This window comes from Hydra vulgaris, chromosome 14, assembly GCF_038396675.1.
Source record: "Hydra vulgaris chromosome 14, alternate assembly HydraT2T_AEP".
In the NCBI taxonomy this organism is placed as follows: Eukaryota; Metazoa; Cnidaria; class Hydrozoa; order Anthoathecata; family Hydridae; genus Hydra; species Hydra vulgaris.
Genome location: NC_088933.1, coordinates 27,169,386 through 27,313,564, shown reverse-complemented (window position 1 = coordinate 27,313,564; position 144,179 = coordinate 27,169,386). Strand labels below are relative to the sequence as shown.

The 144,179-nt window shown below is 28.3% G+C and overlaps 6 protein-coding genes and 1 long non-coding RNA gene across 10 annotated transcripts in view; 4 read left to right on the top strand and 3 right to left on the bottom strand.

Moving 5' to 3' along the window:
* The window catches only part of LOC101241227 (ceramide kinase), a 65,467-nt gene extending 54,345 nt beyond the window's left edge, over nucleotides 1–11,122 (bottom strand). For all 3 annotated transcript variants that reach the window (XM_065818449.1, XM_065818450.1, XM_065818451.1), the window contains exons 1-2: nucleotides 10,790–11,122; nucleotides 1,318–1,542 (exon numbers count right to left, since the gene is read on the bottom strand). In XM_065818449.1, coding sequence (XP_065674521.1) covers nucleotides 1,318–1,542; nucleotides 10,790–11,009 — 445 coding nt within the window. In that variant the 5' untranslated portion in view covers nucleotides 11,010–11,122. The remainder of the gene's footprint in view (nucleotides 1–1,317; nucleotides 1,543–10,789) is intronic.
* A 154-nt stretch (nucleotides 11,123–11,276) lies between these two features.
* LOC100209508 (uncharacterized) lies at nucleotides 11,277–12,146 on the bottom strand. The gene has a single exon (XM_065818597.1). It carries the CDS (start codon nucleotides 12,119–12,121, stop codon nucleotides 11,387–11,389), a length of 735 nt encoding a protein of 244 aa, XP_065674669.1. The 5' UTR covers nucleotides 12,122–12,146; the 3' UTR covers nucleotides 11,277–11,386.
* A 53,962-nt stretch (nucleotides 12,147–66,108) lies between these two features.
* LOC100197279 (sodium/mannose cotransporter SLC5A10) lies at nucleotides 66,109–97,793 on the top strand. Of its 2 annotated transcripts, none has more exons than XM_065818228.1 (14): nucleotides 66,109–66,156; nucleotides 68,288–68,371; nucleotides 69,892–69,966; nucleotides 82,106–82,375; nucleotides 82,503–82,608; nucleotides 82,692–82,772; nucleotides 82,852–82,986; nucleotides 84,182–84,263; nucleotides 91,078–91,162; nucleotides 91,242–91,459; nucleotides 93,588–93,820; nucleotides 93,992–94,240; nucleotides 94,529–94,714; nucleotides 97,566–97,793. In XM_065818228.1, exons 2-14 carry the CDS (start codon nucleotides 68,291–68,293, stop codon nucleotides 97,721–97,723), a joined length of 1,959 nt encoding a protein of 652 aa, XP_065674300.1. In that variant the 5' UTR covers nucleotides 66,109–66,156; nucleotides 68,288–68,290; the 3' UTR covers nucleotides 97,724–97,793. The 2 variants fall into 2 exon arrangements, with proteins under 2 accessions (XP_065674300.1, XP_065674301.1); XM_065818229.1 differs by lacking the exon at nucleotides 66,109–66,156 and adding an exon at nucleotides 67,645–67,750.
* A 4,937-nt stretch (nucleotides 97,794–102,730) lies between these two features.
* LOC136091007 (zinc finger MYM-type protein 5-like) lies at nucleotides 102,731–103,548 on the top strand. Its single transcript, XM_065817991.1, has 3 exons — nucleotides 102,731–102,913; nucleotides 102,994–103,089; nucleotides 103,171–103,548. The coding sequence occupies exons 1-3, from the start codon at nucleotides 102,731–102,733 to the stop codon at nucleotides 103,546–103,548; spliced, it is 657 nt and encodes a 218-aa protein (XP_065674063.1).
* Nucleotides 103,549–104,106: 558 nt separating this feature from the next.
* LOC136091006 (uncharacterized) lies at nucleotides 104,107–104,466 on the top strand. Its single transcript, XM_065817990.1, has one exon. The coding sequence runs from the start codon at nucleotides 104,107–104,109 to the stop codon at nucleotides 104,464–104,466; it is 360 nt and encodes a 119-aa protein (XP_065674062.1).
* A 10,119-nt stretch (nucleotides 104,467–114,585) lies between these two features.
* LOC136090526 (uncharacterized) lies at nucleotides 114,586–126,335 on the top strand. Its single transcript, XR_010643464.1, has 3 exons — nucleotides 114,586–115,328; nucleotides 122,451–123,531; nucleotides 123,696–126,335. It is a non-coding gene; the product is annotated as an uncharacterized LOC136090526 (long non-coding RNA).
* Nucleotides 126,336–138,556: 12,221 nt separating this feature from the next.
* Nucleotides 138,557–139,960, bottom strand: LOC136091005 (uncharacterized). The gene has a single exon (XM_065817989.1). The coding sequence runs from the start codon at nucleotides 139,958–139,960 to the stop codon at nucleotides 138,557–138,559; it is 1,404 nt and encodes a 467-aa protein (XP_065674061.1).
* Between the last annotated feature and the right edge of the window lie 4,219 nt (nucleotides 139,961–144,179).

Sequence of the window (144,179 nt, the reverse complement as noted above, 5' to 3'; positions counted from 1 at the left end):
ATAAACATGTGAGATATTTTGAGTTATAAACATTTACATTGTTTACTACTTAATTATTTTTTCTTTCTTTTTCTTTTTTCATCAAAAAAAACTATCAGGCTATACAGAGAATTAAAAATACTTTTTAGTTTTAAAATTACGTGCTAACAAATTTATTATCTTTTTTGCCATAAAAAAGTAGGTCTCCACAAAATAATCCGGTTGCACAACTAATAGGCCTGTAGTAGAGAACGCTATGGTCTAGATACAAACAGATTCTACGTATCTAAAGAAGCAATGACCCAATTGGGTATCATCTCTAAATATTTTCCAGAGATAGGCAGTGCACGCAATTAGGTTTATGAACTCAGACCACTAGACTAAAGAGACCAAAACACCCAGTGAAAATAATACCACTCATATGTGCCATTGTCCCAAAAGAAATCTCTTAGGAGATTTCTTTTGGGACAATCAACACATATGTGTGGAATTATTTTCACTGGATAAAAGAGGTACTTTTTTGGTAACATCTAGAGATTCATCTCTGTGAGGAATCTCTACATGTTACTGAAAAGGTACCTCTAGGAGAAATAACATGGTGTTACAGAATGGTTATCACACATAAACGTGACAATGGGCACACATAAACGTGACAATGTCACATTGTTGACCTGTCTCTATTAAACAAATACTGCTTCAGAGAAACTCATGCAATGAAATGGTCATTTCAACTAGCTCATTCATCCCAAGATATTCATGGAAAACTGTAACCAACTAAATTCCTTGTTGATAAAGCTGGAACCATTATAACGAACATTAACACACATGAAACTAAAGTTGCATTGACCACACCACCAAGGACAAGCAACAAACCCACACCATCCCAACCAAAACTAGCACCATTTGCAGTATTACAGTATTGCCACCGCCTCCTACATCAGCACCAAAGGTACTACCACCAACTCTACCAACAACACTAGTTCCCCTACTGTCATCTATGCCAGTGTCTCTATCAACAAACTCGAGATTAAGGATTGATATTTAAAAAAAGTGCAAAATAAAAAGTAACTATGTAACAAAATCTTAATAAAAAAATGTTTTATAATTTGTTTACATGATAACAATGTACATAACATATATTACATTATATATTACATTATATAGTACATATAGTACATTACACAATAACAATGTACATAACAACATAATAACAAAACTTTATCTGCTTCCAATGCAATATTTTGATTAAAATAAAATATAAACAAAAAATTTCGAATGATCAAAATATAGGTTCATTCTAATTATAATATTGACAAAAACAAAAATAATAATATATACCTTTAAGTTTATCTTTCAATATTTTTAACCACCGTTCACAAGTTTTAGTATCAGAAGTATTAAATGTCAATGAACAATTTTTCAGCTTATGTTGTTTTAACTTTATAACATAATGCACAGTAAATTGCTGACTTGGAAATAATTCAATTTCATTGTTATCGCTTTTTTGTTGATCATAATGTATTTGAATAATGTGTGAAATATTTACATAAGATTTTGATTTACCTTTAAAATCATAAAAAAAATAATACAAAAATACACATTAATTATATGCGTGTGTGTATATATATATATATATATATATATATATATATATATATATATATATATATATATATATATATCAGGCCTTGTTAAGAAACGTTACGCTGTTTGCATTTTACGTGCAAAAAAGGTGATTTGCCTATGCGTTCAGCATAGTAAAAACTTTTATCTTTTGGAATATTTAAGTTATCCTTGATGTCATTTATGTGACGTTTTATTCAGAAGATATTTTCGTCGTAAATTGTGAACTAATTGATTTTTAGTTAAAAAAAAAGTTTGTATAACAATTTTTTTTTTTTTTAATTAAAAATGAATTCAAGAGAATAAAGTGTTTTAAGTTTAAACTTTTCATCATATTTAATTAAAGAAATACATAAAAAAGTACTTATGATTAATTTAAATTATTTAAGTTAATCATAAGTACTTTTTTGATTGAAATATTGCCTGATCATCAATTGGCAAGACCCAGGGTCAAATTCACGGGTATGTGAGAAGGGGTTCGTCGCCCTTACCTCTACCCCCTATCCTTCTTAAGAAGAGGGAAGAGTCAACATTAGACTTTACAAATTATGAATTAATGACTTTTTAGTGTCAAAGCGTTGCTTTTTCAAAGTTTTTCCATTATCAATTATTTTTTCAGATTGATCATAGAAATAACGTCGATTAGAAATGTTGAACAAGTTTATGAGTAGTATACAAATATTTTACCAGAGTTCTTTAAAAATAAAATTGTTTATAGTTTTTTTGCTTTGCTTAAGCACTGTTTAAAACTGTAAAGTAGTATGAAATTGTAGTTATAAATAAATGAAACTTGTAACCACTATTAGAAAGAAACAAAATAAAAACAGATCTTTTTATTACTTTTAGTTTCAACCCAAAATGGCGTGGTATGACTGAAAAGTTATATCCGAGTCAGATTGCAAATGATTTACCAGATTTGGTTACTTAAGTATTTAAACTCAAATTACTTCCTCAATGATATTTATAAAAATTTAAAAAAAATATAATATTTATAACAAACACTTGGGAAAAAAACAATACTATTTAGCATAATAAATGTTTCCTTTTTTTCTAAAAATATTTTCCCTCTAATCACAATGATTTTATGGATCTTTCTTTGGAAACAGAAACTGTTACATTGCTCACAACTAAAATGTTACTTAGTTAATAATTATCTGATAAGAAAATTTTATGCAGGTTTATTTGGAAAAAAGATACATGTGGCTACAATAAATATAATTTAAAGTAAAATAATTATTAAACTTAGTAAGCTGGCTATCGTTTAATACGCCTTAAATTAGTTTCTAGACTAGAAACAAATTAAAGGAAAAAAAAGATAACCACAACGTGTTTTTAATAAAGCTGAATAAACTTCTAGCTTATGAAGGTTTGTTGTTATATCCAATGATATTTTCTTTATAAGGGGTTTTATGTTTACTATGACTTTCAACAAATCAAATATTCAATCTTTCTATACTATCATATTATCATTATCATTACTTATCAAATTTTGAATAAAAACATAGTCACTATGAAAACTTTTAAAAAATGGAATCTTTCAGAATTTTTTTTACAGAAACTGCGGAAGAGAACGAAATTGCATATGTTGTAAAAATCTTCTGTAATGTATCTGCGCAAGATAATATCTTGATGAAGAGAATGGAATTACGTTTGTTGTAAAAATTTTCTGTAATGTATCTTATCAAGAGAATATCTTGGCCAATACCAAAGGAGCAATAAGAACATCCGCATTACATTACAATAAATATATATATATATATATATATATATATATATATATATATATATATATATATATATATATATATATATATATATATATATATATATATATATATATATATTAGGGCTGTTCATGTGAACACAGGAAAAAAAAATTTTTCTCGGATTTGAATGCATAGTTGTTTATTTTGTGCCATTTGACATAGTAATTGACTGTAGAAAAAATCTTTCCAATCAGATAATGTTTAGGGGGTGCTCAATGACCATAAAGTTTTACGAAAAACGTCAAAAACGTGTAAAAAGTTCCAAAGTTCCAAAAATTTCTAGAACCTGGTTAGTTAGATTTTTTCCACTGAAATATTGTCTGATTGCGTGCTATATAGATTAATTAAAGTGCAGCAGATTAACTGTCATCAGGGCACCAGACTAAAAAATGTTTGCTAGTGTTTAAAACAACTGTGTTTATATCATTTTGTTAAAATTTGTATTCATAATTTTAATACTATTATTTAACTCAATTTAGAATTTGTTCAAACAGAATAAAAAGGTTTACAAGTATAAATATTATTTTTATTTGGAATTTCAGTTTGACAACAAATGTATTAATATTTTGATAGTGCCTAACCTTAGTAACCTATTACAGAAAACTAGCATGGTAGTCTGGTAGTGTATTGTTTGTTATTAAGTGCAGATAATAATAATTTCTAATTTGAAAATATTTATTTAATTTCTTTAGTAATAATTATTATAATATATTGCTGCAGCTGCATAAACCAACAACTGAATGATAAGTTTGTATAATATGGTATTGAGTTTTGATTTTCTCATAATATTTCAGTTATCATTGAAATGGCAGCATCATCTCGTGTTGCTATCTCTACACGACTTCAAACCAAAATCTTTTTAATTGGACAACCAGAGCCAAATCTTCCAGATAAAGTTCTTCCCTTAACATCTGATGTTTTAAAAACATTTTTTTATCATCTTAATTCAACCAAAAAGTCAGTGCCTGAAAGTCTTAAAACAACTGTTGATGAACTGATTATTATTTGGAATAAAGCCCGTATTCCGACAGCATTTCATCCGAATGTAGTCTTAAAGTTGAAAACTTTAGTCCAGGAATTTAAATTAATAAAAAAAAAAAAATCCAGATTGTCAGATTCTCAGAAATCGAGAGAGAAATCATTTACAGACACCAATGGCCTACTTTTTGAAATTGCCCACAAGGATGCTGAAACCATGATCAGAATTGAAGAAGATAAAGAATTTTTATTGGATCAGAGATGTCAGAGAAAAATGGTGATGTTTGGAGAGGACAAAGAACTTTCAAAATTAGAAGAAAGAAATGAAGCAAGGAAACAAGCAGAGAGAGAACGAAAGCTAAAAGAAGAGCAAAGACAATCTGGTGCGAGTGCGATAGTTCCTGTTATTGAACCTTTACATGACGAAAGTTATAGTGATGACAACGATAACGATGCTGTTGATAATGACAAAATGGTTGATAGAGATTTTGAGATAGAAATCCCTGTTTATTACAGACAACAAGTCAGTAAAGCAAGTTCTTCAGGGTCAGCTGAATCAAGTTTAGCAAGTACTCCAAAACGACAATGTATCTTAGATACAATTCTTGACTCGCCTGATGTTTCATCAACATTAGACAGAATTAATCTATCTGACACAAAATTTACTATACTAGCAGCAGCAATTGCAAGGGCTGGTGGACAGAACCTCGATGATGGATCATTGTCACGTTCTACAGTCCGTAGAAAACGAACCTATCATCGATCAAATATTGAAGCCACTGTTCGAACTGAATTCTGCGATTTGGACAAACCACCATTAATCGTCCACTGGGATGGCAAACTGATGATAGATCGTACAAATTCTGCAGCCCCTAAAGCAAATGTTGACCGGCTATCTGTAGGTGTGACAGGTCACAATGTTGACAAAATACTTGGAATAGCAAAACTATCAGCTGGAACTGGAGAAGCCCAAGCAAAAGCAGTTATTCATCTGCCTAATTTCTGGGACATAATTGGTGATGTTATTGGAATGAGTTTTGATACTACAGCCTCTAACACTGGCTCCAAAAATGGTGCATGTGTAGTTCTAGAGAAACATATAGGTAGAAATTTGTTATATTTCGCTTGCAGACACCATGTTCATGAGATCATAGTAGCAGGAGTGTTTGGATCACTATTTGGACCATCATCTGGTCCCAACATACCTCTTTTCCAGAGATTTCAGCAATATTGGCCCAAAGTTAATCAAGGAAATTTTAAACCTCTGGATGACATTTGAATAAAAATACCCCTGGTGCAAGAACTACAAAATGAAGTGATTGCATTCCTCAAAGAAAACCTGCATGTTAAAATGCCAAGGGATGACTACAAAGAAATCATGGATCTCTGTCTGTTAATACTTGGAAAACTGCCTGATCAAGAAGAGAAAAATTATCATTTCAAGATCCCTGGTGCTTATCACATGGCTCGCTGGATGGCCAAGGTTATTTATTGTTTTAAGATTTATTTATTTCGTGAAGAGTTCAAGTTGACCACAAAAGAGGAAAAAAATCTCTGTGAATTTTGCTTATTTGCTAGTCTGGTTTATGTAAAATCTTGGATATCATGCACAAATGCCAGCGATGCTCCAGTTAATGACTTGTTTCTGTTTCAGCAACTTAAGCAGTTTGCAGTTGTGAATAAAACGATTTCCGAAGCAGCAGTCAAGAACTTTCAAAACCATTTGTGGTACCTTTCACCAGAATTGGTCCCACTAGCTTTGCTTTCAAACAAACTTCAAACGGAAGAGAAGCGAAAAATGATTTCCAACATGAAATTTCACGGTGAGAACAGGTCTGAAAGGTTGATCAAATTAAAGAACATTGAAAGTCTAGAGAAGAAATCTCTGGACATGCTGGTGACATCAGTTTCAGCAAGTGCGTTGCGGTCAATGAAGGTTGATATTGATTTTCTGTTCAACAACGATCCAGCTACCTGGAATGATTCCCCAGAATACCAAGAAGGAAAAAATTTAGTATATTCATTGAAAGTAGTAAATGATGCTGCCGAACGATCTGTGGCTTTAATGTCGATGTTTAATGAATCGATTACAAGGAATGAATCTGAAATGCAGAGGTTAATTCAGGTGGTTGAGGATCACAGAAAGCGAGTGCCAGATGCCAGAAAGTGTACTCTGAAGAGTTATAGTCCTCGCTAGCATTAACATTGCACGAACTATAACATTACGATAATTAAATGTTAATTGCTCATATGTTTTTTTGTTTATAATTCGTATTTTAATCAATGACAAAGAGTCAAAAATCCTAGTGTTTTATTTTGGAAAAATTCTGATATAACAAAAACCGCAGAACTTTAGTCGTATTGCAGTATTTTATTTCATTAATTTCTCTGCTAATAAACCAGTCTAAAGTGGATGTGGATTGTAATTTGTATTCAGAATTTAATATTTAGAGATAATTAAAACTGATCAAATCTGAAAAATCTAATTAACCGGGTTTTAGAAATTTGTGGAACTTTGTTACTTTTTCCATGTTTTTCACATTTTTCGTAAAACTTTATGGTCATTGAGCACCCCCTAAACATTATCTGATTGGAAAGATTTTTTGCACAGTTAATTACTATGTCAAATGGCACAAAATAAACAACTATGCAATCAAATCTGAAAAAAAAAATTTTTTTGGACAGCCCTAATATATATATATATATATATATATATATATATATATATATATATATATATATATATATATATATATATGTATATATATATATATTGTAATGTAATGCGGATGTTCTTATTGCTCTATTGCTTTTGCTTTTGAATATATATATATATATATATATATATATATATATATATATATATATATATATATATATATATATATATATATATATATATATATTTATTTATTTTGAGCCCTGTATATATGTATATATATATATATATATATATATATATATATAAATTTATATATATATATATATATATATATATATATATATATATAAATACAGCGTAGAAAATAACAGCCGGTCAATGGTCAATGACCACCAGAAATGATTAAAAATTCTAATTTGACCTCCAAAAACGAATTCTTGTTAGTCATGGTTGACTGGTTAAAAAAAATTCAGAGATTTAAAAGCAAGGTTTGACAAATAATCAAGGTATTTGAAAAATGCTTGTACTAAAATTTTATAAAATTATTTAAATTTTGAAAAAGCAATCAAAATAGTATTTTTGATAAAGATACACAACTTTAATTGCTAGCGGGTTGTTAAAGCGTAAAGTTTAAAAGAGAAATGAAGCAATTTTTTTAATTCTTTTCTTTTTCAATATTGCCTGGTTTATAACTTTTCAAACTCTTTGTTAAAAAAACATCAAAAATATCTTTTCAAAATCTTTGTTAAAAAAACCTTGCAATAAATTTATTTGTTATCAATATAACTCAATAATTAAAAATTAAAACATTAATAATTTATATCAATATAACTCAATAACTAAAAATTAACTATTTAATAACAACTTTATATTATTAATTTTGCTACTTATAATATATTCGAGTATATATTAAATTCATCGTTGTTAAAACTTTTGTTTATTAACTATTGCATATAAATAGAAACCAGTAATTTTTCTGCTTTAACAACCCTGAACTCATTAAGTCACTTAGTTGACGAATTCGTGTAACATACGTAACGTATGTTACTTGTAACGTATTTTAACTTTCTGACAACACGCAAATGTTGGACGAAAGTTAAAGAAATTAAAGTGACATATTGGCGTAAGAATCATTTTTTTCCTTCCATACTCCCAAATGCAACAATCTGTAGTTATCTCTACATATATATATATATATATATATATATATATATATATATATATATATATATATATATATGCAACAATGCAAAAATGCAACAATGCAAAAATGCAACAATCTGTAGTTATTTATATATATATATATATATATATATATAAATATATATATATATATATATATATATATATATATGTATATATATATATATATATATATATATATGTATATATATATATATATATATATATATATATATATATATATATATATATATATATATATATACAGTGATGGGCACAAACTTTTTTATTATAGTTTAACTAAACTACTAACTAAAACTAAAAAAAAGTAGTTAAACTTTTAGTTACAAACTTTTTATAAAAAGTAGTTAACTTAAACTAATTAGTAATAGTTAACTAAAATTCAACTTTTTTGCGCACGAACCAATTTATTTCAAAAATTAAAAAAAGTTCAGTCACTAGTGATCAAACGCGATCTTAGAAACAGTAAGTGGTCCAAGGTTTCATCAGCCAATTTGCATCTGCGAGATGTCAGCACTTGCGCCGCTGCACTGAATAAGCGCTCAACTGCGGCTGAGCTAGGTAATGTGGAATTGCGTTTTTTGAATGCTTCAGCAACTATTGGAAATGCTAGCAGACTGCTAACTTCATCTGACTTTGACGACAGGTAACCAGTAACTTGATATGAACAGAACCTTTAGATGTTGAATCCATGTTTCTAATAAAGCCATACATATCATCATCATAAGTCCCTGATGTTGTTTCATCAGCACTTGATGTTGATGCAGCTGACATTGAACCAGACATCTTTGTAGCACATGTTCACAAGTAAGCTGTTCATGTTATCAATAACAATAATAGATTATTAGATTAACAGTTTGAATTTATGATATTACCAGACCAAGCAGAAATGATGTTGAAAAGTCCAGTTCATGCACTAAATAAATAAATACATAAAAATAGTAATAACAGAATCCTTGGAGTCCTTGGTCAGGTGAGTGGTGCATAGAAATAGAACGATTTATTTGGCAATATATAAAAAAATTAGTTAATAAAAATTTAGTTAAACTTTTTCAACTAAACTAGGAAAAAAGTTAGTTAAACTAAAAGTTTAACTTAAATAAAAAAATTTAGTTTAACTATTGCATTTAACTAAAAAAAAGTAGTTTAACTAAAAGTTAACTAAAAAATTAGTTAACTATGCCTATCACTGTATATATATATATATACAGCCGTCGGAATTAGGGTTGGCATTCAGCAATGCCGACCTAACTGCCAACCAAAAAGTGTTTGAGGTTGGGAAAAATTGCCGACCTCATTTCTACGTTTTTTAGTAAGACCTTTGTATTAAATTTTATTTGCCGACCTGATGCCGACCTTTAAAAGAATGAGGTCGGCAAATAATTGCCAACCTCATTTTTTCTAATTCCGAGGGTTGATATATATATATATATATATATTTACATATATAAAGATCTATAGTTTGTCGCATTTGGGAAGTACGGAAGGAAAAAAATGATTCTTACGCCAACATATACGTCACTTTTAATTACTTTTGACTTTCTTCCAACATTTGCGTGTTGTCAGAAAGTTAAAACCAATAATTTAATTAAAAATTAATCGTTTTTTAAAAAAACCACTAAAACGCAAATTTAATTGACCAGAATGATTTTAAAAACATTCTGAATATGTTTAACAATATAAACAATGTTTTTATTTTAACTTTTTTTAATAAAATGTTTTTATTTTTTTTCTGTAAATCATGTGCGGAGTGTTGCTACATCTACTACCTTATAGCCTGACTCGCAATGGAGTTATAGCTACCAATTTATGCATTGGTAGCTATAACTCCCTTGCGTTATTTATGACTAACTTACTGCTAATTTAACTTTTTATTAAGAATATAAACTAAATTGATGTTTATACATGTGTTTGTGCTTTTATTAATCATATACTAAAAATATATTTGAATAAAAGAAAACTATTTCAAAACTTATGCCAAAGAAAACTAAAAAATAGCAGTAAAATACCTAACAAAAAAAAGTCAAAACAAAAAACAAAAGAATACATATTGTTGAACATAAAAAAAAAACACGAAAGGAAAACTCTAAATATCTCTACATACACCTTAAGATAACTATATATGTATATATATGTATATATATATATATATATATATATATATATATATATATATATATATATATATATATATATATATATATATATATATATATATATATATATATATATATATATATAATAGTAGTAGAAAATCACTTACAAAAAACTTTTTCCATTTAACACTGTGTTTCATCACTGTGTTAAATGGAAAAAGTTTTTTGTAAGTGATTTTCTACTACTATTATATTTGCTCTGTTCTGTTAAGAACATTGAGCACTCTATTGTGTAGAATACTTTTTAAAGTTGTTTAAATATATATATATATATATATATATATATATATATATATATATATATATATATATATATATATATATATATATATATATATATATATATATATATATATATATATATATATATGTATGTATGTATTGTAACGCAAGTAATAAAAATAAATAACAAAAATTCTTACCTGTCGGACACCAACACAATTGAGATTTAGTTAAATACACATCTGTTATTTGATTATCTACTTTCATATTATTTTGCAAAATTATATCATTTGAATCATCAATATTTTTCATTGTAGTTTCTATGTAAGCTTCAGTTGAATCATCAATATTTTCTTTATTAGTTTCTATATTAGCAGTATATAACCAGTTGTCACAGGAAAATGAAGTGTCTGCATGCATTTTAGAACCACTTTCAAGATAAAATATGATAAATTACTAAATATATGCTTATACAATTTTGTTTTACTCTTGATTTTATTAACATTTTAAAAAGCCTTTTTATTTTTTTTACTAGAAAAATAGAATTAAAAATTCAATAAAAACAATCTGTAACTAAATCATAGAAAGTAAAAAAAAATTCTTTTAGCAATTAGAAGCGCAACACTTCTTTATGTAAATTTAATCCTATATTCAAAAAATGGAATAATTAGCAAAATCATAAATAACTTATTGAAAGACTTGTATTCTTGATTTAAAAAAAAACAATTTAAATTCTTGAATTATGTAACTATAAATAAAGTTTAAGATGTAGCTTCAAGTATAACAAAAAAAAAAGTTTATTGCTTTGACAGCAAGCTTGCAGCTGCAGTATCGATAAACCAATGAACATTTTTGTGAACTGGTTTGACTAAAGAAGCAGGAATACTTCTAGTTGGTGGATTTTCAACTATTTCTTTTACTTTTTCGGCTTTACCCTCACCAGTTACAACAAACAAAATACAGCTAGCATTATTCACAACATTCAAAGTAAATGTTATTCTCTGTGGTGGTGGTTTCGGAGAATCATCAAGGTAGCTTACCCATTTAGATTCCTCATTTAACAGTTCGTGGTTAGGAAATAAGGAACAAATATGCCCGTCAGGACCCATTCCCAGTATAAGAAGATCAAAACAAGGAAATCCATCTGTAACAAACACGGATTTCATCTGTTCTTCATAATCTAATGCTGCTTCCTCTAAACTGTTTAACTTATTCATTTTAAAAACATTTTCTTGCAAAATAGAACTATGTTTAAAAATTAATCCATCATATATAGATTTAAAATTACTATCTGGGTCACTTGAATCTACATAACGTTCATCACAAATAAAGATTTTCCATTTTGACCAATCAACTGACTCTGAAAACTCAGCTTGTTGAAAACACTCACAAACCATTGTTGCAGCACTTCCTCCAGAAAATCCAACAGCAAAATACCCATGATCAGAAATTGCTTTAGAGGAACATTCTATTAAAAAAGTTCCAAAAGCAAAACTTAAATCAGTTGTTGATGATTTAATGTGTAATTTCATTTTTGTTATTAAATTGAATTCACGTTTTCTGTAATAAAATAACATTATTTGAAAACATTATGAACAAATAACATAACTATATCAAAATAATGTTTTAAACATGCTTTAAATAATAATAACAAAACTGTATATATATATATATATATATATATATATATATATATATATATATATATATATATATATATATATATATATATATATATATATATAAATATATATATATACATATATATATATATATATATATATATATATATATATATATATATATATATATATATATATATATATATATATATATATATATATGTAAATATAGATATATATATATACATATATATATATATATATACATATATATATATATATATATATATATATATATATATATATATATATATAATTTTTGTATTTAGTTACATTTTGATTGTATAAGTTACATAAGTTTATTATTGCCAGAAACGCACATTAAAAATTTAAAATAAACATTAAAAATTTAAACGCGCAATACGATCGTATTTTTTGTTTTTGTTTTTTTTTGGTTTTTTTCTTGTCTTTATTTTTATTCAATACCCAATGGCTTTCCAAAACGACATGTCGTTTGGTTCTTGATGTCATTCCTTTGATTCTTGTCGCGACATTAAGAAAAATTATGAAACTATGAAATATATTACCACAACACTTTTTAAAGCAAAATATTGTGGTAAGTATTCGCGTTTATCACTACATAAACTGCCGTAGTAAAGCAGGGGCTGGTGGCGCTACAACCTCAGGTCTTTGGGAAATAATAGCCCCTCCGACCCGAGTTCTTCTTTTTATTTATTTCAGGACACCAGATAACTTTAGTTTCCGATTGCTTTTATTAGTTTTTAATAATCACTTTCTTGGGAGCTTAGGAGGCGTTGCGTATAAATTATTAGAGATATATAGGCCGGCGTCTGTTGCCTCAAATTCCAACACTTTCGTTATACACTTCGCATAACTTAGTTTTGAGTTTACAAACTTGTGTTTTAAGTATTCTAGAATCTAACATAAAATGTTCCCATTCTAAAAGTATCTATCGTGAGACTTCGATTTCATTCGATTTCCAATAACATATTTTGCAGAGCCATTTTTTACTTTAAATTTGCCGTCTAAATTATTCTGTATTATTAGCTAATTATTAAAGGGTTTATCCAAAATAACATGAAATTATACAATATTCTAATTTATAATCAAACTTTATGAACTTTTATTTAAGTTATAATAATATATTTATTAAGATAATTATATAACTTAGTAGAATAAATATAAATTTATTAAGACAAATTCTTGCAAAAACTAATCTTATATATTAAATTTTATATAAATATATATATATATATATATATATATATATATATATATATATATATATATATATATATATATATATATATATATATATATATATATATATGAATGGTCTTGTTAATGTTAATGACGCTGGTTAATGACGACACGTTTTAACACATTAAAAAAATCGCCTAACTTAATTCATTTCCTCGTCGAGTGTACTATTAGCTTTTTTATTTGTCTAGCGCGCCACTGACACAATCTGAGACTGATTTAATTTTTTGTTTTTTTACTATGATTTTAAATTGATTTTTAATCGAATGAATTTTATGATGAATTTTATTATATATATATATATATATATATATATATATATATATATATATATATATATATATATATATATATATATATATATATATATATATATATATATATATATATATATATATATATATATATATGTATATATATATATAAATATATAAATATATATATATATATATATATATATATATATATATATATATATATATATATATATATATATATATATGTATATGTATATATATATATATATATAAATATATATATATATATATATATATATATATATATATATATATATGTATATATATATATATATATATATATATATATATATATATCTATACATATATATATATATATATATATATATATATACATATATATATATATATATATATATATATATATATATATATATATATATATATATATATATATATATATATATATATATATATATATATATATATATATATATATATATATCAGAGACGTGGTGGCCCGATACGAGGGTACGAGAACTTGTACTGGGCCATTATTCTGTCTCAGGAAACTGGGCCCCCAATCCTCAAACAGAAAAAATTTGTTTTAGTTCTATAAGTTTCTAACAGGGTATTTTTTACAACATTTTATTTAAGTTGCTTTCACGTCGGTTTGTTTGTTTGTTTGGTGTCTGCGCAAAACAAATACTAGGTCAGCGGTAATAATAAAAGAAATACGCTTAACTTTAGTTTAGCGTAAATAAAAGAATTCGTTAAGAAAAGTAATTTAAACAAAAAAAGAAAACAACCGACTATTATAATATTATTGATTACATTATTATTAGCTATATAATTGTATATTTTATTATTAAGCGTTAGTCATATTTATAGTATTTATATTTTTATTATAAATTACTACTACTACTTTTGTTATAACTGTCGCTATTTTTATTATTATTGCTACTTATGTGATCGTTCTTATTATTATTATCGTAATTATTATCCATTATTATTATTATATTGTTAATATTTTTATCATAAACTTCATCATTGTTATATTATCGTTATATTGTTTCTGTTGTATTAATCTTACTTAAATCAATATCTTTATTTCTAAACAAATTTCTACTTATTATGTCTAAACTCTGAAAAATTTGTGATAAAATTATTCGTTCTAATCATCATTCACTTCAATGCAATCGCTGCCTAAGTTCAATTCACAAGAAATGAAGTTTTTTAAATAATAATGATTTTAGTTTATTGAAAAACTCTTCCATGAATTATTGGCTCTGTATTACATGTTGCAACAGTATTTTACCTTTTAGTTCTATATCGGATAATGAACTTCGTCTTCAAACTTCAATTGACAACATATTACATCTCAATGATCTGCCAAATGACCTTTGTCTCTTTCCTTGCTCCCGAGAATCTGACTTTTAATCAACTTAATAATTACTTTACCTATCAGCTAAATAACAACGACGATGATGATACGAACATAGTTGAGAATCCAATCAATTGTAAATACATTGATATTGAAAAATTTAACTCTTCAAACATCGATACTAATTGCTTTTCTCTATTTTATTTAAATATCGCTTCATTAGTTAAACATTTTGACGAATTAACCTCACTTTTATCTCTAATAAATTATGAATTTAGTATAATCGGAATTACAGAAACTAAGCTGAAATTTACTCCTAACAACTTTAATTAATCTTAGTGGATATGTTTATTAACATACTCCAACAAAAACTTCGTTTGGAGGTGCTCTACTTTACATTTCTAATAAGCTAGTTTATAAATCTAGAAATGATTTACTTATGTATAAACCCCAATTCTTAAAGTCTGTTTTTGTTGAAATTATTTTCCCTAAAAAGTCTAATATCATAGTAGGCTGTGTCGCCATCCTAACATGGATATTAATGAATTTATTGTTTCATATCTAGCTATTCTATTTGAAAAACTTGCTGTTGAAAAAAATGAAACTATTTTTATAATGGGTGATTTTAATATCGATCTTATAAAAGCAAGCTCAGATAATTCAATCTCGGAGTATTTGAACACAATTGCTTCAAATTACTTTCTTCCTTTTATATCCTTACCAACAAGAATTACCAATCACTCGAATACTTTAATTGATAATATATTTTTTAATTCAACTTCTAAAGATATTTTTTCCGGCAATCAAACTATTACAATATCGGGTCATTTGCCATAGTTTCTAATTTATTCATCTTTTTAAAGAAGAATTATTAATTCTCGAAAAAGCAATATTGTTCTTCGAAACTTCAAAAAATTAAATAGTGAAGAATTCAGGAATGATTACTTGGAAATCAACTGGGATAAAGTAATCAAAGTTTCCAATAGTAATACAAAAAAATCATATGAAGATTTCTTCAGTACCTTTAACTCTCTTCTAGACAAACACGCATCGTTAAAAAAACCAAATCCCCGTGGCTTTACTTGAAGCCTTAAACCATGAATTACTTCAGCAATTTTAACCTCGATAAAAAAACGAAACAATATATTTAAGAAGTTCCTTAAAAAAAAAATCTTCATGACAAACTAATTCTTGAAAAAACTTACAAAAACTATACAAATTTACTTGTAACACTTATTCGAATAAGCAAAAAAAAACCACTTTTCTCACTACTTTACTACCAAACGCAATAGTTTGAGGAAGGGTATTAGAACTCTTTTGAATATACGTTCGAATGATATCTCATATACATCTTGTATATCTTCAAACAACACCATTATCAATGATCCAGGTAAAATCTCTATAAAAAATAAAATTTTCAACTCCTTTTTTATTTCAATCCCTGAAGAACAGCAAAAAAATACTCATTCATCTCATACTGACTTCCATAAATATTTAAAAACATCAAACCCTGACTTTCTTTTCATTAAACCTACTGAAAAAAATGAAATAATATCAGTTATTCTTTTTCTAAATGATGGCAAGGCTTCTGGTCCAAACAGCATTCCAACCTTTATTTTAAAACTTCTTGCTAATGATATTTCCTCAGTACTTTCTAAACTATTTAATCTCTCATTCGCTACTGGTATATTCCCTAATATTTTAATAACTGCATCTGTTAAACCTATCCATAAAAAGGACTCAAAACTTGACTGCAATAACTATAGACCAATATCATTATTATCAAATATTAGCAAAATTCTTGAAAAATTAATGTATTCTCGTATCTACCACTTTCTTGATAATTCTAAGTGTCTCAACGGCCGTCAGTTTGGATTTCGTTGAAAACACTCTACTTCCCATGTACTTATTAGCATTACTGAAATGATTCGTGATGCAATTGATAGTGGTTCTTTTGTCTGCGGCGTCTTTATTGATCTCCAAAAAGCTTTTGATACAGTTGACCATAAGATTTTAACTGAAAAATTGTATTACTATGGTATACGAGGTATCGCTAATGATTGGTTTTCATCCTATATTAACAATCGCACTCAGTTTGTCTCGATTAATGGATTTCAATCGACATGTAAAGTTATTAAGTATGATGTACCACAGGGTTCTGTTCTAGGACCTTTACTGTTTTAATATATATTAACGATCTGCCTCACTCTATAAATAATTCGATTGTTCATCATTTCGCTGACAACACTAATCTTCTATGCATAAATAAATCACTCGCGCAGCTTTGTAAAAAAATTAATTCAGATCTCCATCATTTTTGTCATTGGTTAAATAGTAACCGTCTTTTCCTAAATATCAATAAAACTGAATTTATTATTTTTCACCCTCCAAAAAAAAAGATTGATAGTAATAATGTAAAAATTAGAATTAATGGTAAAAGACTTTTCCCATCTAAATATATAAAATACCTCGGGATATTTCATAACAAAAATCATGGTACTATCAACAAATTCAATTAAGTAAAAAACTCTCACGTGCCAATAATATGCTGTCATTATTACGACACTATGTTCCCCAACATGTTTTAATATCAATTTACTATACCTTGTTCTTCTCACATCTAAGTTATTGTTGCACTGTTTGGGGTCAAAAAGGTGGTTTTCTATTACAACGTATAAACAGTTTACAATGCACTTCCTTAAGAATTATGACATTTTCTTCCTTACGATCTAATATCGAAAATAGGTTTTCTGAATTAAAAATTCTAAAATTTCAAGATCTTGTAAAGCTTTATAATTGTCTCTTTGTCATTGATTTTCTTCAAAATAAACCACCAAATTCGTTCAATAATTTTTTTATTAAAACAAGTGACACACAAAGTGACAAATATTACACTCGAAATACTGAAAATTTTAACTTGCACACTTCCTTTTTCAACACTATCAAATATGGCAAGCTCTCTATTAAACATCAATGTATTTCTCACTGAAACCAAATAATACCAATTATAAAAAAAAAAAAGATTTTAACTAAATACCCTTTTATTACTAACATTCTTCTTCTTAATCAAAACCAAATTAACAAATTTATATTTAAGTATATATTTAATGAATACTAATTTTATCTTTTATTATTATTTCTTTTTTATATTACTGTATTTATAAAACTTTTATTACTTTTATTTCATACTGTCTTTTTTAACTCTACTAATATTACTTTTATCATTAATTTATCTTTGTTTTTTAAATCTTATTAATATTATTTATAATGATAGTGATAGTGATTCAATTGTAGTAATAGTTTTTATGGTTATTGTCCTCATTTTTGCAATTGTTATGTTTATTTTATTAATTTCTGTCGTAGTTATAAACTTTACTATAATTATTTTTACCATTAGTTATAATTTTTAGTAAAGTTATCATGATATAGTAACTATTTGTTTTTTTATTCACATTATTATTAATATTATTATTTTTATTATATTATTATTGCAATTATTAATATCATCTTTATTTATTAGTGCTTTATTTTACTTTCTTTTTTTTTTTTTTTCTTATTTTCTTTTTAACTTTTTTTTCTTATCCTTTTTCTTATTTTCTTATTCATTTTCTTTTTTTTTTTTCTTATTCTTATTTTTTATTCTTTCTGTGTTTTATTTGTTTGTTTGTTATTTTGTTTTTTTTTCAGGTGTTACTCCATTGACAAGTTTTTAACGATGTGAGTTTATAAAAAAAATTATTGTAAACTTTCATATTTTATGGTTAAATTAAATGGAGTAAATAATAAAAAAAAACATTGTTGAACTGAAATTGATAGATTTTATACTGTAAAAAAGTAATGTTTTAATACTTTACTTATAAATAGTAATTAAAAATAATAATTAAAGTTTTTAAAGTAAATAAGTAAAAAAAATAAAATATCTTATCAAGAAATATAAAGAAGAAAGCTAAACATCAAAAAGAAAGCTAGAAACTGAAAATGATCAATTAGCTTGTCTTGCTCGAGAAAGAGAACGGAAATTTCGAGCTAGAGCAAGTGAATCAGCTGAACAATAAGCATCTAGGCTAAAAAAACGAAGATAACGATATGTTAAGGCAATGGCGGCTGAAGCAGAAGAAGGTAGAGGCAGAGGTATTGCTAAACGAAGACAAGCATTGTAGTGACGAACAATTAAACAATGTCTCCTCTTTATCTGAAATTAACCATCCCATCAACAGAAAAAAGAAAAAATTGTTATTGAAAAGTTCAAAACAATAAATATATAAAATGCATGAATTCATTTGCTTTTCATTAATAAATATGGTTAATATATGTTTGATAAATAATATTGTGTGTTTAATGAATTTTTGTTATTACTTTCATTCACGACTACTCAATATGCTTTAGTCCACTCCCTATCGGTCCATGGAATTTATGAACAGTACAACTATGTATAAATTCCATAACCCGATAGTAATTATAACTCAAACGAAAGAAACCAATGCCCTAGTTTCTATCATAGGACTAGTTTTAATTTATATTTATTTATGTTTCAGGTGAAATGAAGGAACAATATAAGAAAGAATGAACATAAAAATACAAATATGGTGCTGAAAAAAATGCTCAAAAACGACAACATGAATTGAAAGCAGCTGGTAATGATCCAAAACAATTAAAGTTAACGGCCGGTCTCGCGTCAGTGCAACTGCCACAAATACAGAGAAAAGCTGGGACATCATTTACAGCAACAGAGAATGTAGAATTGACATCAATTTCCATTGTGAATATCACAAGTAAGCCTATTATTGAAACAGAGCAAATAACAGAAGTGACCAATCATCTGCACAAGAAACAGACAAAAATCAAGATGCCATAATTGCAGCAGATAAAGCTAATGTGTCTGAATTTTGCAAAACTACAATATTCAGACACATTCAGAAAACGAAACATAACTGAAACTGAGAGATACGGTGGACCTAACTCTAGCAGAAAAAATTATTCAAAAGCATCCAGACACCGTTGTAAATGTCAATGAAAATGATCTAGTTAAATTTCTAGAGCTGAAAAATGTAAAGATGATTGATAAAAAGCAATTTAATGTATTAGGACAAAATCAGCCAACAAAACACGCAAGGTTATCTAAGAATTACACTGAATCAGCTAAAGTTAATGACATAAAGTTGTGCAGAAAAGGTCATGGCTAACATACTCTCTACTATTGCTTGTTTATGCTTTGGATCAAGAGAGGACACAATTTCTTTACGTGATGGGTTTGATTATTGGTCAATCTTAAGTCACCTCATAACAAAGCACTGCACCCAAAAAAACAATCAAAATGCTGCTAAAGCTATGGTACAAAAAAACAAGCTAATTCATACTATGACACAGATAGTCAAGAAGGATATTTCAGAAGAGGTAAATAACTCTTATAAAGTATTTTTTTCACCATCAGCTGATGACACCAATGATATGACACTCTGTGAGTAAACTTCTATTGTTTAGAAGAGGTCGTTGTAAAGGAACATCTGATTTCAATGGTTGAAATTGGAACAACTACTGGTGAAGGAATTAGTAAAAAAATCAAAGATGAAATGAAATCAATTATCGTATATATATTTAAAAGTGTGTAGGTATTTCTTTCGATGGTGCGAGCAATATGCAAGGAATAAAGAAAGGAGTTGCAACACACTTGAGGCAGTATTCTCCCATGGCAACCAATATTTATTGTGGATCTCATGGGACAAATCTGGCTATGAAAGCTTGTGCAAAATCTTCTGCTGTTTCTGTTCACTTTTTTGGAACAGAAAACAAGCCTGGTGATGTGCAGAAATTAAAGACTTTTCTATACAAAAACTCAAGGAAACAAAATAATATTTTTGAGAAGTGCAAATCTTGTCTTGGGGATGTGAATCAGTCTATTGAACTGGCTGCTACCCACAGTGTTCGTTTTAGTGCCTTACAAAATGCTACCGACCGACTGCTGATACTATACCGTGCAGTAATCGATTGCCTTGAGCAAATTTGAAATGACATGGAACTTAAAATATATATTTGAAGTGATGCACAAGGTCTTTTATCCCGATTTCAGTCATATGTAACGATTGTGACTTTATGTCTTTTCAAATAAATTTTTACTATCTTGGGTCCCCTAAATAAAATTTTTCGTTTGCTATAATGTCTATCGACGTATCACTGGAAAAGCTTCAAGTATCAAGAAATAGTGCTCGCCAAAATGCTATTTTATATGCTGTTAAAATTGCAGCTGAAGCTCAGTTTGAGCTGCAAACATTTTTTGAGAAAAAAAAAGCTCGCAAAAAGAAACAACTGGACTCCAAAGAAATAAAAGATGAGCGGCTTACTCAGGCTAAAGATCAGTGCCTGGCAGAAGTGATTTATACTGTAGTGAATTCAGCAACTGCAGTTCTTGTTGACAAATTTTCTTCACTGCGGAAATTTTCAGAAAGCATAGATTTCTTTTATTGAAGATTATGAAGGAAGATATTATTCATAATTTTCACAACCCTAATTCACAAGAAAATATTCAATCAGTGCTTGAAAAATTTAAAATTGGTATCAAAACTGAAATGGTTGATTTTGTGGAGATCTACAGAAAGGCTGCTGAGAAGGATAACAAAACTTTGTCTTTTTTCCTCACCATTTATATTTTTATGCTGAAGATTATGTTGATGAATGTTGATGATGCAGTATTCCACTCTGTTGCAGTTCTATACAAGATATTTAGTACAATTTCAACAAATTCAGCAGAGTGTACGAAAGTTTTCAGCAAACTGAAACTTGTCAAAACTCGTCTAACAAATAGAGCATGTTGGGGATCTCTTGTTTAAGAAACATGAAAAAATGTGAATTTGACCCATTCTGACATAATAAAAACTATGCTGATACAAATAAGTTACGTAATATTTTGTATCCATGAAAAACTTTTTTTAGTATAAATATAACTTTCCTTATTCGCTTATTTGTCGTTAAAAGTACTTCACCGGGCCCCTTTTCTGGAAATTCGTACCTGCTTTTCAGGTGCCACCACGTCTCTGATATATATATATATATATATATATATATATATATATATATATATATATATATATATATATATATATATATATATATATATGAATTGGGAATACCACGTTTTACGCGGTGCCATCAGGCTGGCTAACTACCTTTTAATATATATGTATATATAATATGTATACAAATATAATCGAAAAAACATTTTATATATATAAATTTTTAAGGTCATATCTAACAATTTATTAAGTTTTTTTTTTACCTTTTTTAAAGAAAATGAATGAATGTTCTATGCAATGTGATGGCTTTTCTCAAGATTTAATTTTAATTACAAAAAAAAACGAGGCAAAAAATTATGGTTATTGTTTCCGGGATATAAACAACATTCAAGGGGAGCAAGGCAATGAGGGGCATCAAAACAAAATACTTGTTTTTTTTATAACTTACAGAGTGATTTTTATGAAATAGTATGTCAAGTAAATTTTTAAATCTTGCTTAAATAAAAAATATGTTTTTGCAATTCTTGATATAAAAATGTGCTATGTGCAGAATAGCCCCATTGATGGGTTCTCTGAACAGAGGTTAATGTGTGCAAAAAACAGTTTTAATATAGTTTTTTAAATGATATTAGAAATATCATATGATATATGATATTTCTAGGTTGTGTTTTTCATAACATCAATGGACAAATAATAGACATTTTTAAGAAAGTATGTAAAGATAAAGTTATACAGAAGTTTCTATTGTAATTATTTTGTTTCTATTGTGAAAACATTAAAAGACATTTTGAGACAGTAATAAAGGAGAGAAATTTTTCAAAAGATTATATGCTAATGCTTACATAGCCGCCAGTAAAGATTTACATATATATGTATCTTTTGGAAACTATTATTTATTGTAAATAAAAATAAATATAAATGTAAACATTATTTTATGTCGTTTAAACCATTCTCTAATTGAAAAACAATTGAATATATACCAAAAAATTAATTTCAAGATTTTTTATTTTTCAATATAAGTAACTTTCACATAAGTGCTTTCATACTAATACAAATAACATGAATAAAAAAATCACGGTGATCAGAGTTTCGAAACCTTATTATTTTTAAATTAAGGTCCAAATTTTTGGTAGGAAAAGGGGCAATAATAGCACTTGAAAAAAAAAACTCTATCATTATGAGCTCGATTATAATTCATCGGTGAAATTCTCATTTAGTAAAGAAATATTTTAAGGTTCAAAAGTTATAACTTCGTAAAATTGACAACCCCTCAAATATTTTAGGGGGTTTCAAACTTTCCTTGGTCGCCATTTTAAAACGATCAAAATTTTTTTTTAGACGAATTAATTTTTGCGATGAATTTCAATCAATTTTAATATACTACAAAAAATAAGTTATTTATTTCTTCCCTCTAAATTTGGGACAGTGGGTCCTGATTTTTCACGTGTATATTTTTCCCAGACTCCTATCACTGTAATTTTTTGTAAAACATTCTTATTTGATACCAGTAACAATATTAGAAAATTTAAAGTTTGCACCATCTCAAGAAGTTACCTTGAACTCAAAAAATCCATAACCTGCCCGTTTAATCTCCTTTTTTTTTGAAAGACGTCGACAGAATTTTCAAAATTTAGATTATAGTTGTTGAAAGTATCGTGGTTTCAAAAATGCAAACTGTTTCTGGTGAACATTTTTTTTCAAATAAATTATTTTCGTTTTGGTGTGTCAACGGAAGAAAGCAAATCACTTACACGCTTTTAAAAATTTAGGTAATTCAGTACTACCATCTGATGAACTAGTAAATATACTGGAAACATGTCTGTGACTTATTCGGGGCTGAACAAAAAGAATTAGTTAAATCCGCTCGTTATATATTTAAGTCTGGTAAGTTTAGCAAGGAAGCGTTACCACCGATAAAAGATTTGCCTGTTCTACACATTAAAAGAGCTCATTATAAAGCTTTTATCAGAAAACGATCACATGTAGCAGTGAGTAACCTACGAAGTCCAAGCACTCTATGACTCATTTTTTAACAGTTATATAATTTATACAAATACTGTAGGGGGGAGCACAAGCAAAAGTAAGTAAAAACGAATTTACCGCCGTCAGAAACACCTTATCCGGTTAATCTATTTTGCAGATCGGTTTTCATATTCTAGAATATATTTTATAGAAATGAAAATACTCAATGTATATGAACGAAATGAATTTTATTAAAAAAACGATTTATGTCAATTAGTTTTTAAAAATCTATTTACTTTAAAGCCATAAACAAATACAACTTAAGAAATAATAATTTTGTAAATGAACCGTTTTGTAAAACAAGATTTAATAAATTTTGCATTTCATATTGTGCACCATATCTCTGAAATAGAATTTTTTTACATCATTTTGATTTATCTATTACTTTTTTCTTGTTTTCAAGAACAAATTAAAAAACTTCATTCTCTTGAAAGAAAATATTTTTGAATATTTTTGATTGTAACTAACTGTAGGTTCTGGCGATAAGATCATCATGATCTTTTATCAGATTCCTTTGTTTGTATTTATTTTATTTAGATTTTTAATTTATAAGTCTACGAATTTACATGTTGTAAAAATTTTTTATTATGTAATACGAACATAAAGAAAAACAAACAAACAAACAAAAAATTGCTTGCTGCACCAGATTCGGCGCTTGATTTTGTTCACTGTTGTTGCCGTGATTGTTCCACTAGAAAATGTTCTTGTAATAGAGCTTGTGTAGTTTTCACAGACCTTTGCAAATGTAAAGGTTGCAGCAATCATGGTGTTGCCATTACCATCAATGGAGAGCTACGTTTGATTGTACATTTGTATCATGTTCCGGATTTTCAACGCTCTTCATGTATTAGTTGCTGAGAGTGAACGATTGTTTATTAAACTGAAGATTGTAAAAAACTCACCGTTCGACCATGGGCTAGGATCAGCGTAACTGATTTTTTGATTATTTTGATTGAAGAAGATTTGGCTGAAAAGGTGTCAACTTCATCGATATTTGGGCGCCCAGAAAAGCTCAAAAAATTAATTTTTTAGTTCCTTATTTATCCTTCTTAAAGACTTTATTGATTTGACTTTTATATGAATAAAAACCTAATATTTTGATCTAAATGGAAACTTCAAAACGACATGGAAAAAAACCTTGTAAAAAAATTAGCTATTCCAAGTAGGCAAAAACAAGCGACATATTTGAAGTCAGAAGCTAACCAAAATGAAGATGTCCGAAAGATCCAGTGAAGCATTCCCTGACCCCTTGGTGTAGCTTTGTTCCCGCTCGCCATTTTTAAGTGACCGCCACATTAGATCCTCCTATATTTACAGCTCCAGGTTAAAAATGTCTTGATCCGGCCCTGCGTAAATGGAATGTTATTGGAATACCCTTTATAAACTTTAAATTTCCTTCACTTATAAAATCTGGCAAATGTCCGATAAAAGCATAAAACAAAATTTCAGCGTATCATTTAACTTATGCGAGTTGGAAAGCACTAAACAGAATAAGTTAAGAAAACTATTTAACGTTTCTATAAACCTTTAAAGTGATGTTATTCGTCAATCATTGGAATCAATCAAATTTCCTTATGATATGTTTTAAATTATGAATTTGTTAGCATTGTAACTTGTATTTTGCCTTTAAAGTCATGCTCAAAAAGCATGCCATCTCTACTCATTTCAACGTTTTTAACTAAATGGATATTATTCCTTTATGAGTAAGACCTGTTTGCATTGCCGCTAAGTGTAAATGAGAGTTGATGACCGAAATTACGGAAGAAGAGAATTCGGCCTTTCCTGAATGACTCAAAAAGTACAAGATTAAAACTGAAGGCCTCCCCTCTTAGAAATGAAGCGTTGGTTTGATGTTGATTAACGTTGATTTTGGGTTGATATTAGCAACGACAATGTTTACAACAGCAAATCAACGTTTATTTATAAACATTGAGCGTTCGTTGATTTACTGTTGACAAAAAACAAATTTATTGAGCCGTTTACTAGCAGTAATTTGCTGAGCAAACAGCATGTTCTGTTAGGATTTTTTTGTTATTGCTAGTGGTAATAAAATGTTTGTTCAAATTTTAATTATATTACAGTATGAAATGAATATAAACTTTATTGAAAAACTTATCATTTATTAAGTAATTATATTTTTAGTTCTTGAATAAAGATTATCCTAATTAAATTAGGGTAGTTCTTTAACTAATTGAGGATAATAGAACATCGAAATATAAATACTTTAACAATTTACAATGCAAAAGTCACAACTTAGAAGCAACTTGACTTATTAATGCTTATTATAATAACATTACTATTATCATAGCAAATTAGCAATGTTTATGTCTGCAAGTATTTCCCTGATAAATTCTGACTGCAAACTTAAATCATATAGTACAAAACACAATTTAAATTGGTTTTTTCTGTATATGAATAATAATTCGTTTATTTTTTTCTTTTGTGATGCAATAAGATAAAGATAATAATGCCTAAACGTGACAGAAGCCTATACATGAGAGAATTTATGAAAGATAAACGTGACAGAAGCCTATACATGAGAGAATTTGTGAAAGAAAAACCGCGTTTATCCAAAATTATAGATGATGTTATCAGTAAGTTAGGTTATGTATGTGTGTGTATGTGAAACCAAATAAATTATTTTATTTTTATTATTATGAATTTCGCCATAAAGAAAAGTTTACAAAATTATTTATTTTAAAATGTAAATATGCGGCTAGGGCAAGAAGATGACAAACTTAGTCTTATCGCCAAGTCACTTGTACAAAAGCACAAATTGTTAAACATTTTTAATAAAAGTTACTTTTTTAAACTCAACTTTAAAATAAACAATTAAAGAGGTTTTGCAAAAACATTGTATAACTAAAATATGAGAGTAACCATGCACAATACCTAAAAACAAATTTTAAATTTTTTTTTTTTTTTTTTTTTTTTTGTTATTAACCTCCTCAGGGCCTAAAAGGCCACTACAGATGAGAAGGCTACTTAATAGTGGTTATAACCCTCTCTCAACTCTATAACACTGAAACACGAACTTCGACGAACAAGGCCGCTGTGCGGAGAAACAAGTTGAAAAAAAAATACTGTATTATAATTTTGGGAAGCTTTTACAGAGGGCAAAACACGTTCCAGGACTTCCAGACCATAAAAAAGTTGCTTAAGAAGCTTTCCAGACTCGCGTTAGTAATGGTTCGTTTCTAATCTAGCCGCAACGACGTGCGTTGATTCGCCAGAGTTCTGGCCTGGAGTCGTGTGTTGTCTGGGATTGCAGAAAAACCTTACTTCATTTTAATAAGGAATCATGAAAAAAGAAAAACATATATTTAATAATATGTTGGTTTGAAGTAACAATAGGCAGTTATGATGGAGCAGAAGTTTGTGAATTTGTTTGGATTATATGTTTAAGATATATTAAGTAAAACTATCAATATTAATGAATTAGATTTTTATTGTGATGATGGTTTAATAGTAATGCATAAAAAATCTGGTCCACAGCTCAATAAAATTAGAAAAAATATTATTAAAATTTTTTTTAAATATTGGATTTCAAATTGAAATAAGCATTAATTTAAAAATTATAAGATTCCTTGATGTCGCATTAAACCTCTTTAAAAATTCATATTCAAAAAATCATATTGTATATTTATTATAATCATTCACACCCGAGTTCTAAAACAAATCCCAATTTCAATTAATAATAGACTAAACCAAAGCTTCTTTGTAAACACGTTTAAAGAACTTGAATATAATTTAAATGTATTTAATTCCTTAATTTAAAAACATATTTACGAAGATGCCGTTACAAATAGAATTTTTAAATTTATAGCAAAAATTCGACACTGAAAAAAAAGAATGCAAAAAAGCAAAATTGAACTTAAAATATAATTTAGTTCGACCCCCCATGTAGCTAAAATGTTTGCAGTAACATAGGAAAAATGCTTTTAAAATTAGTGGATAAATACTTCCCGCCTTCTAATAAATTACATAAAAGTTTTATTCAAAACAATTAAAGTTAGCTACAGTTGCTCAAAAAATGTGGAAAGAATTATAAAAGGTCATAATAATGCTTTATTAAACTAAAATGAAGTTCTTAATGAAAAATTTAGGTATCGGTATCGTGTAAAATTAGGTAGAGGAAACCAGGGTAACTCGAGGCACTTATGGAAAAAGCTATTCTAGAGTAACAAAAGTTATCAATAAAAAAAAATACAACATTGACAACATTTTAACAAAACAAGATAATCATAGAATGTTAACTTTTTTAATTAATGAACTTTACAAAGCTCACACACAAAGTTTGGATTTTTTTCCTTCCTCAATCCCAGCACATGAGTAGTGAGCCCATCTTTGACACTCACATTAATAAACCTAACTTTTAGCACTCGAGGAATAGTTCACAGTAAAGGCATGCTGGGTCTTCATTCTTCTTTTTTTGAAGGTTTACATTATTTGACCTTTTTTGGCTTTAGATACGTTCTTGTTTTTTCCTTTTGGCCTCCAGTAATGCCTTTTCGTAAGGTGAGGACTTTATACTGACTGGTTTGCCTCTATGCTTTGACATATTGTATATGTCAAAATATACATATAATATATGTATTATTGGGTGTCTGTTTTGGAACTGGCATCAACTCATATATCAAATCAATACAGTCATAGCCTAAAACCTAAAATAATATATTTATAATTTTATTGTTAAATAAAATGTTTTACTTTTTGACAATAAGATATCAGATACAATAAAAGCTTTAGTTGAAAGCTTTTATTATTGAGTACCAGTTTCTTATGTCGTAAGTCATAAATAACTGGTACTCAATAATAAAAAATGCGTGAAAAGTGGATTATTGCGTTACTTCAAATCCAATCATTTTGAATAGTTTTTGAGGCTCTAAAAGGGGTGTATCCCTTTTTTATCCTAATACCCTGTTTTACCCTAAAACTCCATTTTACCCCAATACCCCCAGTAAAAATTTTCTTTGATAAATTTTCTTTGGGACACCTCTAATTGCAGAAGTATGAAAAAACAACAGTATTAAAAAACTCAAACACTGAGAAAGCTTTTTCAATACAATCCGATTACTTTTATTGCATAAAGTTTCAAAAAAGGAAATTATTAAAACGGAGATATTTAATATATCTCTTTTTTATATTGAACAAGGAGAGGTATTTTGTAGAGAAGAAGAAAAATATATTTAAAAATCACTATATTAGAGGTGTTTAAAATTTAGACTATTGCAGGAAAGTTTTATATATTTGTAGGAAAATATTTTATATATATTGCAGGAAGAGTAATTTTTTAATCAGTTATAAGATTCATCTTAATACTTTTTTACTTACACAAAATCTACTTAATTCTGCAATGTCTGGAAGACTAAACCCAACGATATGACAATATTGGATTAGTAAAAGCAAAAACGAAAAATTTCGAGACTTAAATACAGGCCAAAAGTACATTACAAGCAAAATTCTTTAATAATCAAATGCACTACCTTCTAGTAATTTCAAAACGAAAATTGTTAGGCCCATCTTTTAGAAAACATATGTGTTTTCAAGGAAAATCATTACCAGATAAAGTTATTAAAACTATTGTTAAATAAATACTACAATAAATTTCAAAATAAATTTCAATTTTAAAAATTTTAATTTTTTGGAAATTTCAAAAAGTTTCATTAAGTATTAGTAAAGATATTATATAAACGGTATAACTAAAACAACAAAAAACACGTTCTGTGAAAAAAACAGTTTTAAACAGAACTAACTTAATGGGATCCAGAATTATAGGGTTGGCATCCTTTAATGTCATCATAGGGTTAATATCCTTTAACGTCATTTTTTTTGAATATAAATTCTTTTCTTAGACCTCTTTACTTTCCTCTGTGTTATTAGAATCTTAGATGACTATTTACAATAAATTAAAACATTAGATGACTATTTACAATAAATTAAAATACTAGATAACTATTTACAATAAACTAAAATCTTAGATGACTATTTACAATAAATTAAAATATTAGATGACTATTTACAATGATTTAAAGCTCTATTATGGCCACATTTTCATGCTTTTTTTTTCAAAAAAACTCTCACGTGGAATATTAAACCAATCAAGAACAGTTTCAATACAATTAATACCATCATTGAAACTTATGATGGCAAAACACAAGACAATTGTAAGTACTTTTCTGCTACAATAAGTAGATTTGAAACAGCGTGTTCAAATAATGCCATTTAAACACTCATTCAAGTTTTGCATTTGGACTTGGAGGCATTATTTTAGCGCGAGTTGACTCATATTCTTCAAGAACTACCTCTTTTGAATCTTTTCTACATTTTAATCTCAGAGGCCTACAGTAACTAGTTGACGATAATTTCGGATTTCTCTAAGCAACTTGTTTTTTCTCATCTTTGAAACAATATAGTTCTAGAGGAACAAAGCAAGTTATAAAAAGCAATTCGTCAGTATTAAGTTCACTTGAATCATCTGACTGTTGTTTATAAACAGATTGCCCTGTTGCAACATCAAAGCCAGCTTTGTATATTATAATTAGTGTATTACAATCTTTAAGCAATGGCGAATTTTACACAACACTATAAGCTAAACATAATCTTGATACAGTATGAAAAAGAAGATCTTGTAATGGTACCTCTGCAGAGTATTCACTGACCTGAATGTTTTCAGGGAAGCATTTGTTTTTAGCCTCTTTTATTATATGATATGATTGGTATGGAGATTTAAATTGAAGAGTATTGTTACTTAAATGCTGATAAGTTTCTTTGAATAAATTAGCATCTAAGACTAACGCTAAGACTAACGCTAATGGTTGTCGTCGCGTTTTTTATCGAATACGTTTAATTTTGTTGTTTTTGGAAATTTAAAATAAATTATATCGGTAATGTCTCAAACTTGTGCAAGGTACAAGTTCATAATTTCGTATTTTATTTAGTTTTTATTATTTTTTAAATGATAGCATAAAAAATGACAAATAGTGGTTTCAATGCAATCTAAATGTTTATTAAGTGAATACTATGCAGTAACTAGAAATCAAAATAATAAAAAGTATGTTTTTTAAAACTTAAGTTTATTAAAAAAATTATTATGAAGTCAAACTGCAGTTATTTTGTTTTAATTCCACTTAAATTTACTTTTTTTTTTTTTTTTTTTTTTGTTCTTTTTATTTATTCAAAATAAGTTTTACTATATAAGAATGAATAAAATACGTATAGTCAGAATTACAATTTTGTTAACGTTACAACAAGAACGCGGATACTCGCAGAAGATCATAAGACCTTGTCATCGAGAACCGCCTAAACAGATTTTAAATAATAAATAATCCTTTAATAATTCATAGACAAATATTCACACATAAATACAAATATAATTATTTATACATATTTAAACATACAAACATGTAAATAAATATACTTACACCTCAATATATATATATACACATACAAATAATACGCACAAATACACATACATATATACGCATATATATATATATATATATATATATATATATATATATATATATATATATATATATATATATATATATATAAGTTAAGATAAAAGATTTCGTATATATAAATTACGATAAAATATTTCCTAAGAGTATTAATAAAAAACAAAACAAACTTAAAAATATATCAGAATGTTTTCAACTGAGAAAAGAATTTCTTTCAATTTTCTTTTAAATAAGGAAAAGTTCCATTCATGAGAGAAATCAAAAAGTTTTAACACTATTTTGTTCCATAAAAATGCTCCTCTAAATGAAATACAAAATTTACCAAAATTAGTTTTGAAAACTGGTTGAAGAATAACATTTTCATTACGCAAATTGTATTTATTTTTAACTTTTAAAGAATAAATTGTGAAAAGAAATTGGAGATGTGCGAGACTTACATTTAAACATAAAACACAATACATTAAAAATATTAAGTTGATATATATTAAGAATATTCATTTCGTTTAAAAGAGGCTTAGCATGATAAAATCGATGTTTAAAATTAATAAGTCCTGCAACATGTTTCTGTTGGCGATAAAGTGGTTCTAATTTAGTTTTACTTACACTACCCCAAGCCGCATTAGCATAGTTTAGATGGCAATGAATAAAAGAGTGGTAAAGCTGAATTAAAGTATGTTTATTTAGCATGCTTCTTATTTTAAATAGTATTCCTATACTTTTGGAAATTTTAGAGGGTAAGTTTTCAATGTGTTTTTTCCATGTCAGATTTTCATCAATAAAAACCCCTAAAAAATTTGTAGCCGTTACTCTTTTAATTTGAATGTCATCTATAAAAAGAGCAGGCAATTCACTTGGTAGAAGATGTTTTTTGTAGTATGGATGAAAAAGAGACCATTTTGTTTTTTCAATGTTAAGAGAAAGCTTATTTAATTTAAACCATTCGGAAATTTTAATTAATTCTATGTTCATACTTTGAAATAGGGTAATTATGTTACTATGAGATAGAAAAAAATTCGTGTCGTCAGCAAACATAATTGTCATTAAATTAGATGCTTCATAAAGATCGTTTATGTAAATGAGAAATAGGAGAGGTCTTAGGACAGACCCTTGAGGAACTCCGCATGTTACATCTAACAAGTTTGATTTCGATGATACGTCATAGTGAACAAATTGCTTTCTATTACTTAAATAACTTTTTAAAAGCTTCAAAACATTGCCAGAGATTCCATAATATTTAAGTTTTTTAAAAAGAATTTTATGATCTATCGTATCAAAGGCTTTAGACAAGTCAATAAAAATGCCTAAAGTAAATTTGGAACTTTCAAATGATTCAGTAATATATTGTGTTATTTGGAGTATAGCGTGTTCAGTGGAGTTATTTTTTTTTAACCCATATTGATTTTTATATAGGATATTATTTTGAGAAAGATAATTAAAAATTTTATTATAAAGAATTCTCTTTATAATCTTTGAGAAAACAGAGAGAACAGATATTGGACGGTAATTACTAACATTAAGTAAGTCTCCACCTTTAAATATTGGTGAAACTCTAGCTATTTTTAATTCATCAGGAAAAATTTCTTGTTGAATTGAACATTTAAATATTTTAAAAAGGATATTTTTTATGATATCATATGAATCAATGACAATGTTTCCATTGATATCATCAGGACCGACAGCTCTATTTAACTTTAGCATTTTAAAAGCTCTATCAAATTCATCAAAAGACAATTCAAAAGAATTTAGATAAGATATTAAAGGAAAACTACATCTGTTTATTGTTTTGTTTATGTTTGAAATTTTTTTGCTAAATTTGGTCCAACTGAAGTAAAGAATTCATTCATTTTATTAGCTACCACTCCTGGATCATCAAATATTTTATTATCAATTTTAATAGCTTTAGGTAAAGAGCTAGCTTTCAATTTCTTACTGCCTGTAATTTCTCTTAAAAATTGCCATGTTTGCTTTGAATTATCTTTATATTTTTCTAGTAAATTTATGTAGTATCTTTTTTTTAAATTTTTTCTTTGCATTTCAAATTTTTTAGCGTAATTCTTATGAATTGTTTTACTTTCTAATGTTCTCGTTTTTAAATACTTTATATACAACTTTTGCTTAACTTTAGAACTTTTTCTGAGATCTTTTGTAATCCATGGGGACGTGAAATATTTTTTTTTAGTATTTTATGTTTAGGAAAATTAATATCATAAATTTCAAAAAATGTTTTTAAAAACGAATTATAAGCTAAATTAGCATCATTAGAATCTATATGTTTCCAATGAAGTTAAGATAATTGCTCCTTAAAAGCAGAGCAATTCGCTTCCGTAAAAAAACGTTTGATGAAAGGTTTTTATGGTGGAGAATTTTTTTGATGTTTGTGTTTATGGAGAAAAAAATGGGAAAGTGATCAGAGACGTCACTTTTAATAATACCTTTTTTTAAAGATAAGTTAAAAACGTCAGTTGTAATTATATTATCTAATATAGAGGCTGATGTTGATGATATTCTGGTAGGCTTATTTGTTAACGGTATCGCTCCAATTTCGAAAATGTCATTGTAAAACTTTTTAATGTTAGTATTAGTGTGGTATTCAAAACAGTTTAAATTAAAATCACCAATTATGTAGTTTAATTTCTTTTCATGTGAACTTTTTTTAATTATATCATTATGTAAAAAAGGCATTAAAATCCTCAATTACGCCATTTGGTGGGCGATAACAACAACTTAAAATTATATTTTTGGCATTTTTAGTTAAAATTTCAATACTTAAAACCTCTTTATCGCCATCAGAAATGCTTAAGTCTGGCCTGTTAATAAACCGCAAGTATTCATTCACGTAAAAAAGAATACCACCACCTTGCTTTTTATTTTTACGCGCTAAAGAAATTAAATTAAAACCTGGAAGGGGGAGATTTGAGTTTTTAACATCATCAAAACTGCACCATGTCTCTGTAATGCATATTATGTTAAAAATATTAGAAGTTTCTTCTATATTACTATGAAAAGTATCAAAGTTTTTTTTTAAACTTCTTATATTAAAATGAATAACATTAAGAAAATCCCTATTAAGATAATCTTTCAATTCATTGTTATAAAAATAAGAGCAGTTTTGCAGAGCACTTGCTTCACTAAAATAATTTATGTCAGGATCGGATTCATTATCTAGTAAAAAATCATTAATTTGAAAAAAGTTAAATGAAATCAAATGAAATTAAATGACTCAAAATTTAGTTGGTTTGAATCCATTTCAGAATTTAAATAATTTTATAACTATGAATTAAAAAAAAAAAAAAATTTACTTAAAATCGCGTGTGAATAATTTGTTATAAGTAACCTTAGCATACTTTCCTTTACTTCGTTGCTCCTTTGCTTCCGCGAATAACTTTCTTCTTATTTCCATAGTACGTTCGCTAAAATCTTCATTTATAAACAAATTTTCATTCCAGAGTTTTGCCTTTACGAACTTATCCAAAATCGCGTTCTTGTCTTTATAGTTTAAAAATTTTACAACAATAGTTCTATTTATTCTTTTAACACCCGTCACCTTTTTTCCAACTCTATGGGCTCTCTCAATTTCGATATTACCATTTAAACCCAATTTAGTTTTTAAAAATTCTCTTATTTTACTTTCAGTTTCTTGCCAGGTTTCAATTTCTTTTTCTTCTATACCATTAAATCTCAAATTATTTCTGCGACTCCTATCTTCAAGTTGAGCCAACTTATCTTTAATAACGTTATCATTTTCTATATTTATTTTTGTGTCGTTCAGTTGATATACTGATGACATTGCTGTTTTTTTAGAAACATCTATTTCCAATAGTAAATTTTCATATTTGTCACTGACAAATTCAACACTTTTTTTCAGGTCACTTACTTCATTTTTTAAATTTTTATTTTCTTCTTGCATAACTGATATTTTACTTTCTAGTTTATCAATCCTGTCGCTAAATAGCTTCATTATTGTGTTTTCATGAATATCCATAATTTCTTTTAAATGAGTGATTGAAATACTTTTATTAGCCATTTTTAAGTTTAATAATAAACACGTCCGTTCACTAAAATGTTCACGGCCGTGTAATACTTTTATCCGTATATACTTTTATCGTTAATAATCGATAAAAATCGCGAAACGAGAAACGTGGACGTAGTTATTTGAATTTAGAAGTGTATTCGTTTAGGCAGCTATAGGCAGGCAGTTTTTGAACCATGAGATCAATACGATAGTGGTGTTTAATGATATATAACTTTTAACGGTTGGTACAGGTTGATCCGTTGGTTTTAAATGATATGTTTGAAAGTTTTTTTCTTTTTTCACTCAAAATGAAAGACGTTTTCTTTGTTAAAAATATTTATATAAAGTGAAAACAAAATTATTTTTTTATTTTTTTTAAAATGTTAAGATATATCTTAACAATTATACACAATTTACTTATATACAATTATAATTGTATATAAGTTATTTATATGGTAAAAAAATAAACTTAAAGTTCTTTAAAATAAGAAATCAAAGTTTTAAAAATATGTAAAAAAAGAAAATTTTCGCACTTTTTTATTTTTTTAATGAAAAATTTTTAAGGCGATATTTAAATAACAAATTTGAAATTTTATTGCAAAAATATTTTCTTATAAAATATAATTTCTGGCTCAATAATGTGTTGAACGATTCTTGCTATCTTTTAAATTTCAAAATTTCAAAAATTTTTTGTATGGTTATCTTTAGCGACACTTTGACTCAAAATATAAAAATACTATGATTGATTCAAAAATTAAATGTACTAATTATTTTATAATTAACATTTTTCTTTTACTATTTAAAATGTTTTTGCAATAACTTTAATATAAATATGATGAAAACTAATGAAAGAACTTTTAGAAAATTATATAGATCATATCAAATAGCCCTCTATAATAGTTTATCGTTTAAAGGGCTATCTAATCTTACCAAATAGACCTTCCACAGCTTTTAGTTTGTAGTTTTAAGGGCAATAAGATAATAACCAGTGTGTAAATCATAGTTATTTTCATTTTTTTATTATAAGGCAGTATTAAATAATCAGTACTTTTAATGTTGTTGTTTTATTCAGATGCCGGTAAAGCTTCTTGTACGCCATAAATAATTAATTGTTATTTAACTTCTGGGTCGCGTACTTGAAATTGTGATAAAACAGGTTTTTTCGGTGATCAAGGCAAAGCAACCGTAGTGTGTCGAAAAGGGGCAAGACGTGCATTTAAACTTACAGTAGCGGCATAAAGTCTTTGCCACACTCAGGAAAAACAAGAAAAAAGTCATTTATTCTTATTATGCAAAAGTTAAAGCACCACCAAACAGCACCAAACATGACTTAAATGATATAAATGCATAGCACTTGTAAAAAAACAACACAAATTTAAAAAGATGTCAATATTTTGTGTGTCCACCACGCGCATCAATAACTGCCTGTATGCGTCTACGCATTGACTGTACCAGCTTTTGGACAGTGGCAATTGGGATTGCATGCCAAGCAGACTTCAACTGTTGCAACAACTCATCCAAATTGCTGGGCTTGCTTTTCTGCACCATTCTGAACAGTTCCTCCCACAAATTTTCAATGGGGTTTAAGTCGGGACTTTGTGGTGGTCATTCAATCACATTGATGCGTGCGGTTGAAAGTATTCAGTAACCTTTTTGGCTTTGTGGCAGGGAGCATTGTCTTGTTGGAAAACAAATATCTTATTCCTGCCAAAAAGCTTGGTGGCAGTTGGTTTAACTTGTGCTTTGAGATTTCTATGTACTTGTCTTGGTTAACAGTGCCTGTACAACGATACAGCCGGCCAACACCAAATCCCGACATGCAACCCCAAATCATAAGGGAACCTCCGCATTAACAACACATTGAGAACTAAATCTCTCACCAACTTTCCTTCTAACATACGCTCTTTTTTCTCCACAGAATACAGTAAAACAACTCTCATCGCTCCACAAAACTTTATTCCACTGTTCAACAGTCCAATTCTTGTGTTGCCTTGCAAATGAGATATTATTGATTATAATAATGAGATATTATTGATTATGTATAATTATGTCTACTCCGTTACTGTCAACTCCGTGATTACATCTTAATAATGGAGTTGACAACAATATAACGGAGCTGACATCACGAAGATAATAAAAATCAAAAGCTTTAAACTAAGCTATTTTCTGCATTAAATAAACACGTCAACCAAATAAAATATGATTACCTTGCAGCGTTAAATATGATTACCTTATGTACGCTGAGTTCTTTTACTCTCAAGTTATTGTAAGAGTAATTTGTAAGTATTTTAGTATTAGGATTTCATTTATTGTTTGGTTTTTATTTACATTTGACTCTAATACGCTTGGCTTTTAAAATAAATGTAAATCTTGAAATATATTTTAATAATAAATAAATAAATAAACTTTTGGTGTATTAACAATTACAGTTATTATACTATTTTTCCAAAAGAAATACATATAACATGAAAACTTCAAAGAAATCTTGTGCTGAAATTCAGAAAGCGTTTCGGGACAGACAATTAGAAAAAAATGCAGACTTATTTCGTGAAAAAGAACGCAAACGTTGGCATATGCGGCGTGAGCAGAAGAAGGTTAAAGTGATATCAGAATTATCAGAAAGAAAAAAAGGAATTGTTCGTCGTTGTTGGCGCGTCCAGAAAGCAAAATTTAGAGCTGCAAAAAGAAAGATTGAAACATCGTTACCAGAGTCACCGGAACGCGAGTTGAGTAGGAATAACGAACGCAAACAAAGAGGTAGAGCAAAGGTTGCATCCGAAAAACAAAGGCTTATAGAAAAATACAAACATTAACGGACGAGTTGGAAACGGCTAATTGTTCAGCCCAAAAATACAAAAAACGTTGGTTAAGGCTCAAAAGTTCCCTGCCTGGTTTACAAGCAAATTTACATACTACCACTAATAGATCATCTACTTCTTCTGTAGAAAACGGTTTTCTTACAAATGAAACAAGCAGGATGTCAAATTTATTAGCAGGTAATAAAACCCCAAACTCTTCTTTTTCATCAAAAAGTACAACTCCAAACAGCGAATGCCATCGTGGTAATGCATCGCTTGATGCTGAAACACAGGATTTGATCAGAGAGTTTCTTACACGTGATGACAATTCTAGAATAACAAATGGAAAGAAACAGACTGTAACAAAAAATAAAGATAAAAAACAAAAGCGACTACTACTCGATTCATTAATAAACCTTTATGAAAAATTTAGCGCGGAATATACGAGAAACAACATTTCATATACAACTTTACTCGTTATCGCCCATTTTTGTCCGCAAACCGACGGCTAAAGATAGAGATACATGTCTGTGTAAAAAACACGAGAACATACAATTATTTTGTGATAAACTTATTCACCTGCGTGTTTTGAAAGAAAAAAATATTGAAGAAGTAGTGAAACAAGTTTGTTGTAGTACTGATAGAAGAGAATGCATGTTCATAGAATGTAACATTTGTTTTAAGTCTCATGTTCAGTTTCAAGCAAAAGGATTGCTAAAAGATGAAAGTATTATAGTTTGGTTCCAGTGGGAAAAAGAAAAACAGGAATACGAAAAGATTGGAGAAAAGAAAACAAATGTTATCAGGAAAAGTGTGAAGCGTGGAACACTTAAAGATCTTAAATTAAAATTCTGTGAATCAATTCGAAACGAGCTATGCAAGCATGTTTTTATAATAAGACACCAGTTCAGAATGTACAAACAATTAAAAGAAACAGTAAATGTGAACGAAGCTGTTAGATTAGCAAGACGATTTTTAGAACATATAGATTTTTCTGAGAACTATGTGTGCAAGAATTTTGCTGCAACTCAATCTTCACATTTTGGAGCAAGTAACAAACAAGCTACACTGCATACAGGAGTAATTTATAAAATGGATGGACATCAGTCATTTACAACTATATCCGACTCTTTGAGGCACGATCCTCCTTCTATATGGGCACATCTGAAACCTGTGCTAATTGAACTCAAGATAGATAACCCACAAATTACAGATCTTCATTTTTTTCTGATGGACCAACCACACAATATAGGAAAAAGCAAAACTTCTTCTTATTCTCTACATTGATATACGAATTAAAATTTAATTTAGCCAGTTGGAATTTTTTTGAAATTGGGCATGGCAAGGGTGCACCAGATGCGATAGGAGGATCTGTGAAACGTCAGGCAGATCAATTGCTTAATATGGGTTGTGACCTTCCAGATGCAGAAAGTTTATATAATTTTCTTAACAATGGACATTCATTAATAAAGTTTTACTATATTGAGGGATCCAAAATTACTTCTTTTGACTCAAAATGTTTCAAAACATTAAAGGCTATTACAGGCACTATGAAATTGCATCAGCTGCACACAGACAGAAAATTTAATGTTTTGTATCGAGATTTAAGCTGCTTAAAAGGGCTACAGTTTGCAAATATATATGTTTTACAAAAACACTAGGACGGTAAAAAAATATTTATGTATTTTATTATTTTGCTAATTTATTTGTTTCTATCAGGGTTTCTTATTTATTATTTTGCTAATTTATTTGTTTCTATTCTATTTCTTGTTTTTGGCATCAGGGAGATATTCATACTGGCACATTTCGCTCAAAATAGGATTCAGTTCAGATGTTGGCTCTTGTGTTTCAAGTTTGACGTTTAACTTGCGCTTCAGTTTTGAATGAGGGGACAAATCTGCTGAAAGGACTCTGGCAACAGGTTGGCACTCAACATTATTCTTAACCTGTGAGGCTAACCATTCTTTTGTTGTTTGAAATTTATTGAAGAGCTTCAAGTGAAGTCCCTTTAAAGCAGGATTTAAGTAGTTTGCTGCAGCACTCAATAAGTTTCCAGTGTGACAAAGAGGAAATCTTTTTTCAATGCAGCTTTTCAAGTTTTTTGCATACCGTAGCCATTTTTTCCATCCGTCTCAATAAATTGATCAATTTTGTTATGTATTAAATAAAGAGAATCGGCGACAGTGTTAATTGTTGTAATAGACTCAGCCGACCACGTTTCTGTAGCTTCTTTAAGTGGTGCTGAAATTTCTACTGATCCCTCGATTGATTTCCATTGTGATGCACTGATGGTCTTTGAAGAAAAATATCTTCACATAAGCTGATGATTGCACTCTTTAGATGTAGGACAGAAGCCATGCAATCCAGTTCATTATTCCATCTTGTGTCAACAGGTTGGCGTCTAAAATTGATTCATTGAGCGTCTGATTCTGATTCAAGCAACTCAGCTGCAACTGTTGACTGGTGAGTTAGAGAAGCCAAATCTTTGCATGTTTGCAACGCATCATCCATTCCAGCAGTCATTCCAAATAAGTCTCGAACTGCACATTGTAAAATATGATTGTTGCACAAGTATTGGTCAAGGTGCTTTGACAATTTGACTGCAAGTTTCATGTTTCTTGCCTGGTCGTTCACGCAGTACATTGGCAAATCAGCAGGCAAATTTAGTTCTTCTAAGAATAAATCCAGCTTTCCTTCAATTAAGATACCTGTGTGTCTGCCTGGGAACTGTTGGACATGGGGTGTCCAGTGATGTAGTCTCCAATTTTGTTCAATAGCATGAAAAGTCCAAGAGATGTAGCTGTCCTGAGCTCTAAAAGTCCGAAGGTCTGAAGTTAATGCAGCACTTTTTAGATTTGGCGTAATCTCCATTATTATGCTCTTCATTCCAGCTTGAACTTCTCTTGACCGAATTGAAAGCTTTCTTGAATATGTTGTTCTGTGATGAAGGCTCAGTTTAGGGTTTGCAATGTCAAACAATTTCTTGAAACCTCTTCCTTCGACTGCTGAAAAAGATGCCAGACCTGTGCAAAAGTAATCCAGCATTGCAGAGTCAAACTGTTTTTGAATGGAATTGTCTTTGTCATATTTGGACTTTGTTTCAAGCATTTTGACCATGGTTCGTTGTTTCTTCTTAGGAGGAAGAAGAAGAGAGTCGTCAGTTTTTTCAAAATACTCAACGTAATCTTGGCTGTGTTTTTTTTCGAGGTGACGATGAAGTCCGCTTGTGTTTCCATCTTTTGTTTTCAAATACTTTTTGCACGCCTTGCATTCAGCACCGTCACTTGTTTTTTGAAAATATCTCTAGATTTTTGTTTTTTCTTGGTGACATTTTTGATCGTTGAAATGAGGCAAGAATATTTCTTTTCAATATGAACAATATCTGTCAAGTTGAATTCCACTGGTAAACTAATGAAATTAAGTCGAAAATGCACCATTTTATACAAAAAGTTTTAAAATCTATGTATTTAAAATCTAATTAAAAATTATGTATTTAAAATCTAATTAAAAATATTTAAAATCTAATTAAAATTTTTTAATTAGATTTAAAAAAAAATCAAATTAAAAAATCTAATTAAAAATCTAGTTAAAATCACAGAGTCAAAATATTAATTAATTTAAAAAACAGATTATTAAGCATTTTGTAAAGTATAATAATTTTTAATTTGGAAAATAATATAATATTTAAGTCTCGTTCTACTTCTCGCAAGAATTTTCTATTTCTTCTTTCTCACGAGAAGTCCCATTTCTCACAAGAAACGAGAACGAGACGAGATCTCGCTATTGGTTAACTTCCGTGAATTTCTTTTTAATATTGCAGAATTTTAACAGTGATGAAAGTATTTCTTCGGCCAATGCATTGGATGTCAATGATTACCAATTTCAACATTTAAGCAACAATATGATCTGGTTAATTTCGATGAAAATTTGAATATCTTGTTGATTGAAGCAATGATGTTGTGAGCGACCACGACTTTCTTCACATTAATGATGTATGGTAATGATCCAGTTACGGAGCCGACAGTATTTGTACAATTTAAATCCGAAAAAGCTTTTTGTCGAGTTAGTTTCTTTTTTTAAAGACGCTTTATCTTTTTTAAAAAGACAATGTACTGAATTTTTTTGTATACTAAGATTTTCCCTTGAATTTAAAATGTAACTTACACTGTTTTGCTTTTAAATAATAAATAATTAGCAAATGTCAGTAACGGAGCAGACATTGTCACATAAATTAAATATTTTATGTCATTAAATTTGGCTAATATACTTAACATGTAGGCTGTAGTTATAGTACCCAGTATATTTCATTACAAAAATATAATTTGTTACAAATATAATAATAATTCACAGATGTAGTTACATTTATGTTACGGTAACGGAGTGGAAAAAATTATTGGGCCTCATTACTTGATGATATCCAAAAACATTTAAAAAGCAGACTTGTGCAAAACCAAATCTATTTTGTACATCCCTAATGATGAAATTTAACGTACTTGTTAAAATTTTATATATAATGTTGCAACATTAGTTGCGACAAAACCGTCTAATGAGAAATTGACTCAAATATGAATTTAATCATTAGGGACTTTCACAGCGTGCGGTTTTAGTATATGACTTTTTAATAGGGGATAAATAAACAAAATGGCGGTTTTTTTTAATTGAATATAAAACGTTTTTCGTTGTTTTAGCTTTTGTAAACAACAAAGACGAATATTGGATATTTTTTGTTGAAATATCTAGTATTACAAAGATATTAACACTATAAAGTGGTTTTGTTCTTCATATTTATGTTAAAAGAACGTTAATACAAAAAAAAGGAGATAGGACTTAAAAAAAGTAATATGGAATAATACTTTATTTTAGTCAAATCTTCTTAATTTCCATATATTGGACAAACGGATACATTTTTTGTAAAAATTGGAACTCAGAAAAAGATAACACTTCAACTCATTAACTCATGTTAGCCCACAGTCTCAGTAAATCAGTAAAGTATTCATAAAATTTAATGCAAAAAGTGGTAAGTTAGATTTAAATAGAATAAAGAACCTAAAACTTTCAATAGATAGAAAATAATATAAAACAACAGTGTTTATTAACGATCTAAAGTGTCAAGAAACTCCTCCTATTATTTCATGTCATCTTAAAAGTTTCCAAAAGAATAATTTCAAAATATGTTATCCTAATATAATAGATAAAAAAATATGTTATTTATTTAATTTATTTATTAATTATTATTGTTGTTTTCTTCATTATAAAACAATAAACCATTAAATAAAAGACTTAAAAAAGCTAACGCAGAAATACAATAGAAATATAAAATATAATTCTACATATACAATATAATATAATATACAATAGAAATATAAAATATAATTCTACATATAAAAGTAAAAGTTCTCGAAACTTGAAAATCAATTATTATTACAAAGTTACCGAAACCTAATACACTAATCAATAATAAAATAATCTTTCATCATTAAAATACTTTTTATCTATTGGAATGTGCAATGTATTATTTGATATTACAAGTCCATATTTACTATTGTGTATTAAAATTTTAAAGACACTGGTAATTGAGTTTTAGATAAAATAACTAAATAATTTTTTTTTAAATAATTCTGGGTTTGTAAAACGTTCTTTACAGAAGAATGTTTAGAAAACGTTTAAAAGACGTTTAAAATACATTTAGAACGTAACTTTTAAAAACAAATGCTCGCTGGGGTGGTATAAAATGTATTTATATATGGTGTACCTGAAGAAAAAAGTTAATAATATTTCAGAGAGCATTACCTTAAAATGTTTTTTCTCAAATAATATATTTTTTAGACCTTTGCAATCGTGATATAGAGGCCCCAACAAATCCCCCAATTAAAGTAGCATATATATTTAAAAAATTGGAGGCCTCTGCAGGGGCTCCATTTATTTAGGGGCCGGGTGCGGCTGCTTCTATACGTCCGGGTTAATCCGGCAATAACTATGATATGTATTTGTCGATATATTGTAACAACATCGCTAGGTAAAAAGTTACAATATGTAGCCATAAACTACCTATTGATATGTCATTATGCTGAAGCTAGCTACAATACTATGATATGTAGTAAAAGATTTATTGTGTTAATATTATTAGCCATAAAACTTAATAAAAAAAAATATTTATGGTGATAAAAAATTTATATGCTTAAACGCCGCTATCTTTATTCGCTATCATGTTGCTATCTCATTTTTTAACCAAATTTTAACGTAAATCTTGTAAAGTCTCAAATTTTAACGTAAATCTTGTAAAGTCTCAAATTTTAACGTAATTTCTCAAATTTTAACGTATTTTTTAACCAAGTTTTAACGTAAATCTTGTAAAGTCTCAAATTTCAACGTAAAATCTTGGAATAAATTACCTCTTCACCTTAAATCCCTAAACTCTATTACACAATTTAAAATCCGTCTTTATGCTTTTTTTTTGGAGAGATACTGTTTGTAAAATGTTGGAATTATTGTGGTCATTATAGTTATTGCTTTTGTATTGTTATATGTGATATAAATACTATTATAACATTATTCTATATGTGTGTATGTATGTGTGTATGTATATATATGGGCGTGTATATGTGTGTGTACATATGTATGTAGGTATGTGTCTATTTGTATATATATATATATATATATATACATATATATATATATATATATATATATATATATATATATATATATATATATATATATATATATATATATATATGTATATATATATATATATATATACATATATATATATGTATATATATGTATATATATATATAGTGCGTGTGTATGTGTGTATATGTATGTATGTATATATGTGTTTATGCGTATGTATTTATGTATGTGTATATGGGTATGTATGCTGTATGTATATGTGTGTTTATATGTATATGTGTATGTGCGTGTGTTTATGTGTATGTGTGTGTGTATATGCATGTATGTATATGTGTATATTTGTATATGTATACGTGTGTGTGTGTGTACGTGTGCGTATGTATGTGTGTATTTATATATTTTTATAAGAATATATATATATATATATATATATATATATATATATATATATATATGTATGTATGTATGTGTATGTATATATATATATATATATATATATATATATATATATATATATATATATATATATATATATATATATATATATATATGTGTGTGTGTGTGTATATGTGTGTGTGTTTTTTTTGTGTATGTGTGTGTGTATATATATATATATATATATATATATATATATATATATATATATGTATATGAATATGTTTGTATGCATGTATGTGTGTATGTATGTGTCTATATGTATATGTTTGTGTGTGTGCATGTATATATATGTATGTGTACATGTGTATGTGTATATGTGTGCGTGTAAGTATGTATATATATGTGTATATATATATATATATGTGTGTGTGTGTTTGTGTATATATATATATATATATATATATATATATGTATGTGTATATGCATATATATATATATATATATATATATATATATATATATATATGTGTGGATATAAATATGTGTGTATGTATGTATGTGTATGTGTATATATGTATATGTGTGTGTATATATATGTATGTGTATGTATGTATGTGTATGTGTGTATGTGTATGTATATATGTATATGCGTATATATGTATATATGTATATGTGTATGTGTGTATGTGTGTATATATATATATATATATATATATATATATATATATATATATATATATATATATATATATATATATATATATATAAATGTGTGAGCGTATGTGTGTATGTATTTATATATGTATGTGTCTATGTGTGCGTATGCATATATATATATATATATTTATATATGTTATATATTTTTTGTAACAATAACTTTTATTATTATTATTATTATTATTATTGTTTAATTTTGATAAATACTAGTGTTGTTCCTTATTATTATTGTTTTATATGATTATATAAATATATTCCTAATAATTACTACTGTCATTCATATTTTATTATTATTAATATCAATTTAATTTGTATTTACTTTATATTATTATAACATCTGTTATTATTAATGTTATTTTTATATTGTTACTAATATTATTATTATTCTGTTATTATTACTGATATTATTTTATTTTATAGTTATTATTCATACTATTGTTGTTGGTATTATTTTTGTGGTTAATATCGTTATATAGGTTTTACAGTTTCTATTATTTCTTCCTTTTCTTAAAATTATCACCTTTTATCTGACTTTACTTTTCTTTTTATTATTACTAGTTATTATAATTAAATTTGATAGGTGTTTACTTGAGATTAGTATCATTACTATTTGTAAATACCCTTCATGTAAGATCTTTATTCAGAATAAATTTGATTTGATTTGATTTGATCGGAAGTTAAGTGCTTGCGTATTTTTTTAATCGGAAGTTAAATGCATGCGTTTTTTTAATAAATCACATAAAAGAGCTTGATAGATTTAATAGATTTTTTTTAGTTTTTCTTGAGCACTTTACATTAAAACAATTTATCACATATTATTGTAAAAATAAAAATAAATGGACAGCATCTTAAAATTGTTAGCATTTTCAAAGAAATTAGGCAAAGTTGCTATTTATCGATGACTTAATGCATCATTCAGCCTAAAATATTTTCAGCATATATTAGACAAAAAACAAATTTTTAAAAGTTCAGCAGTATGCTGACAATACTATTTTTTTTTTTTTTAAATGCGGTATAGCTTCATAAAAAGCTTTGAAGCTCAATTAACAGGCAGCATAGTCAAAAATTAGCTGAGCCAAATGGCAAAGTGTTTGATTAAAAAAAAATTATTTTAATAATGCCAACTAAATTCAACTTCGAAGATCTTTTAAAAAAATCTCGAAAACTTTATCTAATAACGGACATTTCCCACACTTTTCCCAGAATTTTCCCAGAATTTCACACGAGACTCATTGGAAAAAAAATTTATAAATAAAAAGAATATGTTTAAACTCTATCTTAAAGGCAAAAAAATTTATAACAAATATTTTTTCAATTCCACAAATTTTACTCTTGATCTTTGTTGTATCCCATTTTCGATTGAATGCTGATATAAAATCCTAGAAGACAGACAAAAATTTGACTTTAAAAATTTAAATTTTATAAACTTTTTTTATAGTAGAAGATAAATATAAAAGTCATACAGTTTTATAAAATTCTGAACAAACAAAAACAAAAAACATACAATATACGTTTTATAAAATTCTGAACAAACAAAAACAAAAAACATACAATATACGTTTTATAAAATTCTGAACAAACAAAAACAAAAAACATACAATATACGTTTTATAAAATTCTGAACAAACAAAACAAAAAACATACAATATAGATTTAAACACTTAGTACCAATCTATTGAAAAAGTATGCACAAATTTAGTAAAAAGAATTGCGCAAAACTTTTCTGTTGAAATTCACAAATGAAACTTGCATAATAAAGCAAATGATATACATTTCTTATTAGCTACAAATGTTAATAAAAGATTTGGAAACGATAAAACATGCTCGCAATTTAATAAACATGTTGAAAAAACTTCTTAGCCAATCTTGAACATCCTAAGGGCAAAAGTTGAATTTTTTTAGGTTGGTGTTAAATATGATTCATTATAAGACTTAACACCTGAAAAAAAATCAAGAAAGCTTTATATAAAGGATAATTGATACTAAAATCAAACGGAACATCATAACATATTTGCACATTAGCCGATTATTAAACATCTTTCTGCAGTTATGGTATTCTTGATTGGCAGGGCAAAACATCTCTCATATTCGAGAAAATGCCGTCTTTAATATTTTTTATTTTATATTTTTGATCAACTTTATCCTGTAAATTATCCTCATTTTAACACTTTAAATTTATTTTATTTGGGTACGGCGCGAACGCAGGCTATTTTTAAATATTTTTAGAGATTTTAATGACAATATTTTGTCACAAAATGAAGTTTCCTTTTTAAGAATCGAAACTTTTATTGTTAAATATTTATTGAGAAATCTTAAATGTAAAGTTAAATATTTGCTTAAGAATGAATTAATAATGATTAAAAATGAAAATAAATAAAATAAATATAACGAATAAATAAAAGATATTTTTTAATCGAGGAATTCTCTTCTTTTTTTTTCACGATTGCCAGACGCTTTGAACACTAAAAAATTTCTGATATATTACTTCATAGTTTGGTTTTTGCTTTTTTGTTTATTTATTTTTTAATTTTTCGTTTTAATGTTTTATTTTTCTTTTATACGAATTTGCTTTTTATTAATTTAATATTTTTTTTTTCCTTTTCTCCGAAATATTTCTGAGTTTTACATTTTAACTGGGAATCTATGTAAATCAGAGTATTTTTTAGAATTATTTTTTATTTTTTATTTTATGTTTACCTTGTTATGAAATAAGGGGTCGTCCATAAAGTACGTACGCTCATAGGGGGGAGGTCTTCAAAAAGCGTACGAAAGCGTAAGGGAGGGGGGGGGGAGGGTTCAATTTAAAAGTACGTACTTCGATTTTCTAATTTATCACAATTAAACAGCTAATCAATAGAAAATTTATATTCTGACTAAAGATTCTAGTTTGCCAACATAAAAATATGTATGGTATATGGAGTAGAGGGTATAGTTTTCCTCTATGCACACACATGTATGGGCGCCCTCAGAACTTTTTGATGTTCCAGATAGGACACTTTCATACATCGTGCAAACTCATAACTTAAGTTTGTTTATACCTATGCCAAATAAGGAGGCCTTGCAAAATATTGGGATGGCGGAGGCCTGTGAACAAAAAGCCTTAAAACGCTTACCCTCTCGACCCCCAAAATGAGAGGGGTGTAAATTTTGCATGGTCATAACTTTTTTGTAAATTACAATATTTTTCTACAAAAATTAAAATCTGTCGATAAATTTAAATTTAGTTTTAGATGTTAAAGTTAAAAATTTTTCTACTTATTTCCCTCACGTTTGGGCAGGGAAGGGGGGAGGAAACGCTTTAGGGCTTTTTGTTCCCAGGCCTCCGCCATCCAAGTTGTTTGCAAGGCCACCTCATTTGGCATATTAACAAACTTAAGTTTGCATGATGCGTAAAAGTGTTCTATCTGGAACATCAAAAAATCCTGAAGGGGCCCATGCACACATGCCACTCCTTATATACTGGCCCTGAGTAAGACCTGAGGGCCGTGGTTGATGGGACGGAGTCACCCCAAAAAAAAAGTGTCAATGGCGTCTCAAAATCTTTCAAATTTGACCGCTAGGTTTTGCTAAAATAAAAAGCAAAAGGGCACAAAATTTGCGGTTGCCCCCTCCCACTGGGTTTTACCCTTTGTTTTCAATATTACTGATCTCACGTAAGACTCGTTTTATTACTTACTAAAGAGGGGTGCCTGAAAAAAACGTCCATCTTAAGTATAGTTTATTTACATTTGATTCGTTATTAAAACAAAAAAAAAGTTTGCATGGATTTCACCGCGAATCGAACCTAGATATCCGACGTCAATTTCCGCCGCATTAACCTCTCGCCCAAATACACAATTACTTTGAGGTATTTTAAATTTATTTAAATTATTATTTACATATATACTTAAAGACGTTTTTAAAATGCGCAAACAAAGAGCTTTGGGGTCGTATAAAGTATCTAAGGTACCCTCCGGCTTTTTTTTATTAAATAATATTTTTTATTGAGAAAAAGAAATAAAGGAGGGATGGGGGGGGGGATATTTGAGGGGGGGGTATTTGAGAAACGTACGTACTTTTAAGGGGGGGGGGGGTAGGGACATAAAAGTACGCATGGCAACAGGGGGGAGGAGGGGTAGTCAAATTTCAAAATTTTTGGCGTACGTACTTTATGGACGACCCCTAAACATGAAATAAAATAAAACAACTGGGTGATGTAATAAACTACTAACTAAGCATAAAAAAATGTAAACATTTTATCAATGTTAAGAAACACATCTAAGCTTGGTGATAAGATTTTAATTTGCCTTCTTCTAACCCCGGTCATGTTACTATTTATTATAAGTTACGACAGTAAATTTTTTTTCTCTTATTGGCAAAGTGTAAAATAAATAACTAAGAGTGCATTTCTAAAATGGAATTTTGGCTTACTGAATTTTACTCTAGGGCATCTAGTACTTTAGCTTCTGACTAGTTATTTAGTCTCTCCTTTGAGTTTATCTTATTTTACTAACTGTCTATTTTATATGTTTCACTCTTTATTTTTGTATTTATAAATTGATTTACTTCTAACCCGTATACGGGTTAGAAGTAAATCAATTTGGTGGTGACCAATTTCCACCAGATGGTGGAAAAAAGTATTTAAAAAACATTCTCAAAAATGACATTATTATATACCATTTTATAGCTTAAACATCTGGCTTTTATAAAATGTATATATTTCTGCATAACTATCATGTCGTTTGCATTTTTAACTATTTTTAAAAAAGGTATTTTTTAATTTTTTAATTTTTTTAATTTGTTTAATAATATTTTTCGTGTTACTAATAAGCAAAAAAAATTTATTAATATTTAGAGCGTCATTTTTTTATTGCATAATTTAATAAAACTAAGTATTATCTATCAAATGGTTTATTGCAAAGTTATTTTGCACGTAATTTATATCAAATAAATTGATTTCTAATGATTGCGTATTTAAAGTACTTTTCTTAGTGAAAACTTCACTTAAATAATAAAATACTTTTGCGCTCCAAGGTCCTCCAGAAATTTGAGACTTGAAATATCTTGTCTAATATGTACATAATCGATATATATTTTACCTATTGTCGACGGATTTCGACTGCGTCTCTATACATAATTTATATGAGTTGCATGTTTGGGACAGGGGGGCCAACATTCTGGTTTTTTTTTGTGTTCCTAGGCTCCAATCATTGTAATTTTTCAGCAAAACGTCTTTTTTATCACATTAAAATGAACATGTAAATATGTGGAGCTTGTTTCATGTCTGGTTGTTCAAATGTCTCATGAATAATATATTTTTTGTATTTGTAGGATGAAAATGAAATATTTTGATATCTATGAATTCTTAGTGCACAAGCGTAATAATCTACAAATATCTGACTGTGGTATTGAGGGAACACTTATTGAGGCAATGAATTTGGATTGTAACAAGAAGCAATTAGGAACTATACTAGCACATCTAAGAGATAGGTGGCGCAAGTCAGATAGCAACATGGCTCGATTTGAAAAAAAGAATGAAAAATGGCTGCAAAGCCATGTTCCTGAAGATAAAAATATAACACCAATACCTATTGGAAGGCCAATTAAGGCAAACTTTGATGACTACTCTACTAAAACCAAAAAACATAAAGTTAGTCACTTAACTGAAATGTATTCTGCTTCTGCGTTGCAATTTGCTTCAGAAATTAAAAGGAGAAAAGAAAATCCAATTGAAAAAACCTCAAAAAAAGATTTTAGAATGTCTAAAGATGAAGCTCTTTGTCTTCTTTTAGATGCTAAATTAACAAAAGCTTCCTACCAAATTATTAGAAATCAAGCAGTTGAAAAGGGATTTGATATATATCCGCCATATAATGATGTTCGAGATGCAAAGTTGTTATGCTATCCTGCAGATATATCTGTCTCAGATTTTTCAGCTGAAATAAAACTGCAAGCTTTGGTGGATCATACATCAAATATATAATATATATTTATATATTATATATTTGATGTATATGCCAGGCACAGTATGATGTCCTTAGCACTGAAGGCACTCCAGATAGTCTTTCTCTGAGATACAAAATAGGCTTTGATGGTGCCACAGGACAGTCCATATATAAACAAATATCGCAAGAAACAGTAACAAGAAATTTAAACGATGAGCAGGCACTTTTTATTACTTGCCTAGTACCATTAGACTTGTGTGGCTTTTCAAATGGAAAACGTTACCCAGCTTGGCGAAACCCACGACCATCATAAACAATGTACTGTTGACCTCTGCGTTTTAAATTTGAAAAAGAAACGGCAGCAGTTTCTAAATCAGAGGAGGATCTCATTAGGCTTGAGATTTCAAACTTGAAAGATACTGAAGTTGATATAAATAACAAAAAAATCAAAATACATCATATAATACAAATTACTATGATTGATGGAAAAGTTCACAATGCTCTTTCAGATGTTACAAATTCTAGTCAATGCTGTACTATATGTGGTGCAAGTCCCAAAGTTATGAATGATATTGAAAAAATGATTTTGAAAAACGATATGACAGGCAGTTATTCATATGGTTTATCATCCTTACATGCTTGGATACGTTTTTTTGAATGTTTATTACATATTGGATATAAAATGACTTTGAAAAAGTGGCAGGTAAGAACAGTAGAAGATAAATCTAAAGTAAAGGCTCTGAAACAACAAATTCAAAATAGATTTAAAGATGAAATGAGCTTGATAGTTGATGTTCCGAAATCTAGTGGTAGTGGAACATTAAATGATGGAAATACGGCTCGAAGAGCATTTCAAAATGCAGAAAAGTTTGCAGAAATTTTAAATATTGATGTTGAACTGGTTCTAAATTTGCATATTATATTGGCAACAATTTTATGTGGTTTAGACATTGACACTGAAAAATTTGAGGCTTTCTGTTTAAAAACAGCTCGTCTTTACGTTCATCATTTTCCTTGGTACTATATGCCACAATCTCTGCACAAAATTTTAATTCATGGTTCTGAAATTATTAAAACTTTAGCATTACCCATTGGTATGTATTCTGAAGAATTTCAAGAAGCGCGCAATAAAGACTTTCAAATCTATCGTGAACATTTTGCAAGAAAATCATCGTGTGAAAACGAACCAAGATTTGTTAAATCGACTACTGTGTACATCCGATCCATTTATTGCATCTCTGAGAAAGACAGCAGGAAGTAACACCAAAACGAAAAACTTACCACGAGGAGTTATTGACTTATTGATGTCATCCACAGATTATATTAGTTTATAGATGTGTCTTTTGTGTTTTTTGTATTTAATCTTAATAATTTTGGAAATGTGTGTACTAATATTAAAGTGTGACTGTAAATTAAAACAAATAGTTATGCTCAATTATATTAGAATCATCAAATTGTTTTAATTTGCAAAACAAGAAAAGAAACAGTTAGAAACATTTGGCTAAAAATAACACTTTGGAACTAAGCATAAATATGTGTTTCTATGCAATCGGGGTTGCTATGGCAACCACCTAAAAACCATGCTTACTTAAATTATAATCATCCAATTACTTTATATACAAATTTTTGAGGCCTATGGATGAAAGGAAAAAAAGTTAGTAGTCTCTGTAAGATAATTAGCTCGAGGAGAATAAACTAGTATGTTATTAGACAGAAACACCAGTAATTAGTTGTTGTTGAAAAGTTTATATTTTTAATTGATTTATATTTTTACTTTATAAAATAATAATTTTAACTAACGTATATTATCATAATTCATATCAAAATATCGAGATGTAATTGAGAAGATGAAAGTTGTAATTGAGAAACGTAAGATGTAATTAGAACATGAAAGTTGTAAATAAGAAATCGTAAGATGTAATTGACAACATAGTAGTTGTAGTTAAGATATTGTAATATGTAGTTAAGAAACACAACATGTAATTAAGAAATCGTGAAATGTAATTGAGAAACACAATATGTAAATAAAAAATCGCAATATATAATTAGAAAAACAAAATTAAATTTAAGAAATTGTTATATGTAAATAAGAATACATAATTTGTTACTGTGAATTCACGATGTAAGCTTAAAGGTTATTATAAAAGGTTTTCTGGAACATAAATTTGAATAAGTTAATAATATCAAATTAAGCATTTGTATGCATTTGCATTAATAATAGAATAGAACGATCGTTGTGTTATTTGTCAATACACTATGACCCGAAAGTCTGTTATTAAATTGAATCCGTGACAGCATTTATTTCACAAAATTAGCTTACATCCGAATTTGGAACAACCAGAACCAACTTGTTCAAATTGTCGCCATGAAATACATACAACCGAACAAGTTGAAAGAAAACATTACGTTTTATCTTCACCGAACAGAAGACAAAAAAGAAGTTGCTGATTTTGTTGAGCGAAATGAAGATTGAGTGACTCTGGCGCAAAGCTTAGGTCAAATAAAAGTTAGCTTTCAATTGCGTTCGTAGTGGAAATTCAGATTTTATCGGATGAGGTAGTTTTAAACGAAAAAATTGACTGAGGATCGAAACAAAAATATTATGACAATTTAATGTTAGCGTCAGCACAACAACAACTCAGCGGCGGATCTAGAGGACGTCTGGTACGTCTGTGGACGTACCCAAAAATCAGAAATATAATTTTGGTCTAAGAAAAAAAGGGTAATGCTCAAATAATAAGTTACTAATAAAAAATACTGCATTTCAAATTATATATTTTTTTATATTATAAATAATATTGCAGTTTTGTTGAATCGGGTTAAAATTATAGTCAGTTATATTTATAGCGTAACGGGTTCTTGTTTAAAGCGAGTTCTTGTTTAAGCGGTTCTTGTTTAAGCGAGATTTAAAGTTTACATAAAAATAGTTATGAACCGGAAGTCAAAACAATTTTTCATAAATATAAGATTTGTTGAAAAACATTAACTGACGCTCCCAATTTTATTTCTATAAAATGAAAAATGTTGTTAATTTTGGATTTAATTTGTTAAAAAAATTATTAATAGAACTCTTTACTTAAAATAAATTTTGGACGTCCCTTTCGACATACACCCTAAGTTAAATATTTATTAAAATCTTTTGTTATACGGTTATCAGGAGGTGAAAAAAATTATAATAACAAATACACATCTTTTTTTGAATTTTAGTCTTCGCAATTTATTTTTTATATATATGATTTATTTGATAAAAAAATTGTCGGACGTCGCCTTTGACATACGCCCTGAAATATATAAAATTTACAAAATTAATAAATGGAATCATAAACTTATAAAATTATCAAATTACCAAATATTCAAAATGTCGCTCAAAATTGAAATCACGAAGCTTAATAACGAAGTCAAAACAGCTATGCTGCAAAATGACAAAATAAAATTAATCTCCTGGAAAAAAAAGTTGGAAACAATGTCAGTTCTTTTAAAGATGCCAATATTGTTGACTCTTTTAAAGATGAGACGTTATGAAATCTTTATTCCAAAGATTTACAAAGAAAAACATAATGGCAATTTTCTTGTTTTAAGGTACTGATATTTTTATTATATTGTTTTGTTATTGATACAATGTATTGATTTTTTTAAGTAATAAATATAAAACTAATAAATATAAAACTTAAAAATACACATAATAAATTTAATGAAAATTATTTAACTGTTATATTTTACGTATATCTTAGGTCTCAAACAGCTGGAAACTGTCTATACAGTTCTATCTCCTTATGTCTATCTGGGAATAACTGTATAGTTAATGATGTAAGATTATTGACCTCAATTGAACTTTTCCTAAACGCTGATTTTTATTATAACTACCTAACTTTTCAATATGTTTTTAATAATAATCCAAGCTCTTTTTTATGTTTTGATAACATTCTTCCTTTGTCAGTCTCTCTAAGTTCTTTGGATACAGGAATAAATGTGAAGAATTGGTTCAAGAGGAAGCTGTTAATAATTGTAATGAAAAAAACTGGTCTTCTTTCCTTTGTATTCTTGCATTGTCAAGTGTTTGCAGCAAAAAAATAGAATGTTTATACCCAGATTTTGGTCTACCAAAGTATAAAAGTTTATTTAGCCATACTATTTTACCTCGTATAAATTCATCAAACAATATTAAATCTTTTTATCTCCTTTTTTGATACGAAGGTATTTTAAATTTTTTTTCTCCTTTTCAACTCAACCATTATACTCCTTTATTAATGAAAAAGAATTTAAAACGCAAAATTTGCGACGGAATTGGGAAAAAGTTACAGACTAAAATAAATTTCTATGTTAAATCTAAACATCAAGATTGTAATCTTTTGCAAGAAAAAATAAAAAATAAATCTATGCTAGTTTCTAGTCAATCATCTACATCTTTATCCAATTTTAGTAAAATTACTTTTTGTGAACCATTTTCTTTACCCTCCAATAATTACGATATTGGTTATTTGGTTTCTAACTATACTAGTTATTAAAATGTTGCAAAAACCTTAAATAATTCTGAACTTCAAAATTTAGTTCAATCTGTTTTTGTTCCTAGTAAGAAATTTATTTTTCCTAAAAATAAAAATGGACGAAGTTTTCAATTTATATGGATAGAAAAATTTCCATGGCTTACATACTCAAATATATTTGATGGAGCTTTCTGTTTACCATGTGTACTTTTTGGGTACAGTTTTCCATCTGAATGTAGTTTAGCTGAAAGATTATTTAGTAAGCCTTATGATCGCTGGAATGATGCTTCTCGTTACTTTCAGAAACATGTGTTTGGCAAAAACAATAAGTCTGTCTGCAGAAATAAAGGTTTACATGTAAAAACTGCTCAAGTTTTATTTTCATTATCATCGATTTGGTCTTGTAAAACAGAATCAATAGACATTATATCTCAAAAAATAGTTCAATTACAGATTTCCAAAAATCGACAGTTATTGCAACCTATTGTTGAAACAATTATTCTTTGTGGGCGTCTTGGGTTTTCTTTAGGTGGGCATAGAGACGACTTTAAGTTTCATCCTGAAAATGGTGAATTTTCTAATCACACTGCAGGAAATTTTATTGAATGGCTACATTTCCGTGTTCAAGCTGGTGATAAACTTCTAGAAAATTATCTCAAGTACCATCAACAAAATGCTTCCTACATATCTAAGACATCACAAAATCAACTAATAAAGTGTTGTGGAGAAGTTGTTACTGACGCAATAATTGGAGAAAATAAAAACTCAGCCATAATAGAAAAAAAGTATTTTTCTATTATGGCTGATGAAGCCTCAGACAGTAATAATAAAGAACAACTATCATAGTAATACGATTTGTTGTTTCCAAGTTCAATATAAGAGAAGAATTTATTAGTTTTTTACATTGCACTAACGGTGTTATTTAGTGTTTTGTTAAAAAGTATTTCAGATTTTTTGTTGGATATCATGAATTGTAGAGGACAGTCATATGATGGTGCTGGGGCAATGTCTGGACACACCAAAGGGTTTTTATCTCGTTTTTTAAATCTTAATGAAAAAGCTATATATGTTCATTGTTACAGTCATAGACTTAATTTAGCCATTTGTGCATGATGCAATGTTCAATATGTCAAAAATCTTCTGGCGCATGTTAAAGATGTATCACAATTTTTTAATCTTTCACCTACAAGGCAACAAAATTTAGAGGAGCACATTGAAAAATCTGCTCCAGTTGCTGGTAAAAAAAAATTGAAAGATGTTTGCAGAACACGTTGGGTAGAAAAAGTTAATGGTATGGATACTTTTCAAGAACTTTTTATTCCTTTGGTTTCTTGTCTTGAAGAAATGTCTGTAAATGTTAATAAGAGTTTTAATCACTCAACGTCTTCCAGTGCATCCTCGCTTCTGAAGTTAATAACAGGTTTTGACTTTATTGTTGCTTTATGTATAACAAGAAATGTCTTTGACATTACTCTTCCAGTAACACAAATGTTGCACTCAAAGAGTAATGATATTTATGATAGTTTAAATCTTATTCGGGCATTAAATAATGTTATATCATCGCTTAGAAGTATAGCTGATCAACACCATCAAATGTGCTATGAACAATCTCTAAAAATAGCCCATGAGCTAAATGTTACTGAAGCTAAGCCAAGAACTTCATTTATTTCAAAAAACAGAAATAATGCTCCTTCGGAATGTGTTTCTGATTATTTTAAAATAGCAATCACAATTCCTTTGTTAGATTATCTGAGTACTGAACTAGGCACAAGGTTTGACAACACTACCATAAAACTTTATAAAGCGCTTGTCCTAGTTCCTACTAAAATGATTTTAGAAGTTTGAAGTTCTCGTGACACTAGTTGGAAAGAATGTATAGTACCTTTTAGTGAATTTTACAGGGCAGATTTACCAAATCTACTAGCTTTTCCTGGTGAGCTTGACCTATGGGAAGCTTATTGGTTAAATTTTGAAGGTAGTGCCCCTTCTAATATTACTGAGACTTTAAAAGCAATAAATTTTCTTGGTTTTGAGAACATAAAAATTATTCTACAGTTACTTGCTACCTTTCCTTTAACTTCATGTGATTGTGAGCGCATATTTTCTTCGCTTCGGCGCCTGAAAAATTATACGCGAAGCAAAATGGTAGAGGAACGCTTAAATGGTTTAGCTTTGATGAATATTCATACAGAGTCAGTAATAGATATCGAAAAATTTATTGATAAATTTGCAATTAATAATCGTAGATTAAGTTTTAAATAAATATTAAAAAATAAAAATAGAAAATTAATATATAAATAACAAAAAGTAAAAAAATTAAAAAAAAAAAAAAATTCATTACCGCTAGGTAAAAAGGCTATTTTCATAGCCACACATTCTTATAAAACATAATTTGGCATGAACTAATTATTGGCATACAATGTTTTTTGCTGTTACCTTCAGGTGTATCGATTTTGTTGCGGTTCATTCTTTTAAAGTTTTGTGTTATGATTACAAATGTTATGATTTTATTTTTTTTAGATTTGTTTATCAGCAAGGTTGAAAAGAATGAAGATGGGTTTACAATTTTTTTACTGGAATACTAGAATGTGACACTAAACATATTGATTGACACTCCATATTGATTGTTTTTTTGTTTTGTTTTTAGGTGCCCTTAGTTGTAACAGTCTTATCACAGAGCGTAGCTGAAGAGGATTTACTAGGAAATTCGTGCCTCCTTCTTTACCAAAGCTTTCTTTGAACCAGGGATATCTTGCTTCTGAAATATGCAGCTATTACATCACGGCTGTTCATTATAATATTATAATACCTAATGTAAAAAATTTTTTAAATAATAAATTTGAAACATTAATGTGTAATCGTATAACTTTATAATGGGGTATCAGCCAGGATCCAGGGGGGATGGCCCCCTACACCATAATCTTAAAGTCCTAAATGTTCTTAGAATTCAGAACATTTAGAATTAGAGGACTTTTTTTTTTTTTTGGATGTACCCAAATAATTTTCTGCATCCGCCCCTGACAACGACCAATTACCTCGAAGGCAGATTGTTTTCATTTAAAAAAAAGCACAAGGCTTACTACAATGAATAGTAATGAGAGCAAACAAAAAAGAGCTGAATATGTTAGGAATATCATTTCCTAACATATTCAGATAGTTTGGTTGGATGAAATAAATTTTAATCTTTTTTGTAGAAAAACACAAGGACGTGCCAAACAGGAAAAAACAGCAATAATGAAAATACCTTCTTCAAAAGGTGCAAACATACATTTGATTGTAGCTATATCAAAAATAAATGTCGTCATGATAGAAACTCGCAGAGGATCATTTAATGTCACCCTCGTTTGGAAAGGGTGTTTAAAAATTCTCCAGTTCAGTTGTATCGTTTTGTACCCTGCCGTCCAATGTTAAAGCCGATGGAAACAATCTGGTCTAAAATTAAAAGTAACGTTAAAAATGTGATTCGCATTCCATCGGTATTTGATGCTGGGATTGTGGAACAACGAATGCAGTATTTGGAAAGAATTGGTTCTGCGGCAAAAAATATAATAATAAGAGGTGATTGCACACGTGCTGCTCAACATGCTACGAAGAATTACGCAATGATTTAAAATATGGAAGTTGCTCAAGTTGGTTTTTTACTGAATATTACAATGATTTTTAATGACGCAGTTTAGATTCAATTTAAATCTTAAAATTTTTTTGTAAATAAATTGTTTGTGTTTAATTTGTTATTCATCTTATTTCTCGAACGATTTTTTTACAACAAAAAAAAAAAATTAAGTTTTAACTAACATCCGAAAGGATTTTAGTTAAAACTGCAAATGCCATATCGCTACATTTTTAATTTATTGGTATTATATAATTTTTAATTAAAAACCAACACATATGCGCACCTTGGCCAAATTAGAAACCTACCTTTAACTATAAAGTAAATTAAGACAACAAAATTAAAAATACAATATGCTTTTCTTAAATACACTTACCATGTTCTCAATTACATCTTACGATTTCTTATTTAGAACTTTCATGATCTAAATTACATCTTATGTTTCTTAATTACAACTTTCATGTTCTAAATTATAGTTACGTTTCTCAATTACAACTTTCATCTTCTCAATTCATCTTATGTTTCTTAATTACAACTTTCAAGTTCTCTTCTTAATTACAACTTTCAGGTTTTTGAAAAGATGTAGATTCTCAGAACAAAGTTCCTTGTATTTTTAATTTTGTTGCCTTAATTTACCTTGTAATTTAAGTTTGGATCCTAATATTGCCAAGTTGACCTAACTTACCATGGTGACAATACGGAATAATTTTCAATAAGTAATAATATATTATCAATAAAATAAAAAATCATGAAAAAGATATTTGCAGTACGTGGAAAAATTCTATAGGGTGTCAGTTAGAACTTTTTTTATTTGTTTGTTTGTGAAAAATTCTATAATTTAAATGAATAGTAAGTAAAAAAACACAAATATTTTATTTACAAAAATATACAAAATCTAAATTAAATTTATGCAACGTTATTTAAAAACCATTGTTATATTCAGTTAAACACCAACTTGGACGTCTTCAATATTTAAAATCTTTGCGTAATGAGTGGTCGTATATTGTACAGCACGTGTGCAATCACCTTCCATTATTAATCACCGAATACAGGTGGAATGCGAATTGCATTTTTAACGTTAATTTTTTACATTGGACTGAGGGGTCCTAATCGTAACAACCGAGCTGGTGAATTTTTAAACACCCTTTCCAAACGAGCGTGACATGGACCACTGTCTGTACGATGAACAAATCCTCTAAACGATTCTCGGATGTAACCCACTGGTCAAACACAGCCAACATCCACGCGTTACAAGATTCTGCATTAAATGATCCTCAGCGAGTTTCTTTTGTGACGACATTTGTTGTTGATATAGCTGCAATCAAATGTATTTTTGCACCTTTTTGAACCAGGTATTTTGATTATTGATCTTTTCCCCTGTTTGGCACGTTAAAAGTTAAAATTTGTTTCATCCAACCAAACTAACTGGTGACCATTTGTGATGTGTTCGTTGATGTTCCTAACATACTCAGCTCCTTTTTTTTTTCTTTTCTCGTTACTAATCAATGTAGTAGGCTCCTTGTGCAATTTTTAAAATACAAAATAGCCTGCCTTTGTGGTAATTTGCAATTTTCGTTGTGCTGATGCTAATATTAATTTGTCTTAACATCCTTGCTTTGATGGCCACCAATGTCAATTGACATTCGCTTTCAATCCATGTTAGCGTTTCTTTGATTTGATCATCGGTTAATTTTTTTTTTTTTTCTTTCAACTTGTTCCGTATATATTTCATGTCAACAAATTGGATAAGTTGGTTCTGGTTGTTCCAAAAGTAGATTTTTAAGTAGAAGTTTAAGTTTGGTAAAATAAATGCAGACACGGATTCAATTGAATAAAAGACTTTCTGTTCATAGTGCATTGACAAATAACACAGCGATTTTTCAATTCCATTATCATTGTTGGTGCATACAAATGCTAAATTTGATATTATTAACTTATTCAAGTGCATGTCCAAGAAGATCTTTTATGATGATCTTCAAGCTTACATTGTGAATTCGCAGTTACAAATTATTATTCTCATTTACATATAATGATTTCTTAATTACAATTTTGTTTTTCTAATTACATATTGCGATTTCTGAATTACATTTTGGGTTTCTCAAATACATTTTACGAATTCTTAATTACACGTTGTATCTATTAATTACACATTAAGGTTTCTAAGTTACATGTTGCACTTCTAAGTTAAATATTACGATTTCATAATTTTAACTTTCATCTTTTCAATTACGTCTTGAAAAGGTGTAGCTTAACTCTTGGGCTAATTACATTTCTTAGCCAACAATTTTTTTCGTTGGGTAAGCAATAAACTTCTTAAAGATAGAATTGCATAAATTTCTAAGTTAAAATAACAGTAACCCAGCCTAATCCCAACCCAATCATACATGCACGGTGCTAACGTTGTCCTTATAAGCAGCTACATCTTTTTTTTTAACTATATTTTTAAATATACATTTTTAGCTATTTAGATGGTCCAAGAAGTCCTAACAATCTATCACAGAGCACCGTGGAATAGCATTTAACTTAGAAGTTCACGCTTCCTTTTTTACCAATGATGCATATAATACCAAAGCAGGCTTCTAACTACGATACTTTACTTCTAAAGTGAAAACATTAACCACTAGACCACAGCTGCACTACTCGCATGCCAATCTAAAACCAACGGTTTTAGGTTGGCATATGCGGTCAACTATAATGCTTTTTTAACCCACGTAACTAAAAATAACAAATTTAGTTAGAAAAAGTTGATTTATTTTGGCAAGAAAGCAATTCTCTATGTTTGTTGGGATCCAAAAGGTTTAGTCTAAAGCACTAGGCTGGGAACTGCTACTCCACCTGCCTACTCACCTTGGCCTTATTGACCTCCATTTATTTCAATTGATGGGAAACGCATTGGCTAAGCAGCACTTTGATTCCTACAAAGGAGTTGAATTTGGGTGTCTGATTGGTTTGCTTCAAAATACGAGCATCTATTGGCATGTTAAAGTTCCAAAAACTGCTCAAAAGATGGTCAAAATGTGTAGAAAGCAGAGGTCAATACTTTAAACAAATAATTTTAACTTTTTCATTCAAAAGTAAGTTTTCATTTTTGTACAATAAGCTCTCACTTCATTCGGGTACACCAAGTAGTTCTGACACTTTTGAAATCGTTTTAAACAGATCACAGACACACTATTAAATTTATTTTAAAATTTATTACGTCAATTTTCTTGAAATTTAGAAACCTCTGATTGTCTCTGGTTGTAAGCAGAGCCAAAAATAAGATTTAAAGCTGCAGTTGTTGATACTGATTTCCTAAATCATTTTTATAAACTGACAGCAATGCTGTGACGGAAGTTATTACTTAACATTATAAAATCTTTTTAAAAAATAATACAAAATCTTTTTTGTTTTCCATCCTTGAAAAAACAACGCAATTTGAAAAAAAGACCTGTATGATGCTGGAAAGTTTTTAATCTAGCAGCAACTCAAAAGAATTTTTTCTCAACAGATAACTCATCTCATAGACCAGGATCATTTTCTCGGTTGGCAGTATTCACATTGACGGTAGACTTACTTTACTTGATTTAAAAATCTTCATTTTCTGTACCAATTTTCACCGCATCATTACTGAATGAAAACTTGTCTACATCTGTTACACTCAATCTAAAATTTTCTGTTCATTTTCTATTCTTGATGTTGATGCCAGTGATGAATATTGGTATTGATTTTTTAATATTAAATTTATAACATTAACCGTACGTTTTGAATAATTTCTTAACTTTTATTTTGTATTTTTTCCAAAACCTTGATTTGATTTTTTAACCGTTCTATTTGTCTTTTTCGATTACCTGAGCCTCTTGGTTGACAGTGCTTTGTTTCGCTTGGTTGACGACGCCTTGCATCAATTTTCCTACATTTAATTAAATTTCAGTTAAGGGCAATAAGTGCATTAAGAATTTGGTGATCAAGGTCAATACCAGTAATAGATATACAATTGAACCTGTCATTTCGAAAAGGACATAAGTCCAAAACTTTTAACAGTTTGTTTATAAGTTTGAATTAAAAATTTCTGTATGATTTATGTTTTTTTTAAAAAAAATAAAAAATACATAAGTTATATACGTTCTTTATTTATCTACTTCTATGTTTAATTTCTTTAGCAACATAGACATTATTTTTAAATAAATCATATTTTTGTTGATTTTGAAAAGTTTTAGTAAATGGACTTGTGCCCTTTTCGAAATGACAGGTTCAATTAAGGTATCATGTTTTTTTTTATGACAACAGTTCTTTCAAGGTCGTAATGTAAATGAAACCTTACATAGTTTAAATTATACCCTGAATTAAATGGTAAGGTTTAAAGCAGTATTTAATATTTCATATATTATTATACAAGATTTTGACCTATATGGTGTAAAAAAAAAAAGGAGCAAAAAACAAAAAAAATTCTTTCATACCCCTTTTGGTTTGCTGTCTTATGCTTGTGCTTATTTTGTTTATAGTTTAATGCAGCGCTGGTTGCAATGTGGATATAGTTTTAAATAAGTTATTGACTTGGTTTTATTTTAAATGCCATTTGGGTACTTCAAAGAATGCGCTGTTTTTTGAAATTATTCCAAAAGATGCACTTTTTTAAAAGTTTATAAAATTTGTTTTTATTAATTTCAAAAAATCTCAAAAACACTTTATAAAGTGATTATGAGATTTTTAATAATACTTTATATAGTTTTTAATGTAAGAATTTTAAGGTTTTATCTATTAATAGACCCCATTAAAGCGCTGACAAATTTGGGCTCATTTTATGACATTCTTAATCACATCACGCAAGTTCTATGATATGCTTGCAAATTCTTCTTTGATTTTCTTTATTTGATCTAAATTTGCCTTTTGCAAGCATATTTTAGACTTAAAATAGTGCTGCAGGAAATTGTCCGGACTTTTTAAGCCTGTTAGGCAGCAAAATTAATTATTTCTTATTATCATCTTGAAAGCCTAAATGTTTCATACGCACACTCAGGGCCGACGACATGGGTTTTGAAGTAAAAGGGAGGGGAGGGTACAATCGGAAATTTTTTTAAAAAGTCTTGAAAAAAAGTGGGGAGGCACGTACCTCTGCCCCCCTACCCCAGATGTTGTTGACCCTTACACTATTGTTGTTTTTATCCAATTCTGGATTTAGAGATGTGGAGGCCTGGGCCAACAAAGGCTCAAAACTAAATGGTCCGAGATTTAACGCCGGCTTTAGCCCAATAAGCGACATAGGTAAGGATGAAGGTGTGAACTAGTTTAAAGTGAATTAGTTTAAAATCAAGAATAAAAGCACGTTTTGAAGTGACTTTCGTAACGTCTTGCGTGAAAATAGCGTTTTGCGAATTTACTAATCGCCGACATTTTAACATTAATTTTAGTTTTTAATTAGTTTTCCGAGAACCTAAAAGCGTGTCTATAAACAAGTTTATTTTAAATAAAATAAAAAAGTCGATGCGTTAAAAAATAAACTTAATAATATTATTAAACATAATTAAAATATCAAATAATATCTTTGTTATAGAAAAATCTAGCAAAATGAAATTTTAAAGTTTCTTAAAGCACCTGAATTTTTAAATCCAATAACAAAATTTAGACTAGAATTTTGTTATTTGAAAAAAGACCAATATTATAAAGACTGTACCCTTAAAAAAAAGATAGAGATCTTTATTTCCTAAAAAATTAAAAAAAAGTTCAGACCAGTTAGTAAAGAAAACCTTTTATAAAAAAGTTAGTAAAGAAGACCTCATAAGAAACAGCTAATAGTGTTTCTGAATTAAATTCGTAAACATTAAATGGATTAACAAATATTTTTTTTTAAGAAAATAATAATAAAGCTTAATAATAAAAAAATGAAAAGAAGCTGAAAACCGATATGATTATTAAAATTAATTTATGTTGCTTTAAATATTTAGCTGTGTTAATATTAACTATGTTAAAGGAATGGTTTAGACTCTGCTTTTGAGGTAGTGTTTTTAATTGCTTTTTAAATATTTCGTGTTTTTTACTATTTACTCTCATTGAAATACTTAAAATAATGTTTACATGGAGTTGACAGTTTTATTATAAATGTAATATTTTTTAATATAAAAAGTGCATTTTAATATAATAAGCAAAAGTGGGTTTAGACAAAGAAATTTGATCCTCTTTTTTAGCATTTATTTTAATTATAGTATTTAAGTTTGTAAATTAAAATATAAATTAACAGGAGAACTATTCATTGTTTCAAACTAGTCAAAAGTGTTGAAAAATTATGTATTAATATTCATAAAAAAAAGATAATATTAGAAGTAGTTAAAAAAAAATATGTAAAAAAATTTTGATAAGTTTTATTAATAAGAATCAACTAAAACAAATAACTCTAATAATAACATAATAGTTTAATAATAATTTATTTTATATATTTACATTATTCATATTTAAATTATTTATTATTAATAGTCTCTATAATAATTATAAAAAAGTAAAATGTATGATAAAAAATAAAACAGAAAATGATGAAAATAGTTATATAAAACAAAGAAAAATAAAGTAAACATTATAGTTTAAAATAGTTATTGCAAATATTGTAAAATTATTATAAACTGAAATGAGAAATAGTTTTATTTTTATTAAAGTATTAATTATTAACATCACAACAATAACTATGAAAGAAAAAATAATGATAATAGTAATAATTAGAAAGGCTAACAATTCTTTTTAACTTTAATATAAATTGTTCATTAAATTGTAATATTTTTATGATGTTACCTTGAGTAACATTACCAAATAATCTTTAACTATTAAGATTGAACCACAATTGTAAGATATTGAAAATACCATAAATAAATTTACAAAAAAATGTGTGTTATAAAGTTAAAGAAGCATTGTTTATAAAATTGTAAAATTATAAGTTTGTTATTAATATCTATATTATTATATCAATATAAATTTTTATACTAATATTTTATTGAAATTTTATTCATATAAGATACTATTATAAAAAGATAATTATAATAAAATAATGTTGTTTACAAAAATAAAAGAATTTATAATTGTAATTATAAATTAAGATATTTTTCAACAAACTTTATTTTGTAAAAAAACAATAACAAAGCACATGTTGCAATCAATAAGTTAATTTTATTTACTTTTGTTTTATTTTAGTTTTATTTACATTTGCAACAAGTTCATTTTATTTACTATTTAGTATTGTCATTTGTAAACACTGTTGACAATCTGCAATCTGCTCATTAATACAAAACCTCTATCACTTTTTTTTTTTAGTTTGTGAAAAAAAAAAAAAAAAAAATATTTGCATATGTAGTTAAGTATTATTAAGTATAAGTAAATTTTTTTTAAATGAGCATATAATAACTTTTATTATTTTATAGTTTTAGGTTGTGGTGTATTTTAATTATTGTTTATTTTAGCAACTTTAATTTATATTTGTTAAAATTTTTAAAAACATAATAAGAAACCAAATAAATTGTATTTGTTACTAGTACTGGTAATATAGTGCTTTTTATTTATATGATATATGTATAAACAACATATGAATGTTTGTAATGTTTTCAAAAGGTATGGATTTTTTTTGAAACAATTTTTTTTTTAATAATAATGCATCTTTTATAACAATTTATTGTAATCTTTTAAATTTATTATTTAGTGTCATTGTGTCATAAATTTGTAATATCTTAAAAAATAATATTTACTCTTGACACATATATTTCAAGTTTCAATTGCAAAAGAGTTCAATCTAAATTTTAGGCAATAAAACTTTTATGTAAATTTATATTTGTATATGATTATAAATTAATATTTAAGTTTGTATATGAATATAAATTAAGATTGTACAATTATTAATTTCTTTCTATTTATTTTTGAATCAGACCTAATTTTAGTTAGCTGATTGCTAAGTTAAAAAATAAATAATACTAACTGTTGTTTTAAAAGTACAAAAAAAGTTATTAAATAATGTTGAAAATGAAACTTTTAACTATAAATTTAAATAAAATAACTTTTTATTAAAGTATAAAAAAAATTTAACAATTATAGTTTTAAGGTTAAATTTTTTTTTTCCAAAAAATGAATAAATAAGTTTATACTTTATTTTAGTAAATGGAAAAAGTGAAATTAGCAGTATGGGATTGGGTAGTTGTTGGACTTTACTTTGGTGTGTGTCTTAGTCTAGGTATTTATGTAAGTAGGTATTTAATCATTTGTTAACATTCTACAATTAAATGGTATCTCATTTACTTTCATGAAGCTGCCTTTATATATATTGTTAATTAAAATAGGGTTACATAGTGGTACTAGGGTTACATAGTGTTCACTTATTTACAAAGTTGGTTATAATCAACCTTCTAAATTTTAAAAATGTTTCAGTTTTATTATTATGAAATTTTACTGTTATGTGATAATATTATAAAGAGTTGAAATAATAAGTTAAAATGAAACCGTAATATATAAACACACAGGTAAGTCATGCATTTTAAATTTTATGGTTATTTTCTATTAATTAGAATCAAAGCATCAGAAAAAAGTTATAGGTTAGTTCAAAATAAATATTAAAGAGTTCTATTGCTAATTTTACTTAAAAAGCAAAAACTCCTTTATCTTTTTCTTCCACAAAAATGAAAATGATGATGATTATGATGCATAATAACCTGCAGAGGTATGAGTAAAAAAGTTTAGAAATGCTAGAGTAAAAATGATTTTTTAAGTTAATTCAAATCATTTTGTGTCAGAAATAATTATCTTATATTTTGATTAGAAATGAAGTAAAACTTCCATGTTAGCTTTTAGATAAGTTAACTAACATTGTTCTTTTTTTTTTTAAAGAAATTATATAATACAAATTTACAGATTTATTAAAGACAGTAACATCTAAAACAGAATTACTTTAGACCAATAAGATGTAAAATTTATATTTTTTGTTTAAACAATGCAAAAGTGAACAGTCAGAAAATATGAGTTGATTGACAATAAGCAAATTAAATTAAATATAAACTATGTACAATATATTTAGTTTATATCTAGTTACACTATATAAAATAATTTTAAAATGTATAAAATAAAATTCAAATATTACAACACTAAAAAACTTATGCACAACACAAATTTATCAAAAAAAAAATATTTCTCTATGAGTTGAAAATATGAATCAACAAACAATAGTAAATATTGTTATTCAAATTTATCTCAGTAGAATAGTAGATAGACTAATGCTTTTTTAAGTTTTTTGTTTTAAAAAGAAACTTATTAGGAACAATGATTTGTACCACAAACACAGAATTTAAAAAGCAAAAAGTTTCCATTGTTTTTATTTTATCTTTGGTTTGAATAATTTTTAGATTTTTTATTTAGTTTCTCTTGTCATTTTATGCAGTTTTTTCCTTTTCAAAGGATAAAATAATTTTTTAACTTTATTTGTTATTTTTGCTCAACTTATATTTTGTTTTGATTTTTTAGTCATTTTTATTTCTTTTAGTCATCATTGTTTACCTTTGTTTTGTTACTGAAGTTGCTTTTTGGGCTAGAGCCAACATCAAACCTTAAGTCTCATTTTCCTGAGCCAGAACTCAAACCACTGTGCCACAACTCCACTATATTTAAATAGTGCAGCGGTTTATATAATAAACATATATTTATATAGTTTATGTTTTAATTATATTTATATTACTATCTTTTGCCTCAATGAATTTAATTTTCTATTTCAGTCAAAGTTTGCCAAAAACAAAAATGACACAGCAGAAGAATATTTTTTGGCAGGCCGGTCAATGTTATGGTGGGCAGTAAGTAAATTTTGTAATTGAGTAGTTACATTAATCAAGTAATTAGATTGTCTTTTTTTAATTTTTAAGTTGCTTAGCGCTGCCAAAGGTTAGCATATCTTTAAGTAGCTGAATAGCAATCTAAAGCAGGCACATAGCTTTTAACATACCCACAACTAGAAATTTATTTACAGGTAGGTACACCAGAATCGCCTGTAGACCAAGTAATACAATAAATAAAAGTTAAATAAGTAAATATATTTGGGATTCAGACTATTGTAATTATAGTTGTAAAAATTAAATTTAATAACACAATGCACTACAATAATATTGTATTGTAATACCAGAAAAGTTGAAAAAATTATTTTTTGGTAATGCATTGCTGTGATAAAAAACAATTACAATAATTTTTATAATATTTTTGTTCTAACAATACATTAAAGTCCCAAAACTATTGCATCGTATTGCTGTAATGAAAAACTATTAGAATAATTATTGCAGTGTATTGTATTACCATCTCAAAGTCTAGAAGCTATAAAATTCCAAAACTTTTGCATCGTATTGCTGTGATGAAATACTATTAGATTTATTATTGTACTGTCTTGTATTAATATCTCAAAGTCTACAAGCTATGCATTTACTATCATTTGGGTATTGTCCAAACACGTGAACTTTTTTTTTTTACTAATGGACTAATTTAGATATGCAATTTTTTTTTTTTTTGCTAAGTTTTTTAACATATTTAGATTTCCATTGCCTATCTTGGTTTGTATTTTTAAGCTATAAATATTTTTAAAATATTACGTGTCTGATGTTAGCCTCACTAGTATGAAAAATAATTTTTTCACCCCTTTTATTTTTCCTGTTGATTTTAATGCTGCAAAGAAACTTGAAATTTTCTTGAAAATTTACCTTAGTAACTCATACTGTTAAGTATATTAATTCTTCTTAAATAAAAATTTACAAACATAATGATACTAATGATGATGAAACAAAGAATCAAAGGAGATTTTTCTTGATTCATTGAAAGCCTTATAGTAAAATAAAATGTTAACCCCACTATTTTAAACAATATCTTTATTTTCACTATTTGTCAAATATTTTAGACTCTTTCTTACCAAGATTTTTAAAAGTTATACTGGATTATAAATACAACTGTATTTATAAGATTTTGGCATAAGGATAAGACAATTAGATATTTAAATATGCCCGACAAATAAATATCTGTACCTTAAAGTTGTCTTTGTTTGAATTCAAGGGATGTGTAGTCATCATTATCAAAACTGACTTGAATCACTGAAATTTCCTCAAAAACTTTTTTGCGTGTTGCAGAGGCCCATTCTTCATAGGAAGAATATTCATTAATGATTTCTCTCTTAACCTTTTCAAATAATGTTGGGTAGAATTAACATAGAGCCACACCATAGTAATGATAGTAATGTGAATCTAAAAAATAGGCTTCTGCAAAAGCTTTCTCGTCACAGCCCTGATTCTTAAACTTTCCTTTAAGCTTGAACAAAACAGCTTTACAGTAGTTTTTTACATCTTTCGTGAATTCCATGAAAATCGTAACCTTAACTTGATTTTATAAACTAATTTTTTACAGTAAATTTATGAGGTAATTAGCTTTAATATGTATCTAATCACAAGAAAATATTACATAAATGAATAAATAAGTTTGCTAATTAATGTTTATGGTAATTAGTGAAACCAAGGTATGTTTACAAATTGCATGGGAATTTTTTGTGGAAAATGCAACTACAATATATCTTTAACTATTTAATGTTATAAAATGCATAAACAGGTAAGAATGGTATCATTTTAAAGAAGAAATGTTGTACACTAAATATGTAAAATTAGTTTTTAGAAACTATTAGGTAAATTTAATAATTATATTGAATTTAAATTGATATTGTATTTCATTGTTTTTCTGTGATTCCGTCATGAAATAATTACAAAACTTTATTTTATTATTGTTTCTGGCAAACATCAAAGTAAATAACTACATATTATCTTAACATTTAAAATTCGGAATAAATTGTATGAATATTGGATATATTGTTTATCTGAATGAATGTTTAATGTGCGTGACGGAATCACACAATATCGTGACAGAATCACACACTTTTAACTTCAATTTTACATGCTTAATTTGTAGGGAGTTTTCTAATGTTTTACCTTTATATTATTTGCCAATAAATATATCTACTATTAGGATTGTTCTTTACAGCTATGCTGCATCAATTTTCTATTGTAGATATAACTTATTAATTATTGATTTAAATATTATGCCACCAAAGAGAGCTGCCGAAAGACAGCGAATGAACCGTGCAAAAGTTAAAGAAAATTCTGCAATATAAATGTTACTTGGACCAAGTAGTCAGTACAAAAGTAAATTTGTATTTATTCTGTCTATAAAATTGAAGGAAGTTTCTGATCTACAGCTACAGTGGAATTAATTTGCAACCAGTCATGGCAAAGGGCCAAATGATGCGCTAGGTGGCAATGCAAACCGAATTGCCCATTGTCAAGTGTTATCCAGAAAGTTTGTAATATGAGATGCTTTATCATTTGCTGCTGCTGTTAAATCTGTACAGAGCAATATAAATGTTACTGTCATTTCACCTAATGAAATTGAAACCAAATGCAATGAGCTGAATGCTGATCTTTTGTGGAGTTCTGTACCGGCTGTTTCAGGTACACAAACTGTTCATTGTGTTATTCTGCAACAGAACAGCGTTAAGTGTAAGATGTACACAAGTGCTGTGAATGTAAAACAGAATGTTATGATTAAAACTACAACAGAAACATCACTCCAGCTTCAACTTCTATAACACCTAGCATGGATTTTATTTCTACGCCACTGATTGTGGATGCTGGTTCTAAGCCACTGACTGTGGATGCTGTCAGTATTATTCCTCAAGTTTCGATTTCAAGACAATATTTCCGGTAATTTACTAAGTAGTAATATAGTAAAATCTAGTTATATTTTTTGGTAATTTCATCGCCTTAATTTAAAGTCGCACTAATAAGTACTCATAGATATAAAAAACACAAATTTATATCTGGAAAGAACTTTGTAGATTGTGTGTTCCAAGGCAGATTTTATAATTATTAAATAATTATTTAACATAAAGGTTGTTTTTGATTTGTAATAAACATGGTATGTGCAATAGGTATAAATAAGGCATATTTCTTAAATAAAGATTCCCTATTTTTTTATTTTTGTTGGTGTATCTTTAACTTTAAGATTACATTTCTCCTATCCATAACACTATGTAACTATAATTAGTGTGTTATATTATTAGTGGGAAGATGACTGCTACAGAAGTTGCGGCAGTTCTTGAGAAAGACAGTGAACCAATGGATAATCCTATTGTTAGCAGTTGTGGTTTAAAGTGTACAAGACGAATTCCATCAAGATTTAATTAATTGTATATTTACAATAAAATAGTTAATTAATTAATTGAATGAATGCTAATTGTATAATTTGATTAAGATTGGTTAACTGTTCTGTAGCCAAGTTATTGACTTGCCTTTTGAAATATTACTGTGAGTAGACAGTAGGTGTTTTTTAGTATGGCTAATAGTATGTATGACGGAATCACACCATTTATGTGATTCCGTCATACATACTTTAATATAAATATAGTATTATCTACTAAATAATTTATTAATTGTAATAATATAGTATTATCTACTAAATAATAAATAAATTGTTTCTATTTATTTGCAAATGATATGTATTTTAACACACACATACACTTGTGAAGTTAAGTAAATTTAACTAGGAGAGCAGAAATTTGTTACTATAATAATATATCATAAAATGCTTGTCCATAAATTGGTGAATATTATATTAATATTATATGATTATTATGTATTTATAGTTTTTTGGTATTAGAAGTATTTCAGGCTAATGTATGACAAACACATATATCATATAGAATAACAATATGCACATTACAGTTTTTTTATTTTTATAACATAATTGTGGAAAATAAGCTCAAATTCTGTCACGATAGAATTCATGCTTTGGTGTTTTCTTCTGTCATACTGTCAGAGTAGATTTTGTGCAAGTTGAACACTTCAGGAATGACTTCATGAAATGATGGCATGTCTTCAGCAAACAAAGTGTTAATTGAATTATTGAGCCTTTTCATCAAAAGCAAAACTTTCTGCTAGATTTCAAAAATATATTCATCAGAAATCTCTCTCTACCAGGTATTCTGCGTGTCAGGAAAAATATTTTTTTTTCCTTTGCTTTGGATGTAGAGAAGAATAGTCTTCATATTTAAATAGACTTAAAGCAAAAAAACAATTTTTTTTCCAGTGTCTCTTGACAAAGCTTTGAATTTTATAGAGTGTTCCTTTAAACAAATTCTTTTGTCTCAAGTACGCTGCAGCGGTCTTTATTTGGTGGGCAGTCTTGAGTAAATTTTGAAGCAAAGAGAAAAATGCTTTTAGTTTTTTGAAGTAATGACTGGCTATAAGTCCAGCCAAGCAGACCAGGTTCAACCAATATTTGACACAAAAAACTAATGAGACTGGTGATGGGTTTTGGAAAATGCCTTCACATTGGGGGTAGCAGCATCATGAGTGGAAATTGGAATTTGCCAGAAAAATTACTAATACTGTATACTATATCATTATGTACTTGAAAGAAGACAGATAATAAAATAAAATAAAATATTTCTTTTGTTAATATAACTAACATTATTCAAATTTTGCTCAAATCAATTTATTAGGAATAGAGTAAGTACTCTGACAAGATGTGCTTTTGCAAGTTTTCAGCAAGATGTATTATTTTAAGTTTTCAGCAGTCTGTGGGACATCAGTTATTACACAATGGCAATTATTGCTGATGTCAAAGATTGTGATGGAGTTATACTTGTCACATACCGGAGAGGATAAACATTTTGATCTCAAAGAAAACGATGTCTTTCTCAGCTTTTTTGACAGCCTTATATAGGATATCATATATTTTGACACCCTCAGTAGGAAAGTTTGTGCTAAGTATAGGTTCTTGCACTTTATTCTTGTAGTTCTTAGAGTAAGTATTGGAATAAAACTCTCATATGCCTTTTGGCAAATTGCTTGAAAATTCTTTTGAATCAATGGGAGTTCCAGAATTTGAAATAAAATATTTGAGTTTGAAAGTCCAAGGTACACTTTGTTGTCAAATCTTAATTGCATTGGATCTTGCAACTTCAGCTTCAAAAGTAATGGCTTTTTGAATTTTTTATGTCGTTAAATACTTACTACCAGTTCTAGTTCCTAGAAATATTTTTAAATGCTGTTATTGCAAGAGCTTCAATTCCTAAAAGTTATTTTGCAAGTTTTCAGAATTGATAAGTATTAAAAATTATTTATATTTGATACAGAGAACTCATTTTTCTCCCAGAAAGAGGCTTGTTGAGCTTTTTTATTTTTTCCTCCTGACTTCTTTATACACAATTTTGTGCTTGTGTTTGAGGTGTGACTTGATGCCAGTTGCAGAAGGATTTGGTTTAGCAATTCTGTTACAGACCACATCTGGGCGTAACTTTTCAGTTGAACATTTTTAACGTTATTACACCAAAGAATTTGCCTCTTGTTACCAGGTAAGAGTCTAATTTTTGCAAATTTAAAAGAAATCATTTACAAGCTTATAAACTAACAATATCAACTTTATAGTAAGTATTACTTAATCCCCATTTTACCAGCTTATAACATAACTGAAAGAAAGTCCAATTTTAAGTAAAAAAAGTTTAAGATTGTAACAAAGATAAGTTTTACAAAGTAGTATTCAACTTTAAATTAATTGATCAAACTTCAGATTATTCAAAATTTTCACCAGCCATGTATTAAAAAAATAATTTAACTACTGTTTTGGCACCGATGTAAATGTCTTCATTTCCTTTTTTTCAATGTTTGAATGCTGTTTTATTCTCTCTAGTTTCATATAGCTTTATTTTGCTGCAAATTCTAAAAAACGCTTACTATATAAAAACGTTATTAAATTGTTTAAAAAAATTACTTTAAGAGTGAACGAATGAGGCGCATGACCGCACACGCTTTTCGGGAAGGCTTGAATATGCGTGAAAATTCATCGAAAGGTTGTGGTTCCACTTTCATATTATCTAAAGAGTCTGATAAAGAGCTGCCTCATAAGACCCCATGTTAGTTTTTTATTTATGTTTCATGATTTTCACACTCTTCAACTGATTATAGTCTTTTTGTTGCGCTCATATAAAAGCAGAATTATAAATAGCAGATAAATAAATTTATTCATAAAGTATAAACAACTCTCTTTTATTTTCACCATGACATCCTAAACAGAAATATTAATTTATTCAGAAATATATACAATATTCTTTTATCTTCACCTTGCTTCACTCGTTTCTTGTTTTTTTACAGTTTTTTTTTTTATTAAAGGAGTTTTGCTATAGGCATTCTAAATGAAAATTTTTTCATTGTCTACAAACTGCTTAGATGATAAGTGCTAGGTTTCTGCTGTATTAATTATTCAACAGATTTATCCCACATTTTACTTGTTCTTGCATCTTTTTTTTATTTTTTTACTTTGTGGTTATTAAGGTGCTCCCAGTAGTCCTTACGATCTTAGCAAATTTAGCTAGGAAGTTCACACCTCATTCATTATCAATAAGGCGTTCCGTAATTCAATGGAGAAATTTTTTTTTTCGATTTTTTCTTCTCCCTGGCAATTTTCCCATTTCTGTTGTTTATATAAACATATTGTTAAATTTTTTTAAGTCTGAATTAACGTTTAAGGTTGCCAGCGTGCGGTAGAATTAATAGAATTTATGTATTTTTATGGTTTTTTACCATATAAAAGCCTATATTTAATGTAATTTTTTATACCATACATTTTAAGTTGGTAAACACTAAACAAACATATATATCAACAGAATTAGTGGTACGTTGAATATATATATTATATTGTTAGTGAATTGTATAGTAATTAACAGGATTGTATGGCAAAATCGTGTTATAACATGAATTGACATCTTAACTCAATCCCCTCGTGCTACACTCCATTGACAAGTTGACTGTTGTTAAGTGTGGGTGTTTTATTACATTTTTCAGGTTTTTGATGTACCCTTTTAAATTATAGTTGGCAGCCTTTTGTTAACAAATACTTTTACATTGTTGAATCCAAAAATTGGTTTAATGTTACATTTGTTTCCTTTGGATGGGTTTAGTTTTATCTTAATATAGTTACAACTACCTAATATGAATACAATTTATACAACTACCTAATATGAATACAATTTATATGTATAATATAAATATTATAATATAAATGAATAAAACATATATAAACCTTAACTATACTGTTAGTATATGATTGGTGATTGCTTTAGACATGGCTGAATCAACAATATCGAAAAGAAGAAAACAGTCACAAAATATTTGGTTGATAGGAAATTCTATTGATGCTCTGAGCCAAACAATTATTCCTACTATTAGGGATATTTTGAAATTGATTTTTCACCTTAAGAACTGTGAATTTAAAACTGAGAAATCAATAAAATCAAATTCAATTGTTGCTGATGCAGTATGTGAAGCAGTTCTAGAAGTCTGGCATAAGACTGGTATTGAAACCCAAAGGAAAGATAAAATCAAAGAAAAATAACTAAATTGCACAATGAATACAGGAACGTTCAAAAAAGAAAAGGCCAATAATCAAATGAAACTAAATAAAATAATTTTGTAGCAATACTTGAAAACTATTTTTTTATTGCCCACATTAGCGCTGAAAAAACCATTCAGAAAGACAGACTACGGAACAATAAACAAAAAAGTGAAGACATTAAGTTTTTAATCGCGATCAAAGATAACAAAAGAGTAAAACTGGTAATACCAGATAATCAATATGCAAAGAAACTAAAAATGAAAGATGAACGAACTAAAACAGAGCAAGAGAGGGGAACATTAGTAAAAAAAGGCCTAAAGAATTCAAATATTAAACATTTAAGTTCGTCAGAAAGTGAAACAAATCAAGATTGTGATTCATCCACAAGTGAAGCAAGCATCAGTGAAATACTTGTGAAAAAAATGCAAAGTGATCAAATAAAAACCTTGAAAAATAATCAAACAACCAATACTGAAAATAAGGTTCAGCTATTGCCAAAAAATCCATTCTTGAATCCAAACATTTACCAAACCGCTGATAGGCTGAACTTGTCCTTGGCACAAAGAACAGCACTTTAAAGAGCTATTGCGAAGGAAGGAGGTGCTTCGTGTAGTAGTGTTACACTATCAAAGACAAGTTCCTATAATGCCAGTAAATATAATTGCCAAGAAATTGCGAAAAACATCAAATAATACTTTAACAAGCCGGATTTTCTAACAATTCATTGGGATGGAAAAATTATTGGAGGGATTGGGGAATGATTGGCAGTTTTAGTTGCAGGTGCACCAAATTATGTAGAAGGAAAGTTGCTGAGCATTCCAAAAACCATGAATGGGACAGGATTAGTCCAAGCAGAGACAAGCTTTGATCTTATTAGAGACTAGGAGTTGAACAAATCTATCATCGGTATGGTATTTGATACCAGAGCTTCCAACTCAGGATGGAAAAATGGAGCTTCTGTCATTCTAGAAAAAAAGTTGAATTCTAAGCTGTTTTATTTACCATGTCGCCACCATATCTTTGAAATTATTTTGTTGTCCGTATGGAAACACCTGTTTGGCCCAATGATATTGGGCCAAACAGGTGTTTCCATAAAAATAAATTAAAATTGTCATTCTTTTGAGGGATTGTGTCCCAAGAATTCTTTAATTTTAGAAATTCTATATTGGTTGGGCCGACTAATATAGAATTTCTAAAATTAAAGAACTCTTGGGACACAATCCCTCAAAAGAATGACAATTTTAAATTGCTGGACGTAATTGAACGTTTGTTGAAATCCACAAAAGAAGATATGATTAATTTTCTTAAACTGTCCCTCCAAGAACATACATTTATAAGAGATGATTATAAGGAATGCATTTATGTCATGTTGTTACTCCTTGGTGAGAAAAATGTTAAAAAGGGAGACCAATGGCTTAAGCCAGGAGCTTTCCATCACGCTGGATGGATGGCAAATATTCTATATGCAGCTAAAATGTATGCATTCAGTGAGTACTTTGGTTATGATAAAAATATGATTCAGAAACTGCATCGCTTTTGCCTATTCACAAGCTTATTCTATGTAAAAGTTTGGTTGACATCTTCAAACGCCATAGATGCTCCTATCAACGACCTACAATTTTGAAAGAACATGCAAATGTTTAAAAAAATTGATCCAGGAGTAGCAGAAGCAGCTTTGATAGCTCAAACAAGACACCTATGGTACCTAAGTGAAGAAGTTGCACCCTTTGCCCTTATTTCAGGATCTGTGTCTATCCATGAAAAAAAGAAAATTGCTTCAACAATTCTGAAAAAAATAAACAATGAAAATACGGAAACTGGAGTGCCAGTAATGCCACAGATGAATCAAAACATGAAAGTGAGCTCTAATTGGAAAAAATGCCAGGCTTCTTTTTAATCTTTTGAAATTAAATACTAAGTGACTTTCACTATACCCCGATGAGTGGTCAAAAAATTCTGAATTTAACTACATATCTGGGATATTAAAGGACCTAAAAGTTGTCAATGATTTAGCGGAAAGGTCAGTTAAACTAGTTACTGACTTTAATCAAAGTCTAACACAGGATAAAAATCAAAAGCAGTGCCTTTTCCAAGTAGTGGAACAGCATAGAAGGAACATACCAAAATTTGATAAAGCATCAATGTTGATGAAAAAGTAGAACTCTTTTTAATAAATATGTATGTAAATGCATGAATATAACTCTGTTGGACTTATTGGAACATCAGTTATCAACATTTTCTTTTATAATGGAAATACGTATTTTTACAATTTATACAGTTTTTACTTTATTACAACTTTTCTTTTGTAAATTTTATCTTTTCCAAGTCTAAATATGTTTTAGTGAATTTGAATCTAATATAGAAACATTTTAATTTAATATCTGTAACATTGTTTCCAACTGATTAGTTATATACAAATAATAAGGAAATTAAAGTTTTCTATAACTTCGTTTTATTACTCATTTCATAAACTAGTAATGACTTGAATCTCAAACATTTATTTTGTATTTTGCATAAAGGTCTAAATCAATTAATTATATCATTGTGTTCTAGTAGCAATTTTTATGTTTAAGTTTATAGTTGTAATCAATTAAAAGTATTAATTAATGTTCTGCATTATTATCCCAAATTCATGAATAAGATTAAACTTTAATAACTCATGATAACTTTAAAAGGCTGGTGGCAATGTAAAATCAGCAGGTATTGACCTGAGATATGAATAATGGTTATATCTTATCAATTCAAATGGGAAAATTACCAAGGAGCTCGTATTTTCAAAAAAAAAAAAATTTCTGAACACCCTAATTATCAATGTTGCTTATTTGGCTAAATAGAGCTTATTAGAGCTGTCATCAAACCTTAAACCTCTTGGTTTTGAGCCAGAATTATGTGGTCCATGATTCAGAGCCAGAACCACTGCGCTGCAGCTGCATTTCTTCACTATTAGATAAAGATAAACCAACCTGACAATCTAAAGGTTTACATTCCCTTAGCTATAATTTATACAGCATTATTATTAACACGATTTCTAACATAATATCTAAAAGAGCAAGAACTACATTTTATAAAGTTATTATGAGAAAAATCACTCAAGCAGTAACTGAATTATGAAACTTGTCTAATAGATAATGTCATATTTCTACATTTCCTTCCATGTTTTTAAGTGTCAATAAATAATGAATATAAATATAATATTCAGAGAGTAACTTTGTTGCTACATTCTGGAACATATTAAATTTTGTTTAGTTCTTAAGTTTTCATGATGTCTGTATTCACACAAGTTTTCATCACAAGCCCTCAGAGATTTTATTGTTCTTCTTAATATGTTACAATTAGCAGGTGTATAAGGCATAAAGACATGGCTTATTAGAGATCTCAATTCAACTAGGTCTGAAGATGATGTCCCAGAACACCATCAATAAAGTAAAAATCCCTACCCAAGAGCAACTTAATTTTTTGGTTTTTTAATTCAAAATCTAACAATTGAATAATTTTAATGTTGTTGGTGTAATGCCTAAGAATTATGCCTATATATTCACAACAATCTGAACCCTTATACATACAAAAAATTAATATCATTCGCAGATATGAATAATTGGTCCTGAATTTGGAAGTTTTTAAAACTTCTTCAATATAAGTTTTCAAATTCTTAACCATAAATGATGGATAATATAATCAAAACCTTGACTGCTTTATTCCTTTTTTCAATGTTTAGAGGATTTTTTTTTTGGTTTAGAAAGTCAGCAGTTTTTAAGGATTCTAACCCTTTATTTTATTCCTAGAATTGCCCCTGATGTCATTACCAAATAATTGCTGTTACAAATACTATTAAAATACTTATTGTTAATATCATTGTAACGCATGTATAAATACTTAAAAAAAATTAATTAATTGTAAAACATTTTACCATAATAATCTAAAAATAATCAGCAACTTACTTTTTTTAAGCTTGCGTTTATTACCAAAAAGTATTTTACAATAAGAAAATTCAAAATATACATAAGGCATTAAAATTAAATAATTAATGCATAAAGTATAATGCACAAAATATATTCAGTTTTTGTAAACAAAATATAACTATCATAGTGTAGTAAGATTTCAACAAATATATATGTTATACATGAAATATACTATGTTATACATGAAATATACTATGTTATACATGATATATATTATGTTATACATGAAATATACTATGTTATACATGAAATATACTATGTTATACATGAAATATAATGTTATACATGAAACATGCTATGCTTCTCTAAGCTGTTTTCTATATTTTTTTGGTATACTGTTGTTTGCAACTATTTTCTACCTCACCATTACTCTAGTTAGTAGAGAACAAGAATAGAGAGTTTTTTTGCGCATTGTAATGTTATACAATGTAATAATTTTTTCATAATCTTTCCATCGTTGCAGGTTTTTTTTTTTTTTAATGTAGTTTAATGAAGATTATTTTTTCGTTAATTATAAGTTTGCGTACACAGTAACAATAAATTTCCAAAAAAATTTGATTAGGTTGGAGGAAGTCTGTATGCTAGTAACATGGGATCTGAACATTTTATTGGGTTAGCTGGTTCTGGTGCTGCAGCAGGGATTGGTGTTGTGGCATATGAATGGCATGCGAGCTGGATTTTGCTCTTACTTGGTTTTTTCTTTGTTCCAATTTACATACGCTCAAAAATTTACACCATGCCTGAATATCTTATGCATCGCTTCCAAAGCAAGTGGATGAGATTTTATCTGACCATTGTCTCATTGATCAGCTATGTTACAACAAAAATTGCTGTAAGACTGTTTATTTATATAAATTATTTTTTCTTTTTTTACATGAATTTTTTTTAAATTAAAAATAAATCAATATATTCATATACTCTGTATTTATTGAAGAATTAATTTTTGTAAATTGAAAAAGGTTGATATATATGCTGGTGGTATATTTCTACAAAATGCTGTTGGCATCAACATATACCTTTCATCAGCTGTTCTGCTGTCATTTACTGCAATATATACTTTGTTTGGTAATTAGCATTTTTAAAATTGAATTAAAAATAAAACAAATGAAATCTGGTCAGTTATTGTATTTAACTAAACAAATTTACAGGAGGTCTTACAGCTGTAATTTACACTGATGTTATGCAATGTATTATAATGGTTTTTGGTGCATTGGCATTGTCTATAATTGGTAATTCTTTGAATTTTAAAATTAATTTTTTTCTAATAACCGGTTTTATGCAACTCAAATGTTTAATTCTTTAATTAAGGTTTTAAAAAGGTAGATGGTTTAAAGGGTTTATGGAAAAAATATCCTCTTGCAATTGGTAAACCTTTGTTTGCAAACATGACAATGACAACAAGTGCCGCATATATAACAATGGCTTCAAACACAACTACAACAGGTAAAAAAACATGTTTTTTAAATGCAGAGAAAAAAAATTAAGAAAATAATATTAAATTATAAAAATCAGCAAGTTAGTGAGTAGTTTTTATTAAGTGTCATTTTTTAAAATTTTTTTATTTTAACTTAAAATGTGAAGACATAAATTTAAATAAGTATCTATATTTCAAAGACGCATATCACTTAAAGATGTATTTTATAATCAAGTTGTGTGTCCTTTATTTTATAAACAAGTTGTGTGACCTGCTATGGTAAAATGATCTTTAAGTTAAAAAATAGATGAAAAAAAACCATTGCTTTAATGTTTAATATTAAAACAAAGTTAAATTGCAAAGAGAAAATCAAATTTTTCCACCATAATTCTGGTAGGATTTAGCTCAACTTTTTTCTCCATACAACAGCCTTGTTTGTTAAAGTTTGTGTTTTGGTGCTATAGAGTTGTGAGAGGGTAACACAAGGTACTGAAAAATAAGTTGACCTCAGTACTACCAGGGGCATAGTGAGATTTTAACAACATGGCTCTCACTTATAAAGTTAGCGCTCTGCCATTACACATCTATCACAGCTTTTAATTTAGAAAAACATTTATTTTTTAACACAAGAGTTACATAAAATAAAAATTTAAAAAAAAGTTTTGATTGAGATTTTCTTTTAAATTTAATTCTTATTTGTTATTTACTGTTTATTAATTTGAATGAATATTTTGACTTTCAATTCAGACTTCTTTGGAAAACATTGGAACTTAAAGTCTATATTTAATATACAATATTTGCACTTAATAGTTGTATATTAACACAACCAGAACATAACATGTGAACAAAAACAAGTTTGAGTTTCAACTATTATTATTATTTTTAATTAACTTATGGATTTTTTTAAATTTAAACTGAGTCAAAAGTTTGTAAATATTTAAATAATAACCACTGTAAAATTTTTTATTTTAATAATAATTTCAAAATATGATATAGATGTTTGTTATTTTAAATATTTTAATAAAAATATTTAAAATTATAGTTATAAAGTAACGTTTTTGAGACTTTGGATCTAGTAAATATTTAAAATGTACTTTGTTTATCTTTTAAAATATTTTGAAATTTTGGATCTGGTGTCCAAATGTCTGAATCATTCTTTTAAATTTTTTTTATGTACGATTGTATCATTCTTGTGTTTAATTTATTTATTTACTTTTTTTACAGCGCTTGTTGTATCTAACAGTACTATTGCTCCATTTGTATCCTCTTGTTATTCTATAGACAAAAATTGGAACCACATGATAAGGTAATGTTCATGTCTTTTCAGATTTAATGTAAATAATTTTCACATTTTCAGATTTAATTGGGAGACTCTTTAGTCATTGCAAAAACAGCTAATATTTAAGCTTGAAAACTCTGATATATAAAGTACTCTTGTTTTTTTCCTTGCCTAAAATGACGATTGCTGGATCTTCTTGACTCTACTCTTAGATTTTTGCTTTTGTCTACTTGATAGTGGCTGTGCAACTTTTTGTTATTTTCTAATTTGCGTACAGCTTTAAAACTCTTTAATGGTTCTGAGATTGGCTAGTAGCATGGTTTCCCAAACTCTGTAGTAGCTCGCAGAGAGGCTGATTGCATAAGCAGTTGTAAAATGTGAGAGATTTAGAAGTGCCATGTTGTGCATGGATAGTGTCTCTGTTGATGCTTTTGGGCTGCATTGTTGAGGCCAGATAAGAAGCCATAAGTTATGACTTAGTGTTAATTAGCAGGACAGAGACAACTGCATAGGATATTGCTTGGGATGCTATGCTCTATCTATGAATGAGTCAAATTTTTTTAAAATTAAACCATGCCAATTAAAACTTTTGATAAAGTTTGGTTCAGCATACACTTAGTGCCAAAAGTCTTGTCAATGCAAGATTGACATATGGTGTATCTGGAAAAGTTTTTGAGATTATTGAATTATTTCTCTGTAACTGCATTGTTGAAGTCATCCTTGGGGTCAACATTCTTCTTCAATTTCAGTATCTTCTGGGTTGCCTCATCTGTTCATGGGGATCATGGGGATGTTCTTTTGTTAGTCCTGTTTTGTTTCTTATCAACATTAATGATCTTTTTGACAACCTTACATATAAAGTGGCTCTTTTTGCTGGCGGTTTAATTTTTTGGTAAAAAAACTTATGTTCTTTAGGATAAATTTTTTTTTTTTTTTTACTTTCTTTTTTATGAATTATTGAAAAAATAAGCGATTATATCTGTAAAACTATAAATAAAAATTATGGAAAGTTTAGTTTTTATATTACAGTTAAGTTATTGCATACCGCAAACACATTATTGCATAGCATGGAATTGCTATAATGACCTTTAATGTAAACCATATATACAATTGATTGCTTAGTTAGTATATGACAAGGTTGCTTCTCTATTGTGCTTACCATTATCTTTATTCCATTTTATACCTCCCTTTTCTACAAATCTCATATTCATCCCTGTATGGAACACTGTTATCATACTTGGGCAGGTTCTTTTAATGGTGCTCTTTCTCTTTTAGGCAAGATCCTAAAATGCATTGTTAATGTAGTTGGACCTGCTCCATCTTTCAAGTTTGAGACTCTCCCATTGTCATAAAGTTGCAGTCTTTCTCTTTTCTACAAATACCATGGTTGCTGTTCAAAGAAGCTATCAACTCTAGTTCTATCAACCAAAACTCATTCTTGCTTGACGTGTCATTCAGCAGTCGCATCCTTTTGCTGTATCTGTCTCTGCATGCTCTTTTATTTCTCTAGTATTTTTTTCCTGCACTTCATCCCTTTAGAACTCTCTCCCATCTTCATGTTTTCCTGACTCATATAACCTACAACTTTTCAAGTCTTTTATATATTTTGTGTATGTATATATGTTTATATATATATATATATATATATATATATCTGTCTATATATATATATATCTGTCTATATATATATATATATATATATATATATATATATATCTGTCTATATATATATCTGTCTATATATATATCTGTCTATATATATATATATATATATAATATATATATATATATATATATATATATATATATATATATATATATATATATATATATATATACATTTATATATATATATATATATATATATATATATACATTTATATATATATAAATATATATATATATATATATATATATATATATACATATATATATATATATATATATATATATATATATATATATATATATATATATATATATATACATATATATATATATATATATATATATATATATATATATATATATATATATATATATATATATATATATATATATATATATATATATATATATATATATATATATATATATCTGTGGCCATTGGTCAATTTATGATAACTGCACATATGACATTTTGCAGGAGAAGAGTTTGAAAATTTGATTTGTTGCCATAAATTAGATAATAATGAAAAATATACATATATTTTTTAAACTACAGCAATCATAGTTTGACCAAATGAAAGATCTAACAAAATATAACAAAACTGTATATTTATCTCCAATTGACCAATGGCCAAAGACGACTTAAAAGATTACGAATTATTTGAATCAGGAAAACAAGATGAAGGGAGCTAATTCCAATGAACTGATGTTTGAGAAAAAAACTAGGTAAATAAAAATTTTTGGAGCACTTTGAAACAGTTACAGTAAAAGGATGAGACTTAATTAAAATACAAGTAACACAAGAATGTGTTTTAGTTAATGGCACAAAAGATGTATTATACTATTTATAGAAAAGAGAAAGAGAAGTAAGATTGCAACAATGTAACATTGGTTGATACACTTTGTCTAAAATAGAAAGGGCAATATTTGAAAATCTACTCCAGATTTAGTAACAGTATTCCATACAAAGATGGATTTAAGGTTTATAAAGATACAGAATAGAAACCAGAGTAAATAAGTTGTAAGCATGATAAAGATATGCAACCTTAACAGATACAAAGGCAAAAGTTGTAGGTCTTTACACCTGCAAAATCACTATCACTAGAGCCAATCCACTCAGTGTAATGAGTAGAATTGCAAAAAAACATGTTTTTGTTGTTGGTGTTTTTTGTTGTTTTGGTGTTTATCTAATTTTTTTAAGCAATTTTTTAGTTTTTTTTTTTGAATAAATTTTTGATTGATTGTCAAAAGTTTGAAATTGATCATTAAAAGCACAATTACATGTATAAACACCAATTAAACATGTTTTTAATAAAAAATAAAATTAGCTTTAAGTTAGTTATAAATCTAAGTATACTGTATGAGAAAGTTTATTTGTCATATTGTACTTCCTAGCAACTGTGGTACTATCATTATATATAGAAACTATTCTTATCCTATAAGAAAGGTGCCATTTTAGTTTAGATAATATAAATATATTAGTATATAATACCATGCCAATTTAATATCAGACTTCAAATACTCAAAGAAATAAGTAATCTATCTAGATTATTTATTCCTTTGTTTATTTGTATATTGTGTAGTTTTTTAGACTTACATTGTTTGTTTAGTATATTTGTCAAAAAAATGTTTATCGCTAGTAGGCCCTTATAAAAATATATATATAAAGATATCCTTTTTTTCTATATAAGCATGCATGTATATAAAGATATTATGGTGCCTTTTAACTTCTTTTGATAGATAATCACAACTCAGTGTTTCTAATGTGGTGTGGATATTTTTTGTGTTAATCCTTTTTTATATTCTCTTGCAGAAAAACTACAGCATTTATATCAAAAATAAAAAAGATGAGTTTTTGAATATTTTTTAATATCTTTTTTACAATTTCTTTCTTGGATTTATATAAAATTTCCCTTCATTTGAGTACTGAGTTGATCTATTTTCAAAGAGTTTTCTTTTTTTTAAATATAAAGGACCAGTTGAATTGAAAATGAGCCTAAATTAAATATTGGACAATTAAACTTAAATTAGACTTAAATTAATCACAAAAGATAACCAAAGCACATGAAAAAAGCTGAGTTCTAATTTTTTATCTAAAGGAGGGGGGTTGGGGGGTTGGGTTAAAGGCACCCTTATATATATGTATATATATATATATATATATATATATATATATATATATATATATATATATATATATATATATATATATATATATATATATTTATATATATATATATATATATATATATAAATATATATATATATATATATATATATATATATATATATATATATATATATATATATATATATATAAAATATATATATATATATATGCTGGTCTTCTTCATAAGCATGCTTCATATGGTGTATCTGTGAAAGTTTTTGGGATTATCAAACCGTTTCTTTTTAACTACTTTATTAAAGTCATCCTCGAAGGCCAACACTACCTTCATTTTCAGTAACTTCTGTGGTACCTCAATATTCTATCCTTGCTCATGTTTTATTTCTTATCTACATTGATAATTTTCCAGTCAACCTTATATATAAAGTAGCTTTTTTTGTTGATAACTCAACTTTATACTCCTGTCTTGACAAAAAGTCTTCTCTTTTTGATTGCTTTGAACAGGCAGCCGATCTTGAATCTGATCTCACTTCTGTAACAGATTGGGGCTCGCAGAGATTTGTAAATTTTAACTCCAACAAAACTCAGTTATTTACTGCAAACAATTATCGCAATACTGTTGACATTCCTATATTAATAAATGTCAGCCTACTCACCAAGTCCTCTTCTTTATGCCTTATTGGATTATCATTTAATATTTACCTTCCATGTAAACCATATATACAATCAAATGCTAAATTAGCATCCGCTAAAGTTGCTTTTTTTTTTTTGTGCTTGCCATTTTCTTACTCCTGATTCCATTCTCTACCTCTACAAATTTCTTGTTCATCCTACTTTTGTCATATTTGGGATGGTTCTTCTAATGATGCTCTTTCTCTTCTAGACAAGGTCCTAAAATGCATTGTAAGTGTAGTTGGACCCACCCTATCTGAGTGGGTCCAACTATCTAAGTTTAATTTGTTTACTGTATCTATCCATGCATGCTCTAAAAACTTTTATTTGTCTAGGTTCTTTCCTCACATTTTAACCCTCGGGAACTCTCTCCCACCTTTATGTTTTCCTGACTCATACAGCTGCAACTCTTTAAGTCTTCGGTCAACCATTTCCTTGCTCTACAAATATATTCTTTTCCTATTAACTTCCAACTTAATTGTGGTTGCTTACAGCCTTGTTGTGAGTGAATCAGAATAATATATATGTATACATATATATAAATAACATTAAAACCAATCAAATAAAATGGAGGAAAATATAGTTATCTAAGAAGTTTTTATACAGGACTGCTCCAACCGTGGTAATCTTTAAGGATATCAAAACAAAAAGAATTTTAATAAATTTCAGTACTAATTTTCCTATAAAGAATCCAAAAAACAAGAACCAAAAAAATGCGCCACATCTCTAGTAATGAGCATTAAAGTCACTAGCAACAATAATGGCTGAAGGGTAAAAGGAAAGGGCTTTGTCAATTTGATCAGAAAAAATATCAAAAAGTGCAGTGGTGCTAAAAAAATGCACATAAAGGAATTTTCTGTGAATTCAAACCAAGTTTCCTGACAAATGGGTGAATTCTCATGAATTTAAATGCCCAGGCTAAGTTTGTGACTAATGAAGTCTTTATGAGTTGACAGCTGAAATATATAGAATCTGATTACCACTTTAGTCTTTGCCTTAGAGGCCTTCTACAAGACAATAGCCAAATGTATTTAACATCTGCCCAAGATGAGTATTTTTATCTAGACACCATCTCTAACCTTTACTCAACTAAGAGCCCCTAGGAGTCAGAGTTTGTATCCCCTAAACAGCATTTACTTTGTAAACTTCCGCATTTTAATAGAATATGCGTTTAAATTATCATACAATTTGAATTACTCATCAATTTTTATTTTATTATAATAATTTCTTACTAACTCCTGAATAAAATATTAGCTATAGTTGTATTACTTAACCTATTTTTTTGATTATTAGTAAAGCAGAAGCAAGGAGTTGCACATATTCATAATTTTGGATTTAAATTTTGGATTTTTTTTCTTCTAAAAAAAAATTTGTCACCTGTGGCATTATAAAACACTACATCTGCCATATTTTACAATAGTATGCACTGCTTTATAATATGTTCAACAACTTTTCTTTGGACTAACAATCTTCTCTTGAAAACATAGATTTCAAACTTTAGCACGATGTTCCATGTTAACAGTGATTTATGATTTATTTTTTAAGTAGTCTTTATTTTGCCCACTTTAGCATTTTTATTACTTTATTGATTTTTATCATAATGTTTTAATCAAAATACTTTTATGATTATAAAATTAACAAATAGTGCAAAAAAAAAAATTAATAAATTAAAGAATTTTTAAAAAAAGTTTATGTCATTCAAATAATTATGGACGATAGTGCATATAAAATTTAATTTACACAAAAATGGAACTAATTTAAAATAAATAATATGTGATCAGTTTAATAGGCAAATATGAGAACTTGTTAATTGTTAAAACTTTAAGAAAAAAATTTAAGATCTTTAGAGTTTTTAAGAATGCGGTCAGTTCAGAAAAATTATATAAAAAAAAAAATGTTTTAAGTCATAGAAATTTAATTCTGAAGTTAAATAGTTAAATTTTTTTGTAAATTAGAAGAATTGTGTTTAAAGTATTAAATAAATATTATTTACTCTTTTAGTTTTTAGGCTTAAAATTTTAAATTTCTTTTAAAATAAGTTGGAAATAAATTATTTTTTTTTATATTAAAACAGTTTTGATTTCTTTTCCGTTTATAAGAAGTTTTTATACAGAAGTATTAATAAAATAAAATCTATCAATCAATCTATACTAATATATATCTATAATATCAATCTATAATATAAAAATATATTTCTTAAATGTATTTTTCATTTCAAGGTTGTTTGCAAATAATATAGTTAATAACATTAGAAAAGGTCACTGGTTACGATGATGTTTTTTGACAATATTAATTGGTAAAAATAAAAGTACAATAAAATTATATATTTCTGTTTTGTCTATAGTTTTATTCCTCATGACATTTTTTATTTAGACCTCTTGATGATCCTGAATATCCATGGCTAGGTCTTATTTTTTCTTTACCTGTTACAGGTATTTGGTATTGGTGTACAGATCAGGTATTTTAATATTGATTACAAAAGCTATTTTTATTTTTTTTTATAAAATAAGATTTTTTCAATAACTTTTTTATTGAAGGTTATTGTTCAGCGCACACTTGGTGCTAAAAATCTAGTCAATGCAAGATTAGGAACAATAATTGCTGGTTTTTTAAAATTGCTACCTTTATATATAATGGTTATGCCTGGCATGATAGCTCGAGTGTTATATCCAGATATTATTGGATGTGCTGATCCTATCTCTTGTAAAAAAGTATGTAACAATCCGTATGGCTGCTCTAATGAAGCATACCCAAAGTGAGATTTCAAGTTTTCTTTGAAAAAAATTTGACAAAACTTGTTGACAAAAAATTTTTTTTGAAAAACTTGTTATAATAAACTTGTTACTGACAAAACCTATTGTTGACAAAACATGTTGTTAATAAAGCTTGTTGCTAATAAAACTTGTTGACAAAACTTTATATATATTTAATTTATATATCAATTTTGTATTATTGTTTATGTATATTGTTAGATATAAAATCTTTTTGTATTGAGAAACAATATAATAATATTATTAATATTAAAGCAGAAAAAGTTGAGTAAAGAAAACTTATTCTTTATTCACTGGTTAAACTTGTTCATGTTGCTATTGTATTTTGTTTATGTTGCTATTGTATTTTGTTCATATTTCTGTTATATTTTGTTGCATGCGATTTTGGAATCATATATTGTTAATATTTTATTTACTTTTTTATATCCAAATGTAATATTGACTTAGCAAAGAAACAGCCTTAAGTCCCCAAGATACAATTTTTTACCTAAAAGTAGTCTTAAGTCAAACCTAAAGTCGTTATTGATTGTTTAGTCTATTATTAACATATGCAGACAAAAAGATAAGAGGGTTTGCATAAGAGTTAATGAAGCAAACACATGTTTTGTAGTTTAATGGTTGCTTTTGATAAAGACTCATATGACTATTTATTCATGAATCTTAATCACATATGAAATGTTTTGTTCACATATTCAACAGTAAGCAATTTCTTATCTGTGGACAAAGTTTTATGGTACTGTCTAAATAAATTATTGCAAGATATCATTATATTGTTTTATTTGTTGTTGTTGTTGTTGTTTTTGTATAAAACCATGGCAACTTATTCTTTTTATCCCAGTTGTTTGCTTCTTTTTTAACACATTTCTCTTAATCATTTATAAACTTGCTATGGTTATATCATAATGGTTTATCATTTTTCATATCTTTAAGTCATATTTTATCTTTGAGACCTTGCGCTAATTATGAGATATTTAACTTTAAGTATCTTTTATTATCTGAAACATATTTCAACTGTACGCAACCTTTGAATCATAAATACACTTTGAGTATCCTGGATTATATATAAATATTTGATTGAATAGAGTTAGATATAAATATTTGATTAAAGGATATTGTTATTCAATATCCAGTTTTTTATTTTTATTTTTTTTCTGTAACCTGTCTTTAGTTGAGTCTATTGAAAGTGTATTGTTTGAAACCTTAAAGTAATGCTACAGTACAGCATAAATTAATTCCTGAAAAAAAAAAGAAAGATTTAATTTAATAATTGCTTAAAAGAGTCAACAATTATGGAGTTAGACACTTTTGTATCAAAATCAATTTCAGGCCTGAACAGAACTCTTTCATGTAATGCCTTTTATTTCATGTAACACCAAAACCCAAAACAGTTCCATTTTTATGTAGGGGTATAAAAGAAAGTTATTTAAAAACCTGTGATTCAAATTGAAGTACCTAAAAAATTTTGAGTATTGAAGATTTTTAAATTCAATAAATGTATGACAGATTGTTTTTTATTTTATATATAAAATTATTTTTAATTACAGCAGCTAGTTGTCCTAAGGCTATTAAGTTAAATGTTTTTATTCGTTAAAAAAAATATTATTGTCAATAGGAAGTAATTAGTATAATGAAGTGAGCTGATATTTTTTATTTTTAAAACAAACAGCTTTAGATACACAGGTACCTAAGTACACAGAGCAGCCTTAGGTACACTAGGTACACAGTGTTTTTTTTTTGTTTTAAATCTGCTATATAACAGTTTTAAATTAAATTTCATAATTTATTTAAGTTATTTGATTAAAATTTTGTGTTAAAATTTAAAACCTAAAGGTTTTTATTCATATAACGTATAAACTTTTTTTTAATTTTGATTTTTAGTTAAATAAATATTAAAAAAGTTTTTATTAAAAGTTGTAAAAATAGTTTTTATTTTTACATTTTTAGGATTAATTAGGATTATTAGTCCATATAATGCACTAAATTAAGGACTACTTGCAGTAATCTGTATTGTGATGCACTAAGCCATTAGTCTGCAATATGTAGACTTATTTTCTTCATTTAAATTAAAATTTTATTACGTTTTTTATTTTATTTAAAAACTTTATCATTCAGGTTGGTACTGACAATTCTTCCTCAAGGTTTAGTAGGACTAATGTTGGCAGTAATGTTGGCAGCTTTGATGTCATCTCTAAGCTCAGCATTTAACAGTTCTTCTACCATCTTTACAATGGATATATATAGAGTGTTGAAACCAAAGTCTACAAACAAAGAACTTATTTTAGTTGGGCGTCTTGTTGTAGTTATTCTAGTAGGAGTGGGAATTGCATGGATACCCATTGTTTCACGTATTATTCCTTATTAACAAATCAAGTGTTGGCTTTTAAATTGATAATTATAACTAATTATAATTACTTGAATTACAATTAGTTATTTAAGCACATTTTATGAGAATTATTATTTTACAATGTTTTTTAACAATCTGATAAACACATAATTAAAGAAATATATTTTTTTAGAGGGGCATGGTGGTCAGCTTTTTAAATACTTACAAACAATTCAGTCTTACCTTGCACCCCCTACTTGTGCAGTTTTTTTGGTAGGCATGCTTTGGGCTCGTTTAACTGAAGCTGGGGCTCTAACTAGCATGGTATTTGGATTGTTAATGGGTGTAATTCGATTGGGTATGGATGTTGCTTTTCCTCAGCCTCATTGTGGTGAAATTGACAATAGGCCTGCATTTGTTAAGCTTCATTTTATGTTTTATGGTATTGTTTATATATTGCTTATTTATAAAAATGTTGATCTTTTTTTTCTTCTTTTTTTTTATATAATAAATAAATTGTAACATTAAAAATGCAATGATAAATATTTAATTTGTTATTTAGTTTTTTTATTGCAAACTATAATTTTGTTATGTATAATATGGTTTTATATAATTATAATTATTATTATATGATAATATACAATTAGATTAGAAAAGATGTTTTTAGATTTTTACAAATGTATATGTTCTTAATTTTTTTTTTGTCTATAAATTTTCTATTTTTATTTAGCATTGATTATATTTTTCTCTTGTATCATCATAATGATGCTAACAAGCCTGTTTACAAGGCCTGTTCCATTAGAGAAACTTGGTGCACTGACGTGGAAGACAATAAACAAACCACGTTATTATGATAGCCTTCAAGAAAGTTCAAAAGATATTAATATGGGTGTTGAAATAGGTGCATCAAGTATTCGTAAGTTTATTTTTAGTCTAAAATGACATAATACACATAATGACTTAAACATAATAACTTATAGTTACCTTATCGCATATCATTTAACATTTAATAACTTATCTTATAGCTACCTCATCACATTGTTTAACATGTAATAACTTATCTTATAGATACCTTATCACACATCATTTAACATTTAATAACTTTTCTTATAGTTATCTTATCGCATATCATTTATCTTAATCATAATACCATAATTGTTTATATAAAAAATTTTTTTTAGTAAAAGCATGAGAAAAACAACTTTTATTTAATTATTTACAAAGTTTATTTGTATTTTGTTTTGCTATTAAAGTCAAAATTACTGTTGTGTGATGATAATAATTGTACTTTATGCTATTTTTTATCATAATGATGGCAATAACAGAATAATAGACAAAATGGGGTTTCTTTAAGTTTAACTTTTTTATTTTATTTTTTGTTCTACTCTACTTTTGTTCAAAGTTTCTCCAGTTTTTAAGTTTGAAATAGGATATATGTCTCTTTTTAATAAAGATGTTTGTGTGATGATGATGATGATGATGATGATGATGATGATGATGATGATGATGATGATGATGATGATGGTTGGCACTTTTGTAGTTTATCTTGGTATTTTCTCAGCAGTCTTTACATCTTTTATTATATATGATGACCAAGTAATAATTGTATATTTCAGGCTAGGTTGAACAAATTTTTTTGCGCACTTTAATCCATCCCAACAAGAAATTTTAATGTTGGCCACATATGACAATTGTTCATTAATAGTGATCCTCAAATTCCCGGGAATTTCAATTTTGGGAATATCGGGAATGAAAAAGCTCATTCCCGGGAATTACCGTTACCGGAAATGAGCTTTGAAATATTTCTTTCCTTTCTAAAACCTGAAAATTTTTAATCAAAAAATACAAAAAACAATACAAAGAACTCAAAGTTTATGTTTAAATCTACTTTATTAATTTATTTCGGAAATAGCATTTAAAAAAAGAAATAGCATCGATGTTCTCATCACAAAGACGGTTGCGAGCTTTGCTCACAAGAATATTTGCTTCCAAAAAACGATGTTCTGCAGCTACTAATGTTGCTTGTATTGTCTTCAGTCCCTCGAAAAGTCTATCCAGAGTTGGTGAGCGTACTTCTGTCTTTACATACATCTGTATCTCCTTTTTGTAGTCAATAACTTTGCCTGCCTGCTTGTTGGTGACCTCTCTTGAAGCTTTCAAGGCAAGTGTCAGTTGCTCAGCTAAACTTCTTTGAACCTGCTGTGATGTTGATGCTGATGGTTCTTCTTGCTGTTCAGGTTGTTCCTCACAAACATCATTTTCAGTGCTGAAGAGTCTTTCCATCAGTTTCCCTGCAAGTTTGCTCATAGCTGCAACAGTCGATGTAGCAAAATGATTTGGCCCATTGATGCTGTTAATGTCGTGCAAGTAAAGGGTGAGTGATTGAAGAACGTCATTTCTGCGTTTGTTGATTTTCTTTTTGATAGCCAAGAAGATGTTCTGCGAGAGCTAATGATCATGCATTTCTAAATTGTCCAAGAGAAACTTGATAGCTGTGTTGCAATCGATGAGATTTACTGATTTCTTTGACAAGAATTGAATTGCCAACTTTGCTGAACTCAGAACTTTTACCAGCTCCTCCAATCTTTTTGAGTCGATATCTGCCAATAAGTAGGTTTTGTCAATCTCCCTGTGGTTCAGAGCTTCCTTCACAGGTTCAAGTAACTTCAAGAACCTTTCGCAAGCATCATGAAGGCTGCCCCAACAAGTATTTGAATCTAACTTCAGCTTAAGTTCTCTCCCGTTGTTCATCCTCTTAACGAATTTTTGAAGAATTTCATTTTTGACCGATGATCGATGGAAGAGGCTCATGATATCTCTTAATTTGGTGATCGTTGATTGATAAGATATATATATATATATTTTACATTATATATATATATATATATATATATATATATATATATATATATATATATATATATATATATATATATATATATATATATATATATATATAGATGAGCGAAATATTATAATTGCGATCAAAAAAATAATGATTCAATAATTTTAAAAACTTTTCTAGATACACCATACGAGGTGAGCTTATATCAAGAAGAAAGAAGAAGAATCAGTATGTCTGATAGCCTTTACCTCGCCACTTTCATCTGATCCACAATAAAATCTTTCAGTTAGAACAGTTAAAAAACGTTAGATAGTTAAAACAGTTAACAAGTCACTAGTGGAATGAGAGGGTTGTTTAAAGTCTCAAAGGACTTGCTAAAAATAGTGAGAAGACTGATTGGACTATAATTAGCAAGGATAAAGTGATCTCCAGAGTACAAAATCGAAACCTCAGATGCCATTTTCCAACAGGCAGGAAAACAAGGTTCATTTATACACATTTATGAGAGAGTATTGAAGGAGAGTTTGGGATGAAACTTTTTTAAACTCATAAAAACCCATTTTTGTTTTATCAAAATCTAAAATATATAGTTTAAATAAAATTTTAGATTATATTTGTTATTTATTATGTGTGTATACATACATATAAATGCGTGTATATATATGTATATATATATATATATATATATATATATATATATATATATATATATATATATATATATATATATATATATATATATATATATATACATATATATATATATACATATATATATATATATATATACATATATATATATATATATATATATATATATATATATATATATGTATATATATATATATATATAAATATATATATTTATATATAAATTTCATATATTAGTTTAAAATACCTTTTATTAAAAATTATTTATTAGATACTTCAAGTAGCCAATCAAAACTCACCTCAATCGATGACGAAAAACGAGAAATAGAAGAGTTTGAATACCAAACAAAGTTTTCAAAATGGGCAGTATATTCATCTGCTGGATCTTTAATATTTGCCTTGCTTTTTTTATGGGTTTGGTACCGATAACAAATATAAATAGAAAAGACAATAGAAAGTCAAGTAGAAATAGGTTATATGCAAATATAGTTAAAAATGATTTTTGGTTTTAATTTTTATGGTGAAATATATATATATAATATATATATATATATATATATATATATATATATATATATATCTTTTTTATCGAATATAATATATATAGTTCATACTTTTCTCTTTATCGAATATAATACATGCTGACTAGTCGAAAATACTTTTTAACTCAATTTAAGGAACGCCATATTATTAATTATAGAACATTTTTAATTTTTATTTGCTTTAAATTTTTTTGTAAAAAACTTTTTTAATTTTTTCTGCGACACGATGATTGCAGATACAGGTGATTAACACAGTTTTTAAGTCAGGTAGTTTCGGGAGCCCGCGATCTATGCTTTGAGACGCTTTATGGTTTATATTAAAACGTCATTTTTAACTTTCTTGTGAACAGAGAGAGGTTTTATGTCGTTCACTCAAATTATACTTTTTTTATTCTAGAGTATTTGTCTTATAACAATAGAAAAGAGTTTTTGTTTTTTTAATTCAAACAGAGTGTATAAAGTCACATATGTGGCAATAGGGTAAAATTGAGGGGTTATTTAAGCATTTTAGGTACACTTACAGATACAAAAAAAAAGAAAAAACAAAAAGAGCCTAAGCCTATTAGCCTAAGCCTAAGCGTTTTAAATGTTACAAAAAAAAAATTCCAATAATTTAAAATAGCGAAGATATTAACAATTTTGATCTAACATAATATTAATGTACATAATCCAACAAAAATCGAATAATTCCTCCTGCTAAATGCACTTAGGGGGGGGGGGTGAAGTAATTAATTAAAATCTCCTTGATCTTAATTACTTACCCCCCCTTCCCCCAAACAAAAAATTTTTTTCAAAACATCCACCCTCTCTAATAATTACCTCTTTTTTTAATAATTTACCTATCAGCTTTAAAACTTAAAGATGTTGCAGAAAAAAATCTCCACCCAACCCAACAATTACAACGCCCCAGTCTATGATTTTTTTACTGTTGTGTCTACTCCCCGAACTATTACCCCCTCCTTCCTATTATTAGGTAGGGGAGAGTATGTTTAGATTTAGAATAGCCTCCACAATGTTCACCAAACTGTCTTGGGTAGATTTGAAAGAGTGTTTTCAAGACATTAACCAGTTTTATTCGAAATACAATAAGCATATAACCAAAAAGCAGCCGTGGTGCAGTGATTAGAGCGCTTGTATTAGAAGCAAAAGAATCATATATTTCAGAACATATATTTTGTCATTGGTAAAGAAGAAAGCGTGAACTTCCTAGTCAAATGCTCTTTCAGGCTGACTTGTGACAAGACCGTAAGGTTTGCGGCGCCTAAAACAGTATTAAAAAATCTATTATGAATAATCAAATAAAAAATGACTATTGAGTATGCAGAAAATTTTATAAACAACATAACGTAAACAAATTTTAATGCTGGAGGTCTGAGAACCTTGAGTTCTATAGATGATTAGTATAGATTATATTACGAGATTAGATTTCCACACAAAACAATGCAGGACTTAAAGAAGATTTTAATGAACATGCATTAAAAGTCTGTCAAGTAGATCTTGATAAATATTTGCCTTTAGAAATGCGATGTTGCTAAAGAGAGTTACTAAACCCACCTCTATTATTATATGTTTTTAGTTTTAGGAATTTCTTAAACCCTGCGTAATCTTTAAGGGTTTTATATTCCTTATTTAAACTTATCAAAGAAAAATTTTTCAAAAAAAAGTTTCAAAAAAAGAAGTTTCCTTTTTTGAACGTTCTTTTAATAAAATCTTCATTTATCAATATTTTTTCGTTCCATGATATGAGTACTCGGTAATTTTTTAAAACGCTTACTTTGTCTTCGCACTTTAAAAACTTTGCAACAATTGTTCTTTGTTTTTGTTTTATATTTTCTCTCTTTACGATGCTAATCATTTTAATTAAAAGGAGATTTTAAAGAAAGTTTTAGATTTAAAGAAAATAATAGATAATAATAAGAAAATAGTGAATAATAATAAGAAAATAATAGATAATAATAGGAAAATAATAAATAATAATAAGAAAATAATAAATAATAATAAGAAAATAATAAATAATAATAAGAAAATAATAAATAAGAAGAAGAAAATAATATATAATAATAAGAAAATAATAAATAATAAGAAGAAAATAATATATAATAATAAGAAAATAATAAATAATAAGAAGAAAATAATGAATAATAAGAAGAAAATAATAGATAATAATAAGAAAATAATAAATAATATAAAGAAAATAATAAATAATAATAAGAAAATAATAAATAATAATAAGAAAATAATAAATAATAATAAGAAAATAATATATAATAATAAGAAAATAATAAATAATAAGAAGAAAATAATGAATAATAATAAGAAAATGTAAATAATAATAAGAAAATATAAATAATTATTAGAAAATAATAAATAACTATTAGAAAATAATAAATATAAAAAAGAAAGTAATAAATATGAAGAAGAAAATAATAAATAATAAGAAGAAAATAATAAATAATAATAAGGAAGTAATTAATAATAAGAAGAAAATAATATATAATAATAAGAAAATAATAAATAATAATAAGAAAATAATAAAAATAAGAAGAAAATAATAGATAATAATAAGAAAATAATAAATAATAAGAAGAAAATAATGAATAATAATAAGAAAATGTAAATAATAATAAGAAAATATAAATAAATATTAGAAAATAATAAATAACTATTAGAAAATAATAAATATAAAAAAGAAAGTAATAAATATGAAGAAGAAAATAATAAATAATAAGAAGAAAATAATAAATAATAAAAAGGAAATAATAAAAAGGAAATAATAAATAATAATAAGAAAATAATAAATATGAAGAAGAAAGTAATAAATAAGAATAAGAAAATAATAAATAAGAATAAGAAAATAATAAATGATAAGAAGAAAATAATAAATAATAAGAAGAAAATTTAAGGTTTAAAGATAATAATAATTAGTTAAAACAATTAGTATATGAATATTGTTTTTAAAAATAAATATATCATGGAATGTTGCCTTTACTTATTATTAATACTTATTATTATTGAAAAAATAAGCAAAAATATCGTGTTCACAAATTAAACTACTCTATGTTTCTTTTTCTTCAATAAACATAGATGATTGAAAATAAAACAATAGCATCATTGCTCTTTTCACAAAAATTGCTTTTAAACCGAATTCATTATTTAATATTGAGTTGGTATCTGCTTGATTATAGCGTTGCAATTTGCTTAATTTGGTATCTTCTTGATTTAGCTCTTTTTTGTAGTTCAAGCATATTCTTTACTAAGTCTTTTTCTTCTTTAAATTTGATTTCAAGATTAGCCATTTTATTTTCCAATTCATCGAGTTCAATTTTTGTTCTTGCGTGTAAAGAATTCTTCTCGTCTAATATTGGAATATAAATACTTGTCGTAAATTTAATGAAAAAAATAAATACAAATGCAGATAACAACACGAGCAATTTTTTCTTCCTTAGCTGCATTTTTTTTAAGTTAGCAAAAGATGTATTCAAGATTTTGTTCGCAAAAGTTGTATTCAAGTGTATTATTTGATTAAAAGATTTCGAAAATTGATTTCTAAGTTTACAAAAATATATATATATTTATCAGTTTCTGCTTAAACTTCAAATATTTCTTAATTTGTTTTTTTTAACTTATAACTTATAATCAATGGAAACGCTTGAAGTTGACTTAAATGAAATCTTGAAAAATCAGTGCTAAAAAATAAAGAACATTTCTCTTTTTTAAAGAAAGTTTATTAAAAAAACCACTACAATTATAAATTGCACAAATCTGGTTTAAATGTTTAAATATTTGTTTGAAAAATGTAACAAGACACGTCATAAGTTTAAATGACAACAGCATGCATGGTATTAAAGACAATACATTTAGGATATTTAATAACGTCAAAAATTTCCATTATATAAAAATCAAATATTCTATTGTAAAAAATCATTTTTTTTTTCGTGCAATAACTTTCTGAGCATATGCATACGAAGAGCATACTTTGCTCAGCACAGGCGAAAAAGCGGCATTGTCAATTTAAAAAAGTCTCGAGAAAGTATACATTGGTTATTTATAAATGTCTTTGTATAAAATTCTCCCAAAAAAATTTTTAATAAAAATTACAAAAAGTTTTATTGTAAAATAAACTTTAGATAGTTTAATCAAGTCAATATATACTTTCTCAAAACTTTTTAAATGTGACTATGCCGTTTTTCCCAGTGTACTCTTCATATACCCAGGGCCGCTGTGAGGGGGGTCTACTGGGTTGTTTTGTCCCGGGCGTCAGGCCGACAGGGGCACACGAAGCCGAATGTAAATAATTTTTTTTTTCATGTTTATTCAAAAAAAAGATGAAGGACTGGGAAGCAGCGTGGAAAATAAGAAATCAAAGGCAGCCGGTCAATTTGACCAGCTAAAACATATAATAGACGGTCAATTGCTTTTTTTGGCCGGTCAATTTTTTTTAGTTTAAATTTTCAACTTTGTAATGAAGTGCTTCATAATTGGACTTTTTAAATAAAAAAAGTAATTAATGCTTTAAAACTAAGAAATTAGAATAAAGCGATTCTTTTTATATAGCGGAAACTCGCAAATAAAGTGAATACTAATGATTAATTTAACAACCCGCTAGAGTAAATGTTTAAAATAACTTTAGTGCACGGAGATTTTCATTCAATTAAAAACGGAGATTTTTTACTTTATTAAAAAAAGAGATTAGATTAAATCCAAGTAGTTTGATATTGATATAAAATATTAAAACAATTTTATTAAATTTATTTCTCTAATTTTTAAAACCTCTCAAATTTGAAACAATTTTGAAACACGTGATACCGATGTGATAGTCTGATAGAGCCAATCAAGAAGAAATTCAAACAGTTCTTTGCTTATGAGCGGATGCTGTTTCAAAAAGAATTAAAACATGTCTGGTTTTAAAAAGAAAAATTCTGGTTGTCAAGTAAGAAAGAATGCTGCTCAAAGAACTGCGAATGAGGAAAAGAACAAACGCACTCTTCAAGACTGTGGTATTACAGTTACAAAAAAAGGAGAAGATGAAAATCCTACTGCTTCAAACTCTTTCCTGCCAAGTCAATCGATTCAATTAGTAAATAGTTTTTCCCATGAAAGGATATTTTCCCATTTGATTAATTCAATGTTATATAAATTTTTAACTTATTTTTATAGGTTGGAACTGAAAACGATGTCACTGACATTTCTGAAAGCTCGGGAGAGCCCTTATCAAAAATCGGAATAGTAGCTGTGAATGAAGAGAATATTTTGGTTAGTTCTACCTCTTTAAAAGAAATGATGTTAATAAACTTTTAAGCTAATAAAATAAGATTTTTTAAAATCTATTCTCAGGTGTTGCCAACAGAAGAACCCATTGCTACCATTCCTTCCAATGATCCTGCTTTGTGGGCAGCACATCTTTCCAAAGTGGAAAGAGATTCTGTGCTTCTACAGGGGCTTCCTCGAAATCCTTCAGCTTTCCCGAAAGATTCTAATAAGAAGAAGGTTCCTGAATCAATTTTCTACGAAACTTCTCTCAACGGGGAGAAGATATGCCGAGATTGGCTGGTCTGGAGTGTATCTAAGAAATCATTTATTTGCTTTCCGTGTTCTCTGTTTGGAAGCAAACAATCTTTTGGGATCAAACACCAGTCGCACCTTCTAAGATGGAATGATGAAATAAGCTGCAACTGGCACAAGCTACCTGAAAGTCAAAAGTCACCAGAATAACGCCCAGCATCGAAACTTTTACATAGAATGGAAAACGGCGCTAGAAAGCTTAGAAAATCAAAGCGGATTAGATGCAGCTCTTGAAAACTCGATAAGAAATGAAGCAGCCAGGTGGCGTGAAATTCTACGATGCATCTTAGATGTTACTCTTTTTTTAGCGTCACGAAACCTTAGTTTCAGAGGTAAATCTATTTACAATTATTCTATTGTGATACCGACTATCTTTAAATCTATTTAGCTTATATTTATAAGATTAACTAGATGATTTGGAAATCATTAAATAAAACAAATCCTTCTTTATTCTTTTAAATAAATATAATATAATATTCATAAATCGTAATATAAAATCATCATAGAATCATCATAAAATAAAATAAATGCTTCTTTATTGTTTTAAATAAATCTGTCTTATTATTATAATTTTTAGGTTCATCAAAAATGATTGGAGAAGACGATAATGGCAACTTTCTAGCTACCTTAGAGCTCTTGGCCAAGCACAACAAGACTCTCTAACTACACTTAGAAGAAGTTTCCCGCTGCCAACAAGAAGGTAACAAAATGAATGCCCATTACTTGGGCTGGAGCACTCAAAATGAATTCATCAAAGAGTGTGGAGGAATTGCTCACGGTGCCATCATCAACGAAGCTCATATGGCCATCTACTATTCCATTCTTGTGGACGGGACTCCAGACGTCTCTCACACCGAGCAAATCACCTTTGTTCTCCGCTTTGTATACTTTGGTACTGACAAAAGATGGACCGTGAAGGAGCGCTTTCTGAGGGTCGAGAATCTTGAAAAAAAGATAGGTGCTGACATTGCCAAGCTTATTATGGACGTCTTAGAACAAAATGAAATCGATCTCAAAGACTGCAGAGGTCAAGGATGTGACAATGGAGCGAGCATGTCCGGTATATAAAAAGGAGTACAGGCGATTATACTGCAAAAAATCCTCATATATGCCATGCAGCGCTCATAGTCTCAACCTTGCTGGTGTTCATTCTGCTGAATCTTCAGTTGAAGTCAAGAACTACTTTGGCCGAGTCCAGTCACTTTACAATCTTTTCAGTGGAAGCCCTAGTCGGTGGAAAGTCTTGATTGAAACCACTGGTTTTTCCCTTCATCAAACGTCGCAAATCAGATGAAGTGCGCGAATTGAGGTCGTGAAGCCGTTAGTCAAGCGATCCAGGGAAATCCTCGAATCTTTGAAAAAGCTCCGCAATTTTGATCTAACAGCTGATCAATTGAATGAAGTAAAATCTCTGGAGAAGTGGGTTCATTCATTCGAGTTCATCGTAATGACAACTTTTTGGTATAAAACTCTTCAATCAATCAACTACGTGAGCCTTGCACTCCAATCAGAAAATATCTCCTTGGACGACGAGATGAAACTCATTAAGACTCTTATTGAAGATCTAAATCGACTGAGATCATCTTGGACCAGCATCCTTAATAAGGCACGTTTGATAGCATCTGGTCTTGCTTCTTTTGGTTTTCAATCAGAATTTGTGAAGAAGAGGACGAAAAAAAAGAAGACCTTTCACGAAGAGGTGAGGAACACCGCTCATTTCCATGAAGACGAAGCAAAAGAGTTTGAGGTGAGCGTATTCAATACCGCTCTTGATACTCTTATTTAGCAGGTCAGCGATAGATTCCAAGCTGCTAAGAAGACGACGAATATGTTTTTGATCTTGTGGTCATTGAAATCTCTTGTTATGTCAAATGAAGAAGAATCAGAAGAAAGTGTTGAAGCACCTATCCAATTGGAGGAGAAATGCAAGGTCTTGGCACAAATCTACACAACCGATGTTGAGGAAGAGAAACTTATTGAAGAGGTCCGCCACCTCGATGCTCTGAAGCGATCCAATCTTTTTGGTCCAAAAGAGTCTCTCACTTCCATGACGTTATTGAATGGAATATACCAGAAAGGTCTTCAGCCGCTCTTCGAATCAGTCTGCATTTTGCTGCGCATCTTCAACACCATCCCTGTTTCTGTTGCGGAAGGCGAGAGATCTTTTAGTAAGCTTGCTCTAGTTAAGACAGCTTTAAGGTCTACAATGAGCCAAGAACAACTCACGAATCTTCTGGTTATTTCCATTGAGCATGATCTTGCCAAAAAGTTGTGCTACGGTGAAGTGATTTCCAAATTCGCCATGAGTAAAGCTCGAAAGATCAATTTCCTCTGAAGTTGAAACAACAATAGCTGTTGTATTCTAGACAAATTTTTGCTCTTAACATCCAATAGTGTTTAATGATTGTCTTTGGTCTGTTACTACCATGTTCTAGTGTCGACTTTATCATTTTATGTATGAGTGTATAACCAAGTCAAAAGACCATTGCAATTATCTAGAAATAAACGGTTCAAATGTTCATTAATTAAAATTAAAAAATTCTATATTCTTTTATACTCTTTGATTTGTTATCAAATGGCATATTATATGTATTGAATTATGGATCATTAGATCAGCTTTCACTTTCAGTAGGGCGCTTGGGAAATTTTGACCCTGGGCGCCGCAAAGCCTCACGGCGGGCCTGCATATACCTAAAAATTAAAGCATAATACTAATAAAGTATAAATACCAATGTCGATTTACTTGAAGCCTGCTAACTGTTTATGTCTTTATGGTCAATAAATTTTTATATACAATCATGTATAAAAACTTATTGACCATACAGGCAAACACAGTAGGTTGTGTATGTACTTATGTAAGTTGCTGATATCAGTTTTGGCCTTAAGAAACGTTTACTTAAGTAACGTTTACTCTTTTTATTAAGAAAAGTAACGGTAAAAGTCTCTCATAGCCTTTACCTTTTAATTGCGAGATAACATATATTGTGGCAATTTCCTTATCCTCATTAAATGCTATTCTATTTTGCACGGATCCTAATAACGCCAACCTAGCTGATCCAAAAACACCACTTATATATGGTGATAGCGTACACATCAAGGTACCCTGTGATGCAAATTTTGAAATCTTTAAATTTTATACGCGGAAAATGATTTTAATTAAATGTTCAAATTAGGTGAAATTTTGACTTGATAGTGCGACAATAAAAACACATGTAGAGCAAGAACCACTACATATATTTTGATAAAAATTGGTGCAAAAGTAGCATATAGCCACATTAAACTCTGAATAAAATTTCAGTTTGATTAGTTCACTGCTTAAGGATTTATGGCAGTTTTAGTTTATATTTTGTTAGTTTTTTGCTTCTTAGACCTCAAAATGTTACCAGTTACTTTGATATTCGATCACTATTTTCAAAATAAAGGTTACACGAGTGTTCTACTATGTAATATCAACAATTTTTAATATAATTGTTTTATTGCTAAATGTACCATTTTCATTCTATAGACAAAAATACTGATTTGCTATTTGAAGCGTAGTTTGAATTGGCTTATGCATAGCGCAAACATTTCCTTAAGAATAAACTACTTCCAAAATGCAAAAAAAGTGCAAAACATGACAAAAGAACTATCAGTCGGTAAAACAAAATAAAACGTTCTAGTTAAAGGAATTTATTTTGACCCTTGAAACCTTCTTAAATACATTAACTTTCAAAATGAAGTCAAAAAATATTGATATAAACCCTATTTTTTACATTATATTATTATCAAATAGCATCTGATTAAATTGTAAGATGTGGTCTTTAATTTTCAAAAAATTTATTCAAAATAATCAATATACTCTTTTAGTCAAATACTCTTCAATATTTTTACATGCAATATGCAAAATTTGTAGTTACTAACAGCATTTAAGGATTAAATTGGTTAAAATGTTCATTATAAACCGTAAGCTGTGATTTTCTACAGCCTAATCTAATAAATCAAATTATGGTAGCATTTCTTTAAAGATGCTTACTGTTCAGATTTGTTATGCAGCATAACAATCTTTCTTTGTAATCTGGATGATTATTGTTTTGTTATACTTTTGAAATTTTCAATTATTTCAGCAAAATCCGGCTGAAGGACCAAAGCAAGCTTTTACAACTATATTGAAACTTTTGAATGCTTTAATTATATGAAGAATATTGGGAATCGAGTTTGCATTAGCAAGTTGCTAGAGCACATTTATATTTTTAAGAAGCTTCCTGCATTCATTTCCCTCGAACTGGCCCCCATTATACAGGCTTAGTTAAGGTGGAGGACAGCTAGCCATTTGACAGCTTCTATCCAAGCAATATTAAGTACTTTGAAAAGATGATTGACAACTCTTATAAGGTGATACTCTTATAAGGTGATACTATTGGTGGTATCATTTCCAAAATCAGAACATTGTCAGGCCCACCGATTATTGGCTTTCGAATAACATTGCCAGACAACTTTGCACAAGCAACAGCCCCGCTAAATTGCTGAATAGACTCGAGGCTAGATTTGATTGACCCCAGTCTTCGCAAGTTTTCAGATTTAGCAAAACAATTGGATTTGACGTCTCATCATGCACAAGACTGCATACTTGAATGGGCTTGAAAACCACAAACTATATTTACAACTTTCATATCGCAAGCCAATATTAGTTTAATTCGATTTTTTTTATATACTGGTAATTTATAAAAACAAAACTAAAATCGGTTTGATTTAAAATTAATCCCCAGAAAAATAAAATAAATGTTATAAAATATTACTATTAACATTGTTTTTAAATAAAGAATTAAAAATATACAAAATTTACTGTGCTTAATATTTCTAAGAAACGATAATTCAACATAGCAAAAAAAAAATTATCATTTTTTAATTTTAAAATCTAACAAAATATAAAATAAATACTAAAATTACAGTTCTTGACAAATAAAGACATTTTAAGAAATATAAGCCTTTTGCCAGTTGTAGACAGTTTTCATTTCTAAGAAAATAACTTTAGAATATTGAAACCACGGCACTTAGTGAATTTCAAATTTTATTCCTTTTACCTGAAGACAGTAAAAGTGCACCCTACTTACGACAATTGCCATGAAATTACTATCTTTACTACCATAACTAACCAAGGTCATTCTTGTATTTTACATATACGACAATATTTTACCGGTATACAAATTTTCAGACCCTTATATTGTGGTGTAATACTTTTGCAACAATATATCGCCGGAAAGGACCACTGTGCGTCGCACTATGCCTTAGAATAATCAAAAACCGGCAAAAACTCAGTAAAATTTCACAAAAACTTTAAATAAACATGTTATATGTTAAAACAGTTGTTTATTGAATTCAAATTTGTAACTAAAAATATTTTTTTAAGCAAGCTTTAACGCGTACAATGTACGAAAACGCCTTCTTTCGCGCGTTACGTTTGACGACACGCGTAAGAAATTATTTTTTTATTTAATTTTTTTTATTTTTCTATTTATTTTTTTTTTTTTAGGTTATTTAGGTGCTCCCAGAAGTTCTTACGGTCTTGTCACGGAGCACCGCTGGAGAGCATTTAATTAGAGGTTCACACCTCCTTCCTTACCAATGTCGCTTAATGGGCTGGAATCGGCGTCGAACCTCGGACTTCTGGGTTCTGAGTCAGAACTCTAACCATTGCGCCACGGCTGCTCTTATTAAAGTTATTAAATTTATTTAAGTTAAAATTTTAGAATATTCAAGGCAAAACTAACTAAATACGAATTAAACAAAATTGTGAAATTTTGTGCTGCTAGATTTTTATATTGCTTTTGATTCGTGTAAAGAGCAAAATAAAGTTAAAAACACTGTGAATCTTTTTTTAAAAATAACTGTAAAGAAAAAAAGACTCAGGTTTTTCATGCCTTTGGCTTTGGTTTTATATATACAAAGAAAAGTACTTTTTTACAAGATTTCATAAAACTTTTCTTTTATTAAATATAAAAGAATCTCTAAACATCGATAGTTTTAGAGAAACATATTTATTTTGACCTTAATATCATTTTGAAATGTAAATAAATGTCGCGAAAATCACGTAATTTTACTTTTTCTATCATTATGAGCACTGAAAGCCTTACTTAACGCTTAATTCAATAAAACAACTAACCCAATACTTTAATGTTACTAATATACATGACTGAGAGTACGAAAAAAGGTTTTATAAGTAATAATTATAATTTAAAATTGTGAGCATTCGCCGCTTTATCGATTCTCTGAGGCATGGTGCGTCGCGACGCACTGAATACCATTTGATGTGCACTGAATACCGTTTAATGTGTCGCGACACGCGGAATACCATTTAATACCTTTCCCCAGCAACGCGTCAATAGGAAATGCCATTTTTTTTTCGTAAAAGTAAACTTATGCGTATAAATTGCGCTAATAAAATGTTAAAAAAAGATGTAAATACAGTTTTATTTTCACCCATTTTTCATATATATATATATATATATATATATATATATATATATATATATATATATATATATATATATATATATATATACATATATATATATATATATATATATATATATATATACATATATATATATATGTATATATATATATATATACATATACATATAAATATATATATATATATATACATATATATATATATATATTATATATATATATATATATATATATATATATATATATATATACATATATATATATATATATATATATATATATATATATATATATATACATATATATATATATATATATATATATATATATACATATATATATATACATATATATATATATATATATATATATATATATATATATATATATATATATATATACATATATATATATATATATATATATATATATATATATATATATATATATATATATATATATATATATATATATATATATATATATATATATATATATATATATATATATATATATATATATATATATATATATATATATATATATATGTATATTGGTGCGGCCGTGGTGCAGTGGTTAGAGCGCTTGCCATATAAGCAGGAGATCCAGGTTCGAAACGACCTTTGGACATATTTTCGCGTCACGGTAAGGAAGGAGGCGTGAACTTCCCAGTTAAATGCACTTCCGCGGTGCTCTGTGACAAAACCGTTAGGTCTTCTTGGGACACCTAAATAATAAAAATATATATATCATATATAATAGTAATAGTAATAATAACAACAATGACAATAATAATAACTATGATTAGCTCCATATGTTGAGCACTCAATCGTCTTGAACATTCCGATTCCATCAGTAAAAGACTACAAAATACAATTGCTTGATAAAACTGAAGCATTCATTAAAAGAATGAGATTAACAGCTCTCTTCTTTATTAATAAAAATCAAAAAGTAATAAAAGTTTTTATAATCGGAAGGGCATAAAAAAATCAAATTATCTTAAACAAATTTCCGATATGTCTGCATGTAAAAACAATCTAATAAATCTAATAAGAAACATCAAACTTCGTAATGAATACATTAATATCCTTGGCAAGTTAAAAGATGACATCTACTATACGCATTAATAATCTTACGTATACTTTTTGCGATAAAACATCCAATTTATATAATATATCTAAAGAAAACTACATCCATTTACTAACAAATGATTTTACCTCAACATACAAAAAGTCGAATACAAAAGTTACGAATCAAATAAATAAAGATAGCAAACACAACTTAAAGAATCATAACGTTTTTAATAAAATTGATATTCATACATCTTCAAATTGTTATATAAAATAAAAAGATCCTAAAGAAAACTTTACAAACAATCCAACTGTCCGTTTATTAGCCCTGCCAAAAATGAAGTCGGCAGAATTAGTAAAGTTATGCGATCCAATTAAACTCTGAACTTGTAAACTTACTTCATCTCAATCAATGGAAAAAAACACAAAGTACCAGAAGTTGAATCAGTTTGATCAGGGATAAACGTCTTTTATAATAAAACTTTGATTTTAAATTGTCTTTTGTAACGAAATTTATAAAATTTCTTATTTTTGATATTGTTGATTTTTACCCTTCGATAACTATAAAACTTCTAAACAGCGCTCTTAGTTTTGCTAAGCAGCATCTGGCAATTGACTCTAACCATAAACCTTTCATCTATCACGCAAGGAAGTTATTATTGTTTAATGATGATCAAGTTTCGATTAAAAAATCAAACGGTTTATATTGTGTTTCAATGGGAGCATTTGACGTTGCTGAAGTACAGAACACCATTTTTTAAACCCTCCTTTCAGTAAAAATGTTAGCACTAATTTAAGAAAAAGCTTGTTAACCTTAATCAATAAATACTTCCCAATAAATCACTAACTCAGAGCCGTGGCTAGGCTCCCCACCCCAGCTTTTTTAGGGGCCCTTTTTGAAAGTTAAAAACATATTTTTTTGTACTTTTTATTAAAAAAATATTTAAACATATATTGTTACTGTTATTATTAATAAAAAAAAACTTGGCCTTTTAACCACGATATTACCTAAATTATGCTAGCGTAAAAAAAGCAATAATATTTTTGATGCAAAATAAAAAAATGTTTAACACTCCCGAGGTCCGAATTTTATTATAAAACGCAAGCTTTATAAATATCTGTCAAACCGTTAATGAGAAACCATTAGACAGCAGCCTATCGTGTGAAGAAATATATTTCTCTAAGTCGCTTATTTTATGATTATATGCGAATATATTATTGTTTGTATTTAGATTACATATTTCAAGGTTATTTAATTATAAATTATAAATCGTTTTTTGTTTTCGGCAATTCACAGTTTATCTTGGTAATAATTTATTTTATTACTATGCTATATGTTATTACTTTTGTTCAAGTACTATGAAATAAAAAGTTTATTATTTGTTTTAAATAAATCGCATTGTTTTTAAAGAAACAAATGTAAAGGATTGGAAAACTGTAACGCTTTACATTTGTTTATTTTAAAGTCCTTATGATTATAAGGCCATAATCATATGGACTTTTATTCTGCGTTTTTGAATTGATTTTTTTATTATTATTATGCGTTGTTTTACTCATACGAGTGTGTTTATCACACTCAGCAACCTGAACATCAGTATAAAGCAAATTTCTTTTTGCCACTAATTGATATGTCAATTGCACTAGTAAAAGAGCGTTTTGAACAGATCAGCATTATCACAAAGCTTTACAACTTTCTTTACCGATTTGAGATTCTTATCAAAGCCAGTAATGAAAATCCTCTGTCTCTATATTGTAAAAGTTTGCAAATAAAGCTTGGTGATATAGATCCTGAGGATTTAGAAATGGAGTTAAAACAATTTGTCATAGTTATAAAGGAGGAAAAAAAGGCTCTCCTAAAATATGCATATGACTTGCTAAACTACATCTACAAAGAAGAGCTGCAAGAAACTTACCCCAATCTAGTTATTGCGTTGCGAATCATTCTTACTCTACCAGTTACTGTTGCAAGTGCAGAACGTAGCTTCAGCAAGTTAAAACTAGTTTTAAAACATTTCATAGGTTAGTATAAATAATCTTGCTTCATCTTACATAAATACATATAGCTACATTTCTTTGTATCTTTAAATAAGTCAACAATGGTCGATGAACGTTTGTCTTCCTTAGCAATGCTGTCAGTTGAGAACGAGGTAGCAAGAAAATTAAGTTATGAAGGCATAATAAATGAGCAAGCACGAAAACACGTCACAAACCCTTTTTTTGATGGTTTGCGACGTACTTGTATTATCTGCGTAATACATTTATTGTAGTTAGACAAACTCTTCACTAGTAAACTCTATATCAATTTAACATTTATAAAATATATCTAATTGAAATTAAGCGTTAACTTGATTATTTTTAGTCTTATGAACAGCGACGTCAAAATATGTCAGGAACCCAGCTGTTTCGAAGTAATCTGTAAATTTTATCCACTTTTTAAGAAAAAAAAAAAAAAATTGGCTAGTTTTTTTTTTTTTTTTTGTGGGGGGGGGGCCGGCCCACTTGCCGCGGCACAACACTAACTCCACAAAATTTTCAACAGAAACACGATAAAAATAAGTTACATCTGTATGTCGAATATGAAATCTATTTAAAATATACACAATCAATACATTGTAAACAACAACAAAATTTTACATAAAACCAATTGCAACTGCCTTAATATGAATACCTGCCATTTATCAAACTAATGCTTTACAAAAAACATTGTAGGGGAGAGTGGGGTAATGGCGAACGCGGGGTTACTCCGAACATGGTCAAAACAGCATTGTAAAAAAATAAATTCGACAATTTTTTTTTACCTGCTGAGAAGGGATCCTATGCTCAGTTCCAGACGTGCAGTAGTGTAATGAAGCTGCGGATGTTGTTCACTATAATTTGATTTTAAATTTTTCTGATAATTTTATGCAACTTTTTTCTTGAGTAACACTCTGTTGTAGCTTCTATGGAAATAAAGTCACTCCTTTTTTTTGTTTTTGTTGCATAATATAGTTTTTAGACTTAGTTATTACAATTAGCTTTTTATTCGCTATTACAGTGCTTGTGATTGCCCCCCAATGTGTTCGGAATTACCCCACGTAGGCAGGGTAATTCCGAACACCAATGGTTTTATTTCTGGCATAAATTTTTATTTTATAATAAGATTTTTAAAAATTCCTTTTGAGGGTTTGTGACTGAGTAGTTAAACTAATTGATAAGCAATAAATATGATCAATTTTGTATAACTGGTGTCTTTAATTCGCATTCCCGCTTAGGTGTTCGCCAATACCCCACTCTCCCCTACACCAAGCTAATATAAGTTTCAATGATCCTACTCCCACTCCTGTCAATAAACTCTGCCTCGATATAAATGAAACACCATTCAAAATTAGATATGCCAACCATATAATCATCTAATATAATCATCTAATATTATCATATAATCATCTAATATTCTCAAGTACAAAAATGACACTGAACTATCAAAAGAATTTTGGAAATTTAAAGATGCAATTTTGAATACAGTTGTTAAATGAAAATAATCAAACAGTGCATTGTTCACAACCCTACCACGAAATCCTATAAATTATGCATAAGTAAAAAATATGAAATTCTATTCTCAAAAAATCAAAATCTGTTAAATAACAAAAGTGAAATAATATCTAAGTGCGATACAAGTTTCTTCTCGGCCAATTCGACGCGAGTGATTTTCCAGTGAAAGTTGTTTTGTTTTGATTCTATCTATTATCTATTTTTTTTTTTTTTAAGAATAAATATGGCTGATGATTGAAAGGCATGAAACTTTAAGTACCAGCACAATATTGTATTTTTTCAAATAATCTAACACTACATATATTAATACTGATCTATTCTGTAAATAATTTACATTATATGGATTACTCTTAAACGAACACTTTGTATCTTAACTTGATACAAAAAACAGAATTTAAAATACGTCATAACATGGGTTATGACGTATTTTGAATTCTATGTTTTTTTTACATTCTCTTTAATTTTTTAACTCTTCCTCCGTTTGTTAAAAAGCGCTATCACTATTTACATCATATATTTGTTACATCAAACGATTTATAGATTTTCTTTTTTTTTTTTGAATAAAAAATTTAATTTTTTTTTATTTAAAAGTAAAATAAAAAAACTAGAAAATAATGTTTATGGGAATAGTAAAAAAAATTAAATGATAAACAAGGGAATATTTAAATGCCCCTAGCATATAAGTCTCTTACTTTTCTTAAAGATTTTTAAATCTTTCTTTTTCTAACAAAGCTTTATCGGATGCCCATGGAAACACACATTAGGCTTCAAACATTTAATTTATTTGCTGAGCGTGTTTTATTTGAGTAACACGTGTAAAGATTTTGGCAGTTTTTATTTCAAACCTGTTGTATTCAGACATAAAATGACTATATCAGTAAGGTAAGGTATTCTTTTTTTAACTTAATTTAACTTTTTTTTTAGCTTATTTAACTTTTTAAACTATACTATAAGTTTAAACAAACTTTGATAAAAAAGGTTTAAAATTGCATATTCAGCAACCCATTTGATGTTGAATATCATGGTATGAAATTAAAATAGTAATCTGAAGCTATGGAGATTTTAGATTGAAATCTTTTAAGCTTAAATCCATTTAAATTTAGATTAAAAATGAATTTTTCAAAATACAGTCTGTAAATAGTAATGAAAAATCGTAGTCCGAATTTGAGAGAGAAAAAGCTATAGGTCTTAATATTGTCTTATTTACACATTTTAAATAGTTATAAAAATTTTTTTATTTTATTAGTTGCTTTAGAAATTTTAAACTCTTCGTAAAAATTTCATTAGTGCATAGTTTCTTGACAAATAAAAACACACGTTAAAACTTTTGGAAATGTTAAAAAAGTAAAAAATTTTATCCAAGAGTTAAACTTTGATATATATATATATATATATATATATATATATATATATATATATATATATATATATATATATATATACTTTTTTAAGATTTCCAAAAGTTTTAACGTGTGTTTTTATTATATATATATATATATATATATATATATATATATATATATATATATATATATATATATACATATATATATATATATATATATATATATATATATATATATATATATATATATACATATATATATATATACATATACAAATACGTATATATATATATATATATATATATATATATATATATATACATACATACATACATACACACATACATACATACATACATACATACATACATACATACATACATACATACATACATACATACATACATACATACATACATACATACATACATACATACATACATACATACATACATACATACATACATACATACATACATACATACATACCATATATTTTGGTTTTGAGAAAGTGAAATTTATCTAAAAATTTATCACTGACAAGTAACTTAAAACTATAACGAAAGAAATGTCTAAGTTTCAACAGAGTTCTCTGTGACAAGATCATCTAGTGGAAAACAAAACAAAAAACAAAAAAACAAAACAAAAAAAAAACAAAAATAAAAACAAAAATAAAAGCAAAAAAAAAACAAAGAAAAACAAAAATATAATAACAGGGGATGTCAGTTTTTTGCAAACTAAAAAATATGAAAAAAAAAATATTTTTGATTATGTAATTCATGGCTGATGATTGCCGATAGATATGAAACTTTAAGTTCCATTAAAAGATGTTTTTTTTTAAATTTAAGTATAAAACGCTCTATTTTTGAAAAAATATATATTCTTAAATATTGAGCACTCTACATCAATCAAGAGTTTAGTATTTTTAATACTAAATCATACAGCAACACACACACACACACACATACACACACACACACACACACACACACACACACACACACACACACACACACACACACACACATATATATACAACTGCAGATGTTTAAAATCATCTAAATAGTCTTGAAGAAACTAAATCAATTGGTGTAGCGGAGTCCATCCACGTGTTTTATGTAACTGCGCAGCAGCAATTGCAATACCGCTCAACTTTATCTTTAGACAATCTTTATTGTCTGGCTCTGTACCTGACCTTTAGGAAAAATCTAACATTACTCTCATCTTTAAGAAAGCAAGCAAGCTTAAGGCTCACAATTATTGACTAGTCTCCCTTACCTCGATACCGTGCAAAGTAATGGAAAGAATAATTCACAAACATGTTATGGCGCATTGCGTTGAAAACAATCAAATCTCCAACCATCAACAAGGTTTTCTTCATAAAAAGGGCTGTCGGACTAACATCCTCAAAGCTCGCGATATACTTACCGAGGCTATGTACCAAGGTTACAGTCCTAATATTATCTACACCGATTTTGTTGTGGCATTAGATAAAGTCCCGCACAAACGTGTCCTACATAAACTGAAAGCATACGACATTCACAACAAGCTGCTACTAAGGATCAAAATGTGGCTATAAGATTGTAAGCAACGTGTTGTCCTAGGAGAACACGTTTCTGAGTGGAAGAACGTCACAAGTGGAGTTCTTCAAGGTTCTGTCATAGGGCCACTACTTTTCATTTTTTTTGTAAACGATCTTCCTGATAGCATCATTCACAATATATTACTATACGCTGATGACAGCGAAATTATTGGATTCATAAAGTCGGAATTGGACATCACAACGCTTCAATAAAAAATTGATAACGCGGTTACATCGTCAAATACTTGATTCATGCACTTTAACATAGACAATGTAAAGAGATGCATGCAGGTTGTCCTAAAAAACGTTTATCACATGAGTACTCCATGGAAACCGCCGATGACATGTGCCTCATAATTGCAGCTACAACTATTGAATGTGACAGTGGAATTCTCATCTCAAACGACCTAAAAGTCAGAGCGCGAGTTGAAAAGCAGCATCTACAGTTAATTGCTTGTTAGGAAGGCTCGAAAATGCTTTCTGCAGTAGAAATTTAACTTTGTGGCGGACACTCTATATAACGTATATCCGGTCACATCTAGAATTCGCCATTCAAGCCCCTATATCTAGAGACAGACATTAAGTTACTTGAGGATGTTCAAGACATCCTAAAGTAACTTAATATCATCCATTTTGATAAAATAAAGATAATATCAGCTATTTTGATAATATCAGCCATTTTGATAAAATAAAGCGTTTGCAGATACTCAAACTTACCACCCTCAAAGAACGTCGTTTACGTGAAGATATACAATTCTAGATTTTCAACAACATTAACGAAGTTCATTTTAATGGTCCTATAGCACCAACTAATTGGGCGTGAGGTGTACAACCTGCGCGGCCATGACAAGCACCTCAACTGTCAAATCGTAAGAGGATGTTAGGAGAGATCAAACTTTTTCACAAACAGAGTTGTAGTCCATTGGAACTCTCTCACACACTGTAACACTGTAAACGCTCCAACTTTGAATACATTTAAAGATCGGATTTTGTTTTAATAAACTGTTAAATTAGCATAGAGGCTCCTAGAAAAGTCTCTTCATCAAATTAATAATTTAAGATTTAGATATAGACATATATTTTTTATTATTGTTACGGCATTATTGCGGTTAACATGTATTAATTTAGTTACTAAATATATCAAACTCAAACTCATAAGTATATATGTATATATATATATATATATATATATATATATATATATATATATATATATATATATATATATATATATATATATATATTTATATATATGTATATATATATATATATATATATATATATATATATATATATACATATATATATATATATATATATATATATATATATATATATATATATATATATATATATATATATATATATATATATATATATATATATATATATATATATATATATATATATATCTTAAGGTTTGGAACGTATGCGCATATGGGCAAATATACGCGCATACCATTCAATAGTTAAGTGCAAAATACGTACAGGATGCGCGTATAAATTTAACTGACAAAAGATATGTGAAATTAATTAAATATTGTCAAATTTAGAAGAAAACGTTTTTATAAATCAAACGCAGGTGGCTTTAAATTAAAAGAAATAATTTTTCATTTGATTTTCGGTAAATAATTTTATTGTTAATATTTCAAACTATTTTCATTATTTTGAAACGAATTTCTGTATTACAAAACTTAACTAATTTGATTTATTTTTGTATTGCATTTGCTTATTTATAATTTCGTCACACTCAAACTCGCTGAGAACTGCTTTTTTCTCTAAAATGTAGATCTTTTTGTCCTTTGTATTCAACAAAACACTATTATATATGAAAACTAATTTTTTTTCTACGCGTTCGTTGGTCAAGCGATCTCTCAATTGTGAATGAAATATCCGTGCTGGGATAGCGCAGTTGTTTAAAGCACTTCTAAAAAAAAAGGTTCGGAATAATTATTGGCTGTGGCAGCCGGATTGCAGGTTCAGATCCTGACTCTGCCTCCTCAGCGTATGAGTAGTACTTCGGTACGAAGGAAACTCGTCTTGATATGCTCTGCTATTACAATGTTTCCTTCTCGACTAGTAAATAAATAATCTAGTCGAGTAAATGAAAATTATCGTTTAAAAAAGAAAATAAATAAAACAAAATAAATCAAAAAATCGACCAAGTTCTCGCTGCTGTTGCTTACGAAAAAATCATTTCAACAATAGGTTTTGCAACTTCAAAGACTGCTGGTTATTTCTGACGACCAACAATAATCAAATAATTCTTCGCGCTTATTTTTAAAATCGCCACTTTTCTTAATTCTGTCAGTGTTGTCATTTCTCCAACAAATTCAATCATTTTGCTTTCAACTTTCTCAGCAATTTTGGGATTTATTTTGGAGGCTAATTCTAAAATTGAGCTGATTATATCAGTCTTATCCTCACCAAAATGGAATCCTTCTGCTGCATACTTCGGTGTTAGCATATAGGCATTTCCCATATTTGAGGTAATAAGGCATTTAAAGCGCTTCATGACCATTTCCTGAATAATTTCCTCATTTGCGAATTTCTTGTTCATCTCACCAAAGTATTAGTATACCAAAGCTAATGGAGCATCACGATTTTTAAGTCTTCTTTGATGTTAGAAGGATATTCGATATGTTTCACGAGTTTTGCCAAACTATACTTGAAAGCATTTTGATTTAATTAGCGCCAAAACAGCGGCCTAATTTGTTTTTGGAGTAATTTCTTTTAAAGCTGCATTTTCCTCATCTGCAAGTTGAATCAAAATATACTTTGCCATATAAAGGTTATTTATTGAATTAAATTGAATGAGTCATCGAGTCGAAAAAGACATTGTGAGTAAGCGAGGAATATTAGCTGGGATTCTCTTTTCAATTTTCGCGGAGCATTCTGCGTACATTTTATCTAGAAGCGAACCTGGCAGCCTTTTTGCGCACAACTTTGGTGATGCATACAATGGATTTAGTTCTTTGATCAAATCCCTTAAATCTTTAGATTTAATGAGACGAAGAGATATTTCAATTCGGAAAAAGAAATTTGCTAGTTTCATACCGATTTATTTTTTATAATTAATAACTTAAATAATTTTTTTAAACGCACTTTTATAATTAATAATTTAAAGTTATTAACTATAAAAGTGCGTTAATTAAAGAGATTTAATGGTGAAATTAAAAGTTTTAATTCTTTTAAAACTGATGATTTTTTTGTTTCAAAAGCACATTAATTAAAATTTTCAAGAAAACTAAAATTAAAATTCTTTTTTTTATCTGTCTGTCTAGTCAAAGCAATTTAAAGGTTTTTAATAATTTGTTTTCTGTTTATAACAAATAGAGTTAAATCCATAAAATAACTTTTTTTTTTGATATTTATAAAGCTAAACACTTTTAAAGATACCAATATTTATGATGCATTTTAAAAATTCAAAATAATTTTAACATTTCCAAAACATTAGGATATTGCAGAGGTATTGAAATATTGTAGTATATTGAATATACTCATTGAGTTACTTTGAAAAATTTGAATAAAATGTTTTTATTTGCTCTATTTGCTGATCACTTTTATTTATTCATAGATAATATGTACTACACCCATACTCTCCCCTACCTAATTGTAGTCTCCAATTTTGGGAAAAAATCTCCTCGATTTCAATTAATTACTACCCCTCCTCCCCTTCCCCCCAAAAAAAATAAAAAAATAAAAATAATTTTTTCCTAACATCCACCCTCTCTAACAATAAACTCCCCTCCCTCCCCTTCCCCCTCTATCCTCCCAGAAAAACAAAAATTTAAAACAAAATTATACTGACAAAAATACATCTATTTATCTATATAAAACTATGTATTTAAGTAGTAAACATTACATAGATTCTTATTGCAATTGCCTTCCAACAGTTTTTAATTGTACCTTCATTTTTACAATGCATGGCAACTAGATGTTCCTACAACGAATTTTAACCTTCAATCTTGAGAAAGAGTTCTTTAACGAGTTTTAAATCTTGGTCCATCGCTAACAAAGAAACTAATGACTTGGAGCGCCATGTTCTCAGTGAGAAAACTAAAAACCTAATTAAAGTGTCAACGTCATCGAATAAGTTGAGGTCTTTTTTTCAGCCTAAAGCTTAAAGGTATTGCAGAAAGCCATGTGGTCGCTTATAAATAATGAAAAAGTAAAGATTAACTTTTGTCAAAAATTTAAAAGAAAAAAATCTAAAAGAAAAATAAGAACTTCTAACCCCCAATCTAATGACCCTCTAGCCAATCAACTCTAATTTGAATTTCCGCCCACCCCAATAATTACAACATCCCAATTTATGATTTTTTAACTGTTGCATCTACTCCCCCTAACTTTTTGACCACCCTCCCTCCCCCTATAATTAGGTAGGAGAGAGTAGTTAAATTTCTTTAAAAATCTAACTATATTCAAACATAATATTTGAATATATTTAGATTATTGTGCATACAAATATATTTAAAGATTTTGAAATTTATTTGGAGATTTTTTTTCCTAAGGTTTTTAGTGAAATTGCATTTTGCAAAGTGGAGTCGGGGAGTTTAAAATATAAGAACTATTTATAACTTGCTAAAGTAAATAAGTTGTTTATTTGCAACCAATTGCCGCTAAACGTGCAAAAAAATAAATTTTCATTAATCGATAAAAAAAATTCCTTTTATAGATTGACTTATGTATGAGTTGATCTATAAAAGATTCTATCAATTAAACTAATCATTAAAAGATAAACCATAATTTTTTTAAGTGAAAACTTTGATTCAAATTAATCGTGTAGATTACATAAACTTAAGTTATATATATAAAAAAAAAAGATTTCATAAAGTATGTAATCTTTTTTTTAAATATAATTTTAACTTTGCGTATAAATTATATTTAAAAAATAATCTTAACATTTTAAATATAATCTAAACTTTTCGTAAATCTTTCCACTAACTTAGTATTTATTAAAACAAATTTTTAATGTTGTTGATAATTAGACATGTTTTTTGTCTCTTATTTTATTTATAAACTGCTTTCATTTAAATTTTTTTTAAAATACATTTCATTATTATATTTACGTAGAATTCGTCTTTGATTACATCATTGGAGATTATCAAATTTGCAAATATAGTAAAATTTGCAGTGTGAAAATAGTAAAAAAAATTTGGATTGCAGTGTGACATAGTAAAAAAAATGAAGTCTATTGCAGCAATTGCATTTTTTTTTTAATTTCCATGTGCTAAGTGCTGATCCTTGGATGTCTAGGCTGTCTGATAACATTCATATTGGGAGTATTAATATACCTGGGACTCACGATTCAGCCGCTTACAGCACTAGCTTAATTTGGGCTAAAACACAAGATTTGAGTATTTTGGATCAACTTAAAAATGGCATTCGCTTCTTAGACATAAGATGTCGTCATATAAGTAACATTTTTACAATTCATCACGGTGCAATTTATTTACACATGAACTTTGATGTTGTTATGAATAGTGTCATTCAGTTTTTGAATCAAAATCCAACTGAAACCGTGCTCATGCGTATTAAAGAAGAGCACGATCCAGATGGAAATACTAGATCGTTTGCAGCAACCTTTAATGAATATTATAATAAGTATCACAATTATTTTCGGAACGGGCCCAAAAACGATACAGCATTGAAAGGAACAAGAAAAAAGATTGTTGTTTTGGAAAACTTTTTAGGGAATGATATAAGATTTGGTTTGCCTTATAACTCTTTTAATATACAAGACCAATTTGAAACTAATGATTACATCGTCTTTTTGTTAGACAATTATAACGACAAAAAAAGAAGCGCCAAAGACTAGGTTGATAAAGCTAAGTTTAGATATAAGATTATAAACTACTTAAGTGCTGTCGGTAAAGGAGCGTTAATATCTGTTGCAACGCCTTAAGCCATTTCTACAGTAATAAACCAATTTCTCAAAAGCCTAATAAACCAAAATAAATTTCAGTACTTTGAAATAGTTGTTGCAGATTATCTTGACATTGGTCTTGTTAATCTTATCATTGAAAGAAATCCTCCAACCTCAATATACAATGGTCAGGTTTTGACTAGCGAAAATTATTTACAATCATCAAGTGGAAGATACCGTGCTATTTTTAGCAATCCTGGAAAGTTTTGTGTACTTGATGTGCTGCAAGTAACTTTATTTTTATATAAAACTTACTTGATTAAATTTATTTAAAAATATTTTTGCTTTAACATTTACTGTATTTTAATAATATATTTAGTTTATTTAATATTATATTTTATATGAGTTATATTTAACATATATATATATATTTCTAACATATACTTTTTTAGAATGCTAGAATATGGCAATCTCTGAATAATCGAGAGAGTAAAATGTAGGCAGTTTAAATGCAAGATTATGGTAACTTTGTTATGTACAATGACTATTGGAAATTCTTTAGCAGCAGGATCCAACTGGGCTTCTGACACATTCTAATGCTTTAATGGTATTTACAAATATGAGCTCATTATGCAAGATTATGGCAATTTAGTAATATACTCGTATGGAGCAAATATGGCAGTTCGACCAATATGATCAATTATGAGTAAGCCAGATAATCAAATCTGGAGAACAACAAACTCAAAAAAGAACTGCCCTCTTTGAAAAGTTTGCTCTATGGAGATTTTGTTTTTGCATTTTTGCGCATTAACAATTAGTAAACAAAAATGCTTATTTCTTACGTTATTTTGCATTGCACTTTTCGCTTGGGTAGTTTGTTTTATGACGTCATTAAATAGTAAAATAGTCTTTAGAATGTCAGATTCCATTGACAATATGGCTAGAATATTTAATCTCTTATAGACAATATCGTTCTCAAATTAATATTTTATCTGACAAAGACAAAAAAATGATTTTCAGACAAATAGTTTGTAACAGCAGTACTTTTGAATATTCGCAGTACAATATATATCACCGTTTGAATATATTTCAGTGAAATCCTTTTTTATATCCTATTGCATAAATTGCTCACAAATTTGTTTTATTTTCTTCTTGACTAAATGTTTTCGTAAATAAGTATAATTTTTTAAATTCAATAAATTTCTAAATTCTAAGAAAAAAGTTCTTAATTGCTTGTCAGACAAATTTTAAAAAAAAAAACTTTAAAAGTATTATCATAGTTGTTGTACAAAGACTCGTAAGCCAATCATTGTTTTTTTAGCTCAATTAGCAATCCATCAACAATTACAAAGAAAGTTCTTTGTAATTACAAATTTTACAAGATAACAAAGAAAGTTTTTTGGAAAAAAATTTGGTTCTTATCTTTAATATTGAAAGTTTAACAAACATGTCCTTTTTTATTTCCATCAGAAAACTTTCAGACTTTTTTTTTCCTTTGTCCTTTTAAGTCCTCTTCTCTCTTTTTCTTTTTAGCTTTTTTCTCGAATTTGTCGAAATCATTTCTAGTACTAATTAAAAAGCACCGGCGAGTAGTGTTTTTATTAAACGAGTTGCGAATAGTAAAAATCAATTTGTTAAACTTCTGTACCGAAGTTTAACAATTATTATCTATTCAACTTTATTTAACTTTGGTTGACGAAGTTAAACGAACTTCGCCGGTAATTTCTTTTCAAATAGTTAATGAGTGGTTGATAAAATATCGTTTAGAAACATCCATATTGATACTTCGTAATTTTTTAGAAAATACAAAGTGTCCACATGGATGTTTCTATCAGACTTCAGATTGATTCAACTAAAGCCGATTCCCTGAAAACTACTACTATTGTAGTACATAGCTTTGCTCCTTGTTATGCTTCAAAAAAGTCATTTTCGAGTTCATAAAAGGTAGCAATTATTTCTTCTCGCAATTGTATTACACCTTGACATTACCTCTTGAGGACCAGCGAGTTGTTGATAAACTCTTTAATGTTAACTTCTCACTATACTAATGAAATTAAATAAAAGGTATGTCTAGAACTTGGTTTAAAAAATTTTCTTATATGACTAAAAAAAGATCTTATTCTGGCTCTGAACCAAGAGGTTCGGGGTTTGATGTCGTTTCAAGCCAGATAAGTAACGATGGCAAAAAAGGAGGCGTGATTATTTGTCAGATACTTCCTATTTTTATTTAATCAAAAGGTTTTTCAGGTTCTTCAACAGATTTTAATAAATAAATCAATTTTCATTGGTTTGATAAAATTTTAATGTCCTTTTTTAATTTTTAAGCTTTTCTTCGGCCATTTACCTGAATTACTAACCAGCTTACTCTTACAAGAGCGGGTACAAAAATTTTTTGGGTCAGCACCCCAAAAAAAAACTGTCCCAGATGCTTTATAACTATTTAAATTTGTATCATTGAATCTTGTGTTTAACTCAGTACACAAATAGTCACGAAAAAGAACAACGATAACCAATTTGAAACAATTTGAAAAGCATTAGCTCTGTTTTTTAAAATAAATGAAGGTTTAGGCTTTTCTTTGTAACATTAGTCATTAAAAATAATAGCATTATCTAAAAAGTTTCATCATGTCACTTTGCATGATGTTATATTTATTAGACACTAGAAACTTGGTATCGAGTCTCGGTTTATAGTCTGGTATCGGTGTACTACCTTACAGTAACGATTTCGAGATTTCGCAATACGGATGTCGTAAGTATCGGTTATGTTGGTATTGTTTGGTAGCGATATTATCATTTGGTGTTGCAGCTAGGATCTTCCCGAAATTTTGTATTTTATAAATAATGTGTATATATTTTAGATTTTAGAGGAACCAAGCCATCGGGGTAAAGTGGAACAGTCACTAGCAAAAGTAACCTTACAGTAACGATTTCGAGATTTCGCAATACGGGTGTCGTAAGTATCGGTTATGTTGGTATTGTTTGGTAGCGATATTATCATTTGGTGTTGCAGCTAGGATCTTCCCGAAATTTTGTATTTTATAAATAATGTGTATATATTTTAGATTTTAGAGGAACCAAGCCATCGGGGTAAAGTGGAACAGTCACTAGAAAAAGTGGGACAAGCGTGTAATTAAAAGCGTCTTAACAAAAATTGTTAGTTAAAAACTATTAAAATTGTAAACCACGTTATTTTCATCAAAATATTCAAAAGGTTTCCACAATAAAAATACACAAAAAATGATATGGAAGAAATAGGCGATCAAATAAATTTCTTTGTCCCATATTGCCCCTCGAAAACTCGTTTTTTGGGTACTTTTAAAAAATCCGATTTTTACCACACGCATGTGGACAAAGCGATGTTTGCTGAATTAAAGGGAAAAGATCTAATTGTTTACATTAAATAATATTGATTAGAGGCCTCTCCTAATTTTTGAAGACTCATACTTCTTCAGCGTCGCACTTCTCCCCACTTTCTATAATTCCATAAATAAAAGTATCGGTTATTGATAATGGTTAAAATAAATTTATGTCTGATGTAAAAAAAATTTTAATATAAATTGTTAAAACTGCAAAAATTATTATTAAGTATAATTAAGACTAAACAATAGAATTAAATAAAAATATGTTTATTATTTCAGCTACATCCTTAAAAACAATTCATGCATTATTTAAAAAGTTGCTTATTTTTAATATGTAAACGGATTTAGTTGTCCCGAACTACCCTCCAAACATGTGTCCGATACCACCTAATCATACCTCATTCACAAATACTATTTTTAAAACCAGTGAATTAAAGCATTAAACAATTTTTTTTAAATTAATATTGTAAATAAAAATGTATCTTTAATCAATAAAAAGTTTTTAGTTTTCATAAATATTAGGTATATTAACATTTGAATCAAGTATGATGATACATCGCTCTTCTGGAGCTAGGAAACAATATCTTGCTCTCCTAGCCAATCGTTTCAGCATATTATGGTAGATATTTTGCTTATGCCATGTATTCACCCAAATGATGTTTTTATAATATTTAAAATTATAAAGCTTTTTTACATCAAGTGTTCGGAGTTGATGTACGGCTTAAACTGAAAAAGTTTTAGTTTTAATTGTGATAGAGGAAAGTCGGGTAGTGTGATAGAGGAAAGTCGGGTAGCCCGCCGCCCGAGGCTACCCGACTTTCCTCTATCACACGTAACCCCTTTACGGCATAACTGAGTCAAAACTGACAAAAAAAAACAGCCGTATTTTAAAAATACTAATAGATTAAAAATTGAAAACAAATAAAAAGCGTTTCATCAAAATTTAAGTTGCTAACCAATTATTTTATTGAAATACTTATTTTATTAATTATTTTATTGAAATACTCATTTAAAAAATGAGTAACTCTAAATTCGAGATGGTTATTCCACAATACTATTCACATTTTTTTAAGTTTTTAAAAAACTTTTTACGTTCGGATTAGTTTGAAAATACGTTTGTGCAAAAAAGTTACTAAAGCTTTTCTCCGCAAAGACTCAACATCTGTTGAGCAAATTTTGGGAAGTTGGGTTATATTCGCTGAATTTTCTATAACATTTCTAAACTTTATATGATTTATTAGTTTATTATTATTAGATAAACTGCTTGAGTATACAAAACATGCAAAATTTGAGCTCTTCATATAAATTTATATTTGCTTAATTAATAAGAAAAAGTCTAAACAACGCATGCTCTACAATTGTTTCCGTTACAACCAATTTAAATTTTCATTGTGTATGGTTATGTAAAAATATTCGCGATCGTCCGAATTTTGCAAAGAAATAAGGATTGGACCTTTAAAACGTGGCGGCTTGAAATGTTCTTAGACAAAGTAATGTTTTTGTAATGTACTTACACAAAGCGAAAGTTAATCTACTATGTTTTTAGACAAAGTATGTTTACAGCACACACAGGCTGTTTGCAGTACAAAAACAATAATTGTCAGCCACAAAACTCATTGGATTGAAACACTAATATAAAGTAAGAACCTGAAGACACAACATACAAATATAAACAATGATAAGAATAGTAACAATAATAAAACAATATCAAAAATAGTAACTATATCAATAACAATTATGTCTATTACAGTAATTACAGTAATAGCCGTAATAAATTACAAGTAAAAAAAAATCCAATACTTTGTATCTTATGTTAAGTTATGTCCAGCAATTACGATTTAAGGTGAAATTACAACTTTTATAACAAGGTAACACTGTCAATACCGTAAATTATTTGGAAATTTTGATGTATCCCAGGTAGCACAAGTACATTGCTAAAACATTATAACAATGTTATAAGTTTCGTTGGCATAACAAAAGTGATGAAGCATATGTTGTTAAAGTATATGCTTCCATGGTCTAAATTAATAAAACGTCTAAAGTCTAAATATGGCATCAAAACATTTATAGAAGCTGTGCCTCGGTTTCATTTAAAATGCGCTCGAGATGTAGAGAACTTCTAAATAGTGACAAATGTAAAGTAAAAAATGACAATACTTTGAAGAACTACTTGTGTATGCATTTTATTATATTAAGATAATTATTCATTCAAAATAAAAGTATATTAATGTCTACAAAGCTATTTATTGTGTATAATCTGACATTAGGTGTCGTCTATAATATCGAAAAATGTAAAAATCAAATCATAACTTTTCTATTAAACGTGATTCAAAGCAAACAGATAAAGTCATCTTTTGAGATACAAAACGTGAGTTACTCTTTAAAATTTATAACTAAATTTATCATTCAAGAAATTTCTAATGGCGTTGGGTTCTTTCCAGTAATGAAAATTTTAATTTAGCTATTTCAAATGACTATGTAAGTTTTAAAATTTTGTTTAATTTTAAACTATTTTCTTTAACCCAAAAATTAATTTTTTTCTTTTAGTATAAAACTTAGAATTGCCTAATCATTGTTTTATCGTGGCTAATTCTGTGTGGATTTATTTTTCAAAAGAAAAATGAGGCGAGCAAATCAAATGTTTGAAATTTGCGAATAAGTTATTAAGATGTAAGGGTTTGTCAACCAGTGGATTAATAAGACATTTGCAACATATTCTTAACATTTATATAAGGTAAAGAAACTTGAATGACCATCAAATTACTGGTCCTAGTAATTGTGAGACAAGTGAGCTGTGTTACATGTGAACTGTTTTTCTGAAAAACCGTCTTTAGCAGAGATAGAGGCTAGACTTGCGGCAGTAGATGGATTTTCAATCGACGGAATATGCAAAAGTGAGTTCATTCGTCAAGCGTTAAATGAAAAACAATACCATCTTCCAAAGATAAAAATAATGGGATGAAATTAATTCATGAACATAAAAAAAATGAATTTATTATCAAAATAAAATCGCATATAGAAAAGGAGAGGAAGAAGAAAAAAGAAAAGAAGTGGAAAACTTAGTCTTAAAAAAGTAAAGGAAAAAGAGAGAAGAAAAGAAGTGGAAAACGTGCGTTTGATGAATGGATTAGTAAAGAAGAAAAGAAGTGGAAGTCTTGCGTTTGATGAATGGATTAGTCAACGCAACCAACCCAGGAAAAAAAGTTTTATAGAGTTTTTATAAACTTTTGGAACATATGGTTTATAGAAATTCTAAAGAATTCTATAGAATTTCTTTAGAATCTCTGTTAATTTCAATAAAAATTCCAATAGAACTTTTTTTTCTACTTTTTATTTTATAGAAAAAAAAATTTTATTGCAATTTCTATAGAAATTAATAGACATTCTATAGAAATTGTTTACAGTTCTATAGAATTTCTATAGACCATATGTTCCAAAATTTTAGAGAAATTCTATAAAACTTTTTTCCTGGGAAAGATCTTTGAATAATAATATCTTTTTCAATAGATCGTTCATTAATTTAGTCCTGGTAAAAATTCTTAGATACTGTACAGCTGAAGTAACAATTGACGTATTTAAAGAGAAACTATCAGAGTTTGCAACTATTTTTTCAGATTTTGTTGCATCAACTACTGACGCTGCTGCAGTAATATTCAAATTTGAGAGATTGTCTGGTTTTATACTAATTATGTTATAATTGGCGCGGCATACACTTGGCTATAATGAACGTTATTTACAAAAGAAATAAAAATCTAAATTTTTTTCACATTGATTCAGATTGAACAGTTATTTTGATTGGTTGAAACATTTTTTAACCAATCAAAATAACTGTTGAGGTGTTTGGTAAACCTGATGCAAATATGCTATCTGCTAATGCAATTTTATATTTTTTATTTGTTTCTTTGCTAGATAATAATGATGCAATTTTAAAAAAGATGTTGGTAGACCAGTCTCTTTACTTTAAAGAGCAAAATGATCAAGATCTTTTGACATAGATTAAATATCTCCATGTGCATGACTTGAATTCAACTAAACTACCTTTATCATCAAGAGCTGTAGTTATGCTAATGATTTATTTAATAGATTTTTCTGTAAAAATGTCGAAATATAAATACAGCATACCGGTTTTTGCATTTAATTTAGCGGCTTTATATATATATATATATATATATATATATATATATATATATATATATATATATATATATATATATATATATATATATATATATATATATATATATATATATATATATAAATTATTAGAAAATCACTCATCAAACTTTTTCATTTTACACTGTGTTTCATTTATAAAGGCTCATTAGAAAGAAATGATATTTCAGAAATAATTTATATACATATTATATATATATATATATATATATATATATATATATATATATATATATATATATATATATATATATATATATATATATATATATATATATATATATATATATATATATTATATATATATATATATATATATATATATATATATATATATATATATATATATATATATATATATATTAATATATATATATATATATATTATATATATATATATATATATATATATATATATATATATATATATATACTAATAAGAAAACATCAAACAATACGAATTCTCTTAATACAAATAATAATTTATTTTGAGAAATTTTCACTGGGTTATGAATACCAGCATCATCAGCTCGTAAAATATTAAAAAATTTTTTGAACGTTAATTGTTAGTTATTACGTTATTGTTAGTTGTTACGTTTTGTCAGTTTATTACTGTTTGTAACTGTAACTTTGTAAGTAAAAACGATTGCTGTAGGAAAAGTAATACCGGTTTATTAAAATTATTATAATTACTTTATTATTATTATTATAATTATTATTATTACTATTATTATTATTATTATTATTGTTATTATTGTTATTACTATTATTGTTATTATTGTTATTATTATTGTTATTATTGTTATTATTATTATTATTATTATTATTATTATTATTATTATTACTAAGATTAATTGTATATAAATAAACTAATTTTTTAAGGTATTTACTTGAGATAAGTATTTTATTACTATTTGTAAATAGCCGTGAAAATTTATTTTCAGAATATATATATGATTGATTGATTGATTGTTAAAAAACAGTTTAATAAAAAATTTTTTAACTGACGTCAGCAGTTGAATGGCTTCTTTTTTCGTTACGCAAGAATATAAAAAATGGAGTCCAAAATTTAGTTTTAACAAATTGCCCATTATCGAGATTTATTCCGCCATTTGATGGGAAACATTAGTGCCTCTGTATTTCGAGTGCTTCTCGTACTTTACGGTCGAATTTTTTTGTTTCAACTTTAAGGGTTTTAATTTTCTCCCAATTTATTTTTTCAGAGAAAATTGGGAGAAAATTAAAACTCTTAAAGTTGAAAAAAAAAATTCGACCGTAAAGTACGAAAATTTTTTTGTTTCAACTTTAAGAGTTTCGACGAGAAAATGAAGTCCGAGGTTCGACGCCGGCTCCAGCCCAATAAGCGACATTGGTAAGGAAGACCGTAATTTGCTCCGTGATAAGACCGTAAGGACTTCTTGGAGCACCTTAAATAACCTAAAAAAAAAAAAAAAAAAAAAAATGTGACTGTATGTAAATTTTTTAGAAGTACTGCAATAAAACAAGAAAATGTCAATTCTTAGAATATTTAAACATAATAGAAAAAAAGCTCCAATATTGGCTGTATTTTCACTTACGACTTGACTTTCTAGATAGATGGATCGATGATCTTGATTGCTTATAGTGAAAAGTGAAAAGTAGAAGAAAGCCAATTTTTTATTACTAACCTTTTATAAAGGACTGCTAAGCTAAGTGACACGAAAAAAAAATTAGGGATAACTTTTTTATTGCAATGAAAATAAATGGAGTAAGTATGTTAGATTTAATGTGTCGTCAAAAGTTAATAAATCCTGGGTGTAGTAGCTACCGTATGTGATCACATATTTCGTAAGAAAATTTTACAAAATTAATGTAGAATAAAAACTTGATGTTAAAACATAATTTATTTATTAAAAAGTGTTTTTATTAAGAAATTTATCCCATTTTTTTAATGTTTGCTCTCAGCTTCAATAACAACTTTAAGTTGACTCCTGGAACAGGTGGTTTGGATATAGACCTTGGGCATCTTGTTTCACTCCTTCATAGAAGAAGTAGCAACCAAAGATCACACAAAAAAAGAATATAAGTTCATAAATTTCGAAAATTACAAAGTTTATATTTTATTTTAAACAATATAATTTACACACTAACTGTTTAACACAGAATCAACGTAAACAATTTTTTATCTAAAAAGAGAATGGTAATCGGTTTCTTTTGTTCAGGAGGCTCAAAAGTTTTTTTGATCTTCCAAATTTTTTTCTTTGACGTTCGGGGAAACATGGTGTTTTTTAATTCTGGCTCTTGACTCTACCTTAAGATCCTTTTTGTCCACGTTTCTAATGGTGTGTTCACGCTCTTAAGTGAAACAATTGAAGAATTCAAGCTGACTTCTTTAAACCACTGCCACGCTTCCACTTTAAACAACCAGCCATTTGAAAACGTTTAATTTGAATACACAGCGTATTCAGTACTTAGATGCTTGTTTCGCAAATATAAGCCAGTAATGCAAATTCCTGGATATTTATAGTTGAATTATACATATGCAGAACAATTTATCAATTTCAAACTGTTCAGCATACGCATGTTTTCTACTATGGCACCGCTTTAAAAGTTTTAAGTATATTTGCGTCCCATTTTGAATGTGATCTTTGTTTAGATAACATGTAAATACATGTAGATAGCATGTAGATACCATGATAACAATAACATGTAGATCATCGAACAAACCATCATGGATTATCTAACATGTCATCATAGGTTCTTTAACATATCATCATGAATCATCTATATTATAATATGATAATATATATCACCATATATCATGAATCAGCATGTATCACAGCAGTTTCAAATCGATACTTATTGGAACTTTATTCTGAGCATGCGCAGTCAACAGTTGTATGACAAGAAAATCGAAACTTTTTTCTATCATTATTTTTTGAAGCTCAGCTACTCTAACTTGAATTTTTTTATGTTTAATATTTCAATTTTTTTGTAAACCGAAGCGATTTGTTTCAGTGTTGGCGGATAAATTTTTATATTATAGATTTTGTTGTTGAAATTATGGTTTTTAACATAAACTTTTAAATTGAAGACTTTTTTCACGTTTTTTATTTATAATAAACAACTGCTATATTTAGATACTTTTTAAATATGGATCATGCAACCAAGTTAAATCTAACTTGATTTTAATTAAACACCAGCATAGACAATAAGAAAACCCATCCACAAAAAATATGTAATAGATGCTATACCAATTTAAGAAACTTTGAAAAAGGTTCAATTTTTAGTATTGAACTAGTTGAATCACCAATATCGTGTGCAGAAAATTGTTCTTGTTTTCCCAAAGTATCTGGAAGGAAAGTTAAAAAATGTAAATCTGATCAACCATATATTATGAAACAAAATCAGAAGAGGTGGACTAGGCCGATCTTAAATTACTTAATTTGTACTATTCCAAAACCAACTTTGCATTTAAATGTAATCAATATTGATCCAGTATCTAAGCCCCATTTAAACTTATGCATATGCAAGTTATACAACAATATTATGTACAAGTCACTAATATTAAAAGCGTGTCAACACTCCTTTTGCTAAGTGTGTTGATTTAAGGAGATTAAAAAAAAGCTGGAAACAAAAGCTAAATGCTTTATTTGTGAACAAAGTAATTTTTTAAATTCAGTTTTAAATTCGGATAATTTAACATAAATGACAAATGATAGAGCCCATTTTTTTAGGTTGCAATACGAAATGCAAATAAAAATACGAAGTTAAAGACAATGAACTTTAAAAACTACAGGAAAAAATTCGTATTGGTGAAAAATTACAGTAGACAAAAAAACTTCAAGCGTACCTAATACAACTCTTTCTGATAAATTTTTATAAAAAAAAAAGAATCCATTCCACAGATAGTAGAAGATCCTACATTAAACAAGATAAAGCAAAAGCTAGTTAACTCAGAATCAATTTTTTTCTCTTTCCTTCTAGAATACCAAGGGTAAACACATTTTAAATGCATAAAACAATTTGTTTTAATTGTTGTTGTAGTTATTAAAATATAGTTTAATTTTAACTCTGTGTCTCGACTTTGAAATTTACTTCCAACTCATCAGCTATAAAGAAGGCGACTAAAATGTTAGTAAGAGGACAATTAAGAAAAGACATTTAGCTGATATAAACTCTTTAAATGTGATGCTTGGTTTGCCCAGCACCTCAAAACTTCAACAAACCTTTGCTATTGTAAATTCATTTAAAGAAAAAGATCTAATTAAAATATTGAAAATGTTAAACATTCCTTTATCAGTTATAAGTGCAGAAGAAATGGTTAGCATAAAAGCTCTTATAGAAATCAACATTTCAAAAAGAAAGATACTTGAAAGGTAAAGCTTTTTAAATTAGACCGCATGAAACTAAATTGAATTTTGCAAGTAAGTAAAAATTTTTTGAATTCAAAATGTTCCAAAGTTTATTTTAGATGACACAAAACAAAAGATATTATATGTGCATCAAAACAAAAAGCAACAAAAGTAGCTAAATCTTGGTCCGGAAAAGAATGGGTAGTTTGTAATGCACCATTTAATTTTCCTTTAAAGTATTCTATTGATTTATTTGAATTAAAAAATCCTCCTTTGAGATACATTAACGATTTTTCATCTTGTTTAATAAACAAACTGAACTTTGCTAAAAAAGTAAATATTATACTATATATATATATATATATATATATATATATATATATATATATATATATATATATATATATATATATATATATATATATATATATATATACAAATATACATAAAAAATTACATATACATATATAAATATATATATACAAATACATATATATATATATATATATATATATATATATATATATATATATATATATATATATATATATATATATATATATATATAAATATATATATATATATATATATATATATATATACATATTAGATATATATATACATATTAGATATACATACATATATATATATATATATATATACATATATATATATATATATATATATATATATATATATATATATATATATATATATATATATGTATATATAAACAGGATGCGGAAAAAGTTCCCGTACAAAAAAAAAATTTTAAAAAATTATCATTATGGTATTTTCTCTCAATATCTAATGTGTTTTTAGTATTCTTTTGTATTCCTTCGTTTTCTTTTATTATTTTTCAGTATTATTTTGTCTTAAATTCAAGTGTAATTTGTTTCCCATCTAGTACAGAAACATTGCTGTATTTGCTGTTTATAATTTCGTGCGAGAACTTTTACCGCACCCTGTATATATACATATATATATGAATATATATATATATATATATATATATATACACTAAAATATATATTTATATATATATATATATATATATATATATATATATACTTATATATAAATCTATATATATAAATATATATATATATATATTTATACATATTTATATATATATATATAATATATATATATATATATATATATATATATATATATATATATATATATATATATATATATATATATATATTGCGCATTATCGCGCAAAGGACTGGCCACAAAGGACCGAGTTTTCTATTGGGAGGAGCAATTTGAAGTGGGAACCGTTCTTAAATAGTGCTAATGCCACCGCTGTTCATCAAGTTAGGCCTCATTAAGCAATTTATCACTGCTCTTGACAAAAATTCGTCAGCATTTCATTTGCTCCAAGATTTTTTTCCAAAGTGATAAGAGGCTAAGGTCAGAACTGGTATATTCATCAGAACACAGATCAAGACGATCATAGAATGGGAGGATTTTTCAAAGCTGTTGAACGGAGAGAATGGCTTGGAGCATGTTCGTTGCAGTTGTTCTAGGTAATCACAACGCTAACTAGTAAATCAAAAAAAAATTCTTTTTTCAAATCCATGCTTTATGCAAGCAGAATTCTATTGGGCCTAGAAATTCTTTTTTTTGTTATCTTTTGTAGAAGGAAAAATTACTGTTACGTTTTTAAATTTTTTTTTATTAATTCAGTGTTCTTTTAAAATTTTAAAATTTTTGTAGAAGGAAAAATTACTGTTATATTTTTATAAAATTTATTAAATTAACAGTAATAATTTAAATCTTTTGTAGAAGGGAAAATTTCATACAAAAAGTTTTTACAATTAATTTTTGCAAAAGATAGATCTATCTAACGATCTATCTTTTGGACCTTACATTTTATAGTGCGATCCGAGAGCACTTTGTCAGTTTGTCAAGTCGGTAAATGTTGATATTGTTGTTGGCATATGTCTTATTCGGTTGCACTTCTTCATGTTCTCATTCATGGAATCGATCTCAGTCTTTCCATCTCAGCCAAAAGCGTCGTTGTTGCAAGGTTTCTTTCCATTTAGCTTGGCACAGTCCAATTCCTGTATCTGTAGGCCATCCAGAGATCTCACTCGACTTAGTGCAACATATGCCTGACCTTCTGCGAACAAATCAGATCCTAGGTCAATCACTGCATAGTCTACTGTACTGCCTTGCATCTTGTGTACAGTTGAAGCCCACGATAGCACTATAGGTAGCATTCTTCTCTCGATTGTTCCGGCATTTCGTTTCGCTGGGAATTGCTTCGATATTGGCTCAATGATGTGTATACCGTCTCTACCGAAGTCATTTCTTATTGATGGTACATCTGTTGCATGTATTTGCGCTATTCGGAAGTAGGGCCATATAATTTCTGTGATGAAGCCAATTGCACCGTTGACAAAGCCCTTGGAGATATCGATGTTGGATCTCAGCATGACCTTTGCACCTACGAATATCTCTAGCTCTCTTGGAAGGGTAGCTGTCTTATTGATGTCGGTAGGAGTAATCTTGTCATTCAGGACTTCGATAAATGTTGTATCGCCTTGTTGTCTCATGTTCTCAGCCAACTCTATCAGTGTGAAAAGGCGCCGTAGGTGTGTAGCAGGTATCATTCTATCAGGCTGATTAAACACTTGTTTTCCTCTTACTGGTGGCAACTGCATCAGGTCTCCGAACAGTAGGACGTTTATTCCGCCGAATAGATCATTACTGTTCCTCAGTTGCTTCAGCCGTGAGTCAATCATACAGAGCATTTCATAGGGAACCATCGATATTTCATCTATGAAGAAGAACTCTGTGTCTTTCCATTGCTGTCGCATAACTCGTAGGAAGTTGCCAGTCAGAAGTGACATGTTATGTACAAGCTTTGCATCCTTCTGAACTGATAACTTGAGAAGACTGTGTAACGTTTGTCCGCCTACGAGTCGCGCTGCTACTCCTGTTAACGATGCCACCTTAACCGCAGTCTTTGCATAGCATCTATTGACTTGATTCTTCAGGAGGTTGAACACAAATGTCTTTCCAGTTCCAGCACCTCCTGTTATGAACAATCTCTCGCGGTTCGTATCGCCGTTCATTTGTTGTTGAATGCTGCGGTAGATTCGTACAAATATTTCATGCTGTCCCATTTTCATTGCACGCTGAGCTATCTGGAATTGTTCATCAGTCATAGCATCATCTATTACTACTTCTTCTTCAACATCCTCGATGTTTGGATGTGGTTCATCAAGTACTTGGAATGCATGAACCTGAACAAATGCGTCTTCCAATTGACGATCTCGTTCTCTGAAGGTCTCCATATAACTAATAATTTCTTTCAGTCGTGCTTCACGTGCGAGGAATGTATCTCGTGCTGTGTCAAACTCCTCGATTAGTTCGATTTCTCGTCTGTATGGCATGTACTGAAGAAGAAGACTGTAGTAATAGTTCTCAGGATCATTGGCTGCCATGAAGTATGGGACTCGTACTATTGCCGGTGTTTCTAACTGACATCTTCGTATTGTCCGTAAGCGTGATGAGCTTTCTTCGTGTTGTAACTTCGGCCTCAGCTTCGTATGCATCATTATCGGCTCCATTTTCGTCATCTTGTCTCTTAGCATAGTAAGCTTCAAAGCGCATCACAAACTCAATCAAGCTCATATTGTTGAAGTCACATTCAGATGTTGATGCTGGTCGTCGCTCGTAGCGATTGAAGATGCTCTTTGCGTATCCTGATACACGTCCAATTTCGTCGAATTGTATCATTCGATATCGTTGTTCTGGCTTTCGAGTGTTCAAGGACACTGTTCTTCTTGAACTATCTCTCATTTCAAGATGTGCTAAATGGTAGACACATTCACATGCCGATATTTGCCGCTCTTTCAATATTCTCATACATATCTTGAAGAGTTTTCTTGAGATGCTGGTTTCTTCGCGGCGTATTTGCAATATAGCTTGTGCAACGCCTACATCAAGCTCTGTAGGTTCTGCCTTTGATATGTACTTGGCGATGTAGAATGCGATTGACTCATTAGATCCACACGGTTGAATGTCCATATTGGCTTGCCATAGCTTCAGAAGAGTTGGATTGTAATTGTTGACCCAACGATCTTCATACCGTCGCTTCAGAAGATATATTCTACCACCGCTTCTTATGAAGTCATCTGAAGTGTGTGCGATGATACGTGTAGCTATGCACACTTGACGAGGGAAGCTGAATCTGCAGATATTGGATGTTGGGTCATTCTTCTTGCATGTTGTTGAATGGCGGTGCATTTTAATCTTGACCAATTCATAGAGCTCTGTGTTTTCTTCAGGCAGTTCACCGCTGCATATTCGATCCAATTGTTCGATTCCTTCTGGTGTAGTGAAAGGCGGATGGTCTTTGATCCACACTACCATGTGCAAGTGTGGACTGCCTCTATTCTGGAACTCGATTCTCCACCAGAAGTCTACAAGTTGTCCTCCAAACAATTCGGTGTTACTTCGTATGAATTTCATCAGCGCATTGACTCGTATCATAAAGTGTCGGCTCACAATTACTGGGTATCTTTCGACCAGTGCTTGTGTGGTGAATGAATCCAAATTTTTCGGGTCATCATTTGGTCTTCCATCGGCTATGAGGAGGGCTTTTCTCATATCAAGCCAGTTCAGATCATTGCAGCTGAAGGTGACGAAGTAGGTAGGTGGTCCAAGGCATCTGATTTGTGCTATCAGATCATTCAGTGCGGTTCTCCAGTATGCTGAGGATCCTCTCAGACTTCTGAGGTTGAGGTGTACATCTTCTACTTGTCCATCTTGGCCTTCAATTTTTTTTGCACATGCTGCTATTGATGACTTGACTCTGTAATACTCAAACATCGACAACGCTTAGAACAGGTAGTCGGTTCTTTGGAATCTGGTGTCTGTGCCGAGTATTCGATATAGGAAGTAGTCGAGAGGTGTGATCTTAACCGGTCGTTCTTGTTTCAATCCGTTGATTCCATACGGGAAGAGGAAGTACCAGGCATACTCTTCAGATTTCAATTCGTGAGCCTCATTGACGATGTTGTCTCGTGTCTTTCGTGTAATCTCATTCAAATTGCTAGACACTTCAAGTTCATCTTCAACATCTGGTTGAGCACAGTCGATAGGTGCCATCACTGATGTTAATATCGGCATTTCTTGTCTGGTGATAGTATCAGCTTGTCCTATTGGAATGGTGTCTGCTTTCTCCAATGGAACTCCAGGATGTTCTGCTGCATAATCCTTCAACCTCATAATATCATTCTTGGGATGAACGTCGATGTAGTCTAGTGTATACTGCGAGTTGCGTGATCCAGTTGCACGCTTACACAGTCGCGAGAGTTCTTCAATCGAATTGCACTCGATCACACACGCTCTTCCGTTTGCTGATCTTGTTGAAGAGCCTTTTGCTCCACATGAGTGTGAATCTGTGAAGTAGAACTTGTCATCATAGTGTAGAACTCCCAAGGATTTCGATTCTGCTATCAATATTCCTGCACTGTGTTCAGTGAAGAGCAGTTCAAGAGATCTTATCAATGATCTTCTTCCAAATACACCATCTTGCAGGGTATCATCATCATTCATATCATCCTGCAAACTACCGAAGTATGGAGAGTCTTCTTCGATATCGATACTGAAGCTGTTGTCATACATGATAAAGTCTCTCTTGATTATATTGAAGTGTTGCACCATAAGATATCCATCATCGTATATCGGAAGGCCATTCGGGTTACCATTTGTCATTATTCGAATGGTTTCATACATTCCATCACCCTCTATCATGTTACTGTTGAGTGTTAGCGTGTTCCATTTGCTAGGCGATAGAATGGCGGCTCTCACGATGTTAGCTAGAGCCATAGCGCAGCATTGAACTCCTGCGTATCCCGATTGTAATATTAATTCGTCTCCTTGGTGCCATAAAGCTCGAATTGATCTTGAGGCATCTCCGATCGATATGTATGCACTTGAATTCTCGTCTTGATCACCTTCTTCATGTTCAGGCTGTTGTGGTACGACTCGTACAATGTCGCTCTCTTCGATTCTTGCGAAGTGGTTGATGCCGACATCTTTGTATAGCGGATTGTTAGTGATCAACCACCGCAATGCATCGTACAGTCGTGATCTCGTGATTGTGTACTCCCGAGTGATGTTCAAGTTCTCTAGTACTTCAGTCACGACTACGATTCCAGCATTGTCAGTTGATCGAGGTAGCATGTTCGGTAGCTTCTCACTGACCTCAAAGATGTCCTGGGCGAAGAGCACTGCTTGGCCACGAAATCCATACTGTCCAAAGAATCCAGCGAGCTTGATGATCTTAACGAAGGGAATTACTCTGGACAGTAATCGTTGCTCTGGCTGTGTGAGCTTGAGAATCACATCAGGAATAGTACCAGGATCGAGATTATTCTAATACGCCTTCGGCGGCGATGTTTGCTTCTTGCTTGTGATGTGACTCTTGCATCTGTGGCAGACAGTGAGCGATGAGGATGCTTTCAGTGCTGCAGGTAGGTAAATCAATGCATCTTGGCTAGCACGGCAAGTTGTGATTTGCGTTGGATAGCATCGCTTCATGCAGACTTGGCAGATCTTATCGCAGAATATGTTGATAGCTTTATTGAATGTTGCAATATCCGCGTTCAATCGTTGTTGCAGCTGTGAATTATTCTGTCTCAATTGTGCGAGCCGTGCTTGTCGTTGTTCTGGTATTTCTGCAGCTATTCGTTGTGACATGTTATGCGATAGCTGAGCGAGTCGTACTTGTCGTTGCTCTGGTGTTTCTGTAGCTCTCAGCTGCATCATGTTCTCTCTTACTTGAGAAAGTCGTACTTGGCGCTGCTCTGGAGTCTCTGCAGCTCTTAAGTTTGACATATACTCTCTTTTCTGATCTAAACGTGCTTGATGTTGCTCACACGTTTCTCTTTCACGACGAGATTTATCTTTCTCCAGTCTAGCAGTCTTCGATTCTCCACTTTCCTTCATTAGTTTTTCCAGGCGTGTTTGTTTTTCCTTTTCCAATCGTCTTTTCCGTTGTGTAGCGGTTTCAGTCGTCATAGGTTTAGCAGGCCGGTTGTTTGTTTTGTTTTTCATATGTGTTCCCACGAGTATGGCGATAAATGACGGTCCATCCTCCCAGTGACCCCTTAGAAGGACAAGACTCTTAATACAACAGGGTGTGCCAGGTGCCCTGAGGTCGTACGTTAGCGACATATCATATATATCCACCCTAATGTCATTCAGTCCTCGGCACGCATACCACCTTGACGTTGGGTGCGAGTAAGAAATAGTTCTCAATACTTTAACCGAGATTCGAACTCGGAACTTCCAGAAGAATTTGGAAATTTTCCTACAAATATATAGAAAATAACCTTATATAAAGCATGGAAAAAGCTACGTGATTCAATGCTAATAGGAAGTTATGGAAAAATAAGTAAAAATCAAAAAAAGGAAAAAAGAAAAAAAAGAAATTAAAAAAAGAAAAAAATTGAAAGATTTTTAAAAACTACTTAATTTTGCGAGCACTTAGGCAATGGTGTTCATTTTTGAAACCAATATCTTTATCTTTAATGAAAAGCCAACTCGTTTAATTACATTCAAAGAGAAAAAATATTAATAACACTAAAGATAAAAAAAATGAGATATAAACAATTGTACTATAGTAATATCTAATGCTATATTGGCTTTTAGTAAATAATTAAAAGCAGTTAGAAAAACTACCTGTAATCATTTTTAACGATAGACACCACGGGAAGGTAAGCCAAGCTGTCTATCAATACAAAACATTACAACAATGACATCACAACAATTAAGCAAAGCAATAGCAAATAGCTTAAGATATTTGTAGAATGAAATTAGACAAAATATTAACAGACATGTGTTTTCTATATATATAGCTATAAAAGGCTAGACAACAGACATTAAATATAACAGTAAGGGATCGTCCATAAATTACACAACGCAAAATATATCTAAAAACAGAAGTTGGAGATATTTAACTCTTTTACGCGTCAATTTTCATCAAACTTAATGCGCTAATTTATCTAAATAATAAAACTCTGCGAAGGAAAACATTTGAACTTTTTTGTTTTATTGTATAAGTTTTTTCCACTACCAGCTAGTCAATCTATAAAAAACAATCTGGAATGTTGATTTTATAAACTTGGTTGCTCGTTCAATGCAGGAAGGACAGCATTACTTACATTTAATTGATTGACATTGAGAAGCGGTCTCATTCTATTAGCTTCGTCAATTGATTGCTGAACATTATCATTTAAATTTTCTAGATTAAAATCTATAAATTCATTATAAATTATATTTATAATCAGATAGCGTTTTACCAAATTGATTATTAATCTTTTCGATTTGACGAAGAGTAGCTTGTTCAGCTAATATAAATGGAGCCAAGGTCCATTTATATTAGCTGAACATTAAAAATAATGAAATGCTCCATCATAAAACCTTTGTATGTATTCCAAAGATACAAATGGTCGTCGGTTCACACAAAGTTAAAATAACTAAAAACAGCTGTCTAATTTGCTAAAGCATTTGCGTTAAAACTGCCTCAGAAAGAGTATTCTGCCATTCAGTGTCATTCTGCAACAAACCTTTTAAAACACATGCTTCACGAAAGGTTTCTAGAACTATTCCATTAACAGTACGCAAATCCACCCAAGATGTTGCTCCTTTTGCCTTTACTCTTTTTAAGTAACAATCTAAGAAAAAATAACTTTCCTGTTGGACTAACTTTATACATTCTTACTATCACCTTATTTCCACCACTTTGTCTAACCTTCCATTTACAATGTTTATCATCAAAATACAAAGTAATACGGAATGTCTACATATGAATAGCGATGCGCTCCTTCATTTTCAGAATTTAATTTAAACCATGCCGTAAGGTGTGTATCGCGTTGGGCAGCACTGTCTAAAGCCACTTGTTCTTGTCCTTCTCTAAAATACACAATCTGATTCTCAGGAAGATGAACCTTAAGACGGATAATAGTGTGTGACATATGACTTATAGGATACTCAAATCTTTGCCACAGTGCCTCAGGTGCACTAACATAACGACAATCTA

Bases quoted from the DNA above. Each gene is read 5' to 3' on its own strand.
- LOC100209508 (XM_065818597.1), bottom strand. From the start codon at position 12,121: ATGAAATTACACATTAAATCATCAACAACTGATTTAAGTTTTGCTTTT.
- LOC100197279 (XM_065818228.1), top strand. From the start codon at position 68,291: ATGGAAAAAGTGAAATTAGCAGTATGGGATTGGGTAGTTGTTGGACTT. The intron at 91,460-93,587 runs GTGAGATTTCAA...TTTATCATTCAG, and splicing joins TCTAATGAAGCATACCCAAA to GTTGGTACTGACAATTCTTC. The intron at 93,821-93,991 runs GTATTATTCCTT...ATATTTTTTTAG, and splicing joins ATGGATACCCATTGTTTCAC to AGGGGCATGGTGGTCAGCTT.
- LOC136091006 (XM_065817990.1), top strand. From the start codon at position 104,107: ATGAATGCCCATTACTTGGGCTGGAGCACTCAAAATGAATTCATCAAA.
- LOC136091007 (XM_065817991.1), top strand. From the start codon at position 102,731: ATGTCTGGTTTTAAAAAGAAAAATTCTGGTTGTCAAGTAAGAAAGAAT. The intron at 102,914-102,993 runs GTAAATAGTTTT...TTATTTTTATAG, and splicing joins CAAGTCAATCGATTCAATTA to GTTGGAACTGAAAACGATGT. The intron at 103,090-103,170 runs GTTAGTTCTACC...ATCTATTCTCAG, and splicing joins TGAATGAAGAGAATATTTTG to GTGTTGCCAACAGAAGAACC.
- LOC136091005 (XM_065817989.1), bottom strand. From the start codon at position 139,960: ATGTTTGAGTATTACAGAGTCAAGTCATCAATAGCAGCATGTGCAAAA.